This window comes from Cibotium barometz, chromosome 62 (genome assembly GCF_041138505.1).
Source record: "Cibotium barometz isolate CiBa-2024 chromosome 62, ASM4113850v1, whole genome shotgun sequence".
NCBI classification, from domain to species: Eukaryota; Viridiplantae; Streptophyta; class Polypodiopsida; order Cyatheales; family Cibotiaceae; genus Cibotium; species Cibotium barometz.
This window is the reverse complement of record NC_141107.1, coordinates 26318324-26462502: the sequence shown is the minus strand read 5'-3', so window position 1 is coordinate 26462502 and position 144179 is coordinate 26318324. Positions and strand designations below refer to the sequence as shown.

At 44.1% G+C, this 144179-nt stretch overlaps 1 protein-coding gene and 1 non-coding gene across 3 annotated transcripts; one reads left to right on the top strand and one right to left on the bottom strand.

The window, feature by feature from the left end:
* The first annotated feature begins 43198 nt into the window (after window positions 1-43198).
* On the top strand, window positions 43199-116327 carry LOC147604300 (S-adenosyl-L-methionine-dependent methyltransferases superfamily protein). 2 transcript variants are annotated; one of them, XM_086795344.1, is made up of 13 exons: window positions 43199-43483; window positions 49291-49349; window positions 49604-49654; window positions 49777-49906; window positions 50603-50688; window positions 64863-64961; window positions 65062-65115; window positions 114191-114335; window positions 114454-114515; window positions 114621-114711; window positions 114806-114889; window positions 115286-115447; window positions 115544-116327. In XM_086795344.1, the coding sequence occupies exons 1-13, from the start codon at window positions 43234-43236 to the stop codon at window positions 115756-115758; spliced, it is 1488 nt and encodes a 495-aa protein (XP_086651470.1). In that variant the 5' UTR covers window positions 43199-43233; the 3' UTR covers window positions 115759-116327. The 2 variants fall into 2 exon arrangements, with proteins under 2 accessions (XP_086651470.1, XP_086651469.1); XM_086795343.1 differs by having other exon boundaries at window positions 43204-43483; window positions 49777-49915.
* On the bottom strand, window positions 48832-48904 carry TRNAN-GUU (transfer RNA asparagine (anticodon GUU)). Its single transcript has one exon. It is a non-coding gene; the product is annotated as a tRNA-Asn (tRNA).
* Window positions 116328-144179: the final 27852 nt, after the last annotated feature.

Below are 144179 nucleotides of genomic sequence, written 5' to 3'. Positions count from 1 at the left end.
CCTATATGAGTCTCGGCCTCTAAATCTAGGCTCTTCAAAAGTCAGTTCACTTGGTCTATGGGGTTCTCTTGGAGGTACATATCCACTTGCTCATGGTCTTTCTTCTCCCCTAGATTCTCTAATAGCCCCGGGTCTCCTCATAGGATCAATCGTTGGAAAGACTGGTCCTTTAGCAGTTGTTCGCATGGAAGGTGCTGGTCGAGCCACACTTGTTGGGGTTCTAGCCCATGGTGGTGCTAGTGTTTCTCCTCGAAAGGCAGTTTCGTCTGGACGTGCCGTGTCTAAGGTAGACACCTCAGTGAAAAGGGGCCTTCCTTTCCATGTCATTTCCCTAACCTCTGGCCATTGTTGCATGACGAATGAAGATCAATACAAGGATGCAACAAAAAAGACACTTAGGGCTCTTGAAAAGAGTTCCAAGTTGTGGATGAGTGTGGGAGTGGGTTTGACAATAATCCCACATGGGAACTTTTGGGAGTTTTAGAGTTTTTGTATAAAAAGTGGCTCATTTGAGAGCTTATGGACACATTGGGAAAACTCATGTTTGAGCTCTCTTGAGACCAGCTCTCCCTCTTCTTCCATAGAGGTGCAAGCTCTTCTCTCTCCCCATCTACATTGTTGTAAGTTCTATTCTTTTGTTAATTCAATGCAATGAGTTGATATTTGTCTCTCTTCTCATGTCAATTCTCTAGTGTGCATGTTTCTTATTGATAGCTTCAAGGATTGTGTGCATGCTAGGGAAATGAGTATTTGAGAATGAAGAATGCTTTGATCTTGTGTAAGCAATAGCTAAGCTTTCTTCTTGTTTGGATGTATGGATGAGTGGAATGTGGAGTTGAGTGAGCAATAGCAAGATTGAGCTTGAGTGTGTGTTGAGTCTATGTCAATAGTAGTAGTTTTCTTAGCATTCTCTCCATCAAATGGATAAGCTTTTGTGCACCGGTATGGGTTGAATCCCTAGCTCCGAAAGGGATGCAAATCCCATTGGATTGAGCTAAGTGTGGATCATACTACTCTTGCTACAAGTGAGAGAGTTTTTCTGTCTCTCCATTGGCACCGCTGCCGGGGAGAAGACTCAAATCCGGTTGAGAGTGTGTGGAAACCACCACTATTTCCTCTTTTGGTTGCAAAACCATTGAGTGATTAGGTTAAGTTCGGGTGTGCGATCCCGGTGTGAGTAGATAAGGTTAGGATAAGAAAAAAACCATTGAGCGGTTGAGGTTTCTCCCGCATTGTTTTTTATGTTTTATTGCTTTTATGCTTTTTCAAGTACCGTTCATTATGCTTTCCTTCATTGTTTTTTGTCATTTCATTCTTTCATGCTTTTCGTTAACATGTAATTAGTAAAAATAAATAAAAAGAAAAGAGGTGCGTTGCTAAGCTCTTCCATAGCTTATGCAAGCCCCATAGACTCCCAAGCATGAAGTCCGCTTAAGGATGAGAGGAGAGAGGGAAAGAGAAGGGTGAAAGGAAGAGAGGTAGGTTGGAAGTGTTGACGGCGGCTTTTCCTTTATGGTTTTGTTGTTTTGTTGGGAGACATCTCCATCATTAGAGGCAAAGACAAATAGATATACATATATATATATATCTATATATATATATGTATATATATATGTGCAGGGAGGCGGCCAGCTGAAAAAAAGAAGGCGGTCTTTTAAAAAAAACATTATAAATCTAAATATATATATATATATATATATATATAGAGATTTGCAGTGATGTGAGGGCTGCAGTATCAAACGCTGCATCGTGGAAAGGCAGACGGCTGCAAAGAGGCGTGCAGCAGACGGCTTTTTAAAAACAAAAGCAATTATATATATATATATAATCGTTTTTTTTACGATTGGTGTAGGCGGCCGGCGGCGTTGGCATAAGCGAGCGCAGAAGAAAAAAAAAGGAAGAGCTGCCGGCGAGAGGTAGCTGCAAGGAGGCGGGAGCAGAGCAGTGGCGAAGGTTAGCGTGGAGGTAAAGCGGCGCTGGCATTAAGGCGGCCAGTCGAAGGCGGACTGAAGCTCAGCATGCATGGGTGGTGTAGGCGGCCAGTCGAGGGCGGACTGAAGCGTAGGCGGACTGAAGCGCAGCAACTGAAGGCACTGCGTGGGTGGTGTAGGCGGCCAGTCGAGGGTGAGAAGGCGAAGGCACTGCAGTGAGGGCGGCCTTGTGAAAGCTGGCTGCGGGCGGCCTTGTGAAAGCGGCGCTGGTGTTGGCAGGTAGAAGCGCTGGTAGAAGGCGCAAGCAAACAAGCGACTGGTAGCTGGCTGCAGAGCAGACAAAGAAGAAGCACGTGAAGAGGCTAGCGGCGCAGTGACGAATCCGGAAGCGGGCGAGCGGTGGATAAGGTAGGTGGAATTTTTCCTTTTTTTTATTTTTTTTTATTTTTAATAATTTTTTATGTTTTTTTTGTATTTTTAAATAAAAAAACAAAAAAATAATATTTTTTTTAAAAAAAAGAAAAGAAAAAGAGATTAAAAAGGAAAAAAAGAAAGAAAAATAATTAAATTTAGAAAAAAATAAATTAAAAAAAAGAAAGAAAAAAAAGGGGATAGTAAAAAATTTAAAAAAAAAAAGAGGAAAAACAATTAAATTCAAAGAAAAAAACAATTTTTATTTTTTGAATCCATTGTTCCTTATTTAAATTTTTGCATAATTAAAGTAGCTTGCATTTTTTATTTTTATTTTTTTAGAATTTTTGTAATTATTGCATAATTAGTAAATTCATATTTTTATATTTGGCACAAAATTTATTAGTTTAAAAAAAAACAAACAAACAAACCAAAAAAAACAACAAAAGGAGAAAAAAAATTGAGAAATTGAGTGTTTTTTAAGAGTCTACTTTTTTGCATAATTTGTAATTCTTTATTTTTTAATTTTTGCATAATTAGTGTAACTTGCATTTTTTTTAGTTTTTGTAACTTTGTGCATAATTAGTATTTTTTTAGTATGATTCATAATTTTTGTGTTTTAAAAAAAATAAAAATAAAAACATAAAATCATTTAAAAAAAATCATAATTAAATAAAAATAAAAAAATAGGATAGATAGTTACGCCACACATATTCCTTTTAGTTACATTTAGTGATTAGGTAGGTTAAATAAAATATATATATATATATATATATATATATATATTTTATTTAAAAACAAAAACAAAAACAAAACAAAACAAAAACACATAAAAAAACCAAAAAAATTTGACCTTATGCACTTGCGGTCGGGACGTCTTGTAGATTCTGCCATAGGGCCTAGGGCACCTTCTAGAGTACCTACGCAAGAAAGTGGGACCCAATCGGTAGGCAATTTGGCAGATATTGCTGAAAACCTTTTTGAATCCCAATCCGATACCCTTTCCTCCAGAACAACTAGTTCATTGTCCATGGACAATTTAGGGCCGACAAATAGTCATCCCGTAGCCCCAAATAGAACACCCTCAAGATCCTTTAATCCATTTGAAGCCGACACCATGGGGTTAACACTCAATGTGAGACTCCAATATGTCTACACAAATGCTCAAGGAGCTGAGATCTTTAGGGATCCACAACAAGGGTATCTTGTTAAGATCGCAGACATTTTCTCAGAACTTGATAGAGCACCTCTAGTCAATGACCAGGGTAACATGTACATGGGTGGAGATGGTGTTCGCTACGAAGTCACCTACCATCCAGAAAAGGTAGACAAATTAGGGGAGCTCTCTAGAACCAAGTTCTTAGACTTATCAGAACTTTCCAGAGCAAGGGAGTCTAGAGATGATTGGCTCATTGAGCCGGACATGCCTGGACCTTCCAATGCCCAGTCCTCAAAGCCATCCATAGATGATTTACTTCTTGTAGATCTAAATTTGGAAAGGGATAGGAAAGGCAAGAGCAAAATGGATCAGGGGGCTGAAAGCCAATGGGAGTTTGTACGACAAATTCCTGTGACAAAGGTCTTACAGGATGACCCACTTCAAGAGGTCTATAAGGACTCGTTAGAGGGATATTATGCCACAACTAGATTGCCACAGCTGGATCTTCCTCTAGCTCATGTGGTGGTAGTTGAGAAGCTTGCAGGACACATGAACAGAATAATTGATAAATGGGCCAATGAATACCGAACCTTAGATTGGAAAGAGATTCGGGAACTCACGTGGAAAGGACAACCATTATTCATGGAAGTGTTCTCAACAAATACAGCCAAACCGAGAGAGACAGCCTTTCTTGGAGAAACTGTTGCTCCTCCCCTACGAGAGTTCACTAGAGAGGGACCCTCAACATCCAAGTGGACCACTGCTAGTAGCCCAACTCTAGCACCAACATATCGTCCTACACCAAATGTGCGACCACAAGTCACACCACAACATCTTTCTCACTATAACAATCGGAGGGTAGGGGAGTCAACTCGGCATCCCATAAATGCACCTCCTGAAATGCGGGTGACAAGATCTTTGGAGGGGTTTGGTGAGGCTGGTAATAGGGTACCCACACCAATTTTGGAAACATGTGGACCATCTTTCCAAAGAGAGGAACAATTCCCACTGAGAGTAAGAGGCCGTAGGCCCTATGATGAGTATTCAAGACAAGTAAGGCCATCAACTCTTCAGAAACTGGTAAAGAAGTATGAAGGGTCGGGAGATCCATACGACCATGTAGCAGCATTTAGGCAAGCAGTTCGAGCTGAGCAAGTGGCTGATAAGCATACTCAAATTGAAGGATTTGGACTCACTCTTGAGGGAAAAGCCCTGGCTTGGTTTCAGGCATTAGAGGCTTCAGACAAATCTTCTCTACGAGTTTTGGAAGAGAGATTCATTGCTGCTTTTTCCTTGATGGGAATTCAACATGACACGGTAGCACACATCTACTCTTTCAAACAAGGCGAGAATGAGAGTGTTAGAGACTGTGTAAATAGAATGAAGCAGTACATTAATCGTTGCCCAGAAGATGAGAAGCCCGCCCAAAGTCGATTAATTTCTCTCTTCTTAAAAGGACTCAAAAATTCGACACTGCATACACATCTCTATGCGAAGAAGCATACAAATTTCAATGAGTGTTGCCATGATGCTATGGATTTCACCGATAACTTCAAGTTCTAAGATGGTTCTGGCCCAGAGGTGAAACCTAGAGATCAGTGGGGTGATGACCAAAGTTCACGGTCTAGCGCGCTAGTAAATCCAGACCAGATAGCTAACCTAGTACTAAGGAGATTGGGACAGACCTATCGTCCACCCATGCAGCCACAACAACAACAGCAGAGATTGAGGAATGTACTTCCTACAGGTCCTCATCTTTGTGGAGCATGTGGAGGTAACCATAAAACAGAGGATTGTAATACCTTTTCTCCTCTAGTCACAAACCAACCCACAAAAAAGTGGTGCCAAGCCTGTGCTTGGAACTTTACCCACACCACACAGGAATGCATTCGCATTGCGAGAATGAGACAGGAACGTGAGCAGCCAAGGGGTGGAGTGGCTCCACAAATGTATCAACAGTATACTAATTTTGAACGTAAGCCACCGATGGCACAAGAGCAAGCACGACCTGTTCTTGGTGCTCAACCTCCTGCTCCAGGGACTGCTCCTGTGAGGGTTGTCGACTACGACAATTCAAATATGTGTAGAGACTTAATAAACCCAGGCTATGTGGAGGAGGAATATGTATCATATTCATCCAAAGAAAGTATCTTTGAAAGTCCCGCATACCCAAGCCCAGCACTGGACGTTCAACCAGGGGAACAAAACTCTTTAATGTTGCTAGGCGGCTACCAACCTAGGACTCCAGGCCCCTCAGGTCAATGGCAGCCAAGGAAAGTAGAGGCCAAACCAATGGGCCCCTGTTATGAGTGCGGAGAACCCCATTGGGCTCGTGATTGTCCACATCGCTCAAGGCAAGCATCTCGGTCCAATACAACAGTACAACAGTTTCCACCAATTGAAAGATATTGTCTAGGGTGTTGTGTAGAACACTTCCCAAAAGACTGTCTGCTGAAACCACATGAGGAAGGCACCTCTCAACCAAAGGTCTCACTCAACCTTGTAGGGGCAGTTCCATCGCCACCTTCATCTGAGAATGAGGATGTCGTGCCACTTAGAGTCATGACTAGATCACAGACACGAAATGCCGAAATATAGACTGATGAGACACCTCGAACTAGGGATGCAAAGACAAATCTAGTGGACAAGACCCTACAGTCCAATAGAAAAAAGACCACTAGGAGGAAGAAGAACCGAAACAAACAAACTAAAAGTGCATCCACTAGTTCTCAAGAAGCCTCTAAACAAAACATGAGGGATAAAACTTTTACATCCCAAGAAGTGCATGAGGAACATCAACCTCAACCTGGGCCTAGTGTTAAACAAAATGAGGCTAGTACGACTGAGGATAGTTCTGGGGGTTCTGTTTTTGTGGATAAAGTGAATGAGACTCTAGAGGCCATCATTGATGCTCATAGAAGTCGCATTGCAGCTTTATCTGAGCTACCCAAGAAGCTTCAAGAGTACCCAAACCCTCGTGAGGAGAAGATCAATCTAGCTGTACATCAGCAACTCATTAGGGAAGCTCAGTCAATACTTGAGGGACCACCACCACCTATTCCTCGGGGCCCAACCTCTCTTAAGCCAACATTAGAAACTATACCAGAAGTGTCGTCAAGTCGGGAAATGAAATGTGAACTCATTTCACAAGCTCATAGCGAAAGGTCTGCACCAATTGACACGCAATTGAAAGGAGGTAATCTGCCACCACCTAGCCTTGTCTTCCCATGCAATGATGAAGTTATTGATGCTAATGAGGACATGGCAAATGAGATGTGGGCCGCAGTTCATGAGAAAGTTCATGAGAACATGTCTTCTATTAGTTCGCCTCCATTCTCTGAGGTGGATTTTACCAGGGGCACGGAAAACCACTTTGGACGCCCAAGCATCCAGGAGGAAGTCCAAACAATTGTTTCTCCTAGAAGTAAGCATACAATGAAAACCTTACCATCATATCTGGGAGAATATGAGAACTGTTCTCAAACCTTGAGGATACCCTCTATGCATAAAAGGTTGACAAAGGAGAAAGATATGAGTATGGTGCAAGCTATTTTGTCAGCACCAGTGGCTTGTACCTTACCTTTGCTTGATTTGATAAAAATTCGACCTGAGTTGTGGAATGATATTGCCACATGTTTGTCAGAGTAGGTATTGCTACAAAAGGGTCACCATGAGTGTACTATACACCCCGAGACAAAGCATGTAATGCCAGTTCCTATCAACAAAGTAGGAAAATTTTGTGAAGACGATAAGGGAAATGCTACCCTCCCATTAGAAGTGCGAAAAGTATCTTCAACTGCAATACTTGATAGTGGCGCAGGAGTGGGCATTGTGACAAGGTCCATTTGGGAAAAATGGGGCAAACCAGCTATTAGGAGTACCAGGATGTGCTTGCAGCTAGCAGATGGAAGCTTAGAACATCCCCTTGGGCTGCTTGAGAACATATTGGTCACCACGTGTGGGATTGAATATGAGCACACCTTTGCAGTAGTAGATTTTGGAAAACATCCAAACTATGAAGTGATATTGGGTAGACCATTCATGCGACAATTTCAAATGATTCAAGATTGGGGATACAATTATTTGTACCTCCGACGTGATTCTGTCATCACAAGGGTCAACCTAAGGACTCACTCATATCGTGATGTAACAAGGTCTCCAATAGATGAGTTTGATTCTGCTTCATCTGGAGGGCTCAAGAGTTACATTGTCTGATGGGCGAGAAGATCTATGGATGTGTGGAGCCTCATGTAGGGATTTCAACACTGAGAGACTTAAGGGTAATCGAAGTGTATCAGACGAGGCATACATTCCACAACCCTTCCCTGAGCATTTAATTGATCCATTAGAATGGAGTCATGTCCTTGCAACATTATCGACATGTGCTTTACAGAAGCCAATTCAATTTTGTGACTCAGATGGATATGATATTATTCCTATACGAATGGTACAACCACGTGCCCTTCTAGATGATTTGTACTATAGAGATACATCCACAACAGCTATGCATGTCGAGGAAGTCTCAGTAGAGGATTTGACACTCGAATCTGCTAATGATGCTGATAAGGAAGATGGCTGGGACTCTGATTTTAATAATGATGTGACAATCCCTGAGGAAGAGTTAGGAAAGGCACGCCTACTCTTGAGAGGAAGGGAGGTTCAGGTAGAGATCCCTAGAAGCCGACCTAAACGTAAATGTTGTAAGGGCCATAAGAGAATCAGTAGACAAGATGAGCGGGAACAACGTGAGAGACTACAAAAAGAAAAGGAGGAGTCTAAGAGTGAAAACTCTCGACCACCACCTCACTTCTCAGGAAAGAACGGATATCTATACTATGTCCAAGCACAAGATAGTATCAAAGACCAAGTCAAACGATCAGATGGATTCCAAGCAGGAGAAAAGCTAACAACTGTTAGCAAAAATCGTAAAAAGACAAAGAAACAAAAACCAAAACTCAAGTCTAAAACCGATTCAAAAAAGAGTGTGGGAAGTGCAAAGACAACGGTTGAACAAAAAAATCCGATGCAAGATAGCAAAGGAGAGCTCAAAACCGCATGGTCTTCAATGAGTGAAGACTCAAGTGGACAAGAACAAGGTCTAAATGTTCCTCCTAATTTCACACAGTACACTCTTCAAGATCGGAAGATTGTTCTTCAACAGCCCATGCGACAAAAACCAAGCGTGCCAGGGATTTCATACGATGGTCCAGAGGATGCAAAAAAGATTGATATTGCTAAGCCAGGAGAAGAGCCTCGCTATGTGTGGATTGCCACAGACTTGTCCTTAGAAGAGGAGAAGTTATTAGTACAAACAATAAAGGAGTATCGCGATGTTTTTGCTTGGAGTTATAAAGACCTCAAAGGAGTTGATCCAAGCATATGTCAGCATACAATTCCATTGCGAGAGGATGCAAAACCCTCCAAGCAACGTCCTTATACTTACAATGAAAACTTCGCACGGAAGATAAAGGAAGAAATAGACAAGCTCTTAGAGGCAGAATTTATCTATGAGATTGAACACACTGAATGGGTCTCCCCTATTGTAGTGGTGCCCAAGAAAAATGGAAAACTTCGAGTATATGTAAACCTCAAGAAGGTAAATGCAGCTACTGTGTGTGATCATTACCCACTTCCAATCACGGATCATGTTCTGGAACGAGTTGCAGGGAAAAAGGCATATAGTTTCTTGGATGGATTCTCCGGGTACAACCAAGTGTCAATTGATCCAAAGGATCAACACAAGACAGCCTTTGCTACTGAAGATGGCATCTTTGCCTATCGTGTTATGCCATTTGGTCTAACAAATGCACCAGCAACCTTTCAGCGGTTAATGAGTCATGTATTCAAGGAGTACCTTAGGCAATTTCTTGAGATTTTCATGGATGATTTATGTGTTCACTCACAAGAGCGTGATGATCATATAGAACACCTGAGACTTGTGTTTCAAAAGTGTCAACTTTATCGTATATGCTTGAATCCTGACAAGTGCAAATTCATGGTAAGACAAGGGAAAATTTTAGGCCATATTGTTTCTCGCAATGGGATTTCAACAGATATGGATAAAATTGATGTCATTGTCTCATTACCTCGGCCTATCAACCCTAAAGGGGTACAAACTTTCATGGGACATTGTGGCTATTACTGTAGATTCATCTACATGTATGCTGTCCTAGCCAGACCGTTATATGCTCTTCTTGTAAAGTTTAATTGGACTGATGAGTGTGAGGAATCCTTTGAAAAGTTGAAGCAAGCATTAGTGACTGCACCCATTTTACGGGCACCAGCAGATTGGAACCAAATCTTTCATGTCCATATTGATGCTTCAAACTTTGCAATTGGATGTATTTTGGCTCAATCGAGAGAACACAATAAGGATTTCCCAATCTCATATGCTAGTCGACAGTTGAACAATGCTGAGAGGAATTACACCACAACAGAAAGAGAAGGATTGTCCATGATATATGCAGTGAAAAAGTTTCGCCATTACCTTTTGGCAAACAAATTCATATTTTTTGTGGACCATCAAGCATTGCTATATTTGGTGAATAAACCTTGTGCAACTGGAAGGATAGTAAGGTGGTTTATCATCCTTCTTGAGTTTGATTTTGAAGTGGCAGTTCGAAAAGGAACAACTCATCTAAGGGCAGATCATTTGTCTCGAATAACCTCTGGCGAAGCTCCTGTGGGTGTGGATGATGATATGTTAGATTCAACACTTTTCCTTGTAGAGACAGCTCCTAGATGGTCTGAATCCATTTTAGAAATTTTGACAAGTGGGCAAATACAACTAGCGGGTCCTAATGTGGACCTATGGGCGACCATTCAAGCTAATCTCAGGGAGATTATATCGTCAGGGTAATGATGGAGTGTTGAGGCTTATACCTAACCCCGACCAATATGAGGAGATCTTGGAATGGGCACATGCGGGTATCGATGGAATCCATACATCAGCTACTACTTGTGTGCGACGTATATCTCAAGATGGGCAATGGTGGCCTACCATGCATGCAGATGCTGAAACATTTGTTCGTAACTGTGCTTCATGTAAAATTCAGAAGCCAATTCATAATGTCACATTATTCCAAATTTCAACTACACCAAGTTGGAGTAAGTATATTGTGGACTATCTTCAGCATGGTCACTTGGATCAAACAATTCCTAAACATCGAAAGCATGCTATTAAAATTGAAGCGGCAAACTATATGTTGATAGAGGGCCAACTCTACAAGAGGGGCAAGGATGGCAACTTACGCGCATGTGTGTATGTGAAGCTGACTATCTGAAAATCTTAACTCACGCACATGCAGGTGTGGGTGGTGGGCACTTTTCTGGCAATACCACAGCTAAGTTGATTAGGTGGTCTGGGCTTTGGTGGCCAACCTTACAAATGGATACTGAAGAATATGTGAAACGTTGTGACGATTGTCAAAGGACCAAACCTCCCATCACAAAGGACAATATGCCATTGCGACCTATGTTAAGCACACGTGCTTTTGCAAAATGGGGTATTGATTTTGTCGGTCCCATTAAACCTCGAGCTCGTAACACGCATGCAGAATATATTATAGTCGCAACCGACTATTTGACCAAATGGGTAGAGGCAAAGGCAACAGTCAAAAATGATGCCAGAACCACAGCCAAGTTCTTGTATGAGTACGTGTTTACACGCTATGGCTTACCTATTGAGATCGTTAGTGATCAAGGTGTACACTTTGTAAATGAAGTCATAGAATTTTTGCTTCAAGAATTTATGGTAATTCACAAGCGTTCTGCACCCTATCATCCCAGACCAATGGACAAGCCGAGAGTACTAACAAGATTCTCTGCACAGCACTCACAAAGATTGTTGAGGGACATAGGACTGATTGGGAGCAAAAGTTGCACTCAGTTCTCTGGGCATATAGGACAGCCTATAAAACATCTGTGGGCACAACCCCATTTGAACTTGCTTTTGGGCTAGATGCAATTCTTCCCATTGAATTTCTTGTACCTACTCTACGAGTAGCTAAACAACTGGATTGGACTGGTCATGAGCTTTCACAACGCGTTGAAGAATTGGAAAAGCTTGATGAGACCCGCTTATTGGCGGTAATGGGGATGTATGCCGAGAAGAGGAGACAAAAGCAATGGTATGATAGAAATGTAACAACTGGCCGATTCAAAAAAGGAGACCTGGTGCTCTTGTACACACTTAGAAGCATAAGAGAAAGCTCAAAAAACGTGGCCTAGGACCGTTTGTGATTAATGAGCTTACTCCAAGTGGTGCAGTGCGTTTAGAGACACTAGAAGGTGAGCAAATGCCTAACTTCATTAATGGAAGTCGTCTCAAGAAATACAATGAACCATTAATTGAAGCCATGCTTCAACAGATGCATGCTGCACAAACACGAAAAGAAGCACTTGACCTACTTAAACGCCAGGCTCAAGAGGAGGCTAAAGCTAGAGTTGCAAAAGCCAAGGAGCGTCGCAAAGCTTCTATGTTAGCCATACAGTTGGCTACTGATGAGCCATATGTCGAACCATTCAATATTCAAGTGTGCCTTCATCTTCATGAGACTACCTACTTTGTCTCTGCCTTAATTGACTCTGGTGCAGATTATAATGTTCTCTCGTTTGACACCTGGATAGCCTTGGGTCAACCACCACTTGTGCAAATTCCTGTGGACCTACGAAGCTTCTCCGGAGAAGATAACCCTATAGAGGGAAAATGTGTCATTATGATGACCATTCAGGATCACCAGATGTCAGTGCCCTTTTATGTGGCACGTAAGTCCAAGGCAGTAGTAGAGGTTGTTCTCGGTAGATCGTGGTTAAGTGCTACCAATTGCTCATTAGATTGGAAGAATAGACAATACAAGTTGCAAATTGATTCTGATTGCATCTTGGGATCTGCTACTCCACGAGCTTTATCGTGTCAAAGGGGTAATGTTTCTACCTTACCCAACCCACAATCAAAATCTTCTCTTGAGGCTCCAAAACAAATGATGTGGATTACTGATGAGTACTCAAGTGAGGGCCATGGCTGGCATGTTCCAACTACTCTAGTTGCTGCTCAAAGAAGGCCAGGTAAGAAGGAATTATCAATGTGGCTACCCAAAGATGCATACAAACTTGTACCATCTAGTCCAGTTGCTAAGCCTCCTAAGAATCACATCATTTCCAAGCCTAAACCTCGGATTGTTAATCGATGGGTCCCGAAACATGTTCTTAAAGCACAAGGCTATTATGAGGGTGCAACAGCAATTTGGCTTCCAAAATGCCATGCTTTGGCAGGGGTAAAAGAGTGTTTCAGAAAGATTCCAAAAGCCACCCTTGATTGTCCATATCAGTGGGTGCAAAAGAAATCAACGCAAACTCTTCAAGAAAGGAAAGGTGGCCGTGATAGCACCTACAAAACTACTTGTGTTGATCTTCCTAAAACATGTATTGAAACACCGGTTGTCCCGATTTCTCCTTGTTACACAATTCAACCATCAACTTGTGTACCTACAACAAGTCCAAATGAGTCTCATTTGAGCATAGATTCTAGCATTTCAATGCCTAAATCCTCTTATCTTGCTCAAATTCCAAGACAATTGCTTAAGTTTCCACCGCTTAAAAAGGATATACCAAAAACTAAAGATAAGGCATTAACACTACAATTAAAGCTCTTTGGTAAATCAATGTTTGAATAATGTAGTTCCTTATGCCTTTAGAAGATGTGTTCTCTTTGAGATAATCTTGTTTTTGATTGGAATTGTCATGATGGATATGAGTGTTCTAAATTTCATTGTTCTACGTCCAGATAACTCCTGATGGATATTTGGCGAGATACATGTCCACCATGCATTGACCCTGATAGTACTCGACCAGATCATCGCGGGGGTTATAGTGCTCCTCCGTTTCAAACACATTCTAGGTACTTCTATGCTCCCTTAGGTGAAAGTTGCTGTGGGCATCACTTTGTCACATTATTCTATCAACAGCATCACCCATTTCCACATTGTCAAGAGTGTGCACGGCTTGTATTAGAAGAAGCTTCACATATTTGTTGGATATGCCGCTCTTACTTTAGACGATATGGCACGGGCTTAATGAAGCAAATTGTGGGAGTTACACCCCAACGCCATAATCTTCTTAATGTGAGAATACCAGAGAGAGGACCAAATCAACGTAGATTACCTGAGGAGGTTCAAGCACAACAATGGAGGGATACAAGCCTAAATGACTTGCAACCACCGATCTTGCAAGCCCTCCTTCCCCAAGCCTCCACATGTCAATATTGGATCAATATGAGTACCTACATTGCACAGTTCCAAAATCAAAACTGTCTGATTAACCTTCCCATAGAACCAATGCCATACTTTAGTGAGGAAGCACTCCTTCCTCTACCACCTTCTCCAGCGGCCGATTTTTGTGAGGGGTTGTCTCTGCATCCTGAGGAAATTGATACCATCTTTCCAGCAGACGAGGACACGGATCCACCACCAGCGCAAGGGTAAGTTCAACGACTCCATAATAAGATCGACAAGCCAGGGCACTTTTCTCCCATTGGGTTTTTCCCCTCGGCTATATTCGGTGTTTGGCACCAATGGCAAATTTTATTTTTTTCTTTTCTTTTCGTGTTTGTTAATAAAAATTTTACAGAAATCTCCGTAAAAAACAAGAGCATCAAACACGCCCCAATAGTCCACCTATCGTGCAAACAAATTAGGAAGGGGGGAGACATGCTACGCTTACAAAGATCAAGGAGGAGCAATCTGCACAAAATCAGCAATGCATCAATGCAAACGAACAACATCAACAGGGCACTACAACAGGTGTATTCAAATCTTAATCTTTATTTCTTTATGTGCTCTTATCTTTCGAATATATGGTTTGCATGTTCACACAATGTTGGCTGCTTGAAGTTTTTGATTAGTTGTTAAAATATGGTGAGTGAATTCTAGAGTCTTAGAAGACTTAGGAAAAGATATTTCTATCTAAAGACAGTGTAGGATATATACCAAGGGAATATGCCAAGTTCTTATGCTTTCAAGGTATATTAGTTATCCCTAGTGGTAGCTACCTCTTAGATATGAGCTAGGTGCTAGGAGTAATAAAAATTTACAAAAAAATTATACCCTAAAAAAACATATATATACAAAGTAAATTGAGACATGATGTGTCTACAGCCATGTGGAATGCTTGGTAGGACCTGGGGTTGTCTTAACACCTTGGGGCCGATGCCTTGGTTTCCATGGGGTGAACACTGGTGTCTAAAAGCTTCAGAAAAAGACCTTTGAGAAATCTATCGCCTTGATAGATGTTGGTAGGACTCTGGGGTACACTATGGGCCCTCGAGACCGATGCCCTCATCTTCATGGGGTACTCCTTAGGTCATAAAAGAAAGAAAAAGGGTCTGTCGCCCTTGAGATACTTAGCGGTCTTTAGATTCTCTTGGCGGAGGTCTCTTGGCCATTGCTTGGGTCTCTTTGGGATGGAACCTTAATCTTTATCACCTTCTACACAAACATCAAAGAAAGAAAAAAAAAAGAAGAAGAAAAAAAAAAGAGTTCCAATCACCTTTGCTCATATTTAGGAGTAGGTTTGCCACTTAGGAATAACTTACATACTTGTAGGACATTGAGACTGCGGTCATAACCGGCGGTGTACAAAGCACACTTGCCTTTGCATAGCATTATCTACCACTTAAGTCTCACTTTGACTAGTCTTTACTCACCTATTTTAGTACTCATTAAAACTTTAATCAGCCTTGCACTTGTATGCTCACGTGTGAAATTATCATTGCTGGTTTTTCTTTTCTTTTCTTTTTTTCAATAAGAGACTTTACTTGTATCCATTGTTTTTTTGTTGCAGCTCTTGCTACTACCGCGCTTGAGGACGTGCGTAAAATAGGAAGGGGGGAGTGTTGCATGACGAATGAAGATCAATACAAGGATGCAACAAAAAAGACACTTAGGGCTCTTGAAAAGAGTTCCAAGTTGTGGATGAGTGTGGGAGTGGGTTTGACAATAATCCCACATGGGAACTTTTGGGAGTTTTAGAGTTTTTGTATAAAAAGTGGCTCATTTGAGAGCTTATGGACACATTGGGAAAACTCATGTTTGAGCTCTCTTGAGACTAGCTCTCCCTCTTCTTCCATAGAGGTGCAAGCTCTTCTCTCTCCCCATCTACATTGTTGTAAGTTCTATTCTTTTGTTAATTCAATGCAATGAGTTGATATTTGTCTCTCTTCTCATGTCAATTCTCTAGTGTGCATGTTTCTTATTGATAGCTTCAAGGATTGTGTGCATGCTAGGGAAATGAGTATTTGAGAATGAAGAATGCTTTGATCTTGTGTAAGCAATAGCTAAGCTTTCTTCTTGTTTGGATGTATGGATGAGTGGAATGTGGAGTTGAGTGAGCAATAGCAAGATTGAGCTTGAGTGTGTGTTGAGTCTATGTCAATAGTAGTAGTTTTCTTAGCATTCTCTCCATCAAATGGATAAGCTTTTGTGCACCGGTACGGGTTGAATCCCTAGCTCTGAAAGGGATGCAAATCCCATTGGATTGAGCTAAGTGTGGATCATACTACTCTTGCTACAAGTGAGAGAGTTTTTCCGTCTCTCTAGCCATTCAAGGGTTCTAAAGTCGTTCCCCCATCTATCATAAACACGCTTAGTGAAACCTTCTAGATGCTCTACAGTTATTGTATGCATGACTGGAAGCTCTAAGCTCGGGTGCTTAGTGGTTGCATAGTAGGTTTCTACCACATCCCTATACACCTCTTTAATTGGGTCATCTTGATAGATTTTAACTACTGGAATTTCTTTTACTATGTCCCATGGGTTTTTCTTGGTCTCTTTTTCCTTTCCCGTTTTTCTATCCTCCCAATTCCTATCGGAAAACAATTCTTCAAGTAAAGAAATGGGCGTACCAGGTCTGCGCGATGTTCCTGGCACATTTGGGTCCGATGGAAGCTCCTTTTTCTGCTTTGCTTGTGCGCTAGGTTGAAGTACACCCATAGCATCCACTTGTTCAGGATTTTTGGTGACCTCGTAGCGTACTCCATTTCTACCCATGTACATATCGTCTTGGTAGTTTACCCATGGTGCTGGTTCAAACGCAGAATGAATGTCTGTAATTTTAACAACAAACCGGCTCATTGGATCTTTGTAGATCCCACCACCATGTGCGTTTGTATACAAGAAATGGAGTCTCATGTTGTCAATCAACTCCCCATCTGGGATTTGAAATGGATTAGCAGAATCTGCCATACCAATGGATGTAGATGGTCTATTCATGCCAAATGACTGGCCAGCAAGAAGAGAAAGCTCAGACTAGATGAAGAGTTGTTGCCTGACCCAGATGAAGTGAAGAAGCAGAAAGCAGAAGAAGAAAGAAAAAGACAACTAGAAGAGATATAGAGGCAGAAAAGAAGAAAAAGTTGGAAGAAGAGAAAAGGAAAAAGGAGGAAGAAGAAAAGAGAAGGAAGGAAGAGGAAAAGAGAAAGAAGAGAGAAGGAGAATAGCAAAAAAAGAGAGAAGAAGAAGCTCAAAAGAGCAAGATGTCTGTAGTAGGGACTGAGCTTTTCATACCACCGAAACTTCAACCTTGGGTGGGAACTTTGGCATAGAAAATGTATGAAGGACCAAGCCACATCCCCAAGATATCTAAAGAATTGGAGGCACAACTCCCCACCCAACAACAACTGCACATGAACAAAGGGATGATGACCATGGCCCAGAACATTCTCTCTCAGGCCGTCACTTCAGTGGAGGAATATGAGTCAAAGATTCAGGGCACCATCAGTCAGATGTGTGCCCTAAATCAGCAACAACATAGGCTACTCAAAAATGTTGCATCCAAAGCCAGGGACTTAGAGAGCAAAGCACAGATGATGGCTCATCATAATGTGGAGATGCAGAACAAGCTTGCTATGGTGGAAAAGACCCTAGTCCAGTAGAAAGAGCTGAGTGAAGGGAAGATCAAAACCCTCACCAGCGAGAAAAACATGCTCCAAGCTCAAGTGGAAAGACTCAGGGCAGAATTAGCTCAAGCTCAAAAGCCAGCTAAATTTTTGGGCGACACCATCCAGGGGCTAAAGGAAGAAGTGTTGGAGAGCACAACAGTGTTGGTGGTCGCCCAGATGGAGGTCCAAGCCCAGAAGACCCAAGAAGAAGAGTAATTTAGGATTAGACTACAACCGCGTGAGAAAGGTGGGCCAGTAAGATGCTTACCCATCTCTCAAATCAGAAATTAAGCAAAACCTTGAGACCATTTTTTGTGCATTTTGCTTGATGCTAAAGTGGCAATCATTCAAACAATGAAGGCTAGACTCAACAAAGTGTGGGACCAAGCCTTGGAAGCTCTACAAAATACAGGAAAAAATGGCCTGTAAGGCTCAGAAGGTAATCCATGACCTAGATGAAGATGATGATGCAAACAAGGAGCAGCAGCAAAAATAGCAACAGTAACAACATGACCTAGATGAAGATGATGATGCAGGCTCAGAAGGTCATCCATGACCTGGATGAAGATGATGATGCAGACAAGGAGCAGCAGCAAAAACAGCAACAGTAACAACATGTAAGCTAGGGGTAAGCCAAGTACTTCTGGAAAGGAGAAACAAGTAGCAGAGCCTGTACAAGCCCTGAAGGCCGTAGCTTGGAAGGCAATTCACTTTGGAGAAGGAGGCTAAGAAGCTAGCAAAAAGAAATAGGGAATTACAATAGGAATTGCAAGACGCCACACCCTCCCAGGAAAATGCAAAAATTTTGAGAGAAGCCTTTGAAGACGAAGACAAGGCCAAAACACAAGTAGAAGAATACAAGGAAAAGCTTGAGAAGACCACAAAGTTTGAATGGACACAATCAGTGAGCTGAACGCGCTAGAATTAGAAATGCAGCACTGTTTAGAAAATGAAGATCAACTCAGAAAAGACGAGAATGGGAAGAATACAAGACAACACTCCAGAAGCAGATAAAGGAGGTACGACCAGTGTGCGGAAAGGGTACAGCAGACCCAGAAAGCAAGACTGCAGTGGAAACTGGAGCTAGCGTGAAGCGAAAGAAAAGGTCACCAGGCTACAAGCAGAACTCACCAAGGTGAAGGCTAATGCGGAATTAGCCACAGAAAACACAAAGATGCTGCTGGCCACTGTGCCAAGGAAAGAGCGAGGAGAGCTACCGGTTGAGGTCCGGAAGTTGCAGGATGCCAACCAAGATCTAAACAAATAAAGTGAGTGCCTGAAAGACAGATTAGCCAACACCTCAGCTGCCCCATGGGCCAGCACGAATAACCCATTCTTTGAAGCCTCCCATGTGATGTTTTCAAAGCTATTGAAGGCTAACAAAGAACTACCACAATACTTTCAAAATGCAGATAGAATAAGGTCCATACTGACCAAGAAACCCCTCCCTCTGAACATCCATGCTCTCAGTTCTTGTTCTCTCAGATTCCCGAGGGAAGGAACATGCTCTCACACTGAGGATGCGACCACCAACCAGCGCCGATGTCTGGAAGTGGGGAGGCACCAGAGATCCATATGCAGAAAAGACACAAAGCCCACTTCCAAAACATCCAGCAAAGTACGAAAGAGCCATGCAGGTCGAGTGGAGGCCTATACCAATGGCAAAAAAGGAAATTCTAAGGCAGACCCCACTCTGACCCCAGTGGTAAGAGTTTTCAACCTACAGACTCCGCAATAGGGGTCTTGGGTGCTCAAAAGAGCAGGCAACAAAACTAAAGAGGATGCAGAAGTATGCTGTGTACTCAGATAATGTGTACATTTTGGACTACACTCCTCCAAAGATGTTCATGAAGTTTAAAGAACAATTTGTCAAGGGAACGGGTTTCGGAGCAAAAGCTCCAGCACCGAGCATGCCACATGTTGCGCCCAGCGGCTTAGTGTGGTGACAAAATGCTCAGTCTGACCACCTTCCACATTGTGAGCACCACCTCAGTACTGCACGTGTGAAGGTGGCGGGTTGTAACCACCACGAGAGTAGCCATTGCCAATATCAAGAAGGCTAAGCTTAAAAGGATGGCTAGTCACTACTGCAAGGTGAGCAACGAGCTGAACTAGTTTGAAGGTTGCACAGGTTGCATGCTACATTTAGCTCACAGCTAGTAGTTGACATCCAATGATGTGAAGCTAAACATAGTCATAGTTCTTAGGAAGTCGTAGCCTTGTGTCGAGCAGTTGCTCTATAGTGAACTTGTACTGATTCTGGAAGTAATACATTAACAAGAGCAATGTTTCCATTCACTTTATCTCTGTGTACTCTTTGTTGTGTGTTGATTAAGAGTGTTGTGTCTCTGTTTTAATAATAAACATGTTGTGCACGTGAAAGAGAGTGAGAGAGTTACTAGCAGAGTGAGAGCAGAGTGAAAGTGTGTGAAGTTCTAAAGCTTAGCGCTGTTCTAAGAGTCCCCCTGACCACTCTAGAGTTGATGTTCGAATTTCAAAAGATCTGGCGGGTGACTACACGTCTCCCACGGCATTGCTGACTAGTCTGTTACCTTAGAATGCTATCTTTTCATTCCCCTAATAAGACGGAAATCAGCAAGAAACAATAGACCAAGTCTCCTCTAACTCCTCTTTCCCCTCATCCGACTAATTCCCCTTTTTTCCTTTACAACCACGGATACTAACTGTCATCAAGAAGCTGTTACAAGTTTGTTACAATACAAGAAGACTCGGTTTGTTGCACAATGGTCGATCCGTACAGTGATCTGGGTGGCGGCCAGACGGACTGATTGGTTGTCTAATACCTGGTGATCACGGTGAAATTGCGCATAGCGAAGCCCACAGTTTGTTGTATAGAAAAACTGTGTGTTCGGATTGCTTCTAAGTCCAAAACCTCCCGTCCAGACTCCCTATGGCCTATTCCACGCTCGTCTAGTACGTCTTCTGCAATACCCTGTGAGATGAACTTGATGGAACGATCATGGTCTTACCTTGGCTCATAAGCCCTCTTCCTGCTGCTTACCCATGCCCTATGCCTGTCTCAAGGGGTTCACCTCAAAAAATGTTAGTGTACCATGTGAGTTTAGCAGGAGGGGTTTTTTAATTAGATACATTGAGAAAAATTAACAGAATTACAGTAATAGGAGGGGTTTTTTAATTCAACTTTAGAAAAAAATCCATTAGTTCATAAGTAAAGAGGGGTTGTTTTATATTGGGTGGAAAATTTTAGTTAAGGGGTTTTTTAAATACCTCTTGAACGCATGTGATACCAAGGGTTTTCTAGTAGTGCACCCCCCGAGATGCCCATCCTCTCATCGGCCCTTCGGAATTTCACATCAATGGGCCACACGTCTAGATGCCTTGCCCTTACCCTCTTCATTGCTTCCACAACCATGCCTTGCCCTTACCCTCTTCATTGCTTCCACAACCATGCCTGTTGTTGCGAAGGCATGGGGCTTTGTTTATTCTGGGGTGATAACACCCTCTTCGAAGACCGTTTGCTCAGGTTCCTTTGGCCTTCTTTTCCTGCCACGACTCCATTTCCACCCATAGGGCAGGATTCCCGTGGGTTTCGCCTTTAGCGCTCTCCTTTCCCTTTCTACTTGGTGACTCCGTTGGCAAGGGCCTTTAGCAGAGTCACTCTTTCAATGAGATGTTGCCTCCTCACACAGATCTGCGAGTCATAAGAGCCCGTTTCTTCCACGCGCTGCTTCTCCTTGTCATGATGCTCCTGCCTGAGAACTACTTTGGCCCTGTCTATCTTTGACACTTCCAACAATTGGTTCATGAATTTTGTAATTTCTTCCTACTTGGAAGGTCTCAGCTCAGTACAGGGTACTTGCCATATCATGTGCTGAGCTGTTCGGATTGCAGTTTGCATATATTTAAGGGTAGTTCCCTTCCAGACGCCCATGCTCCTTTGGCCCCCATTTCCTCCTGGAGTCTTTTCTGCTCTGCGGGTCTTCTTTTATCCCCTTTTCCCTTTTTGCCCAGCCTTGGAAGTCTTCTATCATTTTATCTTTTTCTCACACTACATTGGCATGCACCCTCCTCATGGCATCCATTTGCTCCTATCTTTTCTTGAGGGCAGCCTAGGCTATTTGCACTTCTTCTGTGTGTACCCTTCTCATGGCATCCATTTGTTCTTGCCTTTTTCGAAGGTCCGTGTGAGTTGTTGTCAATGTGACATTCAGCTCATTCACTGTCATTTTTCCTCCTCTTCCTCTTTTCACTCTTGCAGGCATGGTAGCATCTACATCCTTTTTGAGGGCCTTTATTATCTCCCCATCTTGTTTCTGCTGATCTTTGAACTCTTCAACCAAAGCCTCCGGCTCTTCGATTTGTGCTATGAGCGGCGCAGGCTTGTTGTTTTCCTTCTCCTCCAGTTTTTGTAGCTGCCCACACATGTTCCTTCAGCTCTTCATCGAGGATTAGGTCCATTGATGACCCTTTGTATATAACAAGTTCTTTCCCCTTCCCATCTGTGCGCGCGGCTAGCTTCTTTCCGTGTCCCTTCAAGAGGGTGAACCTTCTTTTCCAAACGTCCACTTAATTCTTCAGCTTCTCATTTTCCTTTTGTAGCTCCTTTTCCGAATTGGCGCCTCCCCCACTGGTTCTAGCCTCCTTGCCCTCTTGGTTGGGTGCAATTGGTTTCCAAAGCTTTTGTCGATTTGGGGCCTGTTAGCTGGGCTGGATTCAGATGGTTGGATCCTCCCTCCTGATTTTCATCCTATGAATGGTAGGGCATCATCTCTCTGTAGTAGAAAAGTGTCGGGGCGTGCATTGCCGCTATCAGTTTGTGTAAATATTCCCCCCACACCTCCTTTAGATCCTCGATTGCATGCCCTTCCCATTGCTCCATCTTTTCTACCTCCAGCTCGTAGGCTTCCAAAAATTCTTCGGCATCAAGGACAACCAACCTGCCTTCTCAATCTTGTCTCTGTTGGCCCTAGCTTTGCACTTCCTTTATTCAGATGCAAGTATGGATGATGTTCAAGTTCGATGCTTAGAATTCAAGCTATGGTGAGATCGAAAGCAAACTGGGCATCAAATGGGTGAGATGATCAATTTTCATGGGGTTTTGGACATAGTTGGTGTGGTTTTGGTAATTCTTTTTCAACCTTGGGCACCTTGGACATGGGTGGCCAATGTTTAGGGAGGATGTGAACACGTTTCAAAAAAAGAAGGGAAAGATTGCTTCCTCTGCCGCCTGTGTTTTTATTTTAGGGTTTGTAAGCCATGGTTGGCCTTGTTTGTCTGAATTGTAAGAGCAATCTTATAATGCTAAAGATAATTCATTTGCCATTCGTGAACTCGCTTCTTCATAAAGCTGCATGAAAAGTTGCTTGCATAGAGCTGCGCGAAGTGGTTGATCTTGGCTTGCTAAGCTTGTTAAGGCTTGCAATCAAGGCAATCTTGGTGTGTGGAGCCTAGGAGACGATGAAAATGGCAAATGAAGGCAACCTACACTAGACACTAGCAATGATTTTGCCTACATTTTGGTTGTCTTCGAGAGCTAATGTGATGCATTTCTTATGGCTCAATGGTGATCTTGAAGGGAGAAAAGAGCATTTGAAAATCTGAAAATAGAGCATCAAGTTCCCACTGATCGGTGAAGCAGTACTTCAAATTTGCAACCATTGGAGCTTCTTAGAGGCAATTGGTAAATTCTTTAAGATTTCTTTATCATCAATGGTTGATTTCTTACAAGATTTTGAATCAATGTAGCAAGAATTAGGGTTTTTCACAAAGAAACCCTAATTTCTCACCATTGACCCCATCAATACATGCCATTCAGAGTGCATAAACATAATCTGATCAATCAATAATGTCATTGTGCAAACCATTTCATCACATTGGCCATTGAATCAATTCTAGCTCTCCAGATTGGGAAAAGTTTTGTCAAGAATCAATCATTCCTATTCTTTTAAGGAACATTGTGATTGATTTCATGCATTTGGAAACTCTATTGCCTTGTCACTTGTTAATGGATGACTCACATGCTTGATTGCATAATACGAATAGCATGTCTTATGTGCTAAATCTTTGCAAGGTCATATGCTATGAGAAAGCATTGAAGGGAATTATTGAGTTTTAAGATTTCTCCATTGAGGTGAGCTTTGGTTATAGCAAGGATTGGATGGTTTCAATGGTTTAGCAATGATTGGATGGTTTCAATGGATTGGCTTGATTGAATGCATTATGTGGTGTCTTTGAACCTTCTTAAGGAGAAAATTGATTGGAAGGGATGCCATGGAAATGGCATAGCTTATTGGTGATTTTGGATACTAACCACTTGGAGAGAGTGAAGCCTTGTGAGCCTCTTCACCGGAATTAGACTCTTGTAATGTGATAAAGTGAATGGGCATGCAACTGTAAGTGCCAACTATAAGTGACTCCACACATACTTTCAAAGTTCAAGCTACATAACTCACACACACTTGTATCCACATTTAATTTTTTATAAACAATTAATGTGTGAGGGTACCTCGGCATATGGTGGAGAGGCCGGGGGGAGCATGTTTTAAACCAACCGTGCCATGAGTGCTTTTGGTAAAGTGGTATGGGAGGGAATTAGGTACTTGGATGGAAAAACTTGGCCTCAACTCTTGCCTTGGATCTAAACTCGATAAGAGGGTGAGAAGGCTTGGCCGGGAGATCAGAAAGATCTCTCCATCGACATCATTGGTATTAAGAAGACACTTGCAAGTGTTGGCAAAAATTGGATGCATTTTAGCATTGTTTACAACTTGGTTTATGGTTATATTGGATTGAAATTTTCTTGAGAATGCGCTAAGGTCATGCCAAAATTTGGTAAAAAAATGTCAAAGCAAGGTGTGTTCTCGATACAATAGTAAGCTATGGGAATTCTTGGATGCACTTATACGAGGGCATGCATGTTCAATGCCTTTTTTGTGACAAATTGGCATATTTTGTAGCTCATAGAAAAGTGTAATTTAGTCCGAGGGCTTTTGGACTAAACCAAATTTGGACATCATTAGGACTTTCCATAGAGCCCTTAACCTCCCCATTTGGATTTTATGTTAAGGAGCTACGCCATTTTTTCTACCGACGGGGTGTACCTAATAGTTTTTGAACAGGGTGTCAGATCTTAAATTTGACTTCATGATTGTGTTTTCCACTGCCCATATACCTTACCTACCAAGTTTCATGTCATTTGGGTCATTGGGGTACAAATGACGTCTCAAATTGGCTCACCGGCATAATAGTGAAACCCTAATTCAATCCAAAACCAACGGGGCTGATTTGAAGGGTTATACATAGCTTGAAAGCTTGCACTTAGGGCTACAATTGAAGCTAACATTTGATTGTCTAGCTGAAAGATCTTGGGATTAAAGTGTGGCCCAGTCGAAAATAGCACCCTAATTTGGCAAAGTGAGCATATGGGGGTGTTGTACTTGTCAAGGGCTTCTTGGCAATACAAAGATCATTCAATTCGAACAACATTTATTAGGTCATCCGAGCATAGTTGACTTTTTGGTCAAAGCCAAAACAAAGAATACTTGCCCTTTGGCTACAGCAACGGTTCAGATCAGAGACTAGTGCTTGTACTACTCAAGGGCTTTCTAATGAGCTATCTCGCCAACCAAAAATCCCACTAGTTTTTAGGGTTTTAGAGCCATTTTCCCATTTTCAGTAGTGTGACGAAAACCCTAAAACAGAGGATACTTGGGCACTTTGGATTTTTACTGTTTTGGCATATATGGGTAGCTTACATTAAGGGATATCCATAGAACACAAAATCTCTAAAATCTGACAAGATTCGAGTAAGTTACGACCTCTTTTCCAATTTTAGCTATGGTGTCAAGGGGAAGACCATGAAAGCCAAAGGATTTGACACTTGAAGAAGAGGTTGCGAATGTGGATAATGTGCCGGTCTCACTAACACTAACATGGATGCAAGTGGGCATGTTACTACAAGTGCGCAAGTGGGACCGGTAAGCAACGAAATGCAATCAATGTGGGAACTCCTTAAATCAATCCAAGATGGTCAAACTCAACAAGCTATTGCTTTGTCTCAACAATCTAATGTATATGATATTATATCATTGCTAAGGAATTTCAAAGTGGGTTCCACGCAAAGGCAAAGAACTCGAGTGGAGGAACCACCTATACAAGGCAATGTAAATGTGATGCACCGGGGGAAAGACTTGAGTCTTTTGCAAACAACTTGAAGATGCTGGGAATTAATGCAAGAATTTGAGGGCATTATGCATGTGTAAATGGGTTTGCCGCCGAAATTTTTTTCTTTTGAGAGTTTGCCTACACATAGTCCGTCCTCATCAAGTGGAATTACTAAAGGAAAGTGTGGGGCATCCAATCTTGCACTTTGGGCTACAAGTGATCGAGCAATTGCTATTTTTGGGGAGAAATGGATATGCCTTTAGCCGTAAACTGAGCTTGTGTAAGTAAGGTTGCCTTGATCAACATTCCTCTTTCTGGTAAAGATTTGAGGAGACACAAGGTTGGTAGTGTTAAAAGTGAGGTGGTCTACATTCTTGAGCAACCAAATGTGCAAAGTGTGAAAAGAATGCCGAATTCATACTCTTTGTGCAGAAGAAATTCAAGAGGGACAAGGGTATGCACTCAAAGGAAGAGATTCATGTACACATTGGTGAGAGGTACACTAATGCCAATGAGATTGAGTGGGAGGACACTTATGATGGAGAGTTTGATGGATATACATCATGTCTTTTTCCCACTACATCAAGCTTCAAGATAAAATATAAACCCAAGGTTTCTCCTAAGCTTCGACATCAAAGCTCTTCAACTAGTGGTTGCCGTTCATTCAATGTTAAGGATGTCATGGATTATGACTATTGGGATGATAGTTATGATGATTATGGTGACTATGACGAAGGTGAGGATGCAAATGAGCCAAAGGTGTTGACTCTTAGGGAATTTATGCTGCATAGATTTGGTTCTTGCGAAGAAGGAATGGAATGTCACACTCCTACATCATGTGAAGATTATGCAAGTAGGTGTGACAATATTGTGGGTGAGGCATATGCTTTCCATAATAAGTTGGAGGCATTGGTTGACACATTTGATGATGGTGATATTATGGGGAGCTATGTTCAAAGGGGTACACTTGTTGAGGATGCAATTAAGGTGACATTGTTTGTGCACTCTACATGCATTGTGGAGGTACCTTGAATGCATCCATGGATAGAGGGATTACTTGTGCCAAAGTGATCTATGTGCTGAAATTTCAGCAAGGCCTTCTCCAATACTTGAGGCTACTCAATTCATGTTTGATTGGGACGCATAATCTCGAGTGGATAATGTATTGAGTCATGAGGACATGACATTGAGAGAAGGGTTGGCATATGTTGATTTCAATTCTTGTGAAAAGAAACAAGGCAAGTAAGTGGCTAGTGATGAATTGGATGGATTTTGCAAGGCGATATCATCTTTGCATGACTTGGATTTGTTTGCCTTGATGTATTCTTTGTTGGATTTACGCAATGGATTATCACAAGAATCTTGCAAGTCATCCATGGGTATGCTGAAACAAGGTAAGCAAGTGGCTAATGAATGAAATGGATGGACTTTGCAAGCCGCTATCGTCTTTGCATGACTTGGATTTGTTTGCCTTGATGCGTTCTTTGTTGGATTTATGCATTGGATTGTCACAAGCATCTTGCAAGTCTGTGCGCTTTTACCGCACGAGTCGGAGCTGGGGACTTGCCGAACACTGTATGCGAGCCACGAATGGCTGCAAGCATACAACCAGGAACTAGCAAGCTCAAACAAAAAGCAAAGGTGTGTCACTCACCGCTCAAACCGCCGTCGTGAAGGATTCTCGCATCGCAGTGAAGAAGGAGCCGCCCCGTCGCCGCTCTACCGCCTCGCCGTCGTCGTGCCGCCACACAGTGCTCAATCGCTCTCTCTCTCTCTCTCTCTCTCTCTCTCTCTCTCACATACGCAGGAGAAGGGGACCGAGAAGATAAGGCAAGAGCACACTTGTATTCAACACATTGAGAATGAGAGTTTTAGGGTTACATTTGACTCTTATATGAAACCTAGCCGTTCACACATGGACGCCCACACATGGCCGACCGATCCTAACCCTTATCCTGCTGATATTCAAGGTGCGCCTCTCATCAGCGAATCACCCAATCCCTTTATCCTTTTCATGTGGTACCGACAAGCCCTGCCCATGACTCAGAATACTTAAATTAATTACATGACGTAAAACGTAGTACGTCTCAATGTCCGTCATCATAGGTTAACATGCCCCCTTTCCTGATGTAGATTCCGTCCTCGGAATCTATGGTATGGTAAGCTCGATAGGGTTTGTTGTGGGAGCCCGTCTGTAAAATAGGGAAGTAGAGTGAAAGTATGCTGGAATTCAAAAGATATAGAGTGTAATAAATTCAAGCATGTTAGACCACAATGGATGTTGCCATGAGAACTTAGTTTAAGGAGTCACATGAATGAGCTAGCGTAGCAATGTAACAGGAGTTTAAAAATATTGAAAGTAAATCATGGCCGTAATGTGTCTAGTTTAAGAACAAGTTAATACCACCAGCCTAGGGACACAAGAAACATCAGAGCTACAGGAGCCTTTTGCCTTTATTTCTTTATGCACGTGACAATTTTTACACACAATGGCGACCTCCCTAAGGCAAAACTAACATCGATCGTGGTACCATGTTTAACACAAGGCATTCTCCAGGAATCTATTAGTTCTCACCTTAGGCAAGGCTACCCCCTACGAACCTAGGGCATCGGTCTGGAGTAGAATATTCCTCGCCTACCAAGTGTCAATAAGGCGATAGGCCAACATTAGAGCACATAATAGACTTGCATTGCCATTAATTGTAGGCTTTTTTTTTTATTTCTTTTGATCTTCGCTCCTGAACTATAATGTGTTTTTACATCCTTTCAACAAAGTGGTAAAAGCTATGTCCTAGAGGTCAACACACACACAGCCAGGTTGTTTAAACATTAAGATAGTTATAACCCTAGACTTAAGACAACCATATTCCCAGGTTAACTAAAGACTTCATGCATTTTCAAGAATATATCCAATAAGGTTAAACTCATTAATGATTTACACTAACACGTTAAGCAACTTCAAAAACTAAGTAGTGCTTTGACAATTTCCATGTGGTCATGCCTTCAGTTTATGCAATTAATTGAACAGGAAAAATTAAAGAGAGTGGGCATGGAAGAATTAGACCTTAAATTGGAGATCTCCTGAATTTGATGATGAGAAGGCTTGCAATTTGATGTAGATATTTATGATGAACATTGCGACAGTCTCAGGACTTGGAAGCGAACCCACCTCAAACTTTTCAACCTGTATAACCAACTAACAAACACTATACCTCGAGAGGCATATCAGTGGAAAAAATAAAAGACTCGTTTAAGGACTCAAACTTAGAAACAACTTGAAAACACTAACCTACCTACCAGTCACCACACTACTACTGAGGATATGGTAAGAGGATGTTGTAGAGTCCTGGCTCTAACCCAAAGGCTAAGCCTCTATCCGCATCATCCACATAAATAAAGTCAGCCTCGGTAGTGCCATGAGTTTCATCCGTCCATTCATCGTCGTCAGATATATCCTTTTCCTTTTCCCATCCACATAAACTCATCAAGAATGTAACCATGCGAGGATAGTCATCTTGTGGAAAAGGAAAGCATTGGGCTATCGGGGATATGTCCTCTTTCTACGGAGTAGGGGTCAGTCATGGTCAATAGGGGATATGTCCTCTACGGAGTAGGGGTCAGTCATGGTCAATAGGCGAATTAGCCATTCTAATTCCTCAACATTTTCCTCTCTGGCTAGTACATCTATATGATCCAATTCAGTTTCAATTACAGGATAGCACATGTGAAATATCTGAGAAAGGTACATATGATACCTCTCACTAAAGGTGGGAGTGGATGAAGTGTGTGATGCTCGTGCATTTGCCATATCTGTAAACACAGATATAGCATCAGTAGGTTTATGACAGGTCAATCTAGTTGCTAATTGTATACGGATATTTCTCCTCTTAATGTGCTCTTGCTCATTTTACTATTTTTTATTTTTTTTTCTTTTTTTCTTTTCTTTTTTGTGTATGAAGCTATATATATACATCCCCTTGAATTTGGCAATTACATGGTCAGGGGAGAAGGTTGAGGAAGCAATAGAATGTCGAGCGTGAGTACATGCTCCCCCATTCCTTGGGTAGATCATATTTTCTGCAATGATGTTGCAGCCTCTTGGAACCAATTTGTCCAGCGGGTCATAGGTGGTGATGTGGGCAAATAGCTTTTTATGACCCTCGTGGCCACATCAAATTACAGAGATGGTAGTGTACGCTCCCATGAACGAATGGAGGAAATGGTTTCCGATGATACTTTTACAAAGGGAGACATAGACTCATCGGTCTCTTGTTGGGTGTTGACAAGAGTAGGTGTAGAGCATGAAGAAACTTCTATATCAACGTGTGCCTGGCATGAGGAGCTAGAAGCTTCATGTGGCTCCCCCCTTCCTGAGCTAGGTGGTATTGATCGATATCGTTTGGGAATCCAAACTAACTCTGGAAGAAGTGGTGCGGAGCACTCTGTTACTTTTCCCTTACCACGGTCTTGAATTGTCGTTGGGGTGGCAACATTTGGTTTGCAAGGTTTTACAGGTGATGTAGAGGGATTCAGCTTATGTTTAGGGACCCAAATCTGGTCATTCCCTTCGTAGTACCCTTGGGCTACTAATAATTTTTTCAGAATCCATCGTGATGTTACGTTGCCTTTTCTCGGGCAGGTAGTTGCTTTCCTTTTACAAGGCTTCTTGTCTGAACGAGATTGAGCAGGGGGGTAGCTGTTAATAACGAAGCTTTTGGGACCCATTTGTATGTACTCTTTGGCATAGTAAGCGGAGCCTTAGAGACCACACAGCCTATTTCCACTCTTGGCGTTGAAGCATTAGAGGGGTGGCAAACCATCAAAGATGGTTTTACCACTTGACTTTGTGATTTTTTGTTATCTAGCATTTTGTCCAGAGTTGATGACTTAGGTGCGAAATTTTGAGCGATCAGACCGAGAGTGGGTTCTTGCGTTGTGACTCGCTTGGTTGCCCAATCAATATTGCACTTGGTGGCTAACATCCATTTGCGCCCTAAGTTTACAGTCCCCTCCATTGTACCAGCAGGCATAACCAAAAAGCTTTGAATTATGGTCCCCTTGTCATAGGCAACCGGAGTGTGCAGAATTCCTGAGACAGGGGTTTTCTTCTTGTTGATTCCTTTAACTTGGATAGCACTCTTGGATAAAGGTGGTTTTCCAAGTTGACACCACACGCCATATGATAGCAAATTGTGTTGAGCTCCTGTATGCAATAATGCATTATACAGCACCTCCCCGTAAGGACTCTGTAACTCAATTGGGTATCTTAGAGGCGGGTCAGATTCCAGTGAATCCTCCTCTGCCTCCTCGAAAAATGCTCGCGTAATTCCCAAGTTGGCTTCTCGTTGGCGCCTAGCACGCTGTTGACGTTCTTTGGCTTCAATTCTTGCTTGTATCTTCTTAAGCTCAGCTTGTTCTTTAGCTGCCTTCTTCTGATGGATTGCATGTAACTCCTCTTGGCTCAGGGGGTCATAGTATCTTTTAAATTTACTCCCATTAAGGAATCCAATAGTTTCAACTCCGTTGAGAGTCTCCACTCGGATGGTACCTTGCGGGGTAATTTCACATACTCTATACGGTCCCTTACCATCATATTTGAGCTTCTTCTTTTCGTTACGCACTCCATACATCAGGACTTTATCCCCAACCTTGATGTCCTTGTCTTTCAGGTGGCGATAAAACCATTTTTTCCTTCTATCCTTCTCCACAAGGCATTGTACACAGCCAATTGTCTTTCTTCGTTTAGCCGCTCAAGGATATACAGACGCTCTACTAAGGGATTACCATCCCAACCCTCTTGTGTAGCAACACGAAGACTAGGAATGACGAATTCCCACGGCATGACTGCTTCTTGGTCGTATACCATCTCGAATGGTGTGCAGTTAATAGCCACTTTGTACGCAGTACGATGGGCCCATAAAGCTGTCGTAAGCTTTAGATCCCAATCCGTGCGATGAGCTTCAACTGTTTTTGTCAAAACAGAGATTAAAGTTTTGTTGGTACTCTCGGCTTGGCCATTCGCTTTGCGGATAATAAGGAGTAGATTTATGATGGGATATCATGAAATTTGTTGTGAGCTCCTTAATCACTTCATTTATAAAATGCGTACCATTGTCGCTCACAAGTTCAAAAGGACAACCGAAGCGTGTGATTATATTTTCAAAGAGGAACTTGGCTGTTGTCCTCGCATTTGCCTTACGTGTTGCTTTCGCTTCAGCCCATTTGGTCATATAGTCAGTGGCCACAATAATATAGCGAGATTGTGTGTTGCGGGCCGCTGGGCTAATCGGACATACAAAGTCTAAACCCCACTTTTCAAATGGTTGGTTTACTTTGATTGGATGTAGGGGCATCTGATCTTTCCGCTGGGGTTTCTTGTATCGTTGGGCATTCATCGCAACCCTTTACAAAAAGTGATGCATCTTGGAACATAGTGGGCCACCAATACCCTGATTGTAAGATCTTTCGCGCAGTTAAGTCTCCTGAGAAGTGACCACCGGCTACGCCCATATGTGCCTCTTGCAAAATGTATAGATACTCATCCTTTCGGGCACAACGCCTAAGAACGTCATCCTTTCCTCTTTTATAAAGAGTCCCGGCTATCAGGCAATAGGGTTCACATTCCTTGATCAGCTTTCGCGCTAGATCTTTACGAAGCTCCTTGGGTGGAAAGCCATTAACCAAAAAGTTAACAATCTTCTCACTCCATTCAGGCATTGTCTCCACCATGAACAGGGAAGTGTCAGGTAAGTCATCATCAACTCCCGTAGGAGCCTCACCATTAGGTATGCGAGACAAATGATCAGCCATGACATGTTTTTTGCCAGGTCTCACAACAACAGTGAAATCAAACTCAAGAAGAATCAATAACCATCGTGTGATTCCTGTGGAGCATGGTTTGTTTACCAGATACAACAATGCTTGATGATCCACATAGAAAACAAACTTGGTGGCAGTTCATCTCAGCATCGTTCAACTGGCGATTGGAAAAGCTAATGGGGTAGTCTAGTTTGTGTTCTCCAGGTTGAGTTAGTACACACCCAATAGCAAAGTTTGATGCATCAATATGCACATGGAAGATTAAATCCCAGTTATGCATTCTCAAGATTGGAGCACTCGCCAAGGCCTTCTTTAATAGCTCATAGGCATGGTCACATTCTTTGGTCCAAATAAAATCAATGAGAAGCTTGTACAATGGTCGAGCTATCTCGACAAAGAATAGAATAAACCTTCGATAATAACCAACATGGCCCATAAAGCGTTGGACTCCCTTATAGTTGGTGGGTGGGGGCAATTCCAGAATGACCTTGATTTTACTCTCGTCAGTGGAAATCCCATTTTTGGACACTATATGCCCTAGAATAACTCCGTGTTTAACCCAGAATTGGCATTTGAAAGGATTTAATGAGATGCGATATAATCTACACCTTTCAAATATCTTTCGTAAACACATCAAGTGCTCGTCCCAAGAGGAATGAACACAAAGATCGTCTAAGAAAGCTTCACAAAAGTCCCTTAGATATTTCTTAAAGGCTGTGTTTATCAATCGTTGGAATGTTGAAGGTGCATTGGTCAAACCAAAGGCCATGACACGAAAGGCAAACACTCCAAACTCTGTGATAAATGATGTTTTAGCTTGGAACACCATATTAGTGAATTTGGGAATTTTCCAATTCCCATTTTTGAATACTTAAAAAAGGGGACATGGATAACATGTTTGTAAGTTTCTCAAAACCCTATCATATGACCTATCGTTGAAAAGCGCTTGAAAAATGGAATCTAAAGAGCTATAAAGCGCTCATTTTGGATTAGTGGTGTTCAAGTTATGGTTAATCCAAACTTTTGACCACGTGTCCCAAACTTGTGGAAAATTCCCATGTTTCGCAATATGGTGTTTTGGTCCTCTACTGCAATTGTGATCTGATTGTAACCAGAGAACCCATCTAAAAAGCTATATGCCTCCTTACCTGCAACTCTTTCAAGCACATGTTCAGAATACGGCAAGGGGTAATGATCCCTTCTGGTGGTTGCATTAACCTTTTTGAGATCAACGCACACTCTGAGTTTCCCATTCTTCTTTGGTACGATGACTATCGGAGAAACCCATTCTGAGTGCTCAATTGGGTATATGAATCCACATTTTATAAGCTTTTCAATTTCCTCTTGTACAATCTTTGCATACTTAGGATTCATTGGGTAGGGACGTTGCTGGACTGGTTTAGCAGTGCTAATCATTGGAATCGTGTGTTGCACCACAGAGGGTGGAACACCCTTCATATCATGATATGTCCAAGTAAATATATCTTTGAATTCCTTAAGAAGCTTCTTGAGTGTAGCTTCCTCCGTTTGGGTGAGGTCTTGATGAGCAATAAAAACTGGGTTAGACTCCTCACCTGGTTCTCCTAGTTCTATCTCCTTAACTACCGCCGGGCCATCGTAGACACCGCTACTCCCATTGGTAGGCGTTCGTTGGGCTTTTGTGTAGACCGCTTTACGTTCCCCTGTGGTAAATGATTTGAAATGCTCGGGTGCGGGGTATAAGTCTACTGGTTCTTGTTGTGCCAGGTTTTTTTCTTTTAATTTCGCATCCTTTTGTTGCTGAGCTAACTCTTGGTTTTGCCGCCTTCTGGCAGTACGACTTAGTTTCGGCTTCTCTTCGATTTCTAATTGGGCGACGTCATGAAGTTGCGGAATACACCACATGACACTTTGGAGTTATTGTCCCCAATTATCCGCTAACTTCCGACGATGAGCGTCAATAGCTCCTACATAACTAAGCCATTCTACAGTGGATCTCTCTTTGTTTATTGCAGTTCGTACATTAGCTCGATAGTGTTGTCGCTTATGTCTCGTTTTCTTCTTACCAAGTTTTTGATTTTTGTTTTTGCTAGATTCGGACTCACTTGGTCGATCTTCACTTGTGTCCCCCTCACTTTCGGATGAACTGCAGGAGGTCACCGTCCTAGGCCTTGAGCACCTTGCTTCCACACTTGGGTGAATATTTGATGCATCCCCCTCATCAGGCTTAGAGTCAGTTTCTTCTTGAGATTTAGACTTAGAATTGCATTGGTCAGAGTCTTCGTCGCTACTTTCAGTGTCAGGGGAGTTTGCCACTTTATTGCCATCAGCAGGAGTCAAGTGCATAACACCTATCATGTTTATTGGCACTAACGGTGGCATATCTTGCCCCTCAGGTGTTACCCAACTTGTGCCTCTATTTCCCCACGTGTCAATGGTTGCCGCTAGGTGTACCCAATCCACGTTATCCGACTCAGTCATACCCGGTAGGACATCCATATAAGGAGAATCTTTCCCATCATCAGTCTCTTTTTTGCATGTATAGCAATACTTTAATGGGGCTGAGTGAATAGTGGTATCCGATCGATTATCAATGATAACCATGCTTCCTAAAGGATGTGCACGACCATTCTGAAGATCAGCTCGAATGACAGAGTCCTGGAATTGTAGGTAGACGTGGTTTTTCAACCAGTCATGCACCATTTGTGCTTCCCTCATAAAAGGACGTCCTAAGATCATTTGATATGACATAGGATGCTTAGAGAAATCCATTACGATGAAGGTATGTCTTACCTTGTATCCCAAGACCTTGATCTTAAGGTCCCTTGACATTCCAATAGGTTTAGCAATAGTTCCGTTTGCCATCTTAACCACTATGTTTGTGACTTCAAGGTGAGGTCTTCCCATAGATTCCCAACAGTTTTTAGTCACAATGCTCACTCCAGCACCACCATCAAGGATTCCCTTTAGAGTTAATCCCTTGGTAGTAATGGGGAGGGTTGCATTAGATTCGTCCCCTTCAAAGTACTGTCCCAACTTGTTAACAGGTATTTCAACGACGACTGAGTCTTCATCTAGGTTGGGTTGTAGATCCCAATGTTCCCCTTCATCTTGAAGCGTGTTGGGTCTATCCATATTTGCAAATTGTGGTAACCCCGCCTTCAGTTCTCCATTGTGAGAAATGCCCGAAGAGCCAAGAATAACTCAGGATCTCCGTATAACTTGGATATGATCGTGGTTCTGATTTCAGAGGACATGAAATCCATTAGTTTGGACACATTCAACGGTACTTTTCGAGATATCGGCCCCTGACTAGGGACTGGTGAAGATGGGATCACTTCCTCCTCGATGGGGTCAGGCATTCTCTCACTAAACATCCTTTCAAGCAAGAAGGGTGGTTGCCCACTTCCTGATGTCTTATCCTCACTTTCTTCTCGAATGATGCTAGGTACAGCTAACGGTTTATGGTTCCTGTGAGGTTGGACTTGCGTAGGAAACACGGTGTCTGGAATTTTGATTCTTCTAGGGTTTGCTGGCTCCAGTTCTCTTTGTGTTTCTTCCACCAAACCCCTTAAGTGTTGCACTTGTTCAATCTCCTCAACTGGGTTTGAATAAGATCCAATCTTTTTCTTGAGGGTTTTTGGCCCACGTGGCTTGTCTTGGGGAGTCTCAGTCAGTTTGGGTGGTCGAGAGGGCATTAATAGACTTGGTTGTGGGGCCAGGGAAGTTTCCTTTTGTTTCCCCTGATTTATGTATTCGCTTGATTCTCCTTCGTTGAGCTCCCGAGTGGGTTCCTCCCTTAAGGTAGTGGCTTTGGTCCCCATGGTTTCTATTGAATCGGAATCATCTTCAGGATCATTCATATACACGGGGTCGTCTCCTGTCCCTATGTTAGTCTTTGAACTAGGCTTGGAGCTCGTGGCATTAAGCGATCTCTTCCGCCGCGTTTTCTTCTTCTTTGCTCGAGCAATTGATGTAGTATCTCTCTCTTCGAGAATGTAGTTTTGATTTTGAAGCATTGACTGTGTAATACATTCGCGGGTACAACAGGTGTGGTTCCTCGTGCCTCGTTGGTGACCTCAACCAAATTCAATGGCGTAATCTTGGGTGCACTAGGATTATGTGGACATTGAGCAATCAAATGATCTATGCCACAACGATTACATGTAAGTACTGGCATTCTCGATGTGCTCCCTTGATTTGGTTGCATTTGAGTAGCGATCTTCTGTAGCCTATTAGGGCACTCCGCTACACGATGCGGTCCACCACAATCGTAGCATTGAAGAGGTGGTCTCCTCGCCAAAGTATTAAGGTTTTACCCTCTTGTGGCGAGAGCAGCCGCTTGATATACAGGCTTGACTTGCCCGAAATGATCCTCCATGTAGTACTGGGGAGTCATTTCAAACGTATCAATCCCATATGAAACAGTGGGGTCTATCTCCTCTTCATAATCCCCACACGCACTATGTGACTCACAACCCATCTGGTTTATAGGGGTAATCCTTGGATGTGGAGGTTGTGGTCCTAGCACTGGCGGTGGTAACGGCACGGACTGGACTACATTCGGGTTCCTTGGAACTATGTGTTGTGACGGTTGCTTGACAGGTGGTGCAGGCATCAGCGCGGGTACTTGAGGTGTGTTTGACCAGGCTAGTGGTGCCTGATTTGCCAACATACGCTTAAGTACTAGGCAATCCTTAGATTGATGGCCATACTTACCACATGCATTGCAATTCCCATTGAATTTGACTCTGAATGTGGGACATTCACTTGTGCTATGTGGTCCTAAGCAAACCGAACACCATTACTGCTCTCTTCTTGGGTACATATGGCTATTTTGAGGGGCTCGATTACCCCTAAAGTATTCTTGGAGAGCCTTAGTAAGGTTAGTCTCACAGACATTTCGGATATCTTGGGCTCCTTGGCAATAGGTTTTACCGTCATTGGCTCGTGCCCAGATACTTGCGAACTAACAGATCTTGTCTCCGAAGACACCTTTTTACCTGCAATCATCAAGTTGTCTTCTAACTGGATTGCATTGGGAGTGACTGCTTCCCACGTCGTAAGACCTCTAATGACTAGGCCATTGTATATGTCCTCGTGGCGTAATCCTCGGATGAATCTATCAAGCAGTTGGTTGTTATTGAAGCGCTCATCGGGAGTGCAGCGAGAATTTAGATGCTATAATCGACTAATAAAGTCTGTCACCGACTTCCCTTCCTCACGTTCAGCTTTTTGGAGTTGAGATGCTACTCCCCAAAGCACACCCTCACGTATGTATTCTTTCAAGAACAATCTCTTGAGAGTGGGATAGTGAGTACACTCTTCAACCCTTAAAGTTCGATACCAATCTCCGGCTTTTCCACTTAAGGTTAAGCCTAAGGCTTTACATTTATGTAGCTCATTGTGCTCTTCCAACAAGGAATCACACACGTGTTCAAAAACTTCAATGTGCTTCCTAACATCCTCGTTACCACTGAAGTTCTGAGTGAGCTTAGCCACTTGTACCGCCTTGCTTCTAGGTTCTCTCTCAGGCATTCCCCACATGTTTTCCGCAATAGATCGTCCGATCGTCTGAGCAAACGCTGCAAGATCACCTAGGTGAGCAGGCATAGCTGGTGGAGGCACTTCTGGGATAGCCTGGTTGACAAGAGTTGGCATCGGTCTTGATATGTATGCAGCTGACGTAGGATATGATATGTGACTAGGCCTAGCTCCTCTTGGATAAGGGTCGTGATAAGGCGGTCGTGGAGCATATGCCATTGGCATAACAAGAGGCGTGGGAGCTACATGAGCATGAGTATAGCAATAGGTACATATGGTCGATAGGCACTGGCACACACTGTTATAGGTACTGTTCCACTAGGTATCGGCGTCGTACTAACTACAGCGGTAACAGGTGCACTTTCCGTCATGCTCATATCGGGGTAGGCATTGTGGATTCCCTAATCGAAAGTTGAGCCAAGGTTGGAAAGCTAAAGTTACTGCTCGTGGACTCAACGTGCATAGAGACTCCAGGCGAAACAACATACGAAGGGTCTATGGGACTCACTTAGGGAGTCTCCAATTGTGACACGGTTGGTTGTTTGGCCTTGCCCGTATCCAAAAATCTCATAGGGCCAGTGGAAACTAGGTTCACTCCCCTATTCTGTCTCTCAAATTGGATAATTCTATGAAGAACCTCACATATCATTTGTTGTTGCTCCAACCAACCTACATGGTATGTGTAACCCGTGTATAGGTCAGTCAGAGTCTCTGTGTGTAGATCATATTCCCAATTTTCATTGAGAAATATCCCATCCAGACTTGGTGTGCCAAATGGTTCTCTTGAAGTGGACGCAATGTCACCTCTTATGGATTGACTTCTAGGGACCTCTACTTTAGGAAGAGCATCAGAAGGTGGTAGCTCAGTAGGGCCTTCATTAAACGAAGTGGGTAGAATATCCACATGGACACTCTTTGGGAGGGGAGGGTCTACATGAGATGTGAATGGCGAATCTACTATCCCTCCTTCTTCGTTTACTTCGCTTGTCGCATGTTCAGAGCGTGTAGCTCTACTAAAGGTCTCTATTAGACGACTAAACATGCTAGATCCAAGTTGTGGGGCCCAAACTGGCATGTTTGGGCTTGCCTCCTCAGGGTTCTTGGTAGGGTGCCCTTCCATGGCTTATGAGTCAGAGGACGAGTCACTAGCCGCTATTCGTGGATCTTGGGTTGCACTTCCTTGGTTCCAGCTGAAGGCCAAGATGCTAACGTGGAGGGATGGTGTGAGCCTGCGTAAACTGAAACGCTTTCTAGTGGCTCAGACTCTAGCACCCGACCAGAGCGTAGATGCATGTGACGTGGGTACCCTATGGGCGTTGGTAACTACCCTTGAAGACCACCCAAGTGGTTTCTTAGGTGTTTTGCAACCCGTTTTTACTTGTTTTTATATTGTTTTTAACCCGTTTTTAACCCCCTTACTTATGGTCGAACTTGGACTAGGGCGTGTGATAGCTTGAGACGAGCGTATCGTTTAAAGGGTCCTAGCGTGCTTTACAGCACAATGTTCGCCTATCCGGAGCTCCTGGGGTCCTCAGAGCAGTCTATTTGCTTGTGGGGGAAGGGTGAAGGCTTTATCCCACATGCTCACTCCACTCCTTGTGGGGGGTGGGCTACATATAGAGTTCCACTTCCCTTAAGCTCTCACTTGAAAGAAAGCTATGGAGGCTCACTCTCCTATATATATATATATATCAAAAGACCGAGGCCGGGGTAGGGGTCGGGGTCAATTGGGGGTTTTTTCTTCTCGGAATTTTTTTCTCCAAATAAAAAATCTATCCTCTCCACACGAGTTTCGTTTCTTGATTTTTTTATTTTTTTATTTTTTTATTTTTTAAAAAGAAAGTTTTCTAGGGTTTGTTTTCTAGGGTTTGGGCTTGGCCGCAGCGCTTGCTGCTCGCACACACAGCGCAGACCTAGGGATTCAGAAAACCCCTCGTTCGTGTTTACGCGCACGCGCACGGCGTAGAAAAACAGAAAACAGACCGCGCGCAACCGAGAAAACCAGAATTGCAGAAACAAATTGCAGAAAACAAAAATTGTCAACACCATACACACAATCGCCTTTCCTACAGTATAAATTTCACTTCACGCAGAAGCCCGAGCTGCAAACTGGAGCTTGGTGCAGGGCACTTCCCCGGCAGCGGCACCAAAAATGTGCGCTTTTATCGCACGAGTCGGAGCTGGGGACTTGCCGAACACCGTATGCGAGCCACGAATGGCTGCAAGCATACAACCAGGAACTAGCAAGCTCAAACAGAAAGCAAAGGTGTGTCACTCACCGCTCAAACCGTCGTCGTGAAGGATTCTCATGTCGTAGTGAAGAAGGAGCCGCCGTCGCCGCTCTACCGCCTCGTCGCCGCCGTGCCGCCACACAGTGCTCGATCGCTCTCTCTCTCTCTCTCTCTCTCACATACGGAGGAGAAGGGGACCGAGAAGATAAGGCAAGAGCACACTTGTATTTAACACATTGAGAATGAGAGTTTTAGGGTTACATTTGACTCTTATATGAAACCTAGCCGTTCACACATGGGCGCCCACACATGGCCGGCCGATCCTAACCCTTATCCTGCTGATATTTAAGGTGCGCCTCTCATCGGCGATCACCCAATCCCTTTATCCTTTTCATGTGGTGCCGACAAGCCCGGCCCATGACTTAGAATACTTAAATTAATTACATGATGACGTAAAACGTAGTACGTCTCAATGTCCGTCATAGGTTAACAAAGTCATCCATGGATATGCTTACACCTATGGATATGCCTTATATGGATGTGCTAGTGGAGATAATGAAGGAAGTTCATCTTCTTCACCCATTCACACTCTTGGGGATGGGGCTCATGATGATATGGGGACATTTCATAGTTTGGACAACATGCATATGATGATCTTATGGTGGGAGATAGTACCTATGCATATGTGGATCATCATGATGTTGTTCATGAAAAAGGGCAATATGCGGATCACTTTGTTAAAAGGTTTATGTGGTTGCTCATTCTACCATGGATATGGTTGAAAATATAGGCCAAGGTGGCAAGGACGGGATTGAGAATTAGTATTTTGATGCCAGAGCCACAATGGCAAATGAAGTGGATGCGGATCAAAGTGGAATTGTGTTGGATCCGGGTGGTCGATTGGAGATTACATTTGAGGATCTACTTGGATTTGTGTTTGATCCGGGTGGTCATTTGGGATCTACATTTGACCTAGACACTCGTGGATTTGTGTTTGATCTGGGTGGTCATTTGGATTCTACACTTGATCTAGACACACTTGGATATACATTTAATCTGGGTGTTTGTCTTGGGTTTGCATTTGGTTCGAGCATAGAGAACATTGGTCTCGATTGGAGTGATGCATGGTTTCTTGGAATTTCGTTTGATCCAGGAGGTTACATGCATTGGGGATACCTATGCCATGGACTTTTGTTGCAATGTGGATGCATTGTCCGTTTTGTAAAGGTTGATACTTTGGTTATGACTGTGACATGTTTAAGGGCTACCATTTTCATTGGGGTTGTATATTCATGTGGTGGAGCCTTTGTGAAGGCATCAAGTACACTTTGTGGACAGTTTTGAAGACCTTTGATGTGATTTACAGCCCTAAAGGTAGTTGGTTACTCTCTTGAATAGGCTTGTTGTGCCTAGGCATTCACACATCTCCGGAAGGCTTTGGATTGCCATGGTGTTTAAAGGGAACTACTTCACCTACATCGGGGAATACTATGTTTATGTATGGATGGGTTACATTGTGGTCATATCATGTGCTTTGAGCACCTTGATTTGTGGCTTTCCATTTGATCCGGGAGGCATTGGGTAGAACAATGTGGTGCAAGTAAGTTGGTAGAAGGTCTGGATGCATTGGAGTATTATGCTATATGCATTAGAAAGTACTTACACTTGAAGATCGACATGGGGAGCAAGTTTTGGGTTGCTTTGAAGGCAAAAGGAGCAGTTTTCAGCCACCATTGGAGGCTATTTACAGCCCTATATTACATGATGATGCTCTCACATGTACATTTGCCATGTCACTCACTTATATGCTTGACAAAATTGATGCTCGAGCACTTGTTTGTGGATGTCTTCGTGGATGTCCAACCAATGTTACAAGGTTTGCATGGCCAAATGTGGGGGCCAAGGAGTAATTGTGTGTGAACATGGGCAAAAGTATATTAGACAATTATAAGGCCAAGTTGTATTATCTTTTAACCACTTTATTAATTCAAGCCTAAGCCTTGCTCAGGCAAGTTTTAATGCAGTTCTTCCTCCCATGTCCTTAGACTCCATGTAAACGATGTCTAATGTGTCTAGACTCCACATTAACGAGTCCCTCCTCCCTCCTTTCTTTTCAAAGATGTGCTCAAAAGGGCAGATATTTATTTGCTTGGCCATTTCACCATTTGTGAAAAATGTGATTAAATGGGTGTCCACCCCTTTTTTTTGGTTGAAATTTTAAAAAGGTAGAAAAACAATTTTCTCTTTGCCATGCTCGAAAGGGTAAAAAAACATTACACAAGTGCAGATAGTGGAAAAGGTGCAATTTAAAGGGTGTTCGCCCTTTTGACCAAAAATTTCCCTTTTGGATGGTTGAAGGGCGGGATTAGGCCACCCTTTCCATCCCCCTTTTTTGTAGTGATACAGGCCGTTTCTCCTTCTTACACTTGGTCTATTTAACACACGTGCCTTAAATTCTTTGGTTTTTTTATTCTCTAGTTTTGTATGTTTGAGAGAGAGAGAGAGAGAGAGAGAGAGAGAGAGAGAGAGGTGAGATACAAGCAATGATGGTTGTAGGCTCCTTGTTGCCACTTGAGGGGCTTGGAGATCTCCACCTTGCTTGAATTAGAGTAGCCCCTACTCTCTCTCTCTCTCTCTCTCTCTCTCTCTCTCTCTCTTATATACACATGCAATACTCACTTTGCAAACATGAGAAGAATGAGATTCTCAAGTAGTCAAAAACACTCAAAGAGACCAAGATATGGATCACAAAAGAAGCGACTCCAACGTAACTCAAGCAAATGCTTGCAAAATTAGCCAAAGTTCGAGCAACTTGCAAAGAAATAAAGATTGCGAGGGCAGAGCGCTCATTGAAAATTTCGGCAAACCCAAACCTAAAAATTAGAACCGACAAACGACGGGGGCTTTGTTAGATGATGATTAGTATCCTGACATTTGGCTTAATCAGATGATTAGTAGAACTTATTTTCATTTGCTGGTTGGGTATTTGGTCTCAAAAGCTACTTTGCCCCCTCTCCCGGTTTAGAAAAACTTTCTCAAAAATAAAAAGGCCTGGTGAAGGAGAGAAAAGTAAGAAGAGCAATGGCTCCGCCGAAAAGACGAAAGGATGCGACCACAGGAGGAGGAGGAGTGGCAGGACGGGCGGTCATGAAAGCATCTCGAAAAGAAAGCTCCTTGCAGGTGGCGAGGCGCCAGGCTGCCCGTTTGCTGCACACCATCCTTCAAGGGGACGCCACCCGGCACGCCACTGCCTCCATCAAGTCCTTGATCTACCAGCCTTCTATCAGGAACAAGAAAGCCACCATGGCTCTCACCTGCCAAACCCTAAAATGTAAGTTTTTTTTCTTAGGAAGGTCTCCATGCACGGAATTGGGCTGTTTTTACAAAGGCAAGTTTTTTTTCTTAGGAAGGTCTCCATGCACGGAATTGGGCTGTTTTTACAAATTGCCTTTGCCTTCCATGTGCTTTGACATGAGAACATAACAACTTTCTAGCAATAGAGGAAGGTCTTGTTTACAGAACACTCCCCGCCCAGCTCCACGTCCATAGGGGCTGGGCAGTATGTTGCACCCAGTCCATCCCTCTGGGGAAGCTCAGATGACCCCCGCTGATGGGCGAAAGCTGTTACCTAACATGTCCAGGGTTTCAACTGTCAGAATGCACAACGGAAATGAAGACAACTGCTGTAGAGAGCAAAAACGCAGATGAAAGAGAGAGAGAGAAGCTGTGTAACTCTGCTATATACACTAGAGAAAATTCCAGAAATATACAATATGAAGTGTGGGGGCAAGGGGCCATTTTATATGGCCCCAGGCTGCTGGTCAGCCAGCCTTATACAGGCCGTCAGCAGCACGACCAGCCCTGGAATGCCCATGACCAGCAACATAAGAAGTCAGCCAGCACACCTGACCAGGTCGAGTACCAGAACTGCAGTTGGCCAGCTTCTGAGGACAGCCGACAACCCTCCACACCTCAGGAAAAATGGGGAAAATACATGGAGAGTGAGGAAAAATGGGAAAACACTAAAACGGGCGGGTACACCCACAATAGAGGCCCTAGTATAGTGTACAGATAAGAGATGATTCCTAACACCCCCTCTCAGCTCCTGGATGTGGAACCAACCCTAGTGAGCTGGAGTGCCGCTGGAGCATAGCCTGAGGTAGAGACTTTGTGAAGAGATCCACCGCATTGTCCTCCGTTGAACAATAAAGAAGCAAGATGTCACCAGCCAAGATCTTCTCACGAACAATGTGATATTGTATCTCTATGTGCTTGGTCCGGGCATGGAAGACCGGGTTCCGAGCAATAGCGATGCAACTCTGGTTATCGCACGGGATTCTTTTGTGGAAACCCAATCTCGCCAAGCAACCTCCGCAGCCCCACAACCTTGCAAGCAGCACCACAAGCAGCCCGGTACTCTACCTCTGTAGACGACAAGGCAATAGTCGGTTGCCTCTTACTGCTCCATGAAACAGCTCCTGAGCCGAGGGTAAAATTGTAGCTTGATGTAGATCTCCTCGTGTCTGGATCTCCTCCTCAATTTGAGTCACTCCAACCTTGGAGTCGAACTCGGTCCTTCGTTTCACCTCCAGTGTCATAGGAGAGTCCAAAATCCTTCGTACCCTGCAGATACCGCAAGATCCGCAATCCTGCATCCCAATGAGACTTCAACGGCGTCTGCATAAACGAGCTCAACAGGCCCACATGAAAGCTAAGTCCAATGCGATGTTCAGCAACGAGATCAATGAACCAACCAGCTTCCGATACAGAGAGGCATCAAGTGGCTCACAAGGATCATTCACTGAAAGCTCTGTGTTTGGGTCCATCGGTGACGTGATAGGCTTGTAGTTCTCCATACCAAAGGTCTCACGCAACTCATAGACATACCGCTGCTGAGAGATAAAGAACCCCCTCTGGGTCTGCCAAATCTCCAATCCCAAAAAGAACTGGAGTAAGCCTAAATCGGTCATCTCAAACTCGTTTGACAAGGCAGCCTTCGTCATTGCAATGTGCTCCACATGACCGCCAGTGAGAATGAGGTCATCCACATAAAGGATGATCAACATGACCATGCCGCGTTCCCGAAAGAGATACAAGTTAGGATCTGCAACAACTGATCTCTGAAATCTAGTTCGTAGAAAGAAGGAATCAATCTTTTGATTCCAAGCCTTGGAAGCCTGCTTAAGATTATACAAGGCCTTCCGCAACCTGTAAACCATTCCCTTTGATCTTGGAGCCTCAAAGCTTGGAGGCTGCTCAACATACACCTCCTCCTGCAGGTCACCATTAAGGAACGCGGATTTCACATCCATCTGATATACGGGCCACCGCTGAGAAGAAGCAAGGACAAGAATGGTCCGAATCGTGGTCATCCTCGCTGTCGGTGCAAAGGTATCCTCATAGTCGATGCCAGGCCGCTGAGCATAACCCTTAGCCACAAGTCTGGCTTTGTGTTTGTCCACCGATCCATCTGACGTATACGTGGTCTTAAAGACCCACTTGACACCAATGACAAACCGTTTTGATAGCCTTGGAACCAACTCCCAAGTTTTATTCTTCTCTATGGCATCCAGTTCCACCTGCATGGCTTTTCTCCAAGTATCCTGTGCAAGGGCTTCCTTGAAGGAAGTGGGTTCTTTGTCCTGCATGATACGAGAGATCAAAGCATAGTTTCCCTGTAAGAGCTCTGTTGAATGACTTTCGTCACGAACTGCGATCTTTGTCGTGCTCTGTGGTTCATTCGGAGGGAAGCACCATAACACCTGACTCCCGAAGAGTAACAACCATCTGGGTACTTGAACATAATGTGGGGCCTCCTCCTGCTGCTTACGGGGTCTGTTAATCAGGTCGGACGGAGGGGTGTATTCACTATACCGAAAGACCGGGGTTGCCCAAAAGCCCTCCAGGGTGGCGCCCTCCTTAGGAAAGTTGGTTTGAGGGAGAAAGCGGTGGAAACATAGAAACATGGGACGGGGAACGGGGACGGGGACGGGGACGGGGAACGGGACGGGAACGGGGCAAAAGGCCGTCCCGGGGACGGTGGAAAAAACGGCAATCTGAAAACGGCATGATATTTGAATTTTGAATAGTACATGAGCATAGTGCCAAGGACTTACCGTGCCGCCCGAAATGCTATGTGGTCATGAAAGAAGAATCGTGCCACCGCCATGTCCACCTCCTCTTTCAATTGAGGGTTCCAATTCTCATCAAGCGTACTTTGGCGTCCCCGGGAAGCGGATGCCTCTCTTGATGAACGAGGTACATGCGGCGTTGATGTCCTCACAAAGGATGTGGGGTCGACGGCCACTTGAGGATTGCGTTTTGCCAACTCGGCCGCCTCATAAACCACAAGCTTTTCAAGGAGCTCCTTCTTCTTCTCGGCCGAAACCTCCTTGCAAAATTGCACTTCGTTGCCGGGCTCATGCAAGAAGTGAGCACGCACTTTGTGGGCACCGCCGGTTCGCTTGTAGCCGCAAAGCTTACATACCCATGGTCTTGAACCACCCCCTTGACCGTATTGTGAGCACTCTACCTCATCCCACCAACTCCATCGATGTACGGCGGGCCTCCTTCTTCGTGATGGAGCGGGTGTTGAAGTAGTGGAGGCGGCGGCGGACCCGGGTTGAGGAGAGGAAGGGGTTTGAGAAGAGGATGCCATAGTGATAGAGACTAGAGTAGAGCTTGAGATGGATGGTAGAGCTTGAGAAAGAGTCAAGATGGAGAATTGGGATGGAGATGTTGGAGAAGGAGAGCTTGGACAATGGAGAGGGTGAGCTTGGAGAGGGAGAGCTTGGATGTTGGAGAAGGAGAGCTTGAAGAGGGTGAGCTTGGAGAGAGAGAGCTTGGATGTTGGAGAAGGAGAGCTTGGAGAGGGAGAGCTTGAGCCTTGAGCCTTGGGTCTTGGAGAGGGAGAGCTTGGAGAGGAGATGGCTTGAGGAGAGCATGGAGGTCTCTTATATAGAAGAAGGGGAGCCATGTGGGAGAGCTTCAGCCATGCGCATCACCAAACGGCTAGGAGAGAGAGCCGTTGAAGCCCCGCCCAACGGTCAAAAACTGCGCAACGGCCAGTTTGACCGTTCCCGTACGGACAGGGAACGCCGTTCCCGGAACGTTCCCGGGACGCGTTCCCGGCGTCCCCGTTGCGCTTCCTGGCTGCCGTCCCCGTTCCTCCGTCCCGCGGGCGTCCCGCCCCCGTCCCAGGCGTTCCCCGTCCCTAGGGTCCGTTCCCCCCGTCCCATGTCACTATGGGTGGAAAGGTCAATTCGTTTCATTTCCATGGAAGAGGAAGGTAAGAGCGGGTTGGGTTCTCTGGCCTAGGCAAAGCATCACATACACGTTTCGCTATCCATTAACAGCAGTGAAAGCGTAAATCTTTTTCAGACCTAACCTATTGGGAGAGGCAGGATTCGAACCTACGTAGAAAACCTTCAACAGATTTACAGTCTGTCGCTTTTAACCACTCGGCCACTGTCCCCGTTCAAAGTAAGCTTTGACTGACTTTCTGAGCCAAGATCGCGATTGGGAAGAGAGAAATCGGTCAATCCACACGTCCTAACCCCTTCCAATGGACTAATCGAACAAGTAGAGGTTCAAGGAATCAAACAAATAGAGGCCATGTTGAATGCCGTCGGTACACCTATGCTCAGAGCTTCTGAGAAATGTCATGGTCTAGTCCCCGGAATACGCTTAGCATTCGAAGTCTTTGAAATAATTGCCTAGAGAGCAAGGCTTCGGTCCTTCTCGATAGAATCGTCAGAAAGCGAATCGACAAAACCCAAGGTAACTTCTCGTTCTCCCTATTGTGGGCGAGGAGGGATTTGAACCCTCGACACCGTGGTTCGTATCCACGTGCTCTAATCCCCTGAGCTACTGGCCCCGTCTCCACTGGATCTGTTCCAGGAACCCCTTCGCCGAAGCAACCTTTCCTCTCCTTACCCATTCCAGATCAGAAAGATGCGGAAACTTAGGATCCTCTCTCAGAATATGCCGACACGGAAGAGATGCCACACTGCGAACAAATAAGACACTTTAGAAAGAAGGAAAGAGGCGTAAAGAAGGTGGTATCGTATCTGTTACGAGGCATAACATACATGTATTCTCGATCATTGAGTTCGGGTATACTTATTGAAGGGAAGTCCATATAATTGAACTGGACTGGGAAGGGAAGTTCGGGTATACTTATTGAAGGGAAGTCCATATAATTGAACTGGACTCGGAAGCAGGTTAATTGATTGAAGTAAACTAAACCGAATTCTCCGTTTTCAAATCAATGAAAAAGCCGAACAAAGCACAAAGTAATGTAAATTGATTGGCCGTTACCATCCTATGTTACCATTCGTGAGCTGTGGTTCGGGGGATCCCCGAGGAATGGCGGACCGTTGTTGTTCTCGAGCAAGAGAGACACTTGGTCAACAATCCCATTGAGTTGGGCATCTTTGTCTCGTAGGTGCCATGCCCAGATCCTTGTGGTACCGATAGGGTCATCACGTCTTATAAACCAATACCCGGTGCAAGCAACTCTTCATCGTTTCCCCGGCTTTTCACCAATACCCGCCATTCAATCTACATACCATTTTTATCATTTTTTCTATACGGCTTTTTTTCGATTACCACCGTCTCGAGGGCGGGCCTATTTAAAAGCTCTAGTCGATCAATTCTCATGTTTGTTTCAGTTATTTTCTCCGGATGCAAGACTCTAACTTGCGACCCATGGATTAACAGTCCACTGCTCTACCGACTGAGCTAATCCGAAACAAGAATGGGTGTATTACTGACCCGAATGAAGCCCTGCAACCCTTTTTTCTCTATAAGGGGGTGATGGGGTTGTGAAGGTTATGAGCCATGACTCATCAATGATTCAATATTGACATTTTTAAACTTCTGGTTTCGTTTTCAATGTCTTGTAACTTTTTATTTATATATTGAGCATTGCTAGGTTGTGAGTCTGAGTCTTACTCATAATTTTGGTTCCTTGTTGAGTTGTTCAATGTTTTTGACGTATACGTAGGCTTAGGGCTGTTGTGCTACAGCTTGCTGCTGCCTTTACATGTGAATCCTTTTTGCTTTGTGGTACCTGACTTCTGGTATTTCGTACATATGGGTTGTAACTTGATCTGAAAACTCCTTTTGTTTATGTAGATCTTCCAATCATCAAGGAAGTGCTGGAGAATAGTGGTCTTCTCAAGAGTAAGAGCAAGGTAGTCTCTGTCCTTGAGCTTTGCAAGGAAGGTACTTCAAACGTTACCAGATCCTAAAATTGAGCTCTTTTGAAAATCAAAAGTTTGGTCATCTGCTGGCTTTCTTTAAGAGATTAGATAATTGGGTGGTTCGATTCATCAGACTTCACTGCATTAGAGACCCGTATTTTTAAAGTAAAGATGTTACATTCTTGATTGTAAATAATTCTTTCTAGAAATTTCATACAGCTGACTTTATGAAGATGAACCTGCAGGTGCATACAGAACTTCTTTATGTTACAACATTTGAGCTGCTATTTGGCAAGGTTTGCAATACTCTTTGACTAGCTAATGTGATTAGGTTAAGAGGCTACACATCCTTATCTTGAAAAGTATCTCAAAGATTTTGTACTTTCTTTACTCATTAGAGAGAGATGCTTATTATCAGGAGCTGGTAGCTTCTGGGGGAGTAGAAGATTTTGTGCTCTCTCGAAAGAACTCTTTACGGGCTGCTTTAGCTCGAATGCTAGCGAAGAGAAATGTTCTGCGTGCTGAAGATTTACTACCTGCTATGGAAGGTGATGTTGGTATGTGTGCTTATCACTTGCGTTCCCTAAGGTTTTCAGTGTTAGACATCGTGTTGCTTCATAAGTGATATTCAAACAATCTTATATATGTGGTGTGAATATGGTGTAGTATACTTGATCAGCTTTGTGAGCTCCTCCTTCCTATCCCTACCCTTCTGCATGATTCTTTTAATGTCATGTGCATCAGTCCCTACCACTCAGATGCATGTATCATGTAGGGGCATACCTGGGGTTAGGATTTCAAAGATAGCAGCCAAATACCAGCCAAATATGCAGAAGAGCAACCAGGAGAAGGAAGCTCAAAGGGAAGGTTGTTAATAGTGGGTTTTGGGCGGATAAGTAGAGGAAGCCAATGACCTAATTAACTTCAATTTCAGCCAATTCTGGGCAGGGACAAACAGTCCTAAGTCGCTGGGCATGGGTGGGCAGGGCATTAAGACGGTGGGCTGCAGCTGTCTACAAAATACGGCAGTGTGAATGCATCATGTGATAACTCAGTGTGAATGCATTACGAACACAATCAATGGACTTTTTGAGTCTATGACTCGACCCCTTTCAGGTTATCAATATAATGAGCAAGAAATGCTTGTTCACATTTATGCACTTTTATATGACTGAGCATTTTGTGTGTAATGTGTTGTGAACAGTGTTTCCTTTGGCAATGACTGACTCACCTCTTGCAGACAGGTTCTGCAAAATTGCGGTATGTTCGTGTGAACACTCTAAAGATGACAGTGGATGAGGCTTTAGAAGCTCTGAGGAAAACTTTTATGGTAAGATTAGGTTTTTTTTTTAAAATCTCTCTCTCTCTCTCTCTCTCTCTCTCTCTCTCTCTCTCGGAGCTGATGTTGCTCTCAGATTTCTATGTTCTTAGTATTCCATGATGAGTTTCCATGGACAGTTTTGTATCACCCCAGTGAGATAGCTATGTTTATGTTTTCTTTCTGTTTTATTTTCCATTCCATGATGAGATATGCCATGGACATTATTGTATCACTTTGGTCTCATAGGCCCATTGGGTCTTTAGTAGACGCTTAATATATCTTTCTTTCTTTCTTTCTTTCTCTCTCTCCCTCTTATTACTTTCTTTGATTTTTATTTTTAGTACCCATGATGATATATTTCATGGACATGAAACCTTTTGGTCTCATAGGTCATTTTGGCCTTTTGTAGACGTTAATACAACTCTCTCTCCCTCTCTCACCGCCTCAGAGTGGAGACAAGTAGAGCTGAGCGCATCTTCAGAGCCGGGAAGCTCGTACGGGCACCCAGAGAGGAGAGGATCTACTGACTATGCCACATAGAGGTTGAGACGGAGGAGCATTATATATGCCGCTGCCCAGTATACTATGAGATCCGCGGGAGGTTCCACTGTCTATTTCGTGAGGGATTCGGTCCACTCTCTAGGATCATTGACTTCCAAGACCAGCGTTGCTTGGGCCTCTTCCTGCTTGAGCTCCGCAGACACAGGGACACCTTCTTGAGACACAGGCCCCAGCCACCCCGCCCCCTCCCTCAGTAGCCAACCATCACCAGTTTCTTCCGGACCGAGGAGGTGGAGGACACTGACATAGTGGATCTTGTGGACCCTCCACGAGCTGCTCTGGACCTACCTCGCCCGAGAGGAGTTACCTCGGACCGAGCCTCTTCACTCCAGCGACGCCCTCGACCCCCCCGTCGGCCACGATCACCTCATCAGCTCCAGATCTAGGACATACTCCACTGCCACCGAGCTTCTTGTATACCCTACGCATATAGGTTGCATATTGAGCCTCTAGCAGTAGTGCTCCATCCATCACACCCCCCCACTAGCTCAGTACTTTCATACTTTATTTCATGTTCATTTTGTCCTTTTTTTTTTTGGACATCCAGAAGACATTGACAGTTGTACATTGATTTGTCTCATAGGTCGAGTTCGGCCTCTAGCAGACGTTAATACAGCTTTCTTTCTTTCTTTCTTCTCCCTCCGAGTACGGGGTTCCTTTTTCATTCAGCATTTTTATGTTTATGATCTTTAGTTTACAGTTTACACATGGATCATATGTAACACTTCTGACTCATAGACCCATGAGGCCTTTAGTAGACATTGATACTATCTTTCTTTCTTTCTCCACTCTTGATCTTTCTGCCCCACTCTCCACCATCACGGCCAAGCTCACCACCTTTTTGTATGATACAGCCTGCATCTCTTTCCCCTCCACACACCACCCTACCACCAAGCCTCCCTATGGATCCTTGCCTCAACATAGTTGGTATGATGACGAGTGCAAGACCACATGCCTAGACACCTTACGTTGATAAAGCAACGGGACAAATCACTGAGTGTCAAGCGGAAATGAGGTGCCAACGCCTTGTTTGTTGTAAGAAGGTGGCGTTTTTGGTCAAATGCGAGGATGACTTTTACCGATCCTATTTGAGTGACAATAGTAGTGAGGCCACCCACCCCCATCACAGATCGAGCCATTTGGCATACCTATGCACAAAAACTATAAGAATATTGCACAACACAAAGATAGATAGATAGATAGCAAAGTGCAAAGCAGCCTGTCTCGTGACCACATCCTCCGTGCTGCTGCTGTCAAACAAGACAACTCCTCTTTGACCACCTATGTAGCCAAACGTCTTGAGCAATTCATTGCGCTCATACTCTTGGTCTTGGTCTTGGTCTTGGTCTTGGTCTTGGTCGTCCTGCTTATCTTCGAGCTGTTGGCTAATGATTGCACCAATCGAAGAATTGGGGTCCGAAGACCTAGAGGCGATCGCTGGGGCCTGTGTGGTGAGCCCCGCTCACCATGGAAGCGGTGGAGGCTGGGGTGGTAGTTTGAGGAGTGGTAGTCTTCTTTGGACAATCCTTAGAAGTGTGTCCTTTTGTATGACAAAAGAAATCCTCCTTGTACTGGTTGTTTCTTCTGGATTGAGCTTACCACTTGTCTTGCTTGCTTGAGCTTCCTGGATTTGAGTAAGCTTGGGCGCATTAGTCGAGTTCTTGGAGCCAGAGGCTCTCGTGCTCTGACCTTGGGAAGACCTCGTTTGGTTCTGGCCTTTCCCCTTGGGGGCGGGTGCCTTGGGAGTTGGGGAGTCTTGGCCATCCTCCATTGTACTTCATCTCAGTGGAGCACGAAGAAGCCTCTCTTGAGGAGGCGTGGAAGCTTGAATTGGATACTTTTTGGGAGGAGAACTCCAAACTCTGCAAGATGATACTGGCAGCCAAGGACGACATGCGGAACAACTTGGTGGAAACAAGCACTGGTCTCCTCTTTCATTCATTGATGCATGGCATGTGGAGAGACATGACAAGGGAACAATCGCTTTTCCTCAAAGTTTAAGGACCAAGACTTATAGTTTTTCTTTTTGAAAAAAAGGGTGGCCTTATGAGCTTCAAAGATCTATATGGGCGAGGATCTCACCCCTTTGTAGGTGGAACACAAGAAACTTGGAATGGTCCAAGTCATGGAAGCAAGGAAAATTGGCAAATGGGCCACTTGCGTGGAATTGTTTTGGGACCCTCCCTCACCCTTTGATATGGACTTCCTTGGTCCGTTTGCCCAGTGGTCATATGTTGGGGGCCCGTTCGCTTGTATCGTGGGGAGCTTTGAGTATGGGTCTAGCTCGGTCACTCCAAGATTTACTTATTTTCACACTGCTGCTCCTAGAGGCCCAAGAGAGGAGCCTCATTGGGATACGGGGTAGGGACAGACTTTGAGTTTTCCATCCCTCCCTGTAGTGGATGGCCCTGATCTCGGACCCTCCCCCTTGCAGTGGTTGGGAGTGTTCACCAAACATGACATACCCTTGGCTATCCATGGCGCTGATGAGAGATCTATAGTGAGGCCATCGAGGGCACCCTCACCCTGCCAGCGGAGTCCATCCGGAGCATCTAGCTAGATATCATTCATACCCTCCAAGGGCATTGGGGGGTGTTGGCGGAGCTCTCGTGTGTATATTCACCGTGTATGTGAACCATTGTTTGTGTCTCCGCTTATGTGTATGTGAACTACACCTAAAGGGCTAAGTGAGAGAGTGTGTGTGTCCACCTTGTGTGTGTGTGTGTGTAAACCTCATCCATGTATGTGTGTCTGAACACCCCTTATATGTGGATAAGATAAGTGTATGTATGTGTCATGTTTCCATATGTGAGTGTGATATGTAAGTGTCAAAAGATAAGGTTTACAACCTACAAAAGCATGTACTTGATTTGAAGTAATATAAGTCACATCATTTTTCAGTCGTGCAAATCATCTCTCACTAAGAGCTCTCTCTCTCTCTCTCTCTTCTCTCTCTCTTACTCTGTAGCAGTGGACAACTTCGATTCCCTTTAGTCTAGCTTTTGCTGCAGCTAACCCTAGACTATGAAATGGTATGAGAGCTAAGGATCTTGTTGTCACCATCGTCATCTATGACAACTTCGCTAGTAGTTTCTCACCCAGCACAGTAGCACTCGAATCCTTCTTTGCTCAAGCTGACGTGTCTTTTCCACCTCGCCCATCAACACTTTTGCTGTCGCTGTACCCATCATTGCCGCCTTTCATCTCTTCGCTGTCCATGTCTGTGCAATGCCTTGCTGCCCATTTTTTATCTTGCCACTCATTGAGTCTGCCTTCTTTCCTTGCGCTTCTTCGCGGCTGCCACGGTCTCTACAGCTGACCGATTCCCTTGTCTCGGTGCACCCTCACCATCAGTTGACCAACAACCTCATCCACATCTGCATCGGCACTCTCCTCAACTGTCACCTGCACCTGCACCTGCAAAAGCCACAGCATCAAAAAGTTTTCCATAATCTGGTGAAAATTGGCTAATTTAAGGTGGCCTACATCCATATTATTTGGAGTTTTATGCAAAACTGAACCATTAGCATCAAATTGAAGTCACAAACACCTTCAATTTTGGGGGTTTTTTTGTAAAATTCAGCAATTAACATCAAATTGACCCCAGAAAACTCTGGGGTTCCCTTCTTCGTCTCTTCCTGGAGCCAAACTCCTGTAAAAATTGGGGCTTTATTTGCCTCACAATTTGAAGCTGTTGGAACCCACGAATTGGCATTTTTACCCAATTTGACCTTTGAACCCAAAATTGAAGACTCCAGCCCTGCAGTTTTGAGAGTCATGGGCTAAATGCCCTAAGCAACTGTCCCATGGAATACATTGACATTATCCTTTCCAGGGCTTTCTTGCCGTGGGCTTTATCGACAACGTGAAGAGCAGGAGTGTGTACATGTGTGCAACAGTTGTGCGGGGAGCATCTCCCAAATTGGGAGATTTTACTAAATATTTATGTTTTTATGTGTGAGTGTCATGGGTGCTCTACACAGGCTGTCCCTTGAAAAAGATTTGTAATTAATGTTCGTTTTGTGTGCCTTCATTTATAAAAGGCTCCGTGTTATCTTGTATCCTAGTTAGGGGGGGAGGGGGTGGGGTGGGGGTGGATGTGACTAAGCGATAAGCTTCGATCATAAGCTGATCAAGGGATTAGCATGGCACGGGAGGTGCGCATGGGTAGGTCACCTCTTTGTAGTGATGTGATGGAGTTGGAGGTTGGTTGCTTCTTTTGCATTCGGGTCTCACCACCTTCACTTCGAAGGGGGGTTTGTTGGGGTTTCGGAGCTCTGTATGTGAATCATTGTTTGTGTCCCCACTTGTGTATGTGAACTTCCCCTAGAGAGCTAAGTGAATGTGTGTGTGTCCACCCTGTGCGTGTGTAAACCTCATCCATGTATGTGTGTGTGAACACGTGCTAAGGTGTGAACACTCCTTATATCTAGATAAGATAAGTGTATGCTATGTGTCATGTTCCCATATGCGAGTGTGATATGTAAGTGTCAAAAGATAAGGTTTACAAGCTACAAAAGCATGTACTTGATTTGAAGTAATAAAAGTGACATCATTTTTGAGTTGTGCAAATCATCTCTCACTAAGAGCTTTGTCTCTCTCTCTCTCTCTCTTCTCTTTCTCTTACTCCTTTGAAGTAATGAACACCTTCGATCCCCACCTTAACCTCGTCTGTGTTGCAACTAACCGTAGACTATCAGGGGGGGAAAGCTTCAAGGTGGCTCCGACTGCTCGTGGAAGCACCGTTGAGGCCTTCCTAAGGATTAGGTGTCAGAGTCCTTTTCTCACTAATAGTGGTGGTGAGCCCACTCGGCATTATAGAACACCTGTGTGGTCCCCCACCGAACAACCCCCCCCCTCCTCCTAGTCGTATGAGGTAGCCTTATTCTCTTACAGCGGCGACGAGCGGAGGGAGAATAACATCGTTTCCCTTTTTTAGTTTTCTTGATTCTCACTCCTCTCTAGGGAGCTGAGTTTATACTTAGCCATCATGGCTGTTTTGTTCGGTAACTAATAGAAGGATCTCTTTCATGGGGAAAAAAGGATCAAAGGTACTTGGTTATTCATTTACTAGTCACCGAGAGGCCTTATTAAGGCTACGGTCCGGCCACGAGGCCCAGCAGGATACAACTCAATCATCCATCATTGACTTCTTTGGACCTTATAAGCTTCCGCCAACATCTGAGGGAATTGGGAGACCATGGATGGGACACCCCCTCCCGTCGGGAGAGTGCCCGCCGGACCTGAGTTATCTGGGATAGGGCTTAGACCCTTCAGAGCTAGATGTCCTTGTTCTCCATGATCCAGGTGCTCTTCTCGACAGCTCCAGATCTGGGACATCCTTGAGCAACATAGAGCAGCTTCTATTAGCAGTCATCTCCTGTCTGTACCATAGTTCTCACAGAGGGCCCTTGTGGGGGGTGTGGCCGCCCAGGAGCTTTGCTTAGTTTTTCCCAAATTTTTTCCCATTTTACTGGTCGTGGGGGGGGCTATCAGTTCTGGCCGCCTGTTTTGTACCTGGTCGACTGCCTGTATGCAGTCGTGGAGATCCCCATCAGCCAGTTGGCTGTCTTATGGCTGACCGACCAGCATAGGGGGGTGGTATATACCACCCCTACCCCCACTTCAGTTTGTTGTATCGGATCTTGTATATAGCAGAGTTTATACAGCTTCTCTCTCTTTCTCTCTTCTGTGTTTGCTCTTCTTCACAGAGTTCTGTGTTGATATTCAGGCTGGTGGTTTCTCTCTTGTGTTTGCTCATCTTCATCGTGGAGTCTTGCTGGGTGTGCTCTCAGTTGTTTGTGTCATATCCGCTGCGTATTCCGACATGGTATCAGAGCCCCAGGTGGCTTTAAGGTTGGAGACATTGGAGAGCTTGCGGGACTGTTTCTTGAAGACCTTGGAGAGCTTGTGGGAGATTTGAAGAGCTTGCGGGACTGCTAGTTTTTTGGTGCTGATTAGAGATCCTGTGGGCTGTTTGGGACTTGGAGATTGGGTAGAAGGCGGCCATCACTGTTGGACAGCCACCTTGCATATTAGTTGTAGCCTCCTCTTCAATTTTTTCCCACCCACCCTCCCTTCACAAGACCAAAGTAACAACCCCAACCCCCCCCCCCCCCCCCCCCCTCGAGATGGCGGACTTGCTTGAGATGACTAAGAAGCACGTGAAGATCCCTACTCTCCCCACGTTCCCGGTGGATCGACACTTGGACAGGACCAACTATGGCATCTGGAAGGTTATGATGGAGTTTGTATTGGAGTCTTATGACTTGACTGATTTCATTATTGGTGGTGTTCCACGGCTAGAGTTGGAGGATAGGGAGCTTTTACCCTTTACTTGGAAAGAACGGGAGGCTCAGACACAGTTGTGGGATCGTGTCAATGCTCGTGTGCATTCTTTCATCTTCCTTAATTGCCCACCACAGGGGATTAATCATATAAAACATGTGACGCTGGCCAGAGGGATTTGGCAGCATTTGGCTTCTGTGTATAACAGGGTATCACCCATGAAGCGGATCTCCTTGGAAGTGCAGATGCGGGTGATGGATCCTGCAGAGTCTTCGATGATGCGGGAGCACATCAACAAGTTGCAGACTCTTCAGCAAGAGGTTCTTCAGGTTGGGAAGGAGATATCTTCAGAGGCCATGGCCATCACTTTGCTGTCTCATCTGACCTCTCAGTACTTAGCTTTCTACTCCTCTTTGATCACCAGCGGCAGGCTCAGCACCATCACATGGGAAGAGCTTGTGCCTATGGTCTTGGACCAGGAAGAGTGTTTTACGAACCCTCCATAGGGTGGAGGTTCTGAGGCCTTGACTGGCCAGCGGTCGCAAGGCCGTAGTAAGGGCAAAGGGAAGTCTTCACAGGAGAAGTCTTCCGAGCAAGAGCCCGACTTGGATCATGACGCCTTGAAGGCAAAGAGGACCTGTAACAATTGTGGCGAGAAAGGCCATTATTGGAGAAAATGTCCTAAGTGGAGCACCGAGAAGGGTGCAGATTCCTAGGTAGTAACCGTGAAGACTCCAGCTTTTGTGCACTTGGAGATTATGGACACCGGTGTTTCAGCTTCTTCGAGCAGGGAGGCGGTTGGACTCACCGCTAGGGACACTCGGGAGTGGATTCTTGATAGTGGTGCTTCCAGGCACATGACTCCTTCTCGAGAGTTATTATAGGATCTTCGAAGCCATGCAGGTCACATCCTGATTGGTGACGAGTCCACTATACCTATTCACAGTGAGGGCAGGTTAGAGAACGTTCCTGATGGCAGAGGGGGAAAGCATTCCTCCCAGGTTCTTTTTGTCCCATCTCTTGGTTTTCATCTGTTGTCAGGGCATGAGGTTTGCAAGACTAGTGTACGGGTGGAGTTTGAGAGAGGAGCATATTGTTGCTCTCCGGGACAAAGCGATAGGCCAGGTTGTTGTTAGCAGTTATCTCCTGTCTGGACATTATCTCACAGAGGATCTTTGTTGTGGGTTTGCCCGCCTTGTACCTTTTCTCATTTTTCCTCATCTCCCCGTATTTTTTTCCTATTTCTTTCTCGTCATGGGGGGGTTCTTAGTTCTGGTCGCCTGGGTGTGTCCTGGCTAACTTGGTTTGCTGGCCGACTGGAGGATTTTTCCCAATTGTGGACTCTTGGCTGTTGTCGGCTGGTTTATAGTTGGCCGACCAGCATAGGGGGGTGATATAAATACCACCCCTGCCCCCACTCCATTGTGTATTGGGTATTGTACCGGATCTTGTATATAGAGCAGAGTTCATACAGCTTCTCTCTCTCTTTCTTCTACTCTTTCTCTTCTCCACACAGTTCAACGTTTTCTAGGCTGGTGGTTCTCTCTTGGGTTTGCTCATCTTCATCGTGGAGTCTTGTTGCGTGTGCTCTCAGTTGTTTGTCTCATATCCGCTGCGTATTCCGACATGGTACCAGAGCCCTAGGTGGCTTGAAGGTTGGAGACATTGGAGAGCTTGCGGGACTGTTTCTTGAAGACCTTGGAGCTTGCGGGAGATTTGAAGAGCTTGCAGGACTGCTGGTTTTTTGGTGCTGATTAAAGATCCTGTGGGCTGTTCGGGACTTGGAGATTGGGTAGAAGGCGGCCATCACCGTTGGACAGCCACCTTGCATATTAGTTGCAGCCTCTTCTTCATTTTTTTTCCCACCCAGCCTCGCTTCACAAGACCAAAGTAACCCCCCTCGAGATGGCAGACTTGCTTGAGATGGTTGAGAAGCACGTGAAGTTCCCTACTCTCCCCACGTTACCCGTGGATCGACAGTTGGAAGGTACCAACTATGGCATAAGGAAGGGAGTCTGTATTGGAGTCTTATGACTTGGCTGATTTCATTATTGTTGGTGTTCCACAGGAGGACGGGGAGCTGTTAGCCTGTTACCCTCTACTCGTAAAGAACGGGAGGCTTAGGCACAGTTGTGGGATCGTGTCAATGCCCGTGGGCGTTCTTTCATCTTCCTTAATTGCACACCACAAGTGATTAATCATATAAAACATATGACGTTGGCCAGAGGGATTTGGTAGCATTTGGCTTCTCTGTATAACAAGGTATCACCCATGAAGCGGATCTCCTTAGAAGTGCAAGTGCGGGTGATGGATCTTGCAAAGTCTTCGATGATGTGGGAGCACATCAACAAGTGGCAAGCTCTTCAGTAGGAGGTTCTTCAAGCTGGGAAGGAGATATCTTCAGAGGACATGGCCATCACTTTGCTGTCTCATCTGACCTCTCAGTACTCAGCTTTCTACTCCTCTTTTATCACTAGTGGTAGGCTCAGCACCATCACATGTGAGGAGCTTGTGCCTATGGTCTTGCACCTGGAAGAGCGTTCTATGAACCCTCCACAGGGTGGAGGTTCTGAGGCCTTGACTGGCCAATGGTCGCAACGCCACAGTAAGGGCAAAGGGAAGTCTTCACATGAGAAATCTTCTGAGCAGGAGCCCGACTTGGATCGTGACACCTTGAAGGCAAAGAGGACCTATAACAATTGTGGTGAGAAAGGCCTTTATTGGAGAAAATGTCCTAAGCGGAGCACTGAGTAGGGTGCAAATTCCTCAGCAGCAACCGTGAAGACTTCGGATTTTGTGCACTTGGAGATTATGGACACCAACGTTTCATCTTCTTTAAGTAGGGAGGTGGTTTGACTCACCGCTAGGGACACTCGGGAGTGGTTTCTTGATAGTGGTGCTTCCAGGCACATGACTCCTTCTCGGGAGTTATTAAAGGATCTTTGGAGGCACGCAGGTCACATCCTGATTGGTGATGAGTCCACTATCCCTATTCACAGTGAGGGCAGGTTAGAGATCGTTCCCGATGGTAGAGAGGGGAAGCATTCCTCCCAGGTTCTTTTTGTTCCATCTCTTGGTTTTCATCTGTTGTCAGTGCATGAGGTTTGCAAGACTGGTGTACGGGTGGAGTTTGAGGAGCATTTTATTGCACTCGGGGACAAAGGGACATGCCATGTTGTATGGGAAGGCGGAGTGGAGAATGGGAATTACAAACTTTCAGCACTCTCTCTTACAGGTTCTCAGTTTGATGATGTGTGGCAGTTTCGTCATGACCACTTGAATGTGGATACGCTGCTCAGTAGGCTTTCCGAGACCAGATGGTGGATGGCTTGCTAGATGTTGGCAGCAGTAGGCAAGAACATTCCAGTTCTTGCATTCGTTAGTTAGAGGAGCCTTTACAGGTGAACTATGCTTTGATGTCTCGTATCAGTCGAGACAAAGAGCCTCCCGCAGTTGAGGAAGCTCTTTCCCAGGGGACTTATAGGAAAGCCAAGCAAGTGGCAGATGGTGACTTGTAGGTGGAGGAGGATGTTGAGCAACCTCCAGGCTTTGAGGTTCCGGGTTGAGAGGGGGTGGTTTACAGGGTCCGGAAGGCCTTGTATGGTCTTCAGTAGGTTCCCAGGACTTGGCATACCAAATTTACATCTGATGATCCTTGTGAGCAAGTTGATGCCTCTTTGTTTCGGAAGCGGTTTGGTTCATTGATTTGGTTGCTGAACACCAGATTGGACTTGAGCTTCCCAGTGGGGCTGTTGAGCTCATTTCCGCAGACGCCTTTGAAGACTCATTGGGACACAGGATCACGGATCTTGCGGTTTCTGTAGCGTACGGAAGATCTTGGACTCTTCTATGATACTAGAGGGGGAACGACGGATGGAGTCAGCCTCCACGGTTGGAGTGACTCAGATTGAGGAGGAGATCCAAACGCGAGGAAATTTACTTAAGGCTATGGTTTTACCCTCGGCTCAGGAGATGTTTCATGGAGCAGCAAGAGGCAGCCAACTATTGTCTTGTTGTCTACAGAGGCAGAGTACTGGTCTGCTTGTGGTGCTGCTTGCAAGGTGGTAAGGTTGCAGAGGTTACTTGGCGAGATTGGGTTTCCACTGGCGGAACCCACGGTTATCCAGAGTCACTTTGTTCGTGAGAAGTTTTTTGCTGATGACATCTTGCTAGAGTTTTGTTCGATCAAGGACAATGCGGCGGGCCTCTTCACGAAGTCTCTACCTTAGGCTATGCTCCGGCAGCATTCCAGCTCACTGGGGTTGGTTTCACATCCCAGAGGGCCTTTGTTGTGGGTGTGCCTGCCCTGTACCTTTTCTCATTTTTCCCCATCTCCCCGTATTTTTTCCATATTTCTGGTCATGGGGGGGGGTTGTGAGTTCTGGCCGCCTGGGTGTGTCCTGGCCGACTTGGTTTGCTGGCCGACTGGAGGATTTTTCCCAGTCGTGGACTCTTGGCTGCTGTCGGCTGGTTTATAGCTGGCCGACCAGCAGAGGGGGATTGAATGAATACCACCCTTGCCCCGACTCCATTGTGTATTGGGTATTGTACCGGATCTTGTATATAGAGCAGAGTTCATACAGCTTCTCTCTTTCTCTTCTGCGTTTGCTCTTCTCCACACAGTTCAGCATTTTCTAGGCTGGTGGTTCTTTCTTGCGTTTGCTCATCTTCATATTGGAGTCTTGCTGCGTGTGCTCTCAGCTGTTTGTCTCATATCCGTTGCGTATTCCGACAGTTGTATGGGAAGGTGGAGTGGAGAATGGGATTTACAAACTCTTAGCACTCTCTACAGGTTCTCAGTCAGGTGTTGTGTGGCAGTTTCGTCATGACCACCTGTGTGTGGATACGCTACAACAGGCTTTCCAAGACCAAATGGTGGATGGCTTGCCAGATGATAGTAGTAGGCAGGAACATTCTAGTTCTTGCTTTCGTCAGTCAGAGGAGCCTTTACAGGTGAACTATGCTCTGATGTCTCGTATCATTCGGGACAAAGAGCCTCCTGTTGTTGAGGAAGCTCTATCCTAGGGGACTTGTAGGAAAGCCATCCAAGTGGCAGATGGTGACTTGCAGCAGGAGGTGGATGTTGAGCAGCCTCCAGGCTTTGAGGTTTTGGGTTCAGAGGGGGTGGTTTACAGGTTCCAGAAGGCCTTGTATGGTCTTCGGCAAGTTCCCAAGACTTGGCATACCACAGTTACAGTTGATGATCCTTGTGAGCAGGTTGATGCCTCTTTGTATCGGAAGCAGTTTGGTTCATTGATTTGGTTGTTGAACACCAAATTGGACTTGAGCTCCCCGGTGGGGCTGTTGAGCTCATTCATGCAGACGCCTTTGAAGACTCATTGGGACGTAGGATTGCGGATCTTGCGGTATCTGCAGAGTATGAAGGATCTTGGACTCTTCTGTGATACTAGAGGGGGAACGATGGATGGAGTCAGACTCCAAGGTTGGAGTGACTCTTGGGGAGGAGATTCAGACACGAGATCTACATTAGGCTACAATTTTACCCTTGGCTCAGGAGCTGTTTCATGGAGCAGCAAGAGTCAACCAAGTTTTGACTTGTCGTCTACAGAGGCAGAGTACCGGGCTGCTTGTGGTGCTGCTTGCGAGGTGGTGCGGTTGCAGAGGTTACTTGGAGAGATTGGGTTTCCCCTGGCGGAACCCACGGTCGTTCAGAGTCACTTTGTTCGTGAGAAGTTTTTTGCTGATGACATCTTGCTAGAGTTTTGTTTGACGGAGGACAATGCGGCGGACCTCTTCCCGAAGTCTCTTCCTCAGGCTATGCTCCGGCAGCATTCCAGCTCACTGGGGTTGGTTCCACATCCAGGAGCTGAGAGGGGGTGCTAGCAGTCATCTCGTCTGTACCAGAGGGTCCCTTGTTGTGGGTGTGCCCGCCCAGGAGCTTTGCTTAGTTTTCCCCATTTTTTTTTCCAATTTTACTGGTCCGCCCGGGGGGGCGGGGGGGGGGGGGGGAGGGAGCTGTCAGTTCTGGCCGCCTGTTTTGTACCTGGCCGACTGCCTGTATGCAGTCGTGGAGATCCCCAACCTGTTTTGTATCTGGCCAACTGCCTGTATGCAGTCGCGGAGATCCCCAGCAGCCAGTCGGCTGTCTTATGGCTGACCGACCAGCATAGGGGGGTGGTATAAATACCACCCCTATCCCCACTTCAGTATGTTGTATCGGATCTTTTATATAGCAGATTTTATATAGCTTCTCTCTCTCTCTCTCTCTCTCTCTCTCTCTCTCTCTGCTGTGCGTTTTCTCTTCTTCACACAATTCTGCATTGATATTCAGGCTGGTGGTTCTCTCTTGCGTTTGCTCATCTTCATCATGGAGTCTTGCTGTGTGTGCTCTCAGTTGTTTGTCTCATATCTGCTGCGTATTCTGACAACTCCGCCTCGAGTAGTGGACATTGCCTCTATGTATGCGCTGTCATAGAGGAGGATGCCACAGGATAGCACCACCGACCTTTTCATTGTATATGTAGGCTCCATTGTTATGGTGAAGTTCACACAGGGATCTTACATAAAACTTTTTGGTCTCATTATTCATAGACCCTTTGGGTCTTTAGTAGACATTTATAAAATCTCTCTCTCTCTCTCTCATCCTCCCCTCTCCCCCCCCCCCCTGCCCCCTTTCCAGCTTTAGATTCGAGATATACCCCACCCCATGTGGTGGACATTGACTCCATGCTCCATGTATACTGTATTAGAGGAGGATGACACATGATGAGTCCCATTGGTTTCACTCGCCTCCTTTTCATTGCACATGTAAGATCGCAGTTATCCCCATTTGGTGCTTTTTTTTTTTTCATGTTTATGCTGTCTAGTTTACACACACAACATATGTAACACTTTTTTGTCTCATAGACCCATTGGGTTTTTAGAACACGTTAATAAAATTGGCACTTTTTTTTTCCATGTTTATGATTTCTAGTTTTCACACACAACATATGTAACACTTTTTGTTCTCATAAGACACATTGGGTTTTTAGAAGACGTTAATAAAATCTTTCTTTTTTCCTCTCTCCCCCCAATGTACATGCTAGAAGGTGCTTTAAAAAACAAATCACACCAGCTTGTTGAGGTGTATATGCTAGTAAGACTTCTTGTTTGATTTATGTTTTCTAAACAAAAATTTTGAGTGCATCTCTACAAACTCATCCACATCACAAGCTCTTCAAGTTATACCTTATACCAAGCCCTACCAAACTCTTAGGGTTTATGTGTCCTAAATTGCTCGTGTCACAGAATAGTCTTACTTAGTTCCTCGCTTTGATCTTCTTGATCCATGTACTTGGCATGTGCATCATGCCCATCATGATGTTACTTGACAGGTGGAGCAAGATGATATTGTACCTGGATTGCTCACAGTACCTGCGGGAACAGATTTGCACGCACATTCCCTTGTGTCGAATGGGTCACTAATACTGCAGGTCTGCAATCTCAACTGTGGCTTTCCTTTTTCAGTTTTTCTAGCCAACTATCTTATCACAGAACAGGTGCTCATAATTTGACTTTTGCTATCCATTGCAGGGAAAAGCAAGCTGTATACCAGCTCTAGCTCTTGCACCTGAAGCAGATTGGGTGGTAAGAGATAAACTTGACTGGTTGAGAGAGCCCAGTAGAAGCTTATGAGTAGACACAGACAGGTCTTGTGAGGCTTGAAATCATTTGTACAGTATATCATATCAGATCTGTTGAATTATGAAAGCATTTGAGTTGAAGGCTTTACTATGTAGAGAAGTGAATACATAGATTGGGTCCACACCTGTGATGGGTTTCCAGATCCCTGCTGGCACACATGGCCTTTGATAATGTCACGCTGGGAACCAAAGGATCAATGCATGAACAGCAGAGAATGGGCAAACTCAACATGGTAAACATACAGACCAGTAGACAAGCCACAACTCCATGTGTGACTACTTACCCAAGTAGTCTCCATAGACCAAGCCCAAGGATCATCAGACTTAGAACCCAAAACCCTAACAAGGTTTCATAGATCCGACATCATACACATCGCATGACCGTGATAGATTGTCTCATCACCCAACTTAGATTCGGTACCTCGAACCATCCCCGAGCCTGAGGTCTAATTGCCATGAGCTTGCTTGGTACCGATGGCCCCAACCTAGCCTCCCATACCACTAGGCCGGACCACCCACCTTGCAGCTCCATGGCTATGATGTCTTGTATGCCCCTTGTAGCTCTCTTGTCTACTACCATGTGGATACCTCAATAACTCATAAGTGTCGTCAAGGTCACTTAGATAGCAGTAGCTTGGCTATTATTGGCCCTTGCTTTATTTATAAGCTTTTAGCCATTATTAGCCCTAGGCTATTGATTATAAGCTCTTAGCCAATCTAGACCTCATCCTACTAGCGCCCTTAGCCCAAGTGTGAACCCTCTAGGTCCCCACGTCCTAGCTAAGCCCTAACCCTAAACTGGTTAGTCCAGGTCCCTAGTCCTAACCCTAGGTGAGTCGGGATGTAACATACTTCCCTCCTGTTCAATTCATGTCCTCATGAATGCATAAAGAGACAAGCCTATGTAAGCAAATCCCCTGATCCGAACATCTGTCCATAGCCTTTACTCAAGTCTAGTGCCTCTTATCTAGGTAAGACTCCTCTTGTAGACCCTGCCACAAAGATCCAAAGGCTTACTATCAATCCAACTCTCATCCAAGAGTTGAAGCCCAATAGGACATTCAGTCTTAAAGTGCAACAAGCTCTACCATAACAACCCGAGCACAACTAACTGTCATACCAAATGGCATCTTGCATTAATTGTCAACAAACACTAGTCACTTAATGCACAAACAAGTGTTAGTGCCATGTACTTCCAGTACAATATTTCAACCACAAGTTCTCGCGTGTCCAATTCTCGTGTAAGACTAAAGTAGATTGTGTTTTCACACATAACGAGTAGATACCAACGTCTACTTTAGGGTTAGCATAAAACTTGCCATCAATTTTTGTGTATGTTCCATGTCCTCAAATGCCTAAAGACAACATATGGCTTCCCGCTAGTTTTCACTCCACCAAATTGGAATGAACTTAAGGTCACCAAAGGTCCACACAATCCCATCAATAGAGATCCTTCTATCAGTTGTTTTTGAGTCAGGATTCTGGGGAGGCCTGGAGATTGCTTAGAGAGCACCCCCCGCCTCCAGCCATTACCTCTCCAGATACATGGGGCGAGTATGCAGCCTCCCTCTACACAGTACCATGGCAGCCACCACTACCGAACCCTCCAGAGCCTTGTCCGCCCGCTTCTACCTTCTTCACAGCAGAGATGGTGAGGAGGGCCATCAACAGATTGCATACAGGGAGGGCACAGGATCATGAGGGCATTGTAGCCGAGCATTTCATACATGCTAGAGATATGATTGTAGACTTGCTAGCTCTCATGTTTAATAGAGCCATGTGTGAGGGGTTTCCTGGGACTTGGAGTACTTCCACGATTGTGCTGGTACTCAAGTCTGGAGATCCGAGCCTGTCGACTAACTACTGCACCATTATGATTGGTCACTCGCTGGCCAAGCTATATGCTATTCTTGAGCAAGAGTTGAGCAGATGGGCAGAGAGACAAGGGTCCGAGCTCAGGGACAGGCCGGTTTCAGGAGGAGATTCTCTACTTTGGATCATATCTTTACCCTCAGGGCTATCATTGAGGAGGGCAAAGCACATGGGAGGAGGATCTACTGTGGCTTTGTGGATTTCCGCAAGGCCTTTGACACAGTGCCCAGAGCTAGACTGATGCGCAGGCTGCAAGACTTGGGGGTTCCATGTGAGCTCATTTGGGGTATTATGGCACTTTATGAGAGAGTAGTTGGCAGGTGCGGACTTCAGAGGGTCTCTCCCAGCCAGTACACTCCACTATAGGGGTGAAACAGGGCTACCCTCTCTCTCCGACTCTATTTGGACTATACATTGATGAGATCTTTGATTATATTGGGACACGAGGGGACAGAGGAGCCCAGTTGGCTGGCACTTGGATACCTCTGCTCTTATATGCTGATGATATTGTGCTTATAGCAGACTCACCAGAGGGTATGCTACTATGCAGAGGCACTTGGATACTTTACATGCTTATGCACAGGACAGTGGGCTCTCAGTTAACCTTGGTAAGACCAAGGTTATGGTGTTTAACACTACAGCTCAGTGGGTTTGGAGATCAGCTCCTATTTTCACATATGGGCAGGAGACAGTGGAGTATGTTGACTCATACACATATCTTGGAGTGGTGTTCACTGGGCCCACATTTTCCATGAGGGGGGCAGCAGAGGCCAGATTGACTAGAGGATATGTAGCACTAGGAGGTCTAGAGAGGATGTGCTCACAGGTACAGTTTCAGGAGCCACGCACTAAGCTGTGGCTTTTTGACACGCTGGTCACATCGGCTATGCTATATGGAGTACAGATCTAGGGGCCTAGCCTAGATCGTCACAGTCGATCAGGACGCACATACGATGGATGGAGATCGATGGAGAGACCACTTGTGTCCATGATTTCCAGGATGATTCGGGCTAAGGCCTCGGTACCCCATGAGATTATTAGAGCCGAGATGGGAGCACCACCAATCGTAGTCAAGGCTCTTGCCAAATCAGTGTCCTTCATTCATAGCACGTGGGAGCTTCCCGACACCGGTATGCACGACTTGCTTTAGAGTCCTCTCATCAGCTAGCCATGGAGGGAGACACTTCATGTTGGTATGCGCAGATAGCATCCTGGTTTGACCTCCACGGGTTTAGTTTAGACAGACTTCCACCCTTTCAGTACTCTCTGGAGGCACCCTCTCTCACCTTGACACATTCTGAGATTAGTAGAGTCATTAGACAGGACCTCATTCAGTTGGACACTAGGAGGACATGGCTAGAGCCCTCACAAGAGTTGGGGACGAAGATGGCTTTCTATAGAGACCATCTTCTCCACACCACTGAGGATGAGCTACATGGATTCCCATCTGTCTCATGGATTGAGGTGCGCCATTGGGCAGATCCGCACCTCTTCACATCAGTTAGAGATAGAGACAGGCAGATTTAGAGGCATACCTCCAGGGGATAGGATTTGTCAGATTTGTTGGATAGAGCCAGAGACGGAGGAGCACTACATCTGTCGCTGCACAGCATATTATGAGATTCGAGGGCGCTACCATTGCCTTTTCAGAGAGGGATTTGGAACACTGGCTAGAGTCATGGACTATTGTGAACAGCGATGCTTGGGTTTTTATCTCCTAGAGATCCGCAAGCTCAGAGAGTCCATTATCAGGAGCGGACGCCCGACTGGCAGGGAGTCCACACAGAGACAGATTATTGACTTCTTTAGAGGGACTACTCGGGAGGACACACAACCGACAGCCCAGCAGTGGGCACCCCGTGGGACTCTAGTTGAGAGAGCTATCCAGTTGGGCAGATCTAGACGCCCGAGGGTTTGCGGATCCTCACATCGGAGACGGTGCCTACACCGGAGGATCCAGAGCATCATTGCGAGGCATCGGGCTCGTCCGACCAGGCATCTCACTATGGCAGATATCCAGGCCATCCGGCAGAGACCCATGCTAGAGCTCCTAGGATGATTACGACTCCAGCCATATACTGTTGTACTCACTTACTCACTGTCACTTTTGTACTCCCCCATATTCATGTATTCATGTATCCATGTACTCATGTACCCCATTTTGACTAGTAGCATTAGCTTCCCCTCTACTGATGTATTGTGGGGCTATCTCTTTTCTTTTCCAGACAGTGTATCAGATGTCACATGGTTGTAACTTTGGTCTCATAGGTCACTTTGGCCTTTTGAAGACGTTAATATAACATTTCATTTCATTTCATTTCATTTCTCTCTCTCTCTCTCTCTCTCTCTCTCTCTCTCTCTCTCTTTGCTCCAATGCCATAGCCATGTTTCAATACAAGCCACCATAAAGTTCTAAAGAGTGTAATTTGTCCCATTCAACTTCCCACATCACCAAAAGGTGGAGGGCAGGTTTAACAGTTGGTATTAGAGCCTTGTGGCTGCCCGGTGTGTCCTGCTTCAACCGTCTACACATTTACGTTGTTGCTTGCTACTGTGGCATGTTGCCTACCACAGGTGCCTTCCCATCACTGAAATATTGCCACCTATGTGGCTCAGCAGCCATTGTCGACTCTAGTCCATAAGCGCTGTCTGCCATCGCCAACACTGGAGCGTATGCAGCCACACTTAAGGCAGCCAGCTCACAGCCACGTCAACAACTCTAAAATGCACTGCACCTATTGTTCTGAAGCGCACTAATCACCTGCCCGTATGTGCACCATTTTACCTGCTATCCCAGAAGCCATCACCAAGATTGGCTGCCTCAGCCTTGTGTCAAGCTACCCTTCGCCCTCGTCACGTGCACCCTGCATTGGGGTACATAGTGACACATTGGCATGATCATCAGTGCAGCATTTATACAGAAGTGGAACCTTTTTTTAAGGATTATTTGTCGTACGCCGTGACCCCATTGTGAGCCCTCAATCCAGGGACAGTAAGGCATAAGCTACGTAGGTCAATGTTTGAGCTTTAGAGGTCAATCGGATGTCAGTTCTCTTAACCCCCTTGGAGAAAGCATCATTCAGAAGCATGTAGTAGTCAGACTTAGCATTAGGTTTGCATTAGGATCATTTAGTTTGGCTTGGGCTAGGGCCATGGCATGGCCAACCCTCAAAGGGGCCTCATCCAAGCCATTGGTGGGCTTGGGCAGCCAGTCGGCTGTCCTATCTCAAGCCCATTGGTTGTCTACTAGCCCAACAGCCTGACCAGGGACTGTCGGCCAGCATGATAGCATCCCTTGGTGTAGTCGGCCAGCACTAATGCCTTAGGGCAAGAGTCGGCCAGCAGAGCATGAGGGGATCCAGTCGTGGCAGTTCATCAGGTCGGCCAGCATAAAATCGAGTCAAATAATATTATTTGTCCAAATAGGACTAGCGGACAGAGCATAATAAAAGCCGACTTCATGTTCTCAAGGTATAAAAGCATGCACATCCCTCTCCCTCAGTCATTTAGGTATTCAGCAAAGTGCAGAAAGCTACAGCGTCGAGTCGACTCCAGGCTATTCCAAGAAGCTCCTCTTCACATTCAGCCAACATATGTGCAGTCCTTCAACTATTTGGACTTGCATTAGTGGCTAGAAGAGTCTTCAACAGAGCCTCTGACTAGGTGGATACTCAGCCAACGTACGGTCTGCCTCGTCCTTGCGTTGGGCATTCATATCACTTGTACTCAACATTGTACATCATTCTCCAAAGAATAATATAACCAACAGTGAGTTTGCAGCAGAGGGGGGGGTGGGGCGGGGCGCTTCAGTGGGTATTGGGACCCAATATCTTGTCGTCTTCTACATTCTCATTCTCTTCTCTCTCTCTCCTCTCTAAAGTTGATGCTAAAGATTCTCACAACATAAAGGTATAAAGAAGGCCCGGTTGTGCATTATCACACGATCAAGCTCAGTGCATGTAACATTAGTATCAGAGCATCAAGTTGGTAACCCAACTCGGCTACCTGAAGAAGTGAGAGCATCCAGTGGATGGTAAAACTGCGATCTAGAAAATAAACCCAGGCCTTCACCATGTCGGGAGAGACATCACATCAGGAAGAAAGCCAACAAGAAGAGATGGAGGCTCAAAGCTTCCAAACAGAAAAAATGCTTCCGCCAAGCACAGAAGAGCTCCTGATAATAATGATGGAGCAAATAAATTCTCTGAAGATGCAGCTTGCCGCCGAAAAAGAGAAGCCCAAAGAAGGCATCTCTGATCTGGCACAGGTCCTTCTACATATGGAGAAACAAAGAAGAAAAGATGAAGACCGACGTGAAGAACAAAGAAGAAAATATGAAGAAGCAAAAAGGAAAGCAGAGGAAGAAAAAGAACTGAGACGTGCAGAGGAACATAGGGATAAGGAAGCCACACACAAATATGAGGAAGACCAACGCTGCAGAGAGAAAGCCGATCGAGAGTTCTAGCAAAGACTTGACTGGGAGGCTTTGCACATCCAACATCAGTAAACTATGGCACAGATTCTGGCGGCTCTCCCTTAGCAGGCTCCGAATTCCTTGTCCTCCACCGCCCCTACCACCACCGTCATATGAACCTCTCCAAATTTTAGTAAGTATGATGGTAAGTGTGATCATGCTGCAGTTACTCTATTCATTCATCAATTTGAAGCACATTTTCCTTTAGCTAAAATCACAGATCCACAAGACAAAGTCCATGTAGTAGCACCCCAACTTAGTGGGGAAGCTGTTACTTGGTGGCAGCATTGGTCACAACTTCACACAAACCCTATCACAGGCCAATTCCGTTTTCATTGAAACACCTTTGTGGCTGACCTCAAAGCCCGTTTTCTTCCACCACAGTACATGACCAATCTTGAGGATGAGTTTTACAAGCTCACTCAAGGTGGTTTCCCTGTTTTGACCTATTCCAACAAGGTCATTACAATGGCCCAGCAATTGGGCATATGGGAAGAAGATAAGCTCAAGCAGTTTATTCGAGGTTTAGACATTGCCATTAGCTACCCAGTGAGGAATTTTGAGCCTCAGACTTATGCACGGGCAATGACCCTCGCTTAGAATCAGGAGCTGATGTTGAACGGAGGTAAGCTCAAGCAAGTACAGTCTTCCCCAAAGCCCCAATAGCAGTCATCTACCCAGGGTAAGGGGGCTTAGAACAACAAAGACCAAAAGGACCAAAAGAAAAATTCTACGGGTCAATCGGGCAGTAAAAAAGATTCTACACCCAAGAAGACTCTTGAGGAAAAAGCTAAGGAGGGCATCACTGGAGGTTATCTCCAGCCAGATGAACAGACACGGTAGAGGATAGAGAATCGTTGTTTCTCTGTCACACTGTGGGACACGGGAAGAAAGATTGCACTAAGTTCCAGGCTTAAAAGTCTGCTAAGGCATCCACTTTCATAGTAGCAACCATAGCATCCTCATCCACACCTCCGCCATCAGCCTCAAATGCCGTTTAGCTTTTACCCTCTTTGAATTCAGTGCCACCAGTGGTATTCGATGATAAGCAGGAGGGTGAGACTGAGGGATAGACAAAGGCTCTCATCCGTGCCTATAGCACTGCAAAGGGACAACAGTTCATTGTCCTCTTTGACATGGGCAGTTTTGAGGATGCCAGGCTACCAAGATGAGCTGTACCTTGGTTTCTTATCATTTAGTTGTGGATGGGTTTCATTGTCTCCCCTCTTTTACGGTGTGACATGATCCTTGGGATCCAATGGTTTAGAGTCTAGACAGTATGCACCCATTCTTGATTGGAGGCAGGACACTTTCACCATCGTTGAAGGCTTTCTTGAGCCTCTCATGATTCGCGGGGATCGGAGCATTGCTGGCATTCCACTCATTTCCCACATTCAAGCCCAACGAGCCATCCGAAAAGGAGCAGAGTGTGCGTTGCTATATGTCCGCTCTCGGTCTAATGCAGTTCAAGTAGCACCCGTAGGGGAGCAGCGGATGGCTGGTCTTTTGTCTCAATACAGCAACATCATGCTGCGAGACGACCTCCCACCTAGTAGATCTGAGGACCATCGCATAGAGTTGGTTCTTGGTTCAGAACCTCCAAGCAAGTTCCCCTACCGCCTTTCTAAGGCATTGGAGAGCGAGTTGAGCAGCAATTAGTCCAACTACTCCGGTCCGGATTTATCCGACCATCTTCCTCACCTTTTGCTGCTCCCATTCTGGTTGTCCAGAAGAAGGATAAGTCCACACGCTTATGTGTGGATTACAGGGCGCTCAATAAGCTAACAGTGAAGAATAGATTCCCCATACCCATAATAGAGTACATCCTCGAACGACTCAATGGTGCAAATATTTTCTCTAAGATTTATCTTAAGAGTGGCTACCATCAGGTTCGGATCTTCGAGGCTGACATTTCAAAAACGGCCTTTAGGACCGAGCTTGGCCACTATGAATTTGTGGTGATGCCCTTTGGCCTCACCAATGCACCAGCAACGTTCAACAAAATGATGTCTTGGGTTTTTTGGGATCTCATTGGCAAATGCGTCTTTATCTTCTTAGATGACATTCTTATCTTCTCAAGGACTGTAGAGCAGCATGAGCGAGATGTGGCACAGGTTTTGCAACTCTTGCAAGACAATGAGTTGTTTATCAATGCTAAGAAGAGTGAGTTTGGAGTATAGGAAATCCATTACTTGGGATACATCATCAGTTCTTCAGGTATTAGCCTCGACCCTAAAAAGGTACATGCCATTCTCAGTTGGGATGTTCCCCCTACAGCCCAAGAAATCCACTCATTTGTGGGTCTTTGTCAAGCCTACAACACCCACATGGACAAGTTTTTTGACCTTGCAGCATGATCATCAATGCAGCATTTATACAGAAGTAGAACCTTTTTTTTAAGGATTATTTGTCATACGTTGTGATCCCATTGTGAGCCCTCAGTCTAGGGACAGTTAGGCACGAGCTACGTAGGTCAGTCTCTAAGCTTTAGAGGTCAGTTAGATGTCAGTCCTCTTAACCCACTTGGAGAAAGCATCATTCATAAGCATGTAGTAGTCAACCTTCATTAGGTTTGCATTAGGATCATTTAGGTTGCCTTGGGCTAGGCCATGGCATGGCCAGCCCTCAAGCCATTGGTGGGCTTGGGCAGCCAAGCGGCTGCCCTATCTCAAGCCCATGGCTGTCGGCCAGCCCAACAGCCTGACCAGGGGCTATCGGCCAGCATGACAGCATCCCTTGGTGTAGTCGACCAGCACTAATGCCTTAGGAAAGTAGTCGGCCAACAGAGCATGAGAAGGGGATCGAGTCGTGGTAGTTCATCAGGTCGGCTAGCATAAAATCGAGTCAAATAATATTATTTGTCCAAATAAGACTGGCCGATAGAGCATAATAAAAGCTAACTGCATGTTCTCAAGGTATAAAAGCATGCGCATCCCTCTCCCTCAGTCATTCAGGTATTCAACAAAGTGCAGAAAGCTACATTGTTGAGTCGACTCCAGGCTATTCCAAGAAGCTCCTCTTCACATAAAAACCCGTTTTGCCCTCTCGAAACGGCACAAAACGTTTCTGGCTCAAAACGTTTCGAAACAAAACGAAACCTGCCCATTGAAACGGTGTTTCGCCCAAATGTAAAGTGAGGTTAAAAAAAAAGGGCGGAAGGTTTTTTTTTTTTGCAAATGCGATTTTTGCCGTCGTTTGCGTCCTTGTTTGCTGCCCATTTACCACTTCACGCATTCGATGCTTGTTCTCGGCCGCAACCTGTTGCTCTGCCTCTTCTCCTCATCCACTCCTCCTTTTCGCTCCTTCACTTCTTCTCCTCCACGCCTCCTCTTCCTCTTCCCTTTTCCTCTTTCTCTCTTCTCCTCCATGGTCCACCCCTCCTCGTTCCTCCTCCTCTTTCTCTCCTTTTTTTGTCTTCCAAGTTTCTCTTCTTTTCTTCTCACCTTCTTCCCTTTTCTTCTCACCTCCCTCTTCCCTTCCAACATGTTTCTTTCCTCCTCTCTTCCTCTCCTTTTCTTACCCAAATTTTGAAAATACCAAAAAACCTACTTCCAAAATCATGAATTTCATACCCACTAGTCCCAAAAAATGTATCTTCATCTTTCAGTTGGCTATGTTATAAATTTGGTATGTGTATATAAGAAGTGTCATTTCGAAACCTTTGCATTTCGTCCAAAATAGATGAAACGAAACCTTCGAAACGACGAAACGACGAAACGGATGAAACATTTCATGTTACTATGGCTGAGGGGGGGGCCCTTCAGTGGATATTGGGATCCAATACTGTGTCGTCTTCTGCATTCTCATTCTCTTCTCTCTACTCTTTGAAGTTGATGCTAAATATTCTCACGACATAAAGGTATAAAGAGGGCCCGGTTGTGCGTTATCACGATCAAGCTCATTGCATGTAACAATCGTAACCAGCCAATCAACATTTCTACAGTCAACGCAGCCACGTGGATATACACATCAACATTGGTGATTGACTCCAACTAAACAACAAAAAACGATATATTCAGAGACACATTCAGAGAGAAGCTGATTTGAAGAAAAGAAGAGGGAGCTTGCATCAAATCGTCAAAAAGCAAGAGAAGCAGCAACCTCAACAAATCAAAGACTTCAATCAAGGAGGAAAGTAAATTCAATGAAGGGCTTTTTAATTTTTTGCAAAATCATGTACAAATCAAGCATTAAAGTGTTGCTATAGCATGCTACATCATCCCTTGTTTGGAAACCCTAATTTTTGAAAACCTTAATTTTCGAAAAACCTAAATTTTTAGGGGCATTTTTAAAAGGAATTAGACACTGGGATTGGAAACACTCCTTTGCTAAGACCTTCCTAGATTCATAGCATATCATGGCTACCTACATTTTCGTTGACAAGTTCAATAGGGAAAGTTTCCATACTTGGCAGACTAAACTAAAATTTAGTCTTATGAGGGAGGGCATATGGACTTTCATTGAAGGAAAAGAAAATATGCTCAAGACTGAAGATGTAGCTTAGAAAGCATGGAAGCTTAGGGATCAAAGAGCCTTTGGCCTCATAGCCCTTGGCCTCTTTGATAATTTCATACACCATGTTGTAGATCTCCCTACCTCCAAAGAAGCCTATGAAAAGCTGGACAAGATTTTTGGGACTCAGGCAAACAACTCCAAAGTTTCTTTGCAAATAGAGTTCTATGGCCTTTTAATGCAAACACTTGAGAGATTTGATGCTCATGTGAACAAGATGAAGTCCTTAATGAGCCAACTTGCAGGTCTAAAGGTACAAGTTGAAGATAATGTGGCCTTGGTAGTACTCATAAAGTCCATGCTTGAAGAGCTTTACGAGAACCTCATCACCACACTAAAGAACCTGCAAAATCTTACCTTGGAAGGGGCTCATAGCCTCCTTCATGAAAGAAGAAAGGAAGATAAAGAAAAAAGCAGAGGGGGACAACTTCTCCTTCACAAAGAAGAACTATGAAGGTAAAAAGTGCTCCAGTTGTGGAAGGAACAATCATATAGAGAAGGATTGCTATGCCAAGAAGCCTTGCAAACATTGTGGAAAAACCAACCACAATGAGAACAATTGCTTTTGCAAGAAAGCAAAGGCTAATGTTACACAAAAAGAAGAAGAAGCCTACAAAGAAGATGCAAACTCTGCATAGTATGAAGACTCATGGGTCTTTTAAAGGTTTAGTATACAGAAGTGGCTTATCATTGTACTTTACTCCAAGGACAAAACCGGATACAACATCTAGTGAAACTATGTCACATGTATAGATTTATCCAAATGAAGTGTGTACTAGGATAATGCTTGAGAGGGAGTGTTGGAGAACACGCCTTATCCAAGTAACAAATGATAAGTGTGTGTGAACAACCTCTAAAAAGGCTTCATATGTATGTGTGTGTGTGAACCCCCTCTTAGAGGGGTACCCTTAAATTTCTAGATATTATATATGTTACGACCTTGTGTTTTTCTCTTTGGACAACAAGCAGGTGGGCACGGGCACGGGATGGACAGTGTGAACATGCATCAGTTTGGATATAAAAAGGAAACCCATATATGGTGGCCAGCTCAAGTGTGAAGAGGACAAAAGGGATTTTGAGTTTATAAGGTTTTATAACCTTTGAAGGCTTAAAATAATAATATTTTTGAAGTATGCGCTTTTTGCTATAAACTTTGCTTTCTGGAAAGCGAATGGAATCGTATCCTTGTTAAAAAGGGGAGGGTGGTGGAATTTGATGAATATCGTGTGGCATGGCGCTTCTCTCCATGAGCTGCCTGGAGGAGTCGTATCTAGGCGAAACTTGCAGACATGGGGCTGAGCAGGTTGTGTAGGATTGCTAGACTGGAGGACAGCAAGCCGGCGGCTACAGGATAAGTAGTGTGCACGTGGGCTGAACAGGTTCCCTCACGCATGCTTTCTTTCTCTCTTTGGTGGAAAGCGGTGCAGAGTTGCAAGCTGCTCGCATGTGTATGTAAGCCGGTGGGCGCTTGCGCACGCGTGGGCTGTTAGAAGAGGCACTGCTGCGTATGGACTATAGCCGGGCACTGCTGCATGTATGGGGCTACAGCCGGGCATTGCTGCATGTATGGTGCTACAGCCGGGTGCCCTTGCACGCAGGGGCTACAGGCAGCAGGCTGCATTTAGCAAAGGGGTGCTAGACGGGCTACACATGTGGGCTACAGCCAGGCGGCCAACAATGGGCAGCCAGGCGGGCGTCAGGCAGGAGATTCTCTGTAGCCAGGCGGGTGTCAGGTGGGAGGCTCTGGATTGCAAACCTTGTTTACGAGATTGGGATACAGAGGATCAAGTTAAGATGCACAGGATGATGTTCTTGGAGGGGATGTGTTGTTGCTCTTCATCTTGGACTTATGTGTATTCAGGGATTGCTTGACACGTCCTCTATCTTTCTCTCTCGAAGTTTTGGCAACCGTGATTTGATGGTATATTTGTCATGGAAACAGGACATTGGTTTTCGAGAGGAAATAGGACTTTGGTATCGAGGAAACATGACTATGGTTATGGGATACATGTCCTTGGTTTATCAGATACAGGTCTTTGGTTTCATGTCGAAAACATGTCTTTGGATTCATGTGGACAGGTTCTAGTTTTCTCAAGGTTACATGCAAGCTGTGACTATAGGAAAGATCATATGGTTTGGTACAGCCCTACTGCTGTCTAGGAAAGGGTTTGTGGGATCCATGGTTGAGATGGAGAAGACCTTTTCAAGCAGGGAGATGTCGTACAGGTGTGTCTTCTCTATGGAATGCTTTGCTGTAGTAACGAGAGTTCTTATTTGGAAGTCCTGGGTGAAAGTTTCGAGGGATCCTATTGGTAGAGGATTCTACGAGTTGTACTATGTACTCAAATTTTTGTTCAAGTAAAGAAATAATGCAAGGGGCGCCACTGTGTTTTGGGGCCAATCGATGTCCTTGTACTATTTGCAGGAGCACTCTAGCTCCCCCTGTTTGTTTCCTTTTCCAGGTCCCCATGGGAGTTGGAAGTGTTTTGTGTGCGAGTGTTTGTTTCACCGCCCATCAGATTTCTGAAGGCCCGTTTCATGGTTCCATCGCCGGGATATCGTCGACTCTCCAAGGAGGCGAGCCCGTGGTTGTCAAATCAAAAGCTTCTACATGAGGAAAGTGAAAAGGAAGTACAGGATACAGTGCAGGATTGTGTATCTTTGCCTATATGAGGTGAAGAGAAAAAGCTAAAGATGAAGCTTAGGAGAAAAGACACCAAGGGCAGGAAGTAGTCAGCCAAGAACAAGAAGCAGTTGAAGTGTTATGGTGCAAAAGATGGGTTGAAGGCTATGGCTTTCGGCACTGTCACCGGTGGTATGTTCACGGAGGCTTCATGGGTTCGGAAGGGAGTTTGTTTCTATGTTTAGTAGTGGTGGTCTACTATGCTTCATTGGAGACTTGTGCTTACCACTTGCGTGGAGTGCAAGCAGGGTTTGGGTGCGTGTGGATGTATCAGGTGAGGCTCAGTTGGAAGTAGAGGAACTTGATGAGGTTCTTATTCCTGAGCAGATACTGGCACATAAGGAAAGAAAGGTACAAGGTAAAGTTTCCCGTCGCTATCTTGTGAAGTTTAAAGAACTATTCACTGATGGATGCGAAGTGGATGGAGGAGGGTGACTTAGCAGATGCACCTCAGGTATTGCAGCTTTATCTTGATGCCTTTGAGTTGGAGCCGACTCTTGCTACGGTTCATTCAGGTTCAGTAGAGCATGGGTCTAGAGCATTGCCTGATGCTCAAGAGGGGGGTAGCACCTCCGCTCCCTTGTTATAGGCAGGCTCAGTTTTTCATCTAGGAGTCGCTTGGTGACATCTTTGTATTCACCCGAGATACTGAGGTTGACAGTACATGTGCTTATGGGACTTCTATGATATTGTGTACTAGTCACATGAGATGGTGCTATTTGTGGAGTTGGTCTCCTTTGGAATGTCATGGTTTGATTTAGCTTAAAGTTTGTAGCAACCTGAGCTAACTCTTTGAGACTCTATGAAGGACATAAGTCTTGCGAGCAGTCCTAGAGTTGGTTTGGTTCATATATGGATTGAACTCTATTTGTGTATGTATTTATACACTTTCCGAGGTATTATTTTATTTTGGTACCATTGGATCCTGTAACCCTTGGGAATACATGGGTAATACTCTGGATGTGTCAGGATGAGATGCATGTATATTGGTATGATACATCAAGTACTTTATCATGTTCATGGATGCGTCACTGAGTGCGACTCCTGCGGGATAGCCATGAGACATATGTGGGAAGTACTTCGTGGATGTATAGTTTAGATGCATCGAGTGCTTTCATATGCTCATGTTGTACCTTCAGTCGTGGATATCCATGGGTGTAAGGCTTGCGAGCAACCCTGAGACTGTTATTTCGGAGTGAGTAGAGCATCTTGAGGAGCATATTGTTTGCGAGTGCATGTGTCATGCATATGTTTGTCATATGTAGAATGATGCATGGTTTTGTTTTTGGCTAACACAGGTTACGTGTTTCCACTTGGTTTTAGACTTTTGCTATAGATTCTAAAGGAACAAGCAAGAGTTGCTTGTCACTTCGATGTGACAGTGTGGCCTTATTGTTCAAGATGATTGTTTCATCACCTAGATGCACTGGAGGGGCATTGCTTTGGTCATATGGGGAATCTTTCTTCATTGGATACTTACTGTGTTATTGAGTGCAATCGAGGAAGCTTGCTATTTTTCAAGAGGGGGGTATGTTACGACCCTGTGTTTTTCCCTCTGGACAACAAGCAGGTGGGCACGGGCACGGGATGGACAATGTGAATAGGCATCAGTTTGGATATAAAAAGGAAACCCATATATGGTGGCCAGCCCAAGTGTGCAGAGGACAAAAGGGATTTTGAGTTTATAAGGTTTTATAACCTTTGAAGGCTTAAAATAATATTATTTTTGAAGTATGCGCCTTTTGCTATAAACTTTGCTTTCTGGAAAGCGAATGGAATTGCATCCTCGTTAAAAGGGGGAGGGTGGCGGAATTTGACGAATATCGTGTGGGATGGCGCTTCTCTCCATGAGCTGCCTGTAGGAGTTGTATCCGGGCGAAACTTGCAGACATGGGGCTGAGCAGGTTGTGTAGGACTGCTGGACTGGAGGACAGCAAGCTGGTGGCTGCAGGATAAGTAGTGCGCATGTGGGCTGAACAGGTTCCCTCACGCATGCTTTCTTTCTCTCTCTCTCTGTTCGCTTCTCTCTCTGTGCGCACCCATGCTGATCTGCACGCTGCCAAGATGACCTGCTGAGATGTGCGCCTGCTGAGATGACCTGCGCGCCTCTGCCCGCCTCTTTGCTGTGATCCGCCCTTTTGCCACTGGCTCGCTCTCCGACTCTGGCTCTCTCTGACGGGCTCGCTCTCTTCCAACTGACAAAGCGAAGCTCTGGACTCTCTCTCGCTCACCGACGGGCTGAAGCGCTGGACTCCCTTTTCTCTCACCGACGGACTGAAGCATTTGATGCTCTCTCTCTTCTGCATACTGTCGGGTAGAACTGCAGACAGCTGGAGGACTATTGGCAGGCTGCGCAGGTGCAAACGGTAAGGTGCAGGAGGTACAGTTGGGCAGAAGGTACAGTAAGGGAAAGAGATGCAAAAATGGAAGGATGACATGCTCCGAGAGATTGGCACAACAGTTGCATTGTACGAAGGCACTTTGAAGACATGTATGGCTGACCGCGAAAAAGACATCACAGAAATGCAAAACACTTTGGAATCATGTGAGGCAAAAGTGGCTGCAGGTGAGAAGGAAATGCATTCATGAGCTGAAATTGCCAGTGCCACAAAGAAACAAATTGAGGAAGTCAACCCATGGATTGAAGTAGCAAAAAAACAGAAGGATACACCAGTCAATAAAGAAGAGGTAATGAATGCTACATTGGAAGAGGAAGCCAAGAGACGGGCACGTGCCTTACATGTACGTGTAGTTGGGTGGGAAGATAAGGGAAATCCCCAAGAGGATGCAAACGCTCTTGCAACAAAAATTGGAGCCATTGATGTACCCATTACCGGAGCATGGCGAGTAGGCAGAGATGAAACCAGGGCGAAGATATTGATCATCAAGTTTGATGACTTAGAGAAGAAGAAGGCCTTCCTCTCCAAAAGGATGGCCCTTAAGGGGGAAAAGATTTATTTGGATGAGAACCTTACACCGGCATAGATAGCACACCGGAAGGAACACATGCCGCGTGTGCTTGAGGCAAGGAAAGAAGGGAAATGGGCGGTATACAGAGATGGCCGAGTCATCACTATGTATACGGAGACCCATCAGTGCACAAACAAGAGGCTTCCTCACGTCCGGGGTTATAGATGGGAATCAGTTTTCCGCCCTCAGCCACGCACAGTGGGAGGCACCAGAGGATCTGGAGGAGTGGCAATACTTTACAGGGAGGAGCTTCGTGACAAAATACATGTGGTACATAGAGATGCAGATGCGAGGTACACGTGGGTCCGAATATGCAGAGGGGGGCTCTGCGAGCTATATGTGGCGGTATGATACTTTCCCCCAGCCCACTCTAGGTTTGCACCATCAGGAGAGTCGCTCTATATACCACTATATGATGATATCATGAGGTTTGCCAGCATGGGAGACATATTACTATTGGTAGACTTTAATGCACGTACAGGCACAGAGCAGACATAGTTGTATGATACTCAAGAGGCTATGTACCGGGAGATCACGACAGAGGATGTAGGGTTGCAGAGATCAGCACAGGATGAGGGGGAGATTACAGATTATGGTAGGCATTTTCTCACACTCGAGAGTGCACATGGGTTGGTCATATACAATGGCTTATTGAGATGGCAAGGATCAGATGCTCTCACACACTGGAACTCTAAAGGGGGAGCGAGCACAGTGGACTACTTGATGGGATCTCCTTCATTGATACCTGATGTGCGGGGTTTCACGATTTCCAGTAGGCCCATTGGCATAGCAGCCGATCATGCATACCTGAGTTTCACACTAGTAGGTAGATCCCTGAGAGATGGGCCAGCCACTCATCTACCTAGGTACTCGAGATATCAGTTTACACGTGAGACAGTTGGTTTTATCGGGATGCAGTATCTAATGGCTTGTTCGCTTTAGACCCGCATAGCTCTGTGGACGAGATCACAAGAGGATTGGCAGGTGTTCTACATGCATCCGCCTCATATGCGTTTCCTTGCACTATGATCCCTTCCACCCACCCCCGCAGCACTGCCCCACAGAACAGTTGGTATGATGATGAGTGTCGTGAGACACGAGCACAGCTACATCGTGAGGTTGCCATTGGGTCTCACACGCATAGACAAGCCAGGATGATCTTTCGGCGCCTTGTGCGGAGGAAGAAACGAGCCTATCTGGCTAAGCTAGAGGAGGAGATCTACCAACTCTTCCTGGGGAAGGATAGCAAGAGGGCATGGAAGATGTTTCAGGAGAGACAGCCTGGTACTATGATTACTGCACCTGAGGCATGGCATACTTATGCTAGAGAGCTATATGATGCACCAGGACAGCCCCCCACCCCCCCTCCATTGGGAGCTAGACCGGCTAGCAGCACCTTTTTTACTATGCGGATGGTGCTAGATGCGATAGACAGGTTACAGAATGGAAAGACACAGGATCATGATGGGCTAGTTGGAGAGCACTTCTCATATGCACGAGACACTTTGGCTCCGCTCATCGTACATGTGTTTAATCGTGCCATTTGTGAGGGTTTCTCGACAAGCTGGACAGAGCATATCATTGTACCACTCTTTAAGAGTGGGGACCCCATGGTACCAGGCAATTACAGGACGATCATGATTGGTCATTACTTGGCCAAATTATATGGCTCTATATTGGAGTCGGAGCTGAGCCGATGGGCAGAGAGGCATGGTCATCGAGCACATGGACAGGCTGGCTTCAGGAGAGGATTTACTACCTTGGATCACATACTGACACTTCGGGCACTTATTGAAGAGGGCAGGGCACAGAAGAGAAGGATATATTGCTGCTTTTTGGACTTCCGCAAAGCCTTCGATACCGTACCACGTGCCAGGCTTATGCACAGATTGGATGACATTGAGGTACCCGAGGATATGCAGTGGGGGATATATGCTTTGTATGAGTGACAGGGAGAGTCCAAGCTCCAGGCGGACTATCTGATAGGGTGACCAGCACGATAGGGGTGAAGCAGTGATGCCCGCTATCGCCCACCCTCTTTGGATTGTACATTGATGCAGTCTCTGATTATGTAGACAGATTGGGAGGCCCAGGGGCATGCCTGGCAGGGGTGTTGATACCCATCTTGTTATATGCTGATGATATTGTTCTAATCTCAGACTCTCCAGAGGGACTATAGAGACACCTGGATGCATTACAGGCTTTCTGTGCGGATAGAGATCTGACAGTGAACCTTGGGAAAACCAAGGTTATGGTGTTTAACACCACACAGGCATGGAACGAGATCAGAGCCTCAGTTCACTTTTCGAGGGGAGCCGGTAGAGTACGTCAGGTCATATGTCTACTTGGGAGTTACTTTCACAGGACCGCGTTTCTTCCTTAAGGAGGCAGCAGAGCAGCTAGATTAGCTCGAGGGCATGCAGCCTTGGGGGCACTTGAGAGGGAGTGTGCACACATATAGTTTCAGGAGCCACACACCAAATTGTGGCTATTTGATACGCTTTTTACATCGACCCTCCTGTACGGAGCTCCAATTTGGGGGCCCAGTATACATCATAGATCTCAGAGAGGGACAGATGAGGGATGGAGGCAAATGGAGAGACCACTGATTATGATGATTGCCCGCATGATTCGGAGCAAATTATCAGTACCACATGTGATTGTTCGGGCTGAGCTAGGTGCCCCACCAGTAGTAACCGAGGCCCTATTCCAGGCATTTACCTTTTTACAACGGCTATGGGAGCTCCCTCAGCAGAGGTACTCCCGTTTGGCATTGACCTCATCCATACAGTTGGTAGAGGATGGAGATACTCATTGTTGGTACGCTCAGATGAGATCATGGTTTGACCTACATGGTTTGCGGATAGAGGCACTACCACCCTTTCAGTACAGTCTGGATTGTCCATTTTTGGATCTCACCCGCTCAAAGCAAAACCGCGTGATTAGGATGGATATCATCAGAGTGGACACAGAGAGGACATGGACTAGCCCCCTTGAGCCCTTGGGCACGAAAATGACTCATTACAAGAGCCATTTTCTACACCTCTCACGGGATGATTTTATCACCCACCCGGCGTACATGGATGTACACCTATCACATGGGATACGTTGTGCCATTGGACAGATCTGGACCTCATCACACCAGTTGCGGATTGAGACAGGCGATATGTGCATGAGATAGTGGATGACCACATTTGTCAGCTATGCTACCAGGAGGTAGAGACAGAGGAACACTACATTTGCTGATGTGAAGTCTATTATGAGATCTGAGGGAGATATCACTGCCTCTTCCGAGAGGGTTTTGGGCCGTTACGCAGGGTCATGGAGTTTGAGATGCCTGGGATTGTTTCTACTTGAGCTTAGGAGACACAGAGAGACCCTCTTGGTAGACAGGAGGCTGAGCCATGATGTACCTAGACAGAGGACCCTGACAGATTTCTTCGGCACCAGCACCAGCAACCCAGCCCACACACCTCCTGATACCTCCTCCATTGGGCCATCAGGGCACCGACCACGCTCCCAGGGAGTCACCACTGATAGAGCAGTTATCTTATGTCGTGCTCGTCGGCCACGCCCACCAGGATCCCGACCACGGCATCCTCACCATCGCCAGATCAGAGCCATTATTGCTCGGCATCGGAGGCGCCTACCTTGCTTCTACGACCTCTCCATTCTAGACAGCCCCATGGCGGAGATACTTGATCTAAGGAGAGGGCAACACTTCAACTGATCAACATACATGGATCTACCTGATATACATTTTCTAGTATTTTCCAGTATTTTCTACTCAATATGATCTTGGAGTCTTACAGTTCTGTTCTTATAACTGTAGGACAATCAGTTTATTGTACTTTTTAGTCTCATTTAGTTGTTCTCTTTGATGAGACACCAACTTCAGATGTACTCTCAGTTTTGGTCTCATAGGCCACTATGGCCTCTTAGAGACGTTAATATATCATTTCATTTCATTTCATTTCTTTGGTGGAAAGCGGTGCAAAGTTGCAGGCTGCTCGGAGTATGTAAGCCGGTGGGCGCTTGCGCACGCGTGGGCTGTTAGAAGAGGCGCTGCTGCGTATGGACTACAGCCGGGCACTGCTGCTGCATATGGACTACAGCCGGGCACTGCCGCACATATGGGGCTACAACCGGGTGTTGCTGCACGCATGGGCTACAAGCAGGCTGCAGCCAGCAAAGGGGCTCCAGACGGGCTACGCATGTGGGCTATAGCGAGGCGGCCAGCAACGGGCAACCAAGCGGGCGTCCGGCAAGAGATTCTCTGCAGCCAATCGGGCAGCTAGGCGGGTGTTAGGTGGGAGGCTGTGGATTGCAAGCCTTGTTTATGAGATTGGGATACAGAGGATCAAGTTAAGATGCACAGGATGATGTTCTTGGAAGAGATGTGTTGTTGCTCTTCATCTTGGACTTATGTGTATTCAGGGATTGCTTGACACGTCCTCTATCTTTCTCTGTCTAAGTTTTGGCAACCGTGATTTGATGGTATATCTGTCATGGAAACAGGACTTTGGTTTTTGAGAGGAAACAGGACTTTGGTATCGAGGAAACAGGACTATGGTTATGGGATACAGGTCTTCGGTTTATCAGATACAGGTCTTTGGTTTCATGTCGAAAACATGTCTTTGGATTCATATGGACATGTTCTAGTTTTCTCAAGGTTACATGCAAGCTGTGACTATAGGGAAGATCATATGGTTTGGTACAGCCCAGGAAAGGGTTTGTGGGATCCATGGTTGAGATGGAGAAGACCTTTTCAAGCAGGGAGATGTCGTACATGTGTGTCTTCTCTATGGAATGCTTTGCTGTAATAACGAGAGTTCTTATTTGGAAGTCCTTGGTGAAAGTTTCGAGGGATCCTATTGGTAGAGGATTCTACGAATTGTACTAAATACTCAAATTTTTGCTCAAGTAAAGAAATACCGCAAGGGGCGCCACTGCGTTTTGGGGCCAATCGGTGTCCTTGTACTAATTGCAGGAGCACTCTAGCTCCCCCTATTTGTTTCCTTTTCCAGGTCCCCATGGGAGTTGAAGTGTTTTGTATGCGAGTGTTTGTTTCATCGCCCGTCAGATTTCTAAAGGCCGGTTTCAATATATGTATTGACCTTAGCAGTGATTGCATCCTAGAGAGGCTCTAAGTCTGTAAAAGCATTGTACTTGATTGAAGAAATACAATACAAGTCACATCATTTGAGTCGTGCAAATCTATCTTTTTGTCTTTCTCTCTCCCCATTATGGTACTGGTTGGAGCTAGACAGATCTGCATTGCATTCTTGTATACCCTCCGCATATAGGTTGCATACTGAGCCTCTAGCAGTAGTGCTCCATCCATCACACCCCCCCACTAGCTCAGTACTTTCATAGTTTATTTCATGTTTATTTTGTCCTTTTTTTTTTGGACATCTAGAAGACATTGACAGTTGTACATTGATTTGTCTCATAGGTCGAGTTCGGCCTCTAGTAGATGTTAATACAGCTTTCTTTCTCTCTCTCTCTCTCTCTCTCTCTCTCTCTCTCTCTCTCTCTTTGCTCCAATGCCATAATCATGTTTCAGTATAGGCCACCATAGCCTTACACACAACAGCTAACCCATAAGGTTGTGGTTTAACAATAGATTGTGGCTAGCGACTCACAACCCGCTTGTAGGTTCAGTACCTCGAATCAACCCCGAGTATGTGGTCTAATTGCCGTGAGTCTTCTTGGTACCGATGGCCCCAACCGAACGTCCCATACCACTAGGCCGAACCACCCACCTTGCAGCGCCATGGCCATGATGTCTTGCACACCCATGGTAGTCCTCCTGTCTACCGCATGTTTTGGGTAGTCAGAGTCTTCATCCCGTGCATGTCCATCCTGTTTGTGTACGCGCTTGTGTTTGTGTGTGAACAACCCCTAAAAGGGTTATGTGTGTATGTGTAAACTTATTGATATGTATGTGTGTGTGAACGCTTAGGTATGAATACCCCCTTATATTTAGATAAGATAAGTGTGACATGTGTCATGTGTATTTGTGAGTGATTTGTTTGGGTCAAAAGATAAGGTTGTAAACCTTTAAAAAAGGCATTGTACTTGGTGATTGACAGATCAATCCAATCTTGATGAGCATTGAGTCGTGCAGATACTCTCTCCTACAACCTTGTTCTCTCTCTTCTCTATCCCATGGCTCACCATTTTAACATGGTATCAGAGCTAGAGTCTCTTGCGCCGAGCTAATCCGCCTTGTTGCCAATTGTTCTTCTCGTTGTTGCAATGCCGACCACCACTTCCACCATCACCACCAATTGCTGCCCACTGGGTGGACCCTATGTGTCACCATTTGGCCACCCAAATGGTTCACTCTTGCTTTCACACTATGTACATATTGGATTGGTGTCCATGGCTTATGGAATGTGCCTATGCATGTGATTGACACGTGTCATGCTGTATAGTTGGATATGATATTCCGCTGGGACTTGATGTTATCATGCCTGGAATATCTGGAGGACTTGGCTTTCCGTTGGGACTTGTGCCTTTGTGTACATGCCCGGAAACGCCTGGAGGACTTGGCTTTCCGCTGGGACTTGTGCCTTTGTGTACATGCCCGGAAACGCCTGGAGGATTGGCTTTCCACTGGGTCTGGTATTGCATATACTTGCCTAGAAACGCCTGGTATTATATGGTTTCATGAACGGAAATTGCTCATGCCAATGCTGCATTGCATAGCATCTTTATGTGCTTGCCTGCAAATGAAATTGCATGCTGTTTTCATGCCTGCATGACCTATGTGTAGTTCCGGGCTAGGGGACGCCCGCCCGTGAACCGTGCGTGTGAAACTGTCTGCTGACATGGTTGTGTGGCATGTGAACAGGTGGTAAGTATTACCCAATCTAGGCTCAAATAGTCCTTAGGACTAGGCCAATATTTATAAGTGAGTGCGTTCCCATTTCATTAAAGTTTGGGCGCCCAAAAGTCACTTATAAATTATGACCGCTTCCAAGTTCACACTCACTGAAGTCCCGAGGCGGACAAGACTCAATGTCCAGGACCTGATCCTCCCCTTTTACTCATAAATGGGCATCTCCCCATGTCCCTTCACCTGATTGGACCCCAATTCACTTACTTATTAAGAGAAATTCGTGTTTTCTCTTCATGAGGATTTTTGGAGGCTGAAAACTCTGTTTTTCCACCATTTCTCTCCATTTCCAAGCTCTCCATAGCCATACCCAACTTGCTAGGGTGTTTTCCAAGCTTCCAAGAGTGTTTCCAAGTGCTAATCACTCTCCTACTCACTCCCAATGACTGAAATTCAGCAAAACAGCTCTCATTTTTGCTGTAATTTCTGGTCTTTTTGCTGAAAACCTTAATTTCAGCCTTCCTTTCTCAAATTGAACCATAGGGGAAGCTTTCCCAGGGTTCCCTTCATCCTCTTGAAGACTTTTGTCGCGAAGGATTGCGGCAAATCGAAGATATCAACACTTCTAAAGCTTCCAACGCGAAGGCTTCCGCTTGCAACAACTTCTATGAAGACTGGTAAGCTAATTGGACAATGTGTTGTCATTACTTACTCAGTAGAAGGGCAGGACTCCTTGTTTAGCCGCCCTGTGTAGTATTTCTCTTGTCCTATGTGCTCTTGAAGATGTTGCTACCTTGCTTGGTAGAACATAGAGCCAATGGTAGAGAATATGGGCACTGAAGTCGGGCCGGGCATCAAGGCAGCTCCTTGGTGATCTACATCGACATACCATTGTTTTCTAAATGCTGAATTTCATATGCATTGGCATGGAGGATTTGGCAATGGATGCCCGTGAAGCTATGTATTGAATTTCTCCAATAGTAATACAATTTACTCAAGGGAGGGGTCGGCCGTTCCGGCTCATTGTGTGTCTCTTGTCAATTCAGCAATTTACTTCTTGTATTTGAGCAAGTGTCCTTCAAATCTTAGTGTATTTAAGTGTATTGATTAGCATTGTGTTCAACCAAGTTACATTGTTACATTGGTATCAGAGCATACGGTTCTCTTTCACTTCTATCGTGAGAGACGATCACCGTGAACACTAGCTATCTCTACACTTAGAACATTATGGACAGCCATACAATGAATGTTGGAGATGCTAATACAAGAGGCAGGGACAATGAAATGCATGCCTCCAATGCTTTACAGGATGAGCAAACTCATGTGGTGCACAATAGGGAACATGAATATGTGGGACAGCCGTCTCGTGGCAAAGAGAAGATGCAAGAAGAAGAGTCGATAGTCTTGAGGGCTGAACTTACTCGTATGCAGGCTCTTCTCCAAGCACAACAAGAAGAATTGAACCGCTATCGCCGCGAGGATCCATTGGTACATGACCGTCTGAAGACCAAGAAAGCTGAATCTTATATGGATCATGCAATGGCAATGATTGCTCAAGAGTTGCACATGCAACCAAAGGATGCAGCACGTGCATACTTGGCTCGTACCGAGGATGCCTATGCAGAAAAGGCAACCATCCCACATGTCTTGGAATCCCCACAAGTGCCCGAACAAGAAGTTATGTCTAAGAGGATGAATCTCCATGCTATGGGAGAGGAACAATCAGTGACTTCACGCCATGCAGGAATATCTCATGTAGCCCGTGAAGGATACAATGTTTATGGCAGTGGTCAAAATGTATGTCAAATGCCATTGCCGGCTGAAAATGTACATGCACAACACATGCAACATGGGCTGCAATTTTCTGTTGGTGCAGGTATTCCACGTATCTCTCATGCCACTCATGCCTTCGAGTGTGCTCGTGAGGGAGAAGTTATGGCTGAAAATGTATCAATGGATGTGGAGGGGCCAGCCATGCCTCATGCTTACAGGGCACATGTATCTATGCCTTATGCATCACCTTTTGGTCCAAAAATGATGCTAGTCACAGGAGCTGTCCCAATGGACAAACATGGGGGAAAACATGTTGAGATGCACACACATGCATCAAAGTCTCGTGATTTCAAAGCCGGAGACAAATCTGTGAAGTTTGACACATATCATGGAGAATATGATGCATCAAAGGCACTTGCTTTTATTGCCTAGTTTGATATTGCTTTCAGTGATGAGGATTGTTGGGGTAAAGGCACTATGCCCACCCTTATAGTGTGTACAAGCCCATAAGTTATAGTACATAGTACACTTAGTACTTTTAATGTACTAAGTGCACTATGTGTACTAGTGCAATATACATGTGTGATAGGGGAGTCACACTCATTCCCATGAGTTGACTTATCCCCACAACTCTCTCTCTCTCTCTCTCTCCCTTGCTTCTCTGTGTATGTCTCCCACACATGAACTCTAACCCTAATTCATTCTCCCATTCAACTGGTATCAGAGCCAGCATGCAGCTCTCTGCATGTGCAGTTTACTTCCAACATGATGGTGGAGCCAGGCGCCTACAGCAGTGTGTGTGATCGCTGAGATAGCAGGTCGACTAGGGGTTGACGGGCAGAGCTACACGTAGCAAACCACAAGGCAGCATTCGCAGGCAGGCTGGGCGAGCACGTGGCAAAAGGAGGTTGCCCAGCCAACCAGGCGCAGCCAGGCGCCTACAGAGCAGCCAGTCAGACACGGAGTGCAGCGGCTCGCATGTAGCAAGCGTAAGGCTGTGTAAACGTGTAGCGCTACCAGGCGAAGGCGTAAAATCGCTCAGCAGCGAGCGAACACGTCTACAAGAAGGCGGAGCAGGCTTCCTGCAGTCAAAGACAGCGAATCGCCAAGCATTGAGTCCAAGATCGTTGTCTCTGCCGTGTGTGTGTCTGTCCCCGCTGAGGAGTTTCGATGGTGCGCGATTGACAAGGCGGCCTGGAGGGAGCGCTTCGCCCTCTTCTACAAGCTCGCCAGCATCGTCGATGACAGAGACAAGCCTGTCTATGGACCTCAGTTGAAGCTTGTCAGGCAAGCAGCAAAAGTCTCAGCAGTACGAGCTGTTATTGGAGGGCTGTCGACATCAGCCCTGGTGTGGAGATTCAGAAAGAGTCCTCATGCTAGGAGAAGCCTTGTACGCCTGCACCTGCCCTACTACAACAGTAGTATGCAGCAGCACCTCATTAGAGCAAATTCGACGTCCCCCCCCTTTCCTGCAAAACAAATTAAGAGGTATTTGCCTTCAATTTTGGGAATTTCTTATCAATTCAATCAATTGAGCAGGTACAGGTGCCGAATTGCTCAATTTTGAGCAAAATTGGCAAAATTGGGTGACATTGGTCACAATCAGGATCAATTTGCAAGACATTGGATGTCAAAATTTGGGGCTTTTGATGTAATTGTGCAATTAAGCATTCATACATGCTGTATGATGTGAGAAATCGCACATTCGGGCAAAATTGCAGCAAATTGCAGTGCAAATCAAGGGGCTTTTGTGCTGATTGGATTGATTTGCATGCAGGCAATCACATTTGATGCTTTGGGCAATGTGTTGATGCCTGACAAGCACTCAATGTGCCTGTAAATCAAGGGGCTTTCATGTATTGGATGTATATGTGGCCAGGGGGAAGCACTGTGAACACTCTGGATGCCTTCATGTGCGTCAATGTACCATGTATGATCAGCAATTGATCTTAAATCAAGGGGCTTTTCAAGATTTTATGCTTGTTAAGCTTGGCAAAGCAGCAGGCAAGACTTTTATGCCTTGAATCCTCAGAAATCAGCTTGCAGTCAAGGGGCTTTTGCCCAATTTCTGTTCGGGACTGTTGTATGCAGTGTTCGGGACTGTAAAAGTCTGATTTTCACTCATTTGGACAGCCAGGAGAGCATTTATTGCTACTGTACCTGTTGGTACAGATTTGGTACAGCTTTGTACAAGTTTTGGCATGGCTGTACACTGATTTGAGTGAGGAAAAGGTTCAATTTCAGCTGCTGTACTTGCCGGTACAGGTTTGGTACATCACAGGTGAGCACTTAGTACTGTTGTACAGTACTTTGGAAGGGAAACAGAGCACATTTAAGGTGCTGTCCTAAATCTGCAGCAACCAGATTTTGGTGATTTCATCACATAAAGTGGGAGAAAAGTTGCATTTGTGCTTCCGCAGTGGGAGATAAAGCTTGGGAGAACAACTGTGAGCACTTTGTGTGCTTTTGGTGCAGTGTTTGCACATTTTGCAGGGAGTCAGGCATTGACAGGTTGCATATTGCTATGGCAACCACAGGTGAGAGCTCTTCATTGCTTCACATCAAGAAGCTTGAAGGCTCACATAACTATGATATTTGGCAAACCCAGTGCTATAATGTGTTGCTCCAGAAAAAGCAACACAAGCCTATCAAAGAAAGGAGTGTAATGCCCGCTTCTCTTACTGCTGAAGAGTGGGAAGATATGGATGAGCTGGCAAGATCTACTATCATGTTGTCTGTGTCAGACTCTTTACTTTTCAGCATTCGTGAAGAGAAGACAGCTTGGGGAATGTGGCAGAGATTGCAGGACTTGTATGCCCAGCAAAGTGCCTCAAGCAAAGTGTATTGGTTGAAGAAACTCATAGGTCTTCAGATGAAGGAAGGGGCGTCTATGGCAGCCCATCTAAATGAGTTTAATGGTATTGTCAGCCAAGTTATAAATCAAAAGTTGGCAATGGACGATGAGTTCAAAGCTACTTTTCTCTCATGCACTTTGCCAGAGAGTTGGGACACATTCAGGACAGCCACTAGCAATTCGAATGCTATGCTGTCATATGCAGATGTTGAGGGTGCTCTTCTTCAAGAAGAGATGAACAGGAAAAACAACTCTGTTGGAAAGTCCAATGCAATGAATGCACGTGGGAGATCCCAGCAAAGGGGTAAAAGCCAAGAACGGGGAAGGAGCAAGTCTCGCTCCAAAAAGGACTTGGAATGCCATTATTGTGGCAAGAAGGGACACATCAAAAAGCAATGCTACAAATGGAAAAATGATCAAAAGGAAAAGGGAAAAGGCAAAGACAAAGACAAAGATGAAGCCAAAGATGTAAAGCCAAAGAGCAAAAGTGGAGTCAAGATTGAAGAAATCAATGTGTCACATGCAGGTGACAGTGAGGATGAGGTCCTATTCACGTCTTCACTTGATGCCCATTCACTTCTTACAGGAGATGGTCATGGTATGCACTCATGGATCATTGATTCAGGTGCCTCCTTTCATGTCACAGGTTGCAGAGACTTGTTTGTCAGGTATACTGCTAGCAATGAAGGAGTGGTTTATTTGGGTGACAACCATGCATGCAAGATTCTTGGCAAAGGTGATGTGAGGCTTGTGTTTTCAGATGGCTCACAGCTTATGCTCCATGATGTCAGGCATGTGCCTGAGATCAAGAAGAACCTACTTTCTACTGGATAGCTTGATGATGCTGATTATGTTACCACATTTGGTCGTGGAAAGTGGAAAATTAGTAAGGGCTCACTGGTTGTTGCCAGAGGCTCTAAGGTGGACACTCTTTACTTTATGCATGCAGGTGTTTGTCACCATGCTAATGTAAATGTAACCGAGCTGCCGGAAATCTCTATGTGGCATAGCCGGTTGGGACACATGAGTGTCAAAGGAATGGAGCAATTGTCTCGTTTGGGTTACTTGCCTTCTCTAAAGTTTTCAAGTTTTCAGTTTTGTGAGCATTGTATATATGGCAGGCAACTCCAGTGCCCCCACAAGAAAGCTCTTGGACAGAAAGATGCTCAGTTAGAGCTTGTGCATACAGATGTATGTGAGATGCCTCAGCTTTCTTTGGGAGGGGCAAAATATTTTGTGTCATTTATTGATGATGCCACACGCAAGGTGTGGGTTTATCCTCTTCGTTTGAAGAGTGATACATTCTCAGTGTTTCAGAAGTTTGTTGCTCATGTTGAGAATCAAACTGGCAAAACACTGAAGGCTTTGCGTTCCGATAATGGTGGAGAGTATATGTCCAAACAGTTTCAGGACTTTTGTGATGCTAAAGGCATCAAGAGGGACCTCTCTACTCCTTATGATTCTCCACAAAACGGGACAGCAGAGAGGATGAACAGGACCATTCAGGAGAAGGTCCATTCTATGTTGTCACATGCTGCGTTACCTCATGGTTTTTGGGCTGAAGCTGTTATGACAGCCGTTCATCTTATAAACAGGTCACCTAACACGAGGCTTGGTGGGAAAGTGCCAGAAGAAGTATGGACAGGGAAGCCTCCGTCATACAAGCACTTGAGAGTGTTTGGTTGCGTTGCGTACGTGCACATACGCAGGGAAATGCGCACCAAACTTGATCCTAAGTCTCACAAATGCATATTCCTAGGATATGGTGACAGAGGTGAAATGGGGTATAGACTTTGGGATCCCGTGAATAGAAAGATTATACGCAGTAATGATGTCATTTTTGATGAAACATGCATGTATAAGGAGCCTGCAAGGCAACAGGAGCCTGGCAAAGTCATCTTTGATGATGATGGACATCATGGACAACAACCAAGGGCTGTAAATCAGCCATTACAGCAGCAAAACCAGCCCTTAAATGGTGCTGAAAATGGTCCAAATGGACAGCCAGACATGGCAGAAGATATCCCTATGGATATACCACAGTTAGAGGAAATACCGGGCATGATATTTCAGCCTTATGGCATGGAACAGGAGCCACCAATGGGTGATATGCAGGCTGGACAGCAACCTGCAAATGATGGTCATTGGGTACGGAGGTCCACAAGACCCTCCAGAGCCCCTGACAGGTTTGTTCCAGGGGTTGACTACTTGATGCTTACTGACTGTGGGGAGCCCTCATGTTATAAGGAGGCTTTACAGAGGGCAGACAAGGCTCTTTGGGAGCGTGCCATGAAGTCAGAGATGGATTCTTTGCACAAAAATGGTACATGGAAGTTGGTGCATTTGCCTGCAGGCAAGAAGGTTTTGCCATGCAAATGGGTTTACAGGCTCAAAGTTGCACCAGATGCTAAGCCAAGATACAAAGCCAGGTTAGTGGCTAAGGGCTTTAAGCAGGAATATGGTGTGGACTTTGATGAGATCTTCTCTCCAGTGGTCAAAATGACCACACTTAGAGCTGTGTTAGCTTTGGTTGCGCATGATGATCTGGATTTGATTCAGATGGATGTGAAGACTGCTTTTCTTCACGGTGATCTCCATGAGGAGATATATATGCAACAGCCAGAGGGTTATGCAGTGAGTGGAAAGGAGAAGCTTGTATGCAAGCTGAAAAAGAGTCTTTATGGGCTCAAACAGGCACCAAGGGAATGGTATCATAAATTTGATACATTCATGAAATCCCAGAAATTCAGGAGAAGTGACATAGATCATTGCTTATACACCAAGAAAGCTTTGGATGGCAGTCTATTGATCCTCATCTTGTATGTTGATGATATGTTGATTGCCGGGAAATCTCGTAAGGAGATGGATACCTTGAAGAAGAGGCTGCATCAAACCTTTGATATGAAGGATTTGGGTGATGCAAATCACATTTTGGGTATGCGGATACTTCGGGACAGAAATCAGCATGTGTTGTATTTGTCTCAGAAGGAATACATTGGCAAAGTGTTGCAGAGGTTCAATATGGACGGGGGGAAGAAGACTAGTACTCCTTTGCCTCCATATGTGAAACTCAGTGCTATGGACAGCCCACAGTCAGATAGTGGCAGGGCTGATATGGCCAAGATTCCGTATGCTTCAGCTTGTGGCAGTCTCATGTATGCCATGGTTACTACTAGGCCGGACATTGCATTTGTAGTGGGAGTGGTTTCTAGATACATGGCCAACCCTGGCAAGAAGCATTGGGAAGCAGTGAAAGGTGTCATGAGATACCTGAAGGGCACACAGGATATGTGCATTTGCTTTGGCAAACAGGATGCATTAGTGCATGGTTACACGGATTCGGATTATGCCAGTCATCCAGATAACCGGAAGTCTACTACCGGTTATGTGTTTACATTCACAGGAGGTGCTGTGTCATGGATATCCAGGATGCAGAAGTGCACTGCCTTATCTACTACAGAGGCCGAGTATATTGCAGCCACAGAGGCTTGCAAGGAGGCATTATGGCTATCTCGGTTAGTGGTTGATTTGGGTTATACAGGGGATATTCCATTGTTGCATTGTGACAGTCAGAGTGCCATCCAGTTGGCAAAGAACCCTGTCTTTCATGCAAAAGACGAAGCATGTGGATGTGAAGTATCACTTCATCAGAGAGGTGATAGAGAACAAGCAAATTCAGCTTGTTAAGATTCATACGGATGACAACCCGGCTGATCTGTTGACAAAGAGTTTGCCTCCGGAGTGGTTTGCTCATTGCAGACACTTGATGGGCATTGGATGAGGCCAGTTTCAGCCTTGATATGGCCTTGTATATTATCATGTACATGTTTATTTTTTCTTTTCCTTCATTTAAGGGCACTTTGCCTTTAAGTGGGAGGTGGTTGGGGTAAAGGCACTATGCCCACCCTTATAGTGTGTACAAGCCCATAAGTTATAGTACATAGTACACTTAGTACTTTTAATGTACTAAGTGCACTATGTGTACTAGTGCAATATACATGTGTGATAGGGGAGTCACACACTCAATGCTTGAGTTGACTTCCCCACAACTCTCTCTCTCTCTCTCTCTCTCCCTTGCTTCTCTGTGTATGTCTCCCACACATGAACTCTAACCCTAATTCATTCTCCCATTCAGAGGATTTCACTCAGAAATCCATGATCCGGCATGTAAGCATGTTCATGAAAGGCACTGCTGCCCATTGGTGGCTCACGGAGAAGCTCTCACCGAATCCTGTTAGATCATGGAAAGAGTTCAAGGAGAGGTTCTATGCTCAATTCTTGCCTCCCAATGCATTGAATGAGATAACAATGAAGTGGGATTGGGTAAAGCAAAATGAGGGGGAATCGGTAAATGCATATGTACAAAAGTTTTGGAAAGTGCTCTTGGAGGTGTCTCCATTTATGCATGTCACCGAGGCGGAAAGGAAGAGAAGGTTTCAATCGGGATTGCAACCCGTGTACAAAGCGGGATTACAAATGTATCCTGGTCATACCTTACACCAATTAATCGCAGCCGCCACCGCCACCGAGCAATTGGAACTCAAATTGAGTCGATCCAATAAGGCTAAACCCTCATTTCAAGGCAAAGAGAGGGCTGTCCAAAACCTGTAAAATGATGGACAGCCACCTAAAAGGGACCAAAACCAAGCCAAATCAGGTCCAAAAGCTGAAAATAAGTTTGCTAAAAAGCGCCCTTATAAGCCGGCAAACTTTGGTCTTAGTGCTAAGAAGAAGGAGCAATATATGCGTGAAGGCAAATGCTTTACTTGTGGCAGCACTGAGCACATGGCAAGAGCATGTCCAAATAAGAAGAACAAAGCTGAAAATGCTAATGTACCGAAGCCTAATGTGCATATGGTTCCGGATGTGCAGGGCAACACTTCACATGATAGCAAAGATAGGGTTGTATGTAAAGCTTGGGGACAGCTCAAAGATGTTGACCCGCTTTGTTCATGTTTGATGATTGTGCATCGGAGAATTTCATATCCACTCAGATGGCAGCTGCTTTGGGTATTGAAGTGGAGGACATGGGTCCTCAAATTGAAGCAGGGGCTGCCTTTGTTGGTAGAGAAGTGCAGGTCATGCCTATTTTTGGCAAGTTGCGCATACACATTCAAGGCTATGTGGATCATGAGGATTTTCTTGTGGCGCCTTTGAATGGCTGTGATGTATTGCTTGGAAAGCCTTGGCATACACGTATTGATCCGTGCAAGGCTTACAAGACTAACAGGATCACCTTCATGCATAAAGGCCGAGAACATGTAATTGATGCTGGTGAAGAGGGTGATACCATTCCCGTTGTATCTCATGTACAAATTAAGAAAGTAATGAAAAAGAGTGTTTTTGCGTACTTGATTTTTGTACGAGATCATGTTGAGAAAAATAATGTACATGTAAACACTCTTAGTAATGATAGGCTGAAATTTTTGCAAGAGCACAATGATTGTTTTGCTGATGAGTTACCAAATGAGTTACCACCTGTACGACCGGAAGATCATCGCATTGATCTTGTGCCGGGTAGCTCACCACCTAATAGGCCAGCCTATCGTGTAAGTGCATCCCAAAAAGAGGAGATCATGAAGCAAGTGAATGAGCTTCTTGAGAAGGGTTTGGTTCAGCCAAGCTCTTCCCCATATTGTTCACCCGTCCTCTTGGTTCAAAAGAAGGATGGATCCTTTCATATGTGTGTTGATTATAGAGCTTTGAATAAGCTTACCATCAAGAATAGGTTTCCGATTCCACGCATAGACGACATCCTTGACAAGTTGGATGGATCGGCATGCTTTAGCCGAATCGATCTCAAGAGTGGATATCATCAAGTGGGTGTAGTGCCTGAGGATGTACACAAAACTGCTTTCAGGACAGCATTTGGGCTTTATGAGTATCTTGTTATGCCTTTTGGTCTTACAAATGCCCCGGCTACATTCAATAGAATGATGGATCGCATATTCCGTGGGTACAGGAAATTTACAGGTGTCTTCTTTGATGACATCCTAGTCTTCCGAAGACCGAAGAAGAGCATAAAGCTCATTTGGCTATTGTTTTTGAAGAGCTCCATAAGCATAAACTCTTCATAAATGCAAAGAAGAGTGAGTTCTTCTTGTCAGAGATACATTATCTTGGGCATATTGTGTCCAAAGATGGAGTGCGGATGGATCCTGCAATGTTTCAGTGTTGATCGTTCCGGATTTGCAAAAGCCTTTTTGTGTGGAATGTGATGCATCTGGAAATTGCATAGGGGCTGTTCTTAATCAAGAGGGACATGCCGTGGCTTATGAGAGTCGTAGATTGCATGATGCAGAGCTATCTCTTGGCATTTATGAGAAAGAGCTCTTGGCTGTAATTCATGCACACTTACTATATGGAAACATTACCTTCTTGGGGCTGATTTCACTGTGAAGACAGATCACCAGAGTTTGAGGTATTTTCTTACTCAAACTAAGTTGTCAGAGAAGCATATGAGGATGGCCAATTTCCTCTCTATGTTTCATTTTCAGATCTTGCACACCCCAGGAAAGAAGAATGTAGTGGCCGATGCATTGTCACGAAAGCCGTATGTAGCAGCTATCTCGGTTGCCCCTCATGGAGACTTGTCTACCATGCGTGATTTCTATCATACGGATGCTGATTTTGCCACTATTTGGGCTGATTTGATGGCTGGTCATGCACATGCCTCATATGTGATCAAAGAGGGTTATCTCATGAAAGATAATTGCCTATGTGTGGTGTCTGACAGGAGGCAAAAGGTTTTGGATGAGTGCCATGCTCCTCCATATGCTGGTCATAGAGGCATAATGCCTACTACGCACATGATTGAGCGGTATTTCTTTTGGCCAGGTATGCGGAAAGACATAGAGGCACATGTACGTGCATGTATCACCTGTCAAAAGGTCAAATTTGATAGGCAAAAGGCACCAGGTTTGCTTCAGCCATTGCCTATTCCCACGCAGCCATGGGAAAGTATTACAATGGATTTCATTATGGACTTGCCACGTACCCAACAGGGTAATGATGCAATTTGGACAATTGTGGACAGGTTTAGTAAGCAAGCTCATTTCTTGCCGGTCAAAAAGACCATCAAAGCTGAGCATATGGTTAAAATATATCTTGCACAAGTGTTCAAACATCATGAAATGCCGAAGTCCATTGTGGGGGATAGAGATCCCAAGACTACAAGTCTCTTTTGGCGGGCCTTATTTGATAATATGGGCACCAAATTGGACTTCTCATCAGCTTATCACCCTCAAACGGATGGGCAAAGTGAGGCTGCAAATTCAGCCGTGTTGGATCTCTTGAAATGTTATGTGGCGGATCAGAAGTCTTCTTGGGAGAAGTACTTACCGCTTGTGGAATTTGCATACAACAACACGGTGCATGCATCTACGGGAAAGGCCCCGTTTGAGATTGTTTATGGTAAGGTGGTTTTGCCACCCATCCTTCGCACAAAGGATGAGATATTTGCAGCTGATGAGTATGTAAGAGACTTGGATATTGCTTTTGCTCAGGTGCGGACAGCCATTGCAAGGTCACAAGACAAGCATAAAAAGGCTGCCGACAAGCATAGAAGGCAATTGGATGTTAAAGAGAATGATTGGGTATTGCTGAAATTTGAGAAAGCAAGACTTGCAAAGAGGCCTGGCAAAGAGGGTGCATATCCTAAGCTTGCAACCAGGTAGTATGGACCTTTTCGAGTGATCGAGAAGATCAATGAAGTGGCTTTCAGATTGGCATTACCTAGTCATTGGCACATACACAATGCTTTTCATGTGAGTCTTCTTCGCAAGTATGTAGGGCCGGAGCCCAGTGAAATGGTCATTGAGGATCCACCAGAAGTGGATGAGCTTGAGGAGATCTTGCAGCCAGAGCAGATTGTGTATCACAAGGAACGCAAGCTTGCTGCAGGCAAAGTTGTGAGGCATTACCTTGTGAAGTTTAAGAACTATCTTCCCATTGATGCTAAATGGGTAGATGAAGAGTTCTTCAAAGATTGCCCGCATGTGCTTCAGACATATTTCGATGCATTTCAGTTGCGGACAACTGTTTAGAAGCGGGGGGGAATGTCACCATTTGACCACCCAAATGGTTCACTCTTGCTTTCACACTATGTACATATTGGATTGGTGTCCATGGCTTATGGAATGTGCCTATGCATGTGATTGACACGTGTCATGCTGTATAGTTGGATATGATATTCCGCTGGGACTTGATGTTATCATGCCCGGAATATCTGGAGGACTTGGCTTTCCGCTGGGACTTGTGCCTTTGTGTACATGCTCGGAAACGCCTGGAGGACTTGGCTTTCCGCTGGGACTTGTGCCTTTGTGTACATGCCCGGAAACGCCTGGAGGATTGGCTTTCCACTGGGTCTGGTATTGCATATACTTGTCTGGAAACGCTTGGTATTATATGGTTTCATGAACGGAAATTGCTCATGCTAATGCTGCATTGCATAGCATCTTTATGTGCTTGCCCGCAAATGAAATTGCATGCTGTTTTCATGCCTGCATGACCTATGTGTAGTTCCGGGCTAGGGGACGCCCGCCCGTGAACCGTGCGTGTGAAACTGTCTGCTGACATGGTTGTGTGGCATGTGAACAGGTGGTAAGTATTACCCAATCTAGGCTCAAATAGTCCTTAGGACTAGGCCAATATTTATAAGTGAGTGCGTTCCCATTTCATTAAAGTTTGGGCGCCCAAAAGTCACTTATAAATTATGACCGCTTCCAAGTTCACACTCACGGAAGTCCCGAGGCGGACAAGACTCAATGTCCAGAACCTGATCCTCCCCTTTTACTCATAAATGGGCATCTCCCCATGTCCCTTCACCTGATTGGACCCCAATTCACTTACTTATTAAGAGAAATTCGTGTTTTCTCTTCATGAGGATTTTTGGAGGCTGAAAACTCTGTTTTTCCACCATTTCTCTCCATTTCCAAGCTCTCCATAGCCATACCTAACTTGCTAGGGTGTTTTCCAAGCTTCCAAGAGTGTTTCCAAGTGCTAATCACTCTCCTACTCACTCCCAATGACTGAAATTCAGCAAAACAGCTCTCATTTTTGCTGTAATTTCTGGTCTTTTTGCTGAAAACCCTAATTTCAGCCTTCCTTTCTCAAATTGAACCATAGGGGAAGCTTTCCCAGGGTTCCCTTCATCCTCTTGAAGACTTTTGTCGCGAAGGATTGCGGCAAATCGAAGATATCAACACTTCTAAAGCTTCCAACGCGAAGGCTTCCGCTTGCAACAACTTCTATGAAGACTGGTAAGCTAATTGGACAATGTGTTGTCATTACTTACTCAGTAGAAGGGCAGGACTCCTTGTTTAGCCGCCCTGTGTAGTATTTCTCTTGTCCTATGTGCTCTTGAAGATGTTGCTACCTTGCTTGGTAGAACATAGAGCCAATGGTAGAGAATATGGGCACTGAAGTCGGGCCGGGCATCAAGGCAGCTCCTTGGTGATCTACATCGACATACCATTGTTTTCTAAATGCTGAATTTCATATGCATTGGCATGGAGGATTTGGCAATGGATGCCCGTGAAGCTATGTATTGAATTTCTCCAATAGTAATACAATTTACTCAAGGGAGGGGTCGGCCGTTCCGGCTCATTGTGTGCCTCTTGTCAATTCAGCAATTTACTTCTTGTATTTGAGCAAGTGTCCTTCAAATCTTAGTGTATTTAAGTGTATTGATTAGCATTGTGTTCAACCAAGTTACATTGTTACATTGGTGTCACCATTTAGCCACCCAAATGGTTCACTCTTGCTTTCACACTATGTACATATTGGATTGGTGTCCATGGCTTATGGAATGTGCCTATGCATGTGATTGACACGTGTCATGCTGTATAGTTGGATATGATATTCCGCTGGGACTTGATGTTATCATGCCCGGAATATCTGGAGGACTTGGCTTTCCGCTGGGACTTGTGCCTTTGTGTAAATGCCCGGAAACGCCTGGAGGACTTGGCTTTCCGCTGGGACTTGTGCCTTTGTGTACATGCCCGGAAACGCCTGGAGGATTGGCTTTCCACTGGGTCTGGTATTGCATATACTTGTCTGGAAACGCTTGGTATTATATGGTTTCATGAACGGAAATTGCTCATGCTAATGCTGCATTGCATAGCATCTTTATGTGCTTGCCCGCAAATGAAATTGCATGCTGTTTTCATGCCTGCATGACCTATGTGTAGTTCCGGGCTAGGGGACGCCCGCCCGTAAACCGTGCGTGTGAAACTGTCTGCTGACATGGTTGTGTGGCATGTGAACAGGTGGTAAGTATTACCCAATCTAGGCTCAAATAGTCCTTAGGACTAGGCCAATATTTATAAGTGAGTGCGTTCCCATTTCATTAAAGTTTGGGCGCCCAAAAGTCACTTATAAATTATGACCGCTTCCAAGTTCACACTCACGGAAGTCCCGAGGCGGACAAGACTCAATGTCCAGGACCTGATCCTCCCCTTTTACTCATAAATGGGCATCTCCCCATGTCCCTTCACCTGATTGGACCCCAATTCACTTACTTATTAAGAGAAATTCGTGTTTTCTCTTCATGAGGATTTTTGGAGGCTGAAAACTCTGTTTTTCCACCATTTCTCTCCATTTCCAAGCTCTCCATAGCCATACCTAACTTGCTAGGGTGTTTTCCAAGCTTCCAAGAGTGTTTCCAAGTGCTAATCACTCTCCTACTCACTCCCAATGACTGAAATTCAGCAAAACAGCTCTCATTTTTGCTGTAATTTCTGGTCTTTTTGCTGAAAACCCTAATTTCAGCCTTCCTTTCTCAAATTGAACCATAGGGGAAGCTTTCCCAGGGTTCCCTTCATCCTCTTGAAGACTTTTGTCGCGAAGGATTGCGGCAAATCGAAGATATCAACACTTCTAAAGCTTCCAACGCGAAGGCTTCCGCTTGCAACAACTTCTATGAAGACTGGTAAGCTAATTGGACAATGTGTTGTCATTACTTACTCAGTAGAAGGGCAGGACTCCTTGTTTAGCCGCCCTGTGTAGTATTTCTCTTGTCCTATGTGCTCTTGAAGATGTTGCTACCTTGCTTGGTAGAACATAGAGCCAATGGTAGAGAATATGGGCACTGAAGTCGGGCCGGGCATCAAGGCAGCTCCTTGGTGATCTACATCGACATACCATTGTTTTCTAAATGCTGAATTTCATATGCATTGGCATGGAGGATTTGGCAATGGATGCCCGTGAAGCTATGTATTGAATTTCTCCAATAGTAATACAATTTACTCAAGGGAGGGGTCGGCCGTTCCGGCTCATTGTGTGCCTCTTGTCAATTCAGCAATTTACTTCTTGTATTTGAGCAAGTGTCCTTCAAATCTTAGTGTATTTAAGTGTATTGATTAGCATTGTGTTCAACCAAGTTACATTGTTACATTGGTGTCACCATTTAGTCACCCAAATGGTTCACTCTTGCTTTCACACTATGTACATATTGGATTGGTGTCCATGGCTTATGGAATGTGCCTATGCATGTGATTGACACGTGTCATGCTGTATAGTTGGATATGATATTCCGCTGGGACTTGATGTTATCATGCCCGGAATATCTGGAGGACTTGGCTTTCCGCTGGGACTTGTGCCTTTGTGTACATGCCCGGAAACGCCTGGAGGACTTGGCTTTCCGCTGGGACTTGTGCCTTTGTGTACATGCCCGGAAACGCCTGGAGGATTGGCTTTCCACTGGGTCTGGTATTGCATATACTTGTCTGGAAACGCCTGGTATTATATGGTTTCATGAACGGAAATTGCTCATGCCAATGCTGCATTGCATAGCATCTTTATGTGCTTGCCTGCAAATGAAATTGCATGCTGTTTTCATGCCTGCATGACCTATGTGTAGTTCCGGGCTAGGGGACGCCCGCCCGTGAACCGTGCGTGTGAAACTGTCTGCTGACATGGTTGTGTGGCATGTGAACAGGTGGTAAGTATTACCCAATCTAGGCTCAAATAGTCCCTAGGACTAGGCCAATATTTATAAGTGAGTGCGTTCCCATTTCATTAAAGTTTGGGCGCCCAAAAGTCACTTATAAATTATGACCGCTTCCAAGTTCACACTCACTGAAGTCCCGAGGCGGACAAGACTCAATGTCCAGGACCTGATCCTCCCCTTTTACTCATAAATGGGCATCTCCCCATGTCCCTTCACCTGATTGGACCCCAATTCACTTACTTATTAAGAGAAATTCGTGTTTTCTCTTCATGAGGATTTTTGGAGGCTGAAAACTCTGTTTTTCCACCATTTCTCTCCATTTCCAAGCTCTCCATAGCCATACCCAACTTGCTAGGGTGTTTTCCAAGCTTCCAAGAGTGTTTCCAAGTGCTAATCACTCTCCTACTCACTCCCAATGACTGAAATTCAGCAAAACAGCTCTCATTTTTGCTGTTATTTCTGGTCTTTTTGCTGAAAACCCTAATTTCAGCCTTCCTTTCTCAAATTGAACCTTTCCCAGGGTTCCCTTCATCCTCTTGAAGACTTTTGTCGCGAAGGATTGCGGCAAATCGAAGATATCAACACTTCTAAAGCTTCCAACGCGAAGGCTTCCGCTTGCAACAACTTCCATGAAGACTGGTAAGCTAATTGGACAATGTGTTGTCATTACTTACTCAGTAGAAGGGCAGGACTCCTTGTTTAGCCGCCCTGTGTAGTATTTCTCTTGTCCTATGTGCTCTTGAAGATGTTGCTACCTTGCTTGGTAGAACATAGAGCCAATGGTAGAGAATATGGGCACTGAAGTCGGGCCGGGCATCAAGGCAGCTCCTTGGTGATCTACATCGACATACCATTGTTTTCTAAATGCTGAATTTCATATGCATTGGCATGGAGGATTTGGCAATGGATGCCCGTGAAGCTATGTATTGAATTTCTCCAATAGTAATACAATTTACTCAAGGGAGGGGTCGGCCGTTCCGGCTCATTGTGTGCCTCTTGTCAATTCATCAATTTACTTCTTGTATTTGAGCAAGTGTCCTTCAAATCTTAGTGTATTTAAGTGTATTGATTAGCATTGTGTTCAACCAAGTTACATTGTTACACTATGAAAGCATGCTGGAGAGACTGAGCTGAGAAGGCTGCTCCACCTGTGGTCACCCCTCTATCCTAAGTGCAATGTAATCATAACTAGATGTCTAGCATCTGTCATCATTGATTGACATTGTAAACCACCATGAGTAAGACCTACGGGTACTTGGATGGTCATCATAAAACAGCTTTGTGAACACTGAACAGTAATTAGAGCTAGCATTGACATCATAGTAGTCATGGATATTTTGTTGAGGGAGGGTGTTAGAAATACACCAAAATACCATGTGACATTGGGGATATGGACATCTGGTCATTAGGTTTATAGCCAACTTGGTGTGAACAATCTCTTAGTTAGAGTCAAAAGATAGGGTTTGATGCCTATAAAAGGGTATAGTACTTGGTGGTTCATTCATCTCATTCTCATTCATTCATAATACAATCACCTTGTTTTGTGCCCAATTTGCTTTCTCTTCTCTCTCTTCTTCCTCCTCTTCAACCATGGAGAGATTTCATCCTCCATAGCTCCATGGTTGAATCTGTGATTGCCAACATTGATGAGATCTTGAGCTTCATTGGTAGATTAGGTGGGGCTGGTCCCACACTGGCATGCATACCGATCCCCCTACTACTTTATGCAGATGACATCGTTCTCCTTTCAGATTCAGCCGAGGGGCTTCAGAGACATTTGGATGCCTTACTGGATTTTTGCACTTTGCGGGACCTCATTGTTAACCTTGGTAAAACCAAGGTAATGGTCTTCAATACCTCCTGCCCCTTCACATCTTGATTGAGCTTCACATACAAAGGGGATCGTGTGGAGATTGTCTCATCCTATGTCTACCTTTAGTCACTTTTAGAGGCCCACGCTTCACCATGCTTCCTCCAGCACATGCCAGAGTGACACAGGGATATGCAGCCTTGAGTGGCAGTGTTTCCAGGCACATTTCTAGGAGCCCAGGAATCAAGATGAAGGATTGGCATTTTGACACCCTCGTCACACCAGCCTTGATGTATGGAGCAACCTTTTGGGGCCAGGTTTATCCGATGAGGATTGGGAGCGAGTTGAGAGGCCCCAGGTCATGATGTTCTCCCATATGATCCGCAACTAACCATCAGTCCCCATAGGTACCCGAGGCTTGCCCTAGAGTCCTCGAGACAGCTAGCACTCGAGGGACACCTTGGAGTATGGTATGTCTAACTTTCCACTTGGTTCTCCTCATGGACCGCCTCCAACGCTTTCAGTACTATTTGGACTCCCCTTTTCTCCAGCTCTGATGAGGACACCAACCGGGTTAGCCAGTGAGATCTTCTTACCCTTTGCACCCATTGCACATCGATCATACCTTCAGAGCGTCCACTGAAGATGCAATAGAGATCACTTCCTCACGCTCACCGAGGATGGATTCATCTAGCAGCTGGGCTACCTGAGTGTTCACTTGTCCCATGCCATGCGGATTGCGATTGGCAAGATATGGGTTTCATCCCACTGCCTTAGAGTGGAGATTGGTAGAGCTGAGCACTTATTCAGAGCTAGGGAGCTCATACGGAGACCCAGGGAGGAGAGGATCTGCCGATTCTGCCACACAGAGGTTGAGAGAGAGGAGCATTACATATGTCGCCGGCTCATGCGCATATCTGTTTCCAGAGCCAAAGACGAAACAGTACCAATAGCTGCCCAAAACCATCTTCAAAACACGGCTGTACGGCTGTGCTGCCACGTGTGGAAGCTGTACGGCTGTCAGTACAGCCAGCAGTCAGCCAGATTTTGGAGGTGGTTAGCAGATGCAAAACACGGCTGGTGACCAGCTTCTGAACAGTAGAGAAAGAAGTTTTCTACTGCTGCTGTGCTGTGTGCAGCCAGTCGAAAGAGAGGAAAGAAGGGCAATAGCCCTCAGTACGGCCAACAGTGAAGAGTGAGAGAGAGACAACTGCATTCGGCCTGTGAGTGTATGTGCATGCCCCAAAAACAGCCCCCCCTCCACCTTTTTATGGAGTCGACCAGCTTCTTTTGGCTATGCTTTTCCTTTTGTGCCAAAAATGGCTTGGCTGCCAAAAATATCTGCTTTTTATGCTTTTTCCCAACTTGTTGCCAAGCTGTAGCTAGGCGCCTCCTTCTGTCCATGGGTACATGCCCAAAATAATAATATGTCCGCCCAGCTTTTAATGATGTGTGAACACAATGACTTATAAACCATATAGGTCACTCAAATGAATAAAATCCCATGATGCTCGTGTTGTGTAGCCGTCTTTTAGGTCAATCCTTGTTGCCAGTGAATGCTTCAGTTTCCTTTTGTGGAAAATTCCCGTTCTCACCTTGGTTTTGTTCTGTGTGTGGGCTTGCCCCAAAACACTGATCAAGAGTGAAGGGACCAAATGGTGACATCCTCTCCGTCTTATAAAATAGTTGTCCGCAATTGTAAAAGCTTGATACGATTGGAATACTCTTCAAGTGTATTAGATGGAGTGCCAATTTGTAGTAGGCAACCATAGCCATACAAAAGCAATAAATTCATAATGCTGGCATTAAAGCCATAAATCTAGATCCATAATCCGAAGTCAGATACGGGCACAAGAGTCAACCGTATAAAAAATATTCATAAATCTGTAAGTAGCTTTAAGTACATGCAAAAAGAAAATTAGCAGAATACATAGCCACAAAACATCTTGCCATGCCATTGGACTGCATAAGGGCACCACCCCTATGATCCATACGCATGCCCAAGCTTAACATGCTTCACATGTCCATCTCTTCATAGGTTATGCATAGAGATCCTGGTTCTCCATAAGTATGTATGCGATTGATAGTTTTACAAGCATTTCTACCAATGATAGAAATCCATAGAAAAATCCTCGATCCATGAGATATCCATGAGTTTCTCAAGTCCATTGCATCCCAAATAAAGGGAGCGAAAAACATACTCCATCCTAGTAAAGGGAGCCAAAGAGCTGTGTATGAAGCCCAAGAATCACTTAGCCAATGATAACCATGTAGATGTGTGAAACCATCATATATGTATAAATCGTCGAGCAAAGATATGCCAAAAACTTAGTCCATAGTCGTTGGACATATTCGTGTGAAAACCATATAAACCAAGCTTTTCAACCATTAACAGTGTTTACCTAAAAAAATTCAAGGCAAACAACACACAATTCTCCTTGTATGGGCATACAAGGCTTAAGTATACTTAGCTTTTCTTTGCCAGGCGTCACCATATCCATAAGATATATCTCCATATAGCTTGCTTGTAAGCTTGATTTATAATCCGCAATATTCCGTATGGAAAGAGTGCTGAACATGTGCACATAAAGCCAGCTCCATATTTTGAGGATGAAATCTATGAATCTATAAATCCTTAGCCAAGCTGTCTACTGCACATGCTCTTGACACATGACTGCTTCCATAAAATTGTTGGTCACTGTGGTCCCCAATTGTGATCTTTTCTCTTCCTCGTTGCTGGAAGGAAGCCTCTGCTTCCGAGAAAGCCTATGCTCTGATACCACTGTAATTGGTCGGGGACCCGGAACCATAGTCACAGGGAATGAGCATTTTTTAGACTCGGGAATGTTGGGGATGGTAGCATCTTCCTGTTCCCATTCCCGTCCCATGTCACTCTATAGTCACAGGGAATGTCCATTCTCAATCTTTTCCATCCCCGTTCCCCATCCCCATTTCGCGTCCCATGTGACTATGCCCGGAACAAAAGATAAAAGACACTTCGAATACCAAACAGAGTATGAACATAGCAGGAACCCACAACAATATAAAGATAGGACACTAAGCCGAAACGGCCGGCTCCCCATAGGAACTTCTTTATTCAGTAGAAGCTTTACAAGAACTCAAGGTGAGGGTGCATATAACACCGGATTTTCCACATAGCATCAACAAGGCTCATGCCCAGATGTGTTTCCAGAGCCAAAGACGAAACAGTACCAATAGCTGCCCAAAACTGTCTTCAAAACAGTCCCGAATCTGCCCGTCGCATGGCCAGGGCTGAGAGAGAGAAAAGGGCGAGTCTCTACTACACGTGTGGAAGCTGTATGGCCAGTGTGCTGCTGCTGTACTCCTACTATATGGCTGTCAGTACAGCCAGCAGTCGGCCAGATTTTGGAGGTGGTTAGCAGATGCAAAACACGGCTGGTGACCAGCTTCTGAACAGTAGAGAGAGAAGTTTTCTGCTGCTGCTGTGCTGTGTGCAGCCAATCGAAATAGAGGAAAGAAGGGCATTAGCCCTCAGTACGGCCAGCACTGAAGAGAGAGAAAAACAACTGCAGTCTTCCTGTAGGTGTATGAGCATGCCCCAAAAACAGCCCCTCCTCCACCTTTTTATGGAGTTGACCAGCTTCTTTTAGCTGTGCTTTTCCTTTTGTGCCAAAAGTGGCTTGGCTGCCCAAAATATCTGCTTTTTATGCTTTTTCCCAACTTGTTGCCAAGTTGTAGCTATAGGCGCCTCCTTCTGTCCATGGGTACACGCCCAAAATAATGATGTGTATGTCCACCTAGATTTTAATGATATGTGAACACGCTGACTTATAAACCATATAGGTCACTTAAATGAATAAAATCCCATGATGCTCGTGCTGCGTAGCGATCTTTCAGGCCAATCCTTGCCAGTGAATGCTTCAGCTTCCTTCTGTGGAAAATCCCCGTTCTCACCTTGGTTTTGTTCTGTGTGTGGGCTTGCCCCAAAACACTGATCAAGACTGGTGAAGGGACCAAATGGTGAGAGTGGCTCGCTTGGAGGGAGTGCTTCTAGGCTCACTTCTAGGAATCCAATACCACAAGCTAGCTTTTTAACGCCTTAATGCGATTGGCTAGGATGTAAGGAACTTCGTTTTGGGATCTAGGAGGATTGGAGGAGGATCAAGGACCTGCAAGTGAGGCCATTCCTATCTGTCATGGTCTGGGGAAGGGGGAGGACGGCCGAAAATGTCAGAAATCAGTGATCACTGATTAGGGAGCATTCCGAGTGCTGAGGTGGTGCCATCACCTTCAATCTAGCTTCCACATGTTGAGGTGGTGCAATCTGCTGTATTCTGCATTCTGGGTGCTAGTTTGTCAAAATCCTGTTGCATTCCACATTCCGGTTGCCGTTTTGTCAAAATACTGATACTTTTGAGGGGTGATTACTGCTTTTAATGCTTGCCAAATGGAGGACCAGGATTAACCCTCCCACGACCCCTGACAATGACGGAGTAGGGAAAGCCGTCGAGAGGCCTTTCTCGGGAGGAAGGGGGGTGATGATGTTCTCATGTACGATTCGGAGTCAGGACTAAGCCTCTGGTGCCGGGCGAGATCATAGTGGCTCGGTTTGGAGCAGCTCCATTGGTCTTAGATCCCCTCTCCTGGACTGCTACTTATACACTCCATTTATATACACTAGAGAGAGACTGCCTCCTAAGGTTGGGACTCGAGTTCTCCAGAGAGCTTGCACACTATGGACACAGCAGATTGCGGTACTCCCACAGCACTAGATAGTTTGTCTCACGTAATCTTCAGATGGATCACCTCCCCTCTTTTGATTACAGCTTGGAGCGCGCCCCCCCCCCCCCCCCTCTCCCCTTCTTGGATCTCTTTCAGCAAGAGATCATCTCCATCATCCCTCTAGATTTGATTTGGCTCCACATGAGTCAGATCTGGCTAATCGCATCACAGGTTCCTACGAAGCTTCACTTCTACAAAGAGTTTTTCCTGAGAGTTACAGAGGACAATTTCGTTGAGAAACCTAGATACCTCTATAGACGCATGTCTCATGCCATGAGGATTGCAATTGTCAGAGGAGAGTATCTTCCCATCAACTTTGGATTGAGGCAGTGAGAGCATAGGGCGTCCTACAAGAGGAGTATACAAGTGAATTTGGGCATGTTCATAGATTTATCTAGGTATATAATTCAGCCGTATTAGCGGACATGCAGATTTCACATTGTGAAGTTTTCGTCCGAGTTGCAGCCAGTAACCAGTTGATATTGTGCTTATTCTTTCTATCTTTAGCGGTGCATTTGTCCTATCAACTACTTATTTGCTGTACTAATTCTTTCTATTTGCTACTTCCCTTAGTGCTAGGCTTCATTATGGCTGAGTTTGCCGTGCGTCTTCGGAGGTTTGACAGAAACTCAGTACGAAGGGCTTTGTGTGAATATATGCTCTTATGTGTGGGTGTGTGTGTGTGTGTGTGTGTGGAGTGTGTGTGTGAGAGCATATCTTGATACAGTTTTCTACACCCACTATTGGGCACTAATGACGCTAGTCGGGATGTCGTAGTATCTAGTCCATACTATGCATAATGGAGTTGATAGTTATATAGGCTTGTGGGTTGACTACCATGAGTATATAACATGCACGTTCCTAAAAGGTGAATTTGGGCATGTTCCTAGATTCATCTAGGTATATAATTCAGCCGTATTAGCAGACATGCAGATTTCACATTGTGAAGTTTTCATCCGAGTTGCGGCCAGTTGATATTGTGCTTATTCTATCTTTAGCGGTGCATTTTCCCTATCAACTACTTATTTGCTGTACTAATTCTTTCTATTTGCTACATCCCTTAGTGCTAGGCTTCATTATGGCTGAGTCTGCCCTGCATCTCCGGATGTTTGACATAGACTCAGTACGAGGGCTTTGTGTGAATATATGCTCTTACGTGTGTATGTGTGTGTGTGTGGAGTGCGCGTGTGAGTATATATCTTGATACAGAGTTCTATACCCTCTATTGGGCACTGATGACGTTAGTGGGGATGTTGTAGTATCTAGTCCATACTATGCATTATGGAGTTGATAGTTATATAGTCTTGTGGGTTGACTACCATGAGTATATAACATGCATGTTCCTAAAAGGTGAAATTTGGGCATGTTCCTGGATTCATCTAGGTATATATGCACTACTGGGGAGACAGAGAGAGGAGCACTACTTGGTTACATGTTCAATCTTATGAGATACAAGGAAGATTTCATTGCTACTTCAGAGAGGGTTTTGGCCCTCTTTCATGGGTTATGCACTATAGATGTTAGAAATGTTTGGGTATGTTCTTGACAGAGCTGTGCCGTTATAGAGATACCTTGATGCAGCTGTGTTCAGGATTAGCAGGTTACTACTCAGACCTCCATTACAGATTTCTTTAGCTCCACGTCGGACGCTCAGTTGCGGCAGCTCTAGAGAGAGCAGACAGATGCACTAGATTTCGACACGACAGTGCCTTTTCACGCACTGGTACTACCTGTGGTGTCACCACAGAGACGGCTGTGAGCTGGCAGCCCTGCCCTCAGAGATCCAGACCCTCTTCCCTTCGGATCCAGGTTAGGGATATACTTCAACGCCAAAGAGATGCACGGACCTGAGAGGTGGATGTTTAGGCTATGTACTCTTTTTATGATGAGGATGATATACAATTCCCTTTTTTTGGAGTGCACCGACCCATTTTACATACACCCATAAGTGGATCCTCCCCCCACTCCCTTGCGATGTCGCCCCCAGCTGTAGGTAGCGAGAATCAAACCCAAGATCTCTGCTTTAGACTTCAGCTCTCTAACCACTACACTACGCAGCAGGGGACATGACATATGATTCCCTCTTCTTCTTGGATGCATTAAAGTCATTTGTACTTGTTGGGTCCATATAGTACACGTGGACCCTTCAGTTGGGGTGTTTTTTTTCTTTTTCCATGTTCCAGTTTTTAGCTTATTTATGGCACACCTGTACTACTGCTTGGTCTCAAACACCTTAAAGTTTTGTCGTAGACCATAATTTAATCTTTCTTTCTTTCTCTCTCAATGTTAAGTTCTCTTGTTGCTGTCAATGTGATTTAGTGCAGTAATTTACTAATTCTTGATTAAGCACAAAAATGCTTCCACCATAATACCTGACCCTTGTGACCTCTCCTTATGTTAGGTGTTCTCTCAGTTTTGGAGGTGTGGCAGAAGGTGGGAGGGCTGGGGTTGTACTGTTGGTTTAGTGCTTTGCCTTATAATGACCATCTGAATTTCCTATTTGTGTATCTCAGGTACTGGATGCTTGTGCTGCGCCTGGGAATAAGACTGTCCAGTTGGCCGCTTTAATGGGAGGGAAAGGAAAAGTTATTGCCTGTGAAGTGAATGAGAAACGGATAGGACGGCTTCACGAGACTGTAAAACTTGCTGGAGCCTCTAGTATCCATCCATGGGAACCTTATCAATAAATCCTGCAGATTCAAAATGATAGAAATATATATTATTATAATAAGATCAGAACGTAAAATTATCAAAAGGCTTCCTTAAAAGCATACAGATGTGAAAGTTTGGCACCAGGATTTTTTGAAGCTTGATGTTAGCAGCTTGGCATTATCTCAAGTAAGATTTCACAAATTTTGGGTATTGGTGAGAATGTTGGCCTTCTTTAAACTTGGCCGAGAGGGCATGATGTGGCTGTAATCAATCTGTTGGTTTATGAAACAGGTGAAGGCGGTTCTTTTGGATCCATCTTGCTCGGGCTCGGGAACGGCTCATCGACGCTTGGATCACCTTCTTCCGTCCTTTTCAAATATTAGTAAATCACAAACTGGAATTCTATTAATTAGAATCTGATTACCCTAAGCTATTTAATTATTGTGCAATAACACGAAGAGGTGCTTTGTCTCTAGATCAAGACCCGGGTGCTGTGGATTTGCAAAGACTTGAAAAGTTGGCATGTTTTCAAGAGAAAGCCCTTCGGTTTGCTTTATCATGTATGCAAGTTTGTGTTCTTATGATGGCATACAAAATTTCATGGGAACTTCATATGCCATGGACATTATTGTATCACTTTGGTCTCATAGGCCCATAGGGTCTTTAGTAGACGTTTAGTATGTCTTCTCTCTCTCTCTCTCTCTCTCTCTCTCTAAGACAATAAAGGCCAGCTTCTGCTAGAGAAATTCTTCTCTTGCTTGGGTGAGTTATATATTATGTATCTAGGTGTCGGGATTCAAACTCGCATTTTCTTTTAGAATCTAGACAGTGTGTTGCTATAGCCACTTGGGCAAAAGGGCTCACCAATGATGGTCACTGAAGTCTGCTTTGCATTACAGTAGATCTGATGCCTTGATGGAGAAGACTAATTTTTATCAGACATTGTTGTGTTGCAGTCCCTGCTGTGGAGCGTGTTGTGTACAGTACTTGTTCGATCCATCAACGCGAGAATGAGGATGTTGTAAAGGCTGTCCTTGATCATGCATCTAGCAATGGTTTTCGGTTAGGATATCCTATTCCAGAGTGGCAGCAGCGTGGGCTTCCAGTTTTTGAAGGAGGTGACTGTGCATTTGCAATGCACTTCTAGGCATTGCTCACACAAACAAAGACCTTGCGTTGTATGCTAATTTGAAGTAGTATTGGCTTGTATGCAGCTTACAACCTTCTACGTATAGAGCCATGCGAAGAGATGGATGGGTTTTTTGTTGCCCTTTTTGAACGGAAATCAAATGTGGCGGTTGAGTGCACTGTTACAGGTTTCTTGCATTCAAATTCAGAGAAGAAGGGAGGTGAACTTGATAAATCCTCAAAAAAAGGAAAAGAACACAAACGCTTATGGCAGCAGAAACACAAAAAAATGTCTTGTTAAGGAGTTTTCACAATCTTAAGTGAGTGATCATCGGGGCAGTCTGCTGGTGTAGATTGGGCGCTCAGCAGCCTGCTCATCAACACATTAGACAGCAGCTGTATTTGCCTACATTCAATGATATTGAAATGATTGCAGTTCAACTGAAATGTATTGGGAGTGGAAAAAAGCAGTTGGTTGATGCAGAGCCATCTGCCTTGTTTCCAGCCTTCACATTGTCCTCTCTCCTCCTCTTTCATCATTCTTGACTTGGACATACGTGTACGGGATCAGTATTGTCCAGTCTTCTGGTGACAGGTGTCTTCTTGTATCTCAGTGTCGGCTTTCTTGGACCAGTTGGTTATGGCAATAGGGTGAGTGTAGACCCTACTGGCTTATATAATTGGTTGCATCGAAATGAGCAAGTCTGCCATGGCGGCCTCCACTCTTCTCAGGTACCTATGTTTGTGGGATGTAAGGAATCCTGGCTAGCTCAACTTGGGTCTTTTGCTGAGTTCAATGCTCGATTGTGATTAAACTTGTTGCTGCTCTTCCAACAGTTATGCTGAGAGTTCAATTCAATTCTGCTTTGCTAGCTCTCCCATGTTTTGGTTTTCCACAAGCTTTTTATCCTCTAGGTATCATACCCAAGTATTAATGTAGGGTGGAATGTATCTAGAGCTACTGTCTTTAACATTGTTTATAGTTGCTATTTTCTTTTACCCAGTAGAATTCAGCAGGCAATGAAATCAGCAGTTGGAGAAACCCATTAAGTTGGCCACGGTAAAAGGAAAATTTTTGAAAAGTAAATGTTTAATCCAAAATTTAAATTGTGGTGATTTACATAATGTCAAGCCTATGTGTCCTATCTTTTGGAAATTAGAAAGGGAAATGTCGTGTTTCAAGTTGTAAAGAAATGTGAGTGTGCAATCAAGGATATTTACACTAGTTTAAAGAACTGTGGGAGGAGGAAGGGCAGGCACTATTTATCTTACCCCTTTGTCTAGTGAACCACTTGGAGATTGGAAGTGGTTTCAGATGGACATTGTAGGGACTTAAAGAGAGAAATAAAAGGGGAGGTACATGAAATGGAAATGGTATTTGCATTTATTAAGTCTGTTACATCTTGTGTTGGCTTGAGGGCCTCAATGTGGACTCGAAATTGGGAGTGAGTGGAGTCTAAGCACTCATAAATTACGTGGGGTATTGTGTTGGCAAGGTTGCTTGGCCATAGCCAAGATGGGGCTGTGTTAGTCTATGCCTTTGCTTTTAAGGGTAGGAAGCACTTCTTTAACTACACATGTTATGTAGCGTGCCATGCCCAAGCGTCGGAAGATGTCATTGTGGCCACCAAGTTGGTCGCAACAATGTGCATGTTGATTGCACATTTGCAACAAGACAATTCTTAGGAGTGGATCTAAGTGCCAAGCTTGTTCTTTAAACATTACATGTTTTGTACTATAAAACCCCAACCAATGAAAGAGTTTGTGCTTATCTGGTTGCAGTCGACCTAGAAATATACTTGAAAAGTCGGTGGTGTTGGAATGCACCCCAAAATATCTTGTATGTGGCCTTGGGAATATTGGGCATATGGTTCTATGCTTTAAAAGCCTTCTCTAGCTATAAATATTGGCCATGTCCACACTTCCAAGGCAACCATGTGTTAGTATGAAAGGAACCTTTTGGTTGCACTCCATTCTAGACAATGGGTGTCCTTTTTTAGCTACTTTCAGATTGGGTTGATGTGTTTAACTCTTAATCACATTTGTCCAAGTCTATTTATAAGTTGCTATCTAATAATTTTTTAGAAGTTTTCTCCCGCTCTCTACTTCGTTATTATATTGAGCTCTTGCATCAACCCTAATCACTTGAGTTCTTCATTCACCATGATTAAACCTTGTGAAACAACTTTCTTAAGCCACCATTAATTCCAACATGGTATTAGAGCCAAGATTCTCAATATTTATGCTTTTTTTGCTTAATCTTTGTTATCATAATTAGTGATTAATTAGTGAAAACTACTTTTCATTATGTTTTAAAGCTTTTGCCCCCTCTTCTTCTCTACCCATCAATAGTGGAGGATTGAATGCTCTCTTCACACACCTTCATTAGCCAAACCACCACATGGGGATTGATCTCAACTCAACGGCACACTGGTTGGTATACTCAATGGTGTAGACCATGAATAGATAGACAATTATTTGCGCTTTTTGGACCATGGCGAACATGATGGTGGGCTTTGTTTTTTTTAAAATCGCTCACAGCAGCAAGTTTCACCTTTGTAGATGTCATTCAGTTCTTTTGAAGAGTCTCTCTTAAGAAGAGTATAACAACATTGTTACAACTCTTACCAACTTGCCAGCACCTACACTCATGGATGTTGAAGCATCTTTACTAGGAGAGTTCAACAAAGTCGAGCAAAAGCAAGGCAACATGAAATGGGCTTTCTTCCACAGATGAGGTTTTAAGAAGTTTGGTTCAAAAGATCCCTTCAAAGGTTTATATCAGAAAAAGGAATTCTCTAAGAAGTCTTGTAGCTTCTGTGGAAAACCAAGTCATGAAGAGGAAGATTGTTTCTTCAAAAACAAAGCACAAAAGGTAATTCTTACAAGTGAAGATAACTCAAGTGGACAAGAAGCAAGATGAAGAAAGAGCTCAACATAATTGCAAAGTAGAGAAAGACTTGTAAATACTCATTAGATAGCAGCTTATAAATAGGCTTGGTATTAAAGTGATTAAGAAAGTTATTAAGAGTGAATCACATCTATCTAATCTAAAGGTAACTTAAAAAGGGCACCCATTATGTGGAATGGAGTGCAACCAAAAGGCTCCATTCATACTAACCTATGGTTGTCTTGGGAGCGTGGACATGCTTAAAACCTATTGTTAGAGAACCATAGAACCATATGCCCAATATCCCCAAGGTCACATACAAGATATTTTGGTGTGTATTTCAACACCCTCCCTCAACAAAATATCCATGGCCACTATGATGCCAATGCTAGTCCTAGTTATTGTTTACAATGTTGGTTATGATGACCATCCAAGTGCTTGTAGGTCTTATTCGTGGTGGCTTACAATGTGAGTTATGATGACCATCCAAGTGCTTGTAGGTCTTATTCGTGGTGGCTTACAATGTGAGTTATGATGACAACTGCCAGACTTCTAGTTATGATTACAATTCAACTTAGGATAGAGGGGTGACCAAAAAGCAAGGTTAAGCTCTAGCTAGTCTAGAAAGCCCAGTCGTCTTGAACAAAATCTTCCTCTACGGAGGTCTCTGCTTCTTCTCCACTTGAGTTATCTTCACATGCTTAACCCTAATCACTTCACTTCTTTATTCACCAATGATTAAACCTTGTGATTAGCAACTTGCGTAAGCTATCATTAATTTCAATAGGTGTCATTGTTGTGCTACCTTCGTATTCAAAGGTAAGTTAAACATATATACATGCATGGATTCTTTGCAATTTTTTGTGAGCACCAGCCATGGCGATACCTTTTTAGGTTGAAGATAATGATTTCTATACGTCTAATATATATGATCCATAATTTTTTGTGGTGATTGCAAGTTTGCATGATGATGACAACCAACTCAAGCCAATGGGTTTGGAATCCCTAGAAACCTCATTGAAATACGAATTTCTTGAACTATCTTCATTTGTTACATATCTTTTCTTCATTAATTAGGTGTAGGCCATTTAATAATATACAATGAGGGTTTTGATATCTTTATAAGACTATCATAACTCCCTTCTTATGATGGTGTTCTTAACATTGAAGTGTAGAAAAACAAGCCATCTAGAGCACGAGATTTTGGAGACTTTTGGTAGATAAAATGAGTCACTAATATGTATTGCCACATATTGGTAAGTCTTTGCAAGGGCTGATCCTCCAAGTTACAAGATATATGTATATTAAACACAATAAGATAGAATCAAAAACTTTGGCAAACGTTCCATTTCTTCTCCACTCGAATGAGGAACATGGAACACGAGGAAGGGTAAAGAGGTAAATATCTAGGACTGCCTTAGCTAAAGGAATCCACAAGGGTATTCGCATATAATGTGCCCTCAACTACACGAGCCTGCAACCTCAAAGCCAAGCCGATAGAGAAAAAGTGTCATTGGAAATCACACAACCCAACTTTATGGGGCGAGAAATCCCAAACCCTGAAACATAGGGTTTGGTATAACCACTCGCTTACGTTCTACCGCCACATGAATATGCAGAAGACACGCTTAGAATAGTGTTTGAAATGGGAAGGCAAGTTGCCACACAAACATAATACCTAGGAAAAACAAAGCCAATCCACATCTCAAGGATGATGACTAAATTTGATGGAATTGGAGATCTCTTTCAGTATCTAGAGAAGTTTGATCAAATTTGTGAGACCATGGGAAGAATTGATGAGCCCACTAAGAGCTTTTCATTCTGACTTTGCCTTAATGATAAAGTAGGCCAATGATTTAGGTCTCTAAACCCGCAATGAAAAGTATAGCCGACTACGAGGTCTTGAGGAGACACATATTCATTGTGGCCCAGTGGAGTCAGATGGAGCCCCATCGCACAAATCTATAATGTTAAGAAAGAGGTGGGTGAAACAATGCAAGACTATATTGCTAGAACCAAGTATCTCTACATGAGATGTAGTGCCCACCACCACAAGAGACTAGACGCAACACCCATGAGAGACTAGATGACGTATTGCTCATTGATCTATTTTTGATGGATCTCACGAGCAACAAGCAGCATGACCATCTCTACAAATCCAAACGCTATGTTTTTCATGATTGTTGTCTCATGAGGCAATAGACCTAGTAGACAATCTGTAAGATAAGGATGTAAAAGTCGTCCATCCAAACGAAAAGATAAGAAATGCATCATCCAAACCCTCAATAGCTAAGGGTGCCCAACCAGCGCTAGTTAAAGTCTTAGTTAAGGACATGAGCATGGATGAGTTAGGAGAAAATGTGCTCAACCGTTAAGGCCAACTAGTAGTGGTAAAGCTAGCAGCAAGGGCTATTAAAAGATGCAAGATTCACACCATTTTTAACATTTGCAAAGCCTTGGAAAATGTGCAGCTTGTTTGGTGAAAAGTACTCCTACATCAAAGGAGAAATTGCAGGTTGCAGTCTTCTTACGAGACGGTTCTGCAGAGTTGATCAAACTGCCCTTGGATTACAGATTCAACATTAGTCACTTTCGCCTTTACAGACTCAAATCTGCATCAACTTCTAACCTGTTGTTGATGCCACGTCAGCTTCCGATCTGCTGAAGCCACATCATCTTGTGAGGTGATGAAGCCATGTCATCTTTCGGCCGCTAGAGCTAGTTGAACCAGCTACCAGAGCCAACTGCCTAGATCATTGTCGACACCATCCATTGGCAACCGTCACTTCATTTGGCTGTTGACATTAAAAATGCTAACATTGTATATTTGACGTGTGCGATCGTTGCTTGTCTATAAAATGCATGCCACGGGATTACTTATGGAGATTGCATGATTAGATTAAGTGTTTGCACAAACCTAGGTGGCCCTGGATAGCCATGGACCTATATTTTAAGTATGGCTAGCAAGATGTGAAGGCTAGGGGCCAAGATAAGGGTCAATTTGTATTCTCACCATTCATTCTCTTATGCAACTAATAGAGTGCTCTTCTTATCTACTCTTTTGCTCTCTTGTGTGTCTTGATTGCTTGCCTAATTCAATTAGAGCTACTATATGTTCATTGTGTATGTGAGTGCATGTGAGAGAGGGAGATGGAGGGTCGAGCTTCCATTGGAGTGCGGCAGCAACATTGGAGTGTGAGAGATTAGCTTCTCGGTTTGAGCTGTTTTATGCTCCTCCCGAGTGCAATTGGGCAAAGCCCCACGACCTTGGTTAGTTCTTGGACTCTTTCTATGGTGCAAGGGCTTTCCATAAAATGGTGCTGCGGGGAATAGCTCTACCGCATAGCCACATTGCTTTTTTGATTGCGTTTGTGTATGAATGAATTCTGTTATATTATTGTTTTCTATTTTTTCAAGAATGGTAGAATGAATTGTTGAAAATTTGTCCATTTTGTGGCATTGTTGTTGAAATCTACATTTTTTACAATTTCTATATGTTCAATTTCTAAAAATCTAACACATTTTTTAATTTCTACATGTTTTTTGATTTTTACATGTTTTTCAATTTTCGTAAGTTCTACAATTTGTGCACTTAGGTTAATTCTTCTCCCACATATCATTTGTAAGTTCAATTTTTTATTTCTGCATTTTTTTGGTTTTTTAAAATTTTTTTTAAATTTTGAAATAAAAAAGTAGTCGATTGAACATTAAATTGAAAGAATTAGGTTAAATAGACTACAAAATCGGTTCCCTAACATAGTGTTTATCCCAATTTCGACTCCTTACATGGAGAAATCGAAATACAAATAAAAATTTGGAAAAGATTGGTAATACACATAAATTTCTATGTTTTCTGCACATTCTACAATTTTGCATTAGTGTAATTAACTCAAGTTAATTATATTTAATCCTCTCTAATTTGGAGCATCTTGATTTAATGGCCACATTTAATACGTGCAGGCTTTTAGGTCACTAGCCCAAGAAGTCCAAAAGTGTGTTTTGAGTGGCTGGACGCATTCAATGCATGCAAGTCCCAAGTCAAAGATTCTAGGAAAACTCCTTTTCGATAAAACCAAAAATCGAAACCGTAAATTGAAAACGTAAAAAGTAAAAAATAAAAAGTGAAAAGATTAGGGGGTTAAAAAAAGTATAGAAAATTTTCGAGAAGTGCATGTACAAACTTGCCTAATATATATTTTAGAGTGTTTGCGATCATGTTGACACAACTTGTGTGACACCCAAAAAATTTACATTTTTACATAGTTGAGCTTCCTTAACTGCATTTTTACATAGTTGAGGAGCTTCCTTAACTATGGGAGCCAGTGCTGAAAAAATACACTAGTTCTGGTGTGACGGGTTAAGAAAAACAACAAACGTATTCGAAAAAACTTTGGACAATCCAAATTCTTTTCATAATTAAAAATAAATAAAAAATTTTCAAACTTGTCAAGGGCATCTTCAGGATCTTCTAACACCCTATATTCACATGCACCTATGATATAGGCGTGTATTAGAGACATATTTAGACGATCGTGCATCTATCAAGCTAGGTACGTATACTAGTCTACACTGGGCTTAGGACTTTCGATCGAAACCCAGTTTAGCATTATACAAGGACATGTACTAGGGGCCAGTGATACTTCCTCAAATTTTGAGTTAATGGAAGGATCCCCAGTCCTAAGAAGTGAGAACCTTAACCAAGTCTCACACCAGTCAAGCCAGCTACCAGTCTTTTTGATCGCATAGCTAGCTACCTCAGAGAGGTTCGACCTCAACCGCTACCTCTGAACCAAATCTTACGACTTATAGACCATATGATGAAGGAGATGAGGTTAACTCCAGAGAGACACCTGGTGTACTCTCATCATTGCAAGAAGGGAGTGTTCACGTTGACATCCCTATCCATATAGCTTCAGTTGCACCTGTTCCATTTTGACCATTAAACCACTCCCTGCACAAGTGCTTATGCTCGATGGTAGGACATTAGAAGAAGTGCAGGCAGTAGAGGCACTAATCTAGGTTGCGAGAGAAAATAAATAAGAGACTTTAAGTGGCACAACAACGATTAGCAGGCCCAATAGCCCAGTATGCCCAAAACGAGTCCCAAGCCAGAACTGCGCAAGTAGTGCCTGACAGTCTTGACACAAGCAATAACATTGCGTCTACCCTCGGGGAAAGAGATAGGCTTGCAAATCATGGAACAATGTCTTCTCACAAATGATTTGGGAGTATGACGCATTAATAGAGACACTTGTGGATTTTGCCACAAGGCTAAGCTTTTGGTGTTAGTTGAGAAGGGATTGTCCAATCAATATCTGGGGCCGCAATAGAGGAGGAATGATTGCAGGGTATCTGCACGATTGCATATATAGGGTTGTTAAACATGAAAGGATTCAAAGACTTATGGTGTAAGCTAGGACATCCAAAACAAGAATGCCCACAATGAGCCAAATGATAACACATCTTGTGAGCCCACAACGGATCATACTTTTGTAGTATCACCAAGCTATACCATGGACCAACCCACATCATCTGCTAACCCACAAGGCCATCCTACAAGGACTCAAGAGCATACTAGCATGAGCTTCACCTTCTTAGATCCTAGAGCTACCCTCGCCCAAGATAATACTAGTACACTGCCTCACCTTCTTAGATCCTAGAGCTACCCTCGCCTAAGATAATACTAGTACACTGCCTCATCCAATGGGGCAAGCATCACACCAAGTATGGCACCTATGTGACTGACGTAGAATTGCCTTTGAGCCACATGCCCATGATTACCACATGGAACCACCTATGCCGCATGACATATCTAGTATTACCATTCCTAGAGGGGTCACATCTCATTCTTGTGCACCTATGAAGCATCCCTTCCCTAGAGTGAGTGTGCTACCAACTCTTGCGAGACTGGATGCACCTAATGTCCACATGACTAAAGCACCTATTGGGGGCCAATAGGATACATACCTTATGTAGCACATCTACCCCCACTAGGGTTTAGAACAATGCATCCTCCATGAAGTGCCACATGTTGTACCTCCACCTACTCTTATCATTTCTCTTGTTATGTAAGCACCAACTCTACCCATAGACCTAGTTATTTTTGCACAGGCCCTGGGAAGAGCGGTATAGCGGAAAGCATAGCACCTGTTGTTGTGAGAGATGGTGATTGACAGAGCCATGGAAAGACTACCCAGATAGCCAAGATAACTCATAAATTCACTGGAGATGGTGATCCTATTTGATCAAGTGTGTGAGGCCCCAGGAGAAAAAAATGAGGTTTCAAAGACCAATACCTTTAGTCTAACATTAGATGGTAGGGCTAGGGATTGGTATAGAACTCTCAGGGTCGAGGAACGCTTAAACTTCACTGCTCTTAGGAGATTGTTCTTGAAGCAATTTGTGCACGAAGGAGTCTTATGGGGTGTAGCTTCACAACTACACAAAGCCAAGAGGGAAGGAGAAGAGTCGGTTAGAGATTTCATTAGCCATCTCAAGCATTTGAACTCTCGTTGCCTTCCACATAAACACTATTCAAATAATCAATTGTTGGATAGATTCATCCATGGCCTTAACCATGAAGCGATCTATAATGGCTTAGTTATTAGAGGGATCACTACATGGAATGAAGTCACAAAAAACGCCATCCAACTAGAAGATAATATCATGGTCAAAGGAGCTAAAAGCATTGGATTCTAAATCTATTGCTTCTAGAGTCACGGGACATAGCATTTCTACTATTAAACCCCTTACTAAAGGAAACACTTTAGCAGAGATGAATTTCATAGATTTCATGAAAGCACTCCAAGAGGGAATGAAGGCCAATAGAGCCCTCGAAGACGTACATATATACCCAAGGAGAGAGCTTCAATGGTGCTCAATCTACCGGCAAGGACATTCGACTAGTGTGTGTCCAGTCCTAAGGGCACGCTATAATGGTAATTGTACTTTTTGTGGATGTTATGGTCACGAGGCTTCACAATGGCACACGTTTGCAAACCCTTGCTAATTATTCTAGGCCTCAATAGTTGGCTTTATCGGCCCCATCAGATCCATAAGCCATAATGCCTATGGCAACATATCAACCCAATGCTGATCAAACAAGACGATAACCTATTGCAATGGGGATTTGCAATACACAAAATGTGTCATTACCTCCACCAATTTTGGGACCTCAACCTCCGCCCCCAAGGATCATCGAATAGGTTCGAGGAACCTTTTGAGTATCTAGACTATGAGGTTGACTTGGACAGTGCCTCACATGTCGTTGAGGACTCCACAGAGCTTCATCCGAACTATTATTATGTAGTGGATGGGAGAGGGGGAGTCAAGCTAGTTTACCAACTTGCTGGGGTGGCGATGGGCAGGGGCCCAGACATTAGTGCCACAGCTAGAAGAATGCTTCTTCAATGTTACCACTGTCAAGGTCCCCATCAAGTTTCGGAATGGCCTTTGAAGTTTCCTCAACTCAACCAAGGAGTGTCCTCAAATATGCCACCGGCTACTTGTAATCGTTGTTTGTGGCATAGATCATTGGAATAAGGACTACCCCAATAAGATTGTGGTGACAAACAAGCCCACAAACAAGACCCATCATCACACCCCTAAACATAATTGGGGCAAGTAACCAAACTCAAAGGCATATCCTTAAAAATATAAATCACACACCTTTGAATAATATCACCCAGCTACAAGCCCAAAACCATGTTCTCAAGCAATGATCCGTGGCCTCGGTAGCGGAATCTAAAAAGAAGAAGAAAAACAAGAGAAAAAAGTTGGTTAAAAATGGGAAAATAAAGGAAACCAAACAAACAAATTTTGGGATGCCTCAAGAGCCAGTCTTCATTAGGGACTTAGATGAGGACTCGGACTCCTTGGACACAAGGTCTGACTCTAAACAGGGTAGGGAAATACCCTCCAAAACCAAGATAACGGTAACCACCCGATTGAGTGGAGATCCTGAATTTTGAGAGCTCTCCTTAATGGAGAACTCAATTTTGGATTACCACCATTTATTGACATGCATAAGGTACGTCCCCAATATACAATTGAGACACCTTGAGTTGTATCCAAATCAATAGTTCCAGTGGAAGAAGAAAATATCAAATCTATGGTTAAAATTCCACTTAACAAACTGGGACAATACTTTGAAGGTGATGAGTCTAACGCACTACTACCAATCACTGCCAAGGGCATCACAGGAATGTGAGTCCTAGATGGTGGTGCGGGAGTGAGCATATCACTAAGAAATGCTGGGAGAAGTTGGCCAACCACGCCTAGAAGTCTTAGACATCATTGTCAAGATGGTTGACGGGACTGTCCTCCAAACCTATTGGCATGCTACGAGATTTTAAGATCAAGGTTCTCAAACATCGGGTTAAACATACCTTCATTGTTATGGACTTTTCCAAACAACAAGAATCATATGAAATGATCTTAGGATGCCCATTCATGAGAGAGAAGAAAAGATGGTACTACATGATTGGTATAAGAACCATGTCTATCTCCAATTTGACGATTCCATCATTAGGGTTGATCTTGTGACTGGCTGCATATATCCTATGGGTAGTGGAGGACTTTTTGAAAACCGTTTAGATGCCACTACTAATTAAGTTCCATTGCAATACTACTATACTTGTAATAAAGAAGAGACTAATGTAGGGAAGGATCTAGCCCACAAGGATGGTGACAAACAAACTATTGAGCTTGAGGATGGTCTAAATTGGATACATATGATGGCCACAATTGATAGCTGGGGAGCTAGAGGATCTACATGGGCTACACATGATGGTGTGAGGAGCTCCCTAAGGTTGTCTCTATGAATGATTCATGCTCTACATTTTGATACTAAGGGGATTGGTTAGAGTGAACTTGATTCCACATGGCATGACTCCAGCTCAAGCACCAATAGTGGTGAGGGGTCTAAAATAGAGATTGAAAGAGCAACACTAACTCCTCAGTCATCACCACATGAAAACAAAACACACAACATCCAAAGAAACTGCACAGCAGGGAGTAGCTCTGAATCTAATACGGATTGCCAATCTGAAGAAAGGGATGAAGTCATTAAACACCAAGGAGCATCTCCTAAGATGGTAGAGGCATAAATGTTATGTAGTGAATCATCATAAAAGGCTACAAAGAAAGAACAACTATTGCTGGCCTAGTGGCTCCAATACATGGTGTAGTTGACTTACATAAAAATTTTATAGAAAATTTGGGAGAGGAGTTACAAAAGGTCAAGTATTGTAGACCACACCCAATTGATATAGCTAAGGTGAAAGTTTCCAATGAACCAAAACCGAGTTGCTCAGTTAGAAGGAAACAAAATTGTGAACTTGCATAGAAGGAATGAGAGGCTAAGCCTACAACTAAAGCATCTAACGAAGGAAAGGAAAATGAGCTTGATTTGCACCCAGCACACCTGAGCATTATAGGTCATATAACAAAGGGGAACGCAAGTTAGTGTTTGATAGTGAGAGTGGAGGAGTCTATGTGACGGGCCTGCAGAGGTCAAGAAGTAGACTTGGCTGAACTAGGTGAAGATCCTAAACCTGTCTAAATAGATGAGGACTTAAATAAGACTGAGGAGGCAGAACCTGTAGCTCTCCTTAAGGAGTATAGCGATTGCTTTGCATGGACATACCATGATTTAAAGGGAGTTCCTTCTGCAGAGGTGGTACAACACACATCTCCTTGGTACCCAAAGCTAAATCGATCCAATAGCGACCCTATTTAATGAATCCCAAATATGCAAGCATTGTTAAGGAAGAGATCAATAAAATCGTTGAGTGTGGATTCATCTATGATATTGAACACTTAGAACGGGTCTCACCCATTGTGGTTGTGCCCAAGAAGAATGGAAAACTTAGAGTGTGTGTTGATATCAAGAAAGTGAATGCTACCATGTGCATGGATCACTACCCTTTGCCATATTCAAAAAATGTGCTTGAATGAGTTATGGGCAGGGAGTCTTATAGCTTTTTGGATGGATACTTGGGCTATAATCAAATTTTGCTTGCACTTGAGGACCAAGCCAAAACAGCCGTTGCTGTCACTGAACATGGTGTATATGCTTACAGAGTTATGCCATTTGGTCTAACACAAAGTTGAAATTGGTTGCACGCCATTTAAGATGGTGTATGGACTTGAGGCAGTAATGCCTTAGGAGTTCATGATTTCTAGCTTAAGGGTGGTTGTAAAGTGAAAAGCTTGATGGTAATGAATAGGTTGACTGATTATTTGTTTTAGAATAAATTACGGAGGAAAGACAAATTGTAGTGCAAAACATGCTGACAGAAAAGGACCGAAGAAATAAGTGGTTTGAACAAAATCTCAAGGATAAGGAGATCAAGGCAGGAGATCTTGTACTTATGTATGGGGTCTGCAGTGAAAAGAAAATGCTTAAATATACTAGAAAGGGACTATTTAGGTTTTGTGAAGTTACTCCACAAGTTACTATATGTACTGAGACTCTTGATGAAGTTGGAAATTGTTGATTTCTTTAATGGTAGTAAGTTTAAAAAATACTACGGACCTCTTACCATAGAATCCTTACGTGCTTCTCATGACAAGAAAGCCGCTAAGAAAAGGGCCGCTCAAAAGAGGACCCACACCCAAGAGGAGGTAAGGGAAAGACGAGCCAAACTTCGACAACATCGAGAAGCTATTCTGGGATCCACACAAGCCTTTGTTGGAGAGGTTGAAGGAGACACAGAGGAGCACATAGCACCTCTACAAATATCCATTCAATTGCCTAGTCCTTATGGTAAAGTGCTTTATAATGCATGACTTGATACAGGGGTTAGTCATAATCTAATTTCCTTCAATGCATGGAACCAGTTGGGAAAACCCCAACTCGTAGATACCTCTTTAAAGGTGAAAGGTGTCCATGGTAGGAATACCAAGGTTCTTGGACTATTATAAATAGAGACATACTATGATGGCAACAAATACCTAGTGGTAGACTTTCTAGCTATGCCTATAAGAACATTACCTGAACTGGTAATACTTTCTAGTTATGCCTATGAACATTACCCAAACTAGTAATACTTGGTCACACATGGATACAAGGTGCAAGATGTATGATTGACTAGTCGACACGGTGTGTCTCTGTGGGTGAAACCACAGCTGAACAACCTACTCATAAACCCCTCCCACCTCTCACTATTATCAAGGGATGCAACAAGGAAGAAGCATCAACATCCACAAAATCTACAGAAACTCCCTCCACTTCAGCGTCCACTATTAAAAAAACTCTCAATTCTTGTACCTCCACACAAAAAACACATGCATATCAAAAGAACAAACAGATACGATGAGCTATAAAGTGGCAACCCAAATATACCTTGAAATGGGTTCCCAAGATTTCTCCATCCATACCACCTCAACCGACCAAGCAAGGAGGACCTCAACACAAGAATCTGCGCGCATGAAGTCCAAGTAACAAGCTACCCCAAAATGGATCCCCAAACGCTTATTAAAAGCTCAAGGTTATAATGAGGGTAACCATTGTATTTGGATACCAAAATATAAAAGTATACCACTAGTTTCACTACCACCACTTATAAATTTCCAAGTCTCCTCAGTGAATTGATAAAAGCTTCAATAACTCAAATGCCATCAAAGGGAAATCTATTAAAAAGAACCATCACCACCAATTCCCAAACAAGTTTGGATCCCAAAATGAAACCCTATCACATGAAACATGGTGATTGATGGTGAAGCTTCTACATCACTAAAGGTTAGAAACCATTATTGGATATCCAAGCCCTAACCCCATTGATTTCCCTAGAGCGATCCACTACGTAAGTGCTAACTCCATTTCTCATTTTTATACTACTGGAAAACCCATAAGCTTCATCTAGTCTTATGAAAGCCCTTTTGCCGCCATTAAAGCTAGAAGTTGACATGCCATAACAAGGAACAAAGGGTGCTCCTAGCCAACAAACACTGATGGAGCACAGCTGGAAGGGATGGTTACAAAAAACCGACAATACCTTCTGAGAGGTCAAGGTATGATAGAAAGTAAGAAGGGGGGCTTATGCTAATTTCATTACGTTTATCCTTCACATTTTGATCCCCGATATAAGATCATTTCCATATCAAGAAGGAGCCTATTGGAAAAAAAGCTAACCCATGATAATATAGCTTGAACCAACAGTGTACAACAATATAGCATCTCTACACATACTAAAAATCCGACTAACCATACAAATAAATTTTTTTAAAAAGATAAGGAGTAAAAGCACATGTCAAAACAAAAGAATGAAGTACAAATCTATGCTATAGGCTGTGGGCATGGACTTTTCACCGTGGACTGACATGAGTGATCCTATCTGGGACCTGGATTACCAAGAATGGTACTATTGAAGGGCAGCTAAGTATTCCTCCTTTCCAGATCCACTCACACTATTTTTATGCACCACTAGTAGGGGAGAGATGTTGTGGAGCCAACTTTGTGGACATGTACTATCTATAGCTCCATCCCCTTGCACCATACATTACCTATAGGCATCGCATGTTGTACACAGTGTCCTACATTTGTTAGCACTGTAGAACTTATTTTAGGTGCTATGGGATAGGACTATTGCAATCCATGGTAGGAGAGACACCAAAATTACACAATCAGGTGAGTGTACATTACCCAATGGGAGGACCCTATCAAGCTAGAACTGCACAGGAACAACTTGTAGAGTAGGGGAGGAGGGAAAGTACTTATGGACTTACACCTCATTTTTTAGAGTAATATTTCCAGCTCCTTGTCTCTTCTGGATCATGGTGGGTAATTATAGCTTAGCTCATGATAGCAACTTATTTCACTTACCTATAGTACCCATGCCATATCATAGTGAGGATGTGCTTAGACCATTGTCTAGTATACCAGAGGACACATATATATATGAAGCACACCCAAGTGAGGGTCAAAATCAACCTAGTGATGACTAAAGAATCGGAGCATTCTTATGAACTATGGTTATTTATATGAGCTTGCTAGATGAGTTTGATTTACAAGATATTGAGGTACAGTCGTGTGTAGACCAGATGTGTAGACCAGATCTAGATTTACAACATGCAGTGGACATGCAACCTCGATATGGATAGGATTTTCCTCATTGCCTAGGTGTATTCTAACCCATCCTCACCTTTTGCTATTGTTTCAATCTTTTTTTATGATTCTCCATTTAGTGTTTGTTTGAGTGCTTGCTTCTTTCATTGTTATTGTTAAAACCCTAAGATCTCTCTAGATAATTGTTATACATAAACATGCATAAATGAGGCATAAACTCATCCACTCGACCACCCCCGAGCCCAAGGGATGCACACATGAATTATAATGAAGTACATCATACCTTTACCTTGATGTCCCATACCATCAAGAGGTATAACTCGAATCCAGTAGCATGTACCTATAGTGTGAAATGGTAGGTGAGTAGTTATGATCCTCTACACAGAGAGCATAACATAACCTAGCCTCAAGATAACATCAAGAGACCATAGCCTAAGCCTCCCTTGAGTGTGCCCCATGCCTCTATTATATAGGAGGGTCCTCAAGTGACTCTTGACTCTCCATTTCACATGTGTGACCCTTGGATGCCTGACCCTAACCTTAACCCTTAAGGTTAGTCCTAACCCATGCTCCACTAAAGCTTGTTTCCATGCTCCCATGCTCACAAGCCTAATGTGGGTTAGCCTCCTAGTATATGCACACATAATGTGCATATAACAGTTATGTAACTAGTCTATTAATTTTCTAGTTATTACTTGGATAACCATTTAGGCTTTGGTCCTAGTTCAATCCTCCCTGAGATTGACCTTAGAGTATGCCAAGTACTCCACCTTCCTTAGTGCATCCTCTTTAGTTAGAATAGAGCCTTCTAGGTGAATTGTGAAAGTGAAACTAGTTTCGGACAAAAAAAAAACAAACCAAAAAAAAAAAAAGCAAAAAAATCCACAAGAAGATAACCATCATCATGTGCAATCTAGGTAGGTAGGACTTTTGGCTCTTAGTAATGGAGCAGCCTTGATCTCCATGGGATGGGACCTTGTGGCTAAAAAACTATTAGAAAGGGCTTTAAAAAATAAAAAATCCATTGTTATGGGGAGGTACTTAGTGGTTCTTAGATACTTTTGTATATATGAGATCTCTGAACCATTGCTTGCATCTCTGTAGGGTGGTGCCCTATTATATTTTTAGAAACAAAATGAACCCTTATAATAATCACTTAGCAGTTTCATTTATGAGACTAGATAATAGCTAGAGCTGGTTTCACCAAAGTGATAGTATGTAAGGTCATAAACTAGAGGCATGTTTTTTGCTCCATCTTAGTTTAGATTGAATTTAGACCAACCTTAATATTACCCTTGTATTAACAAGAAAATTTGACCAATGGTAAACATCTTTCATCATTGCTTAATTGATGTTAGAATTATGCTTGATGTTTCCATAAGAACACCTTACTTGTTGTACCATGTTGCCTTGCAAACCTTCGACATTTCCAATGCTAACATATAATAGTCTCGTTCATGATAAATCCTCATCAACATATTCCGAGAACAGAATCTCCATCAGGAAGGGGGGCATGTTAACCCTCATTGGACACCTCTCCAGCGTTGCCATCCATTGGCAACCGTCCCTTCATTTGGCCATTGACATTAAAAATACTAACAATGTATATTTTACATGTCCGCTTATATATAAAAGGCACGTCACGGGATTAATTATGGATATTGCATGATTAGATTAAGTGTTTGCACAAGCTAAGCGGCCCTGGATAGCCATGGACCTATATTTTAAGTATGGTCGGCCAAGGTGTGAAGAGCTGGGGGGCCAAGACAAGGGTCAATTTGTATTCTCACCATTTATTCTCTTCTGCAACTAATAGAGTGCTCTTCTTCTCTACTCTTTTTCTCTCTTATGTGTCTTGCTTTCTTGCCTAATTCAATTAGGGCTACTATATGCTCATTGTGTATATGTGAGTGCATGTGAGAGAGGGAAATTGAGTGAGAGGAGAGTCGGGATTCCATTGGAGTGTGGCGATGGCGTTGGAGTGTGGCGGCTCCATGGCAACATCATTTCCTATATGAGAATCCCATCAGAAGCATTCAACAAGGTGAGTGACACATCTTGCCCATGAAATTGGGAGCTAGTTTATGGAAGATTAGCTTCTCGGTTTGTGCTGTTTTATGCTCCTCTCGAGTGTGGTTGGGCAATGCCCCATGACCTTGGTTAGTTCTTACACTCTTTCTATGGTGTAAGGGCTTCGCATCAGCCATCTGAGTTAACCTGTAGAGTAGCATCTAACAACCAGCGACTTGTTGGATATTCATCGCCTATTGCCAACATAGCTTTCCAAATTCTAGAGTCAACATTCAACGTTTAGCTAGGTTTACTCATTTTCCTAGGTTTGGATGGGTTTCCTCGTTTGGCGAGGTTTACCTTCTTGGCAAGGTTTACTAAAGTTAGAATTAGCTTTCGAAGTCAACTGTCGAAGTAGGCTCTAGCTGTCGGAATCCAAAGGCAAAATCACTTGCCTGTTCTACTGATTCAATGGCACCCAACTTGAGTAGCCTAAACTTGGAGGGAGCTGAAAAACTCGATAGTAAAAACTATGCAACATGGTAGCTGAAGATGGAGTCACTATTATTCTTCCAAGATTATTTTGGGAGATGGTTTCTATGCAACATGGAAGCTGAAGATGGAGTCACTATTAATCTTCCAAGGTTGTTTTAGGAGATGGTTTCTATGGAGAGACCAATTGATCTAACTATTGAAGTAGCCCTAGAAAAATGGGACAAGAAGGCCATGTTTACTATCCACGTGATAAAGTTGAGAAGGATGACATCCTGAGCCATTTGAGGGAGGTGCTGACTCTCCCAAAGAAGCTTGGGACAATCTGAAGAAGGTATATGAGTCTAAGAGCACTTCAAGACAGATTGCCTTGAGAGTTGAACTCACAAATGAAACAAGGAAGTCTAATGAGAATGATATAGACTTCATCAAGCGGGTGAAAGACCTACATTAGTAACCGATACAGTGTGCGACACAAGATGTTTGACAACAAGCTTGCTACAATCATCATAAATGGGCTGAAGGTAGGCTATGAAGGTCTTGTTCAAGGCCTCATAATTCTGAGAGAAAAACCCTCACTTAAAGAAATGGAGCAGATCCTTAGGGATGAGGATCAAAGACAAGAAGCTATGAAGAATATCCATGGTAGTAGCAGCAGTACTTCAGTAAAGTCCACTTCACAACAACCTTAAGTAACAATGATAAAGTCCACTTCACAACAACAAGAGGTAGTGGAAGATCAAATAATCAAAGAGTACGAGGAAGACATAACAAATACCAGTCCAACAACAACAACAATGATCAAGGTACTCATGAAGGTACTTATTCTTCTAATGGTAGAGGTGGCTATTTCTGTAGAGGTAGAGGTAGAGTTAAAACTTCCCATAACTCCATTCAATGTTATTACTGTAAAAAATATGGACATTTTGAGAAAAATTACAAGAAAAAGCAAGCTGATCTGAAGGGGAAATCAGTCAGCTATGCTAAAGATGGAAGCTCTCGAAGCTTCACAAATGCCAACACTTTTCTCTCTATTGAAGAAATCAAAGAGTCAAAAAGAAGCCCCAAAGGTTAACATAGCATAGAGATAAAAATTTAGACTTGAACAAACATATTATGCTCTCTTAACATCCCTGATGTAGCATGATGAACCCATCTTCTATGAGGATGCATGTGATAAGAAAGAATGGACATATGCAATGGACAAAGAGATGATTGCATTACACAAAAATCACATTTAGGATCTGTGTGAGCTTCCACCCAACAAGAAAGCAATAGACTGTAAGTGGATCTACAAACTGAAGTACAACAAGGAAGGGAAGATAGATAGATACAAAGTAAGACTTGTGGCTAAAGGTTTTGCCAAAAAAAGGGGGTTGATTACAAAGAGACCTTTGCACTAGTAGCCAAGATGAATTCTATCAGTTACTCCTTTCTCTAGCCTCTCTTCATAAGTGGAAATTATGACAAATGGATTCCAACAATGCCTCCCTCAATGGCCAGGCTTAAGGAAGAAGTCTACATGCAGTAGCCTGTAGGTTATGTCAAAGTAGGAACATAGCATCTTGTTTGCAAGCTGTAGAAGAGTTTATATGGTCTGAAACAAGCTCCAAGAGCTTGGTATGGAAGAATTGATGAGCATCTCAAAGCTCAAGGTTTCAAGAAGAGTAATGTAGATTATATGTTCTACTACTACATGGTGAAGGGAAAGGACATTGTTCTTGTTCTTCTGTATGTTGACGATCTGATTTTGCTAGGAAGCAATGAAGCCATGGTTATAGCTATCAAATCCAAACTCTCAGCTCAGTTTTAAATGAAAGATCTTGGATACTTGTATTATATCCTTAGGATTGAAGTAGCCAAGACCACCAGGTGGTGTCTTCATCTCTCAGTAAAAGTACCTCTGTTGTAGACTATTCTCAAGAAGTTTGGTATGGAGACTTGCAAGCCAGTGTCTACACCAATGGAATCCACTCTGAAGCTAACAAAGGACCAAACTCTTAGCTGAGTTTTAAATGAAAGATCTTGGATACTTGTACTATATCCTTAGGATTGAAGTAGCCAAGATCACCAGGTGGTGTCTTCATCTCTGAGTAAAAGTACCTCTGTTTTAGACTATTGAGAGAGAGAGAGAGCATGTGGGCTGTGTGTTTATGTGTGTGTGTGAGAGAGAGATAGAGAGAGAGAGAGAGAGAATCTAAGTGTCTGAAAGGGAGCGTATGTGTATGAGGGCGGAGAGAGTCTGTGTGTGTGTGTGCACGGGAGTGTGTATACGTGTGTGTGTGTGTGTGTGAGAGAGAGAGAGATAGAGAGAGAGAGAGAGAGAGAGAGAGAGAGAGAGAGAGACAGCATATGTGGGTGTGTACCTAAGAGAGAGAGAGAGAGTTTCAATATATGTGTGAGGAAGAGAGAGATGTGTGTGATTCATAAAATTGCATGTTTGAGAGAGAGAGAGAGAGAGAGAGAGAGAGAGAGGGAGAGAGAGGGAGGAAGGGAGGGAGGGAGGGGGAGAGATTTTCAATGTGTGTGTGTGTGTGTGTGTGTGTGTGTGTGTGTGTGAGAGAGAGAGAGAGAGAGAGAGAGAGAGAGAGAGAGATGCATGAAACTACATGCACAAATGTGCAAACACATGTACACATGCATATTCATAGCAGTGTTCATCCTAATAATAAAACAAATCAAGGACAAACACAACTCAAGATGAGTGTGCAGACACACATTCACACATAAGTCCTTTACATTCAAATAGAAGCTTGCAAGTTGGTACATAATGCAATTGAAATATTTTTTGGGATGGTCTCACCAGGTTAAGTTTGAGTGTGTACACACACATTCACATATAATCGCTCACATTCAAATAGAAGGTCAAGTGTTAGTATATAATGCAAGGCTTTTATATATTATGGAGACTATCTCCACACTTTGAGACGTGGTTGTTGTGGAAAATAAGAAATGGAGATTCGAGACAAGTTCGAAACAGTCAACAAAAGTGGCGAGACTGCTGTGGAATGCCTTCATGCCGTAACAATGCATAAGGATTGAACTAGTTACAATTTAATCACATGTGGCAAATAAACTTAGATGCAGTTTGTACTTACTACTCACCCAAAAGTTGTTTTACATTAATGCAAAACACCATGGTTCAATCAGGCATGCCCTGAGACTATGGTGAACCCACTTATTTCTAATACGAGAGAGAGAAAGAGAATCCTTGAGCAAAGAGGGAGAGAATGCATACATGCGTATGCCCAACACCATTTGTCAATGATGCTAGAATAGGAAGATATTATTAGATCTTCCCACACACTAAACCTTCAAAACACATATGCGCTTCATCAAATTTTCGTAAGGTTTTAAAAAAAAGCCAAGCCTAATTAATTATGTCATGTGCATGCCACATATACATTGCTAGTCCAAGGCAAATACCTCATTTGGCAATTGATAAACAACATGTTTAGGATTTAAAATAGGAATCAACAATTGTTTTCCCAGTCGATAGTATTTCTGGTATTTTATGTGATTTTTTTTGGCATTTATTGCTATGGAATTCTCATTGGAGAATAGATTCTACTAATCTGGCTCACGAACTAGCTCCTTTAAGGCCCTATATAAGGCAAGGCATGGTTTTGTATCATTTATCTCATCTTTGTCTTCGTTGGGGATAGTCATAGAATTAGGATTTAAAGAGTTAAGATCACGTTTTGGGAAGGCCAAGAGTCTTCCAAGATTTGTATAGTCATACATACACTTCTAGTAATATGAATATATAATAGATTTCACCACTTTTGGTAATATGGATATATAATAGATTAGGTGAAAATGCAGCTTTCCTCTCTCTATCTCTTCTTCATGAATTACATCTATGTGTTCGTATATGAAAGGTACTTAGGTGCTGAAAGAAGACATTCATAAAGGCTAAGTGCTAATGGTGTCCCAAATGAAGGATCACAATTCAAGGAGAGTAACGTAGACAAGGTAGAAGATCCCATGAGGTTGGTAGGTGTTCAGCAAGACCCAAGGGAATGATGGCCCTCAGAGTTTGCATGTCAGTTTGGGCATCCTCAAAAGGCTTTGAGGAGATAATACTCCATCTTTGATATGTCTTCGGTCTTACTAGTACTCAACCCACGCGTTGCTATGGCATATAAAAGACATTAAGAAGCGAAATGCAGGAATGGAAGCCAGAATACAAAGGATCAATCGAAGTGATTTTTTCCTCTTATTTTTTAGAAATCCAAGATTTCTCTTTTCTCTCCTCTCCTTGTGCCTTGGTTATCCATGGTTAATATGTAATAGATGTGATTCTCATGCATTGAAATGGTGCTCAACGCCTTGGAGCCCCTATTATAGTTCCTAATTCTCTCACTATAGCACAAGGATCTTATCTGAAAGATAGGCAGTGAGAGAAATTTATTTTTACAGGTATAATTTCTATTATATTCTAAAATAGGAAGCCCCTAAGTTCTTTATAGACATCCCTCATAAAATAATAGAAACCATTACTTACTATAATAGAAAATTGAACAAAGAAAAGATTCATACACCATCAATAGCATACCAAGGTTATATACAATGGATATTCTGATCAACAAGAATTTTATACAACATTCTGCCCTTATATATGTGTAAGCTTCAAAATAGCTTTTTTTAAAAACAATTTGCATTCTTTGTTATAACATTACTGTGTTTATGAATTTTTACTATTGTGCAATGAAGTTAGGGGTATTGGGCTTCATGAACTTCTTGATTGTAAATGATGCACTTAAGAGAGGTAATCCAATATACTAGAATAGTGAAGAAGATAAACTGAGGATAAACATGAAGACATCCCTAGTGATGTTTAACTCAACTAAATGGAAAAAAAAAAGGCTCGACATGAAAAACATCTTCCTATCTAAGATAATATGCATGAAAATAAATCGTGAAAATTAATATGGTTAATAAAAAATAATGGACTGATTTGGGTTAGGTATTGTTCCATACACTCATTTAAAGTGATAAAGCCACAAACCAAATAGGATGAGAGCTTTTACTAAACTAATTACATAGAAAGTTTATCCTATAGTTTGAAAGTGATTGAAGAGAGCTTTATGTTGGTAAGGCCTTTAATAAAAAATTTTGATAGAATTAACAACATTAATGTTGGTAAATCCATCAATAAACAAGTGATTGAAGAGAGCTTTATGTTGGTAAGTCCATTAATTAAAAATAATTGATAGACTCGAAAACATTTATAACTGATGACGTTGACCCTAAAATGCCAGGTTTCTAGGAGGAACAAAGTGTACAGAAAAAGAAAATGACTATGTGATACTTGAGTGAGATAGCTACCAGCTTAAATGTAGCACTATCACTATTGATGCTCTAGTACATAAGGGAGGTGGGTCATCAGGCAAGGAATGTTAAGCAGAGTCTTACTTGGGAGAGGGTTGTGTGCATGCCAATAATTAGGCAAATAGAGGAACTAAACCATCTAGTCTTGTAAAATGATTTATTGGCTTCTTAGATTCAAGGGGTTGATTTGGTTCCTTATAAGTCTTCTTGGGAGGAGAGCTACACAAGGTGTGCTGGCACCATATTGAAGGGTAGTTATAAATATCATGGTGGCGTAAGAGAGAAAATGGCGTAGTTTTGTATTGGAATTATGACACATACATGGTGTGTGGATAAATCCATTATTAGTGTCTCTCGTGAAATAAAACTCTCTTTTTCAAGATCTCGAATCTTGGGCTTATCCAATATGTCTTCCATAAAAATATGCATTATGAGCATTTTGCAAAATAGCCGTTTTTTAGTCTACAATCAACACATTATATAATGAAATTTTCTTAATATAACCTTGTTTGAACAAATGTGTTTGTGAAAAAGCTCACAAACAGAGAGTGATGGCGCTTCGTGAAGGTCGCGACCTCCGCTAATCCTCTGCGTATCTTCTGATTAACCTCCGCTAATCCTCTACGTATCATCAACCATCAGTCACTTCGAGCGCTCTGTCGAGGCCGGGGCAGTCTGCATGGCCGCCGCGTCAGGCTTTCCTCAAAAACCTAATGTGTGGCAGTTGCATGCGCCCTCATTACTTCAGTTCAATGCGCCGTCTCGTCCGGTCGACCTCATCGGTGCTGCTCCTTCTCCTTCGTGCTTCCCGTCTCCTCCTCAGGCAGTTCACGAAGCCTTCCATGGCCTGCCCATGGAAGCCGCTCTCAAGTCACATGGTGTTGTCTCCGGCCCAGCCCTGAATCTCCCTCCTTCGCTGGCGGATGCCCACGGTCCTTCGTCATCTGATCGTCTCTGTAGCGGGGGCATTGGTGCTGCTGGAGCAGGCATATTGGAGGTAAGCCCTCAGTCACTCTTCCTTCTTCTCAAATCCGAAGAATACAGCATGATCTGGAGAATAGGGCTCTTATCGGTTTGCTGGCGGGTCCTAGACCCCCAGCAGAGTCTATCAGAAGTTGGATTCGACTCCAGTGGGGTGCGATTGGTGCTGAAGTGGAGACCATCCAAGCCCTTCCTAAAAACCACTATCTGTTTGTTTTCAAGCTCCCGCATATGGCGTTTGATGTCCTCAGCAGAGGCCAGTGGCTCATCCGTAATCCCCCCCTCAGCCTTTTTTGCTGGAACAAAGATTTCAATCCTGAAGACTCTGCCTTGGTTAACTACCCTGTCTGGGTAGAGTTTCCTAATCTGCCCCTCCACTACCATAATCAACTAGGAGTCATTGGTTCGAAGCTGGGGAAAGTTCTGGGAGGAAAACCCCGCTCGGACTATGTTGGCACCCTCAAGTTCTCATAGAAATGGACATTTCGCTGGATCTCCCCTCAGCTATTGATATCTTCACCGACGATGGTGAACACTTTGAGCAAGCCATAGTGTACAAATACCTCCCATCCGCCTGTTTTCACTGTGGTGCCACTGGGCACTTCGTTAGAAACTGTCCTCGACTTACCTCGGTCAACGCCCCTTCCCCCCAGCTTCTCCAGATGCCACCCCTCTTCAGCAAGCCCCTAAAGCAGCTAGAGTCACCCCCCCTAAGAGGGCGACCAAAGAAACCTGGCAGGATGCTTCTAAGACCAGGGCTAAATCTGTTAACAAGTTTGCCCTCCTAGCTTCTTTGCCAGAGTGGGTTGACTCTGAGGTTGAAGAGTCTCTTCTCTCGGGCTCTAATGAAGAAGCAGAGGTGGGCAAATCGCTGGAAGATCAGGTTAACGAAAATGATCAATCTGCAATGCGAGAACTGAATGTTAATGTTCTGGCGGGAGACACCTCTGCTTATAAAGGCAAGGAAGTACAGGTGGAGGGGGCTGGGCTTTCCACTCCTATGGAGATTCACAAAGACCACAAAAGACCTATGCAAGCTGCTTCACAGGCTTCGCCCATCAGAGTTCAGTCTAAGAAATCCAACAAGAAGTCCCATAAATGAGGATTGTCTCTTAGAACATCAAGGGGCTGTCAAGCCCCATCAAGGCCAAGAAGCTGAAACAGTGGTTCCGCTCTAACAAATCGGAGATAATAGCTCTGCAGGAGGTCAAAACAAATGGCAACGATCTTTTTAGCCGTCTTAAGGAGGTCTCTGAGGATCATAGATCGCTTAAGGTGGTGCAAAAAGAACTCAAGAAGATCTGGGTGAATGCATTCAGTAAAGCGCACTCCCCTGTCGCGGCCTGGTCTCAAGCTCTGAGGGAGTCCCAAAAAGCTCTCTCTGGTTTTAGGAAAGAGGTTACTATCATAAGAAGGAAAAGGAGAGAAGCTATCTATCTCCAGCTTATGGAACTTGAAGCCAAGAACAATGCTGTAGCTGAGGACCAAGAAGAGATCACCAAGCTAAGGGCCCATATTAGATCTGAGAAGGAGCTTTGCCCACTATTATCAATACGGGAGTGATAAAACTTATCCACAAACGAGGGCCTAAGGATCTCCTCGAGAACTGGAGGCCTCTGACTATGCTGAATTCTGTATACAAAGTGCTCGCCAAAGTGATAGCCTACAGGATCACTCCCAGCTTAATGAAACACATCTCAGCAGAGCAGAAAGGATTCATCCGTGGAAGAAGACTCATTGAAGCTGTAATTTCAATTTGGGAAGGAGTAGAGTATGCTCGGGAGAAAGGGATTGACTTTATTTTTGCCAAAGTTGATTTTGACAAAGCCTATGACAGGCTGGAGTGGAGCTTTGTATTACTCAGTTTGGAGAAGATGGGGTTTGGCCCGAGCTTGATCCAGTTTGTTAAAACCCTCTTCGGCAATGCTTCAGCTAGAGTGGCGCTAAATAACTCAATGTCAGATGTTTTTCCTCTGGCCAGGTCAGTCAGACAAAAGGCTGTCCTCTTGCTCCTCTGATGTTTGTGCTATCTGTGGATAGTTTGAATTGTATGGTGCAAAGATCCCAGAGTTTGGGGCTAATCAAAGGTATTCCCTTACCTAGCTCAAATGGTGTTCAGATTCTTTCTCAGTTTGCGTACGACACCAACGCTTTGCTCATCAATGATCAGAATTCTCTCCTGACCTTCTGGAAGGTGCTGGACACCTTTTGTTTAGCATATGGCTCTAGGGTCAATCATACAAAAACGGGAGTGTTCTCTGTTGAAGGAAACCTCCCAATTTGGCTGGTTTAGCAGGGTTGTCAGAGCATTCGAGCTGGTGAAATATTTCGGCTGCTAGGCATTCCTATGGGTTTCGGAGTTACCCTGAAGCAAAGGTGGGACTGGGTAGTTGATAAATTCAGGGGCAAGCTGAATAGATGGATGGGTATGCAGCTATCGTTAGCGAGCAGAGTGCTGGTAATCAATTATTTTTTAGCTGCTTACGTCCTTTTCTTCATCACCTGTTGGAGACCCCCAGACTCTCATCTAAAGGAAATTGAAAAATTATGTAGGAACTTCCTTTGGTCAGGAGACCCTTTCAGGAGAGGAGCTGCCAAAGTTAAATGGGAATTCTGCTGCCTTCCCACGGACAAAGGGGGATTGGGGGTAGTAGATATTCTCGCTTGGGCTGACCGTCTTGCTGTTAAATCCATTATTAGAGCTGTCTCTCACCCTGAGGAATGCTCTTCCCTTCTGCTATTCAGATACTTTGACCAATTCTCCTTGGAAAATTTCTCAAGTTGGAAGGATCTGCCTTGGATTACTATCTTGATAGGACATGAAACTGTCAAACCTAAAGGGTCTGAGCTTCTTTGCTCTTTATGGAAAGCTTGGAACAAATATCATGACAAGGTAGGGGTTGTGTGGGAAAGCAGACACAGCTACTCTATCAGAGCTTTGGACTGTGGTTTCCTCTTAGACCAGTTCCTCCGGTGCCCAGCATTTCAATACGTACTGCCCTACGTATTCACAAGAAGGGCATCAGAATATGGGCAGATGTGTAGCAATTTCCCGCCCATAGGTGGATGACCAATGATGAACTGTTGTTAAAATTCTCGCTCCTTCCTTGGGAAGTGAAGCTGGTGCGGGATCGTATCAGCATCTTTCCTGAAAATGAGGCATGGCAGATATCAGTCTCCGAGCCCGTTTCCCTCAAAGGCTTATGCTGGAGAGGAGGCATAGCTTTCTGTCACCCCCCTCGTGTGCAAGCAGTACCGTCTACCCCTATACATGTGGCTCTCAACAAGAGATGGTCAGTCCTTTATGACAGGCGCCAATGGAATTTCAAATTCCGCTCAATTTGGTCTAAAGAGATTCAGCCTAAGAAATCTGTTATATTGTGGTTGATTATGCATAAAGCCATTTGGACAGGTGACAAGTGTAGGAAATGTGGGCTCTCAGATGGGGTGTGTGTTAGATGTAAACTTAGCATTGAAGATATTGGGCATTTGTTCAGAAACTGTCAGAGATCTGTTGACATATTGTCACCGGTTTGGTTTGCTCTGGGCTGCCTGCCCTTTGCTAAACAACTACTTCTAGGGGATACGGTTGGGGTGCTCTCACGGTGTTGGTGGGCCAGAGTCAGAGCTGAATTCCTTTGCTTGATTTGGAAAGATAGATGTGCGACTGCTTTTGAGGCTGCTTACCAAGTTCCAAATCTGAGAAGTTTGTTTGCTGATTTTCATGTGCAGATTTATGACTTCCACTTGGTACAGATGAGACTGTATACCACTCAAGATGCAGTACTTAGAGAATCTCCAATTCAACCAAGCAATCCGGTCCAGGTTCAGCAGCTTGCGCTCCAAATGAAGACGGAGGAGGCCATCCGTTTTGTGTCTCTTCTGCAATCCAAAATTGAAGCTATACGATAAGAGATTTGTAATTGTTATGATTGTGGTGCTGTTT

Coding starts and splice junctions, on each gene's coding strand:
- LOC147604300 (XM_086795343.1), top strand. CDS start 43,234: ATGGCTCCGCCGAAAAGACGAAAGGATGCGACCACAGGAGGAGGAGGA. Junction 64,962..65,061: donor ATGGGTCACTAATACTGCAG/GTCTGCAATCTC, acceptor TATCCATTGCAG/GGAAAAGCAAGCTGTATACC. Junction 114,516..114,620: donor GCAGCTTGGCATTATCTCAA/GTAAGATTTCAC, acceptor TTTATGAAACAG/GTGAAGGCGGTTCTTTTGGA.